Below are 144,179 nucleotides of genomic sequence, written 5' to 3'. Positions count from 1 at the left end.
TGCTATATAATTCAAAGGTTCAAAAAGAAAAGAAAATCTCTAATCATGATCTGACTTTTTATTTTTCAATATGCCATGAAAGCTGGCCTTAAGAAATCTGTTTTAAGGCAAAGAATCAAAATGTTCTCATTCAGTGTTTTCTTAGTTTGTTCTTTAAGTTTTAGATAGCTTTAAGCAGTTCAGCAGAAAAAAGGAATTATAATATTTGGGAGTAAAGTTGCTAAACTGTCCAAACTACAACCCTGTGTTATCAATGAACTGGCCCTGAATTCAAAAATTTGAGAAGAGGTTCTATCTGGAAAGGATTAGCTGAGGCCAACTTCGTCAGTCATTGCACAATCCCACATGTGCCTTATGTTGATTGGAATTAAAGAAGAAAGTTAAAGGAATGGTGGCATGGAATGGTAGAATCATGGAGTAAAAACAGCATTTGACTGAGTATTCCAATTCTGGTTCTCCTTCTAACATGGTCTTATAAACTGTCCAGTCTAAATTTCCCCAAAGGCTAAAACCCAAGAATCCAAGTAGACTGTATTTAAGGTCACATACTGCTTAACAAATTATGTTTCAATAGCAATGTCTGTATTATTGGAGATGAGATGGCTAATTTCCATCCCTCCAGCTTTAAATGAAAATGGACAAGTAATCTGACATATGTAGGCTTCAGTTTTCTGGTATGGAATGTAAGAAGTAAATCCAATCTCTCGTATGCCTCTCAATCGAGCTGTGCAGTAGAAATATAACATGAGCTATCGCATGGTTTTTAATTTTTTAGTAGCTACATTAAAAAAGAAACAGGTGAAATTAATTTTTATAAGATATTTCATTTTATTCAATATTATCATTTCAGCATATAATAAATATAAAAATACTGATGATATAGTTTATATTCTTTTTATGACACTAAGTCTTTGAATTCTGATATATATTTTACATTAAGGCTCATCACAATTCAGACTAGCCACACTTGAAATGCTCATGAGCCACATGTGACTACTGGTTACTAGTGGCTAGAATTAACTATATAATCTATCACAGGATGTGACAGAGATAATGATGCAGTTAGTATTATAATTGCTTTTATAATCTGCCATATCTTATTTATACCCTTTACTACTACGGCATTTAAAGGAAGAAAACACAAAAATAGAAATGATAACTACAGCTTGGAGTTTACCATTTTAAATTAAACATAGGTATAATACCACACACTGAAAGTGAGGGGCAATAAGTGGAGAAGATGGAGGTTAGGCTTTAAAATCTGAAAAACCTGAAACAAGGCCAATCTTCCTCACATAGGAGCTGCGTACATGTATGCATATATTTGTGTGCATTTCTTTCATACAGTACTCCCTCTCTGAACTATATTTCTCTCATCTGTAAAGTGAGAATAACAACATTTTACATGCAGGAATGCTATAGTGATTGCCTGGCATATAAAAAAAAAATCTCCTCAAATATGATTCTCTTCCCTCAGCATACTGTCCCATCTCTTGCATTTGATTAAATCTTTGTCACTCTCCAGGATCTCACAGCTGCCTACAGAGATACCAAGCATAGTTCAACAAGTATTATATCACAAAATTTAAGTACATTGGCACTTTGTTTCATATAATTTAAGAGCTGATGGGTGTCCTTTATTCATATATAAAAATCTATGTAACTCCATCAGCCAGTTAATTTTATGAACTGCCAGAGAAGTTAGCAGTAATAACATTGATACTGATGCTAATCCTTACCAACACTGAAAATGTACATATCTATATCTATCTGTCTACCTACCCACTTACATACCTACCTACAACTCTATATTGGGAATTTTGCAGACATTTCATTTGAATCATAAAAATAATATGGTGAGATGACTATTGTGTTTTCATTTTATTAAGTCAAAAATGGAGTTTTACACTTTGTGAATTTGCTAAATAGCAAGTCTGCCTCTGAGCTTGTGAAGTTTGAATTTCGTCATGTTGTGTCTCAAAATGTGGACAAGAATTGCATCAAAAGTATCTTACTTTTTCCTAGAATCATAGAATGCTGAGGGGAAGATAGCCTAAAAGCTCATTTTACTTCAATTTCTAATTCAATAGTGGAATCTACCCTTCAACATTCTGGACATTTGGTGATCTAAGAAGAAACTAAAATTATTTTGAAATCAGACGAGGAAGGTCTTGTACTAACAGCTATACAAATATTTTATAATGGTTATAGTCCTTTCAACAGTATGCCTGATACTAGTACATAGATTAAAAAATCAAGAATATAATGCATAGTCAAACAAACGCAAGGAATATATGAAATTAATACATGCTGAAGTTAGCAATTTGAGTCTATGAGGATAAAATGGGTTTTTGATACATGGTATCTCTTGCTGGAGATTATTATTTGAACACTTCTGCTTGGTCCCAGGCATTTCCTATGCACTGTCTCATTTGATCTTAACAATGACCCTAAGGTTTTAAGTATGAATATTATTTGAAATTTACAGGTCAGATGAACAGCTTGGAAAGGTTGAGTGACTTCCTCGTTCTCATGAAGATAAAAATTGCAGAGCTCAGGTCCATACCCATATCTCTCTGATAATAATTTTTTTTTTAATCAGTAAGATTTCTTCCTTATGTCTTGAAGAGAATTCTGACTGCCCCTTGATACATAACCTTTTATAGGCCACTTAATTTTCTGCTTCTTTTTTAAAATAAGTTTTGTTTCTCTTTCTCTCATCTCTTCCTCTTCACTTCTCTTGTATTTCTTCTCCTCCTTCTTTTCATTCTTCCACTCAATCTTCTCCCTGAACATGACTGACCTCACCGACCCCATCACTTCCTGTATCTCCTACAGAAGTTAAGGGTTTTGGTGGTGATGGTAGTTAATGTTAGCTGGTGTTAGCTGGTGATACCTTCCAGACATCCTAGCTATATTTTTTTCTTTCTGTGTGGTAAACCACATGTTGGTAGTTTCCCTCCTCCAATCAGTCTTGCTCGTATTTGCCTGAGATATAAATATGAAGTTTCTGGCATGAAGATGGTATGCTACATTGTATTTACTGAAAATGACCACACGTTTGTTTTTTTTTCCAGTTCATATGCAAATCCAGAGTCTTGGTGAGTCCCCTAAAGACAGGAAGGTTATTGCCCTCCAAGTGAACCTGGATGCATTTTTCTCATTATTCTATGAATACAATGTGGCATAAGTGACTGTGTGTGACATCTGAGAACTGGTCTTAAAAGTGATACAGTTTCCAACAGACTCTCTCTATTGAGATAGAGCCTTTGAGGCTTTGAGCCACCAAATAAAAATTCGGCTGCTGTTCTGGAGAGAACATGTGGAAAGAACACCCAGCTAGAAAGGGGTTCATTAAAGAGGCCTCAGCTTTTCCAGTTTAACCGGCTGATTTTATCTTCCCATCCCAAGTATCAGAGGCATAAGTGAGAGAGCCTTCAGATGAGCCCAGCCCTGCACTGACGGCAAACACATGAGACCCTGAATGAGGACTACCTAGTGAGCTCGTCAACTTGAGAACTATGAGACATAAAAAAATAAAATGGCTGATATTTGTTTTAAAGCTCTAAGTTTGGAGTTGATATTTTTATGAACCAATAGATAACTAGAACATATAACAATTTCCTAATATTCATGGTGGGATATAATTTTTAAAATATATATAAATTTCCCATTATTATTTCCATGGAAATTTAGGAGAAGTGGAGTTCTTTCATTTAAGGTCCCCATTTTGTACTATAAATCTCTCTGGTTTATTTTGTTAATTAGGTTAAAAAAAAAAAGCTACTGATGCATTTTTCATCTGGCTGTCATTGAATGGTACTTTGCAGACTTTGCACAGCACTCATGTGGTTTCATAATTAAGCTTTTTAAATTAATTAAGCCAATAAAAACAATTAAATCACAGAAAGACTTCCTGGGTCACTTGGTCCGAGTTCCTTCCCACATTAATAAAGTTTTCAGAGAGAAGGCAGTGACCACCAAGTGTCAATATGTTCAGGAGATTTCAAGGTCTGGGAAAGAGAATGAGGATCTTAAATTATGCCACCTAAACTTATGAATTCTTCACAATTTGGGGGACCCACCATGTATACTTTTTCACTAAAAAATATCATAAAATATTGAAGATGAAAGGTGATTTTTATAAACATATGTGTTTATGAAATCCAATGGAGTCATACATTTATTTTTAAGTCAAAGAGACTAAGAGAACAAATCTAACATTTCTATTCAGGTTGGTGCAAAAGAGTAACTATAAATGTTTTCTGATCCTGGCTAATAAATGACAGGACTTCAAACTTCCACACAGTGAGTACTAAGTATCCTTTTCACCCTTAATCTGCAGCTCCAACTCCGTGCTTCCCACTGGACATTCACAAAAACAGAAGCCCCTGCATTTTCATTTATGCTTTGTCTGCTTAGGCTGCTTTATTCATACAAGTGTAGCGCGAGGCCTATTAAGTAATACTCAGGGAATGTTAGATGATGCTGATAGTTATGATAACAGCTATGATGATAATAGAGTGTTTTTCTTAAGTCCTTAGACTTAATTTTTTTAATTTTTAAGGTAGATGTTCGGAACTTAGAGAAATTTCTCAAGCTGAAAGAGCCTCTGATGTTCAATTTACTTGATGAATATTGCATAGAAATATAAGATTGTACATTAAAATATAGTAAGTTATGTAATACATAAAATATATCTGGTAAAAAGTGTACAATGAAATATCATTTTCTCCTATATAATTTCACTCATCATTCCAAATACTAAGGACATTCCTCTATTCGACTATCCTGAGATTTTAAACTTGCAACTAAAAAGACACATGCATTAAGCTGTCCAAGAATTATCCATTAATAGATTGAAAGAGACCACAGTTCTATGGATCCCAGCAGTTTCTGAAGTGTGCATAATGGATGCCAAGACTAAAAGACTGTCCTCTGACCTAAATAAACCCGAAGCATTAATTTTAATGGAAGTTTCCACTACAAATAAATAACAATGAAGTGAAGAAAGAATGTGGCCTTCTTTAATTATAAATAAATTATAACTGAATAATGCAGACTAAATTACACAGGCAAAAATACCTTTTCCCAAGAAGAAAAAAATACCTTTGAATACTGAAGTAAGTATGGATATAGTTCCCAGGAATGTTAGGACAGTCACAAAATTCCTGCTTATAACTGCAACTTTAATGATCGATAAGCGTCCTTTTTTTATCTATCATTTTTTATATCTATCAGCTGAGATAATTAAATGATCCGGTTTACTTTTCATTTCATTTCCAGCACATTTCATTTTTTAGCAATATTCAAACACCATACAGTTCTAAAATGATACACCCTTATTTTAAAAGCCAACTATAGCTTGCCTTCAGCTCAGCTCCGGTCATAATCTCAGGATCCTGGGATTGAGCCCTTGGTTCTTGGGCTCCTTCCCTAGGGGGGAGTCTGCTTCTCTCTCCCTCTACTCCTCTCCTATCTCGTGTGTTTGTGCACGTGCACTCTCTCTCAAATAAATAGAAAAAAAGAAAAAGAAAAGATGAAACTCATTATTTATCAAGAAAACTACAAAAAAAGTTCTAGAAAATTATTAATGTGATTAGCTAAATCCTTTAGTTTGACTCAAATATTACCCAATACAATGTATTTTATAGAGCCTGAAAAAGAATGCCCAATTCTTTACACTTCTTCCTTATTCCCACAATTTTCAATTAGACAATGCCTGTTTTAAAAGTCATTTTAAAATTTTAAAATTATTTTTTGTAAGGTTTAAATCATCTATTTGAACCCTGAACATTTCTAATATTCTATAAGCATAATATTTAATAATAGCTTAATTTAATTAAGTTATTTAAAAAATTAATGTTATTCTTAAGATTAATTTATGGACAGAATATTCAAATACTCAAGTGGTTCATTCCAAATAACTCCGTCTAATGGAGCCAAAATAAAGAATTATTGAATTTTTGATGTTTTCTAATTATTATTTGCTGAAGAGTAGATGATATAAAAAATCAATTTATCAAATGGTGGGAATAATTCACTAGGTTAAAGAAAAACAGGGAAAGATAATATAAGTACAATGATCTAGTTTCATCATTAAGAACAATAACCCTTATTAGACTATACAGAGAGTAGTATAATCTTAGAAGCTTTTAAGTCTCATGAGTGAGAAAAAATGGTATCTGCTAATGCTTATATACGATGGACCCTAGTGCCACCAGGGTCTGTGTGAGGATAAAATTGTTTACCAGAAAAATTGTGAAAATCTGTATGGTTAGTTCTAAAATTTAAAGTCTAAATTTCAACTTCTATTTTACTCAATGTTTCCTCCTGATGGGAATATGGATATAGTAAAGAAGGAAAATGAGATTAGATATATTTGATATGGAGAATGTCTAACTTATAGATACATAAACCATTCACTAATTCAATATTGAGAAACTATTACATGCAAAAACTGCATTAGAATCTACTGAAAATATTTCTTTCCATTAACTGAACCCAAACATCCTAAAACTTGTGACATTTTTTCTTGAAAACATCTAATAGAGATCGTTCTTTCACTTCCTGCTCTTCGTGCACTAGGATGAAGACATAGTTAGCTTTTTATGTGAATTCAGAACACTAACCTATGACTACTGCTCAACATTCTTTCTTTTCTTCAAACTCAGACCGACTTATTTATTCTAACTGGTGATCTCAACAATTCAGTCAATAACCTTCCTATTTCCTCTCCATTCTATTCGTAATTTCTCAGCAACACGTTAGTAACTCATTTCTCTTAACCTCATCATTATCCGAGTGGAAAATTCAGTAATCCTGCATTGTTCTTTTTCATCACATGTCATTTCTGCTTCACCTTGGATCTACTCGGCATGACTATTTCTTATAAAACATCTTGCTTTCCTTTCCCTCATCCTCCACAGTTACTGAAATTAGTTTTAACCTCATTGAACTCTTTATTTTCTAAATCCATCAGTTACAATATAACCAAAAGTCCTTATATCTCAGCAATTTCTTTGGCTCTTATTTTAATTCTGCCTTCCTAGATATTCAGAATGTACTAAATCAGAGATTTTCACAATGCCTGTCTTGATAATCTTCAGATCTAGTGCAAGCTCACTTCTCCTTTCAATGCCAAGCAGTAGTGTTCATGGCCATGAACCTTCTATTTCATTTATCTTTGCCCTTGCTAGTGCTCAGAAATGTTTTACTTCCTCCATCACACAAAAAGCATTACATACAACTAATCAAAATGAAAAAGACTGAATTAGCTCAATTAAATATTGGTCTAGATGGTCACCAAATTGGGCTAAAGTTTGGGCAAGATGTGGGCGCTTGGGTGGCTCCATTGGTTAAACCAGGGCCATGGGCTCAGGTCATGATCCCAGAGTCCTGGGACTGAGTCCTGCACAGGGCTCCCTGCTCAGCAGGGAGTCTGTTTCTCCCTCACCCTCTCCCCTCTCTTGTGCTCTCTCTCTCTCTCCTATAAATAAATAAAATCTTTTAAAAATATAAAGTTTGGGTAAGGTGCAATGAGACAGCTAACGAAACAGACAAAAATATATACTTTAGCTGTTATAATCTCCTTGTCACCTTATATAATCTCCTACTCAAATTAAGCTTTCTAATTGAATATATACTCCTATTTCTTATCATTAGAAAAATCCAAGCAGAATTAAATAAATTCTATCTGGAGCTATCAGATGCTAGACCACAAAGCCTATGTTTAAAATAAGGATCTTAAGTCAGGAAAGTTGAAGGATCTAGTCAACCTGTATTTGAAAGACACTGCTCAGGGAGACAAGATGAAGAATGCCGTCTGCCAGGCGAAACAGGAAAGAAAGAACTAGTTAGAAAATTCACAAAAATACATACGGAAGTGAAGATTAACCTCTCATAAAAATGACAAATTATGAAATAAAATATTATGAATTACATATAAATATATCCGAATACCCTCACAACTACTATATAAAAGAATATCTGTATCTTAATCAAGAAAATCTAAAACTTTAAATAGGATTAATTAATAAGCAAAAACATATGCACTCCTCCAAATGACACCACTTGTCTCATAGGTTAGTTTACCAAATTTTCAAGTTGATCATCTTCTTATGCAAATTTTTCAGGGAACAGAAAAGAAGAAAACCTTCACAATTATTGCATTTCACATATCCTAAGATTCACTTTTGTTTATATAAAATATTTTTGAAATTATGATACATCTTACAACTGATGTGATTAAAAAAAGTATTCAAAGCTTAAATGACATGAGTTCATTTTTAATAGTAATAAAATAATGGTATATCTTACAATTAAATGACATCTTAGGGTCAACAAAATAATCATAGTGCTATAAAAGCTAATATAATAATTATACCTGTATTTTCCTAATGTTATTCCTATTCCTGTTAGTTTGAAATTACTACACACTTAATGACTTCAAGCAACATGAATTTAGTATTTTATGATTCTGGAGGTCAAAATTCTGAAATGGGTCTCATAAAGCTAAAATCAAAATTTTAGCACTTCTGCATTCCTTTATTAGAGATTTTAAGGAAAAATCTATTTCCTTGCCCTTTTTTTTTTTTTAAGATTTTATTTATTTATTTGAGAGAGAGAGCAAGAGAGCACGTGTGCAAGTGCATGCAAGAGTTGAGGGAAGGGGAAGAGGGCCAAGCAGACGCCCCCTGAGAATGGAGCACAATGCTCATCTCAATCCAAGGACTGTGAGATCATGACCTCAGCTGAAGTCAGATGCTTAATCAACTGAACCACCCCGGTGTCCTCATTTCCTTGCCTTCTACAGCTTCTAGAGGCTGCCCACATTCCTTGGGTCCTAAACCCCTTCCAACCTCAAAGTCTATAATGCCTGGTTGAGTCTTTCTCACATTTCTCACATTCTCACACTCTTCCACCTTTCTTTCCCATGTTTTAAATACACTGTGATCAAGGGCCCACCTGGATCATTAAGAATAATTTTCCTGTCTTAAATTCAGATGATTAGCAACCTTAATTCCATCTGCAACCTTAATTCTTTCTTTCTCTGTGACATAATATGGGTATATCTTTTAGGTATTAAAACATGGGTATCTTTGGGAGAGCAATTATTTTGCCTACCATAACACCCAAATTAGATGGAATAAGAAAGTGTTGACTTGCACTGTATGAACACAGGAGCAAAACAGCAAATACAGTATTACAAATCAATTGTAGAACTCTATAATATAGAGTTATAATATCTATATATAGTTCACATATATACATAAGCATGAATGTGTGTGTGTTAGGCATATATCATGACTAGTAAAGTTTATTCTAGAAATGCAAGGATAGGTCAAATAATAAAATTCATCAATATAACTTCCCACCATTTAAAGGTTCTCAAATACATGGAAATTTTAATAAATTCAATCAATTTATTCAGGAAAAATAACACAAATTCATAATTTTTAAAATTATGCCTGCTAATTAAAGGAAGACATAGTTAATTCTTATCAGAACTACTACATGCAACCTAATTTTAAAAATGTACAATTTGAAGAAACAAGAAGTGTTCCTCTTAGAAGTGACAGAGTGCATTATGTGGGTAGACGTTCTTTTTTTTTTTTTTTTTTTTACTCTTTAAATTACACTAAGAGCTGGCAACAAGAAATTTTTTAATGCAGTAAAATGAATCTAGCATCAACCTAATAGCAAATATTCCATTTATGATGAAGACTTTAGCACAGAGAATCATCAACAAAATGAGATAGAGGTCTGCTCTCAAATCAGTTACTCGGGTTTAGTAATGCAATTACAAGAGAAAAAGAAATAAGATAGAAGAAACAGTAACCTTCAAAAACTCCTGAAATCCACAAAATATACCCAAATGATTAGAGTGTTGTATTAGAATAATAGATAGGAAATATTACTATTTTAATAATGTTTATCGTTCCTATTTTTTTCTGCAAGTTCAATATAATTTTTAAAAATTATCAAAATATAAAACAAAAATTATCAAAACGAGGAATTTCATGAAAACTGAAAAGTGGTAAAAGTGATCCTAAAATTCACTTGAAAGAGGCAAGTTCCCAGATGAGCTAAGATAATTTTGAAGAATACATTGAGAATACATATCATATCAATAACAAAACTAATGACAGACATAACTGCACAGTTTGGTATCATCATTGTTACTGGTATTGGTATCACTGATAGATAAGTAGATTAGTGGAACAGAATTATGAAATAAGAGGGAGTCACACATGTATGGAAATAACATATGCCAGGGCTGACATTGCAAATTATAGGAGAAGGAAAGTGTAAATATCAAATTCTCCAAAAAGCACCCTACTTAGGAATGAAATCTTCAAATATTTCCACTAAAATGAAAAATGAGATGGGATGCCTGCTAAAACTGATTTTACCCAACACTGTAATGCAGGATTTAGAGCCATGAAAAAAGAAACTAAAGGATAAAGGAAAGACAAAAGAATTAGAAAGAATATAACTCATTTAATAAGCAAATGATAGGATTTGCTGAACAAATAGTTTAAAAGTATTCATATTTAGGGCACCTGGATGGCTCAATTGGCTAAGCCATTGGCTCAGATCATGATCCCATGGTGCTAGGATTGAGCCCATCATTGGGCCCCCTGCTCTGCAGGAAGCATGCTTCTGCATCTGATCTCCTCCCTGCTTGTGCTCTCTCTCTCTCACTATCTCTATCTCAAATAAATAAATAAATAAATAAAATCTTAAAAAAATACCAAACTACACGTATTTTTAGAATGAATAATAAAATTCAGCAAATTTTCTATTAATATAAAAGAAAATGTTAATAGTTATAAAAGATACAAGGCATCTGGCAATAAACATGATCAAATATGTGCAAGATTTACATGACAAAGTATTAAACTTTATTGAAAGATCTTAAAACATAAAACCAATGGACAGATTCACCATATCTGTGTTCAGGAAGACTCAGTCTAGTAACGATATTTATTCTCTCCAAGTTAAATGTGATTTCAATCACAACCCAACAGAAGTTTTCATGCAAATTAATAAGCTAAATCTACAATGCGTGAAAAGTGCCAAGAGGCAGAATTACCATGATGCCCCTGGAGACAAAACTGAGTTAAGGACACTCATCATTTCAGATCTCACAAACTTTACAAAAGTACAGTAATAAAACTACGGTATTGATTTAAGTGATTACTTTAGAAATATATTGGAAAATAACAAGAAATGTATATAAATATACACTTGTACAAACACCCATATATGAACATTGGTTACTGTTTCACTTAAAGTAACAAGAAAAAGAAAATGTCTAACAGCAGATGTTTGGTTCAATAAACTATAATTACATGATATACAGAGATGCCATTTAAAATCAAGAGGTACCCTCCTTATACACAAACTATGAATCATGGATTACTACATCAAAAACTAATGATGTACTATATGGTGACTAATATAAACAATAAAAAATGGAATTAAATAAAATAAAAATAATAAAATAAAATCAAGAGGTAGAACAAAAGTTTTAAATCATAAGATATTGGCCATAATATATTATTTAATGAAAATATGATAAATATTATTGCATTTCATTTTTGAAATATGAAATGTGTGCATATCTATATGTCCATATATCTATATCTCTATATAGCTATGCATAGAAATGATCAAAGATACACAAATTGAAACATGTACCCATTTTCATGTCTGTGTCGTGGGACTGAGGTGCAAAGTGGGCTTTTAATCTACAAGATTACTTTTCAAGTATTCTCTTTCATTTAAGAGTAATTTATTACTCTTTAGTGAAAATTTTATTTTATTTTTTATTTTTTTTAAAGATTTTATTTATTTGACAGAAAGAGAAGGAGAGAGAGCACAGCAGAGGGAAGCAGCAGGCAAAAGGAGAGGGAGAAGTAGGCTCACAGTGCAGGGAGCCCGATGTGGGGCTCAATTCCAGGATACCAGGACCACGACCCAAGTCAAAGGCAGACACTCAATGACTGAGCCACCCAGGTGCCCCCCAAAATTTTATCATTTTGATAAAACATTTAGTGTCATGGAAAAATGCTCAGCCTTTGAAGTCTTCAAAGTATACAGAGAACAATATGGAGCTTATTCAAATTTTAATATAAGCAAAATTAAAATATGTGTATGTATGTTGGGAGTTTAATGTTCTTTTTATAGTTCTCTTCTCTATGATAATTTTAACTAACACATTTTTTTCTTATTTTCATTGTTACCATAAATGAACTTTGGTCAAGAATACCTGTTGACTGCCTGACAAAATGGGCTGCATGCATTTATTTTCAGCAGGTTCTTTGTTCAGATGATATCTACAATGACTAGGTTCTGAGAGAAGAGGCAAAATGCACTAGAGAGAGCAAAGGCAAGGAGGGTGACCAAATTAGAAACGCCTACTAAAACTAGCATATAATTATGAAGTTTTCATTCTAGAACAAAAAAGAAGGAAGACAATTATATATAAGTCTGCTTGACTTCAAAAATTTTTCTCTATACTTGTGGCCATGTATAGCTTAAACTTTAATCACATTCATAAAGCAGCTTCTTGGCTGCTTTTAACACTTTAATGCTGTTACATTCCCCTTTGTTTAGAAGAAATTAAAAGCAATGTAAAATGCATGCTTCTTTTGGGCATAATAGAGTGAACTCATGAAGCTTAGCCTTATTTCTTTGTTTTGTGAACTCTGACCATTTTATCTAATGATAGCTCAACCCTACGCAGAAGGCTATTTAACAGGATTTTCAGAGAACCTCTCCTTTCCTACTTTGTGGTGAAGTATCATGTGGCTTGGACTTAGACAAGTAATTAACTCCAACAGAAAACCGTGGTAACATTTCAAGCTGTTTTGCATCAGCGCCATGAACCTTTTCTCATACTGGGAGGAAAATATTACCCAGATCAAATTTTGCTACTTGGAATCACCCTCCCTAAGTTCAGAAAAACAGGTTTAACTGAGTGAAAAAAACAAAAACAAACAAAAAATTCTAAGAAATATGAAGTCTCCAGTTTGCAATAAAAACCCTAAAGAATCCAAATCCTTGAAAATATGCAGCCACATTGCTTATCACTGCAGTACAGGCACAGGTTTTTTTTATCTCATTCTCTAAGACTATTGCTCTATTTTTCGCCATCAGCTTTAGGAGATCCGTACATCATACTCTTCAGCTTCTGCCAGGTTTTCTGCTGAGCATAACAGTCCCTCTAAAACCACAGCTTGGTTATCTCACTTGTGCTGCAGCCTTAGTAGTTCAAAGTCTTCTAATGTTACATATCAGTTTGCTTTGCATATTTCCGCGGTTAGGGAAATATTCATAGTTCTATGTCATTACATTATTTTTAAATTCTTTTCCTGGTTCTTCCTTGAAGACAAAACAAAACACAGAAATATGCTGTTCCTTATCCACCCAAAATTTATGTATTATGATTAAATTCCCTTTGCCACACTTTATCCTAAAGCTTTACTAACACTCTTCACCATTAAAAGGCAAATGCACAGGTACCTTATACCTCTGGGAGGAGGGGAACATAAGTAGGAGAGAATACCTCATGTTCTAAATAAATTTAATACTTATTTCAATACTGATCAATCTGATATCAATCTAATATAATCAAATCTATGCTATTCCACATGTAGCAATATTCTTATTTCAGAGGTAAGAAAACTGAGACTCAGATTTCATAAATTATTCAAGGTGGTGAATGGCACACCTAGAATCTGAATAATTTTCTTAATTATGAATTGGTTATCATAATCATTAAATAAAGTGATGGATATTTGGTGCCAGGGGCTCTCTCAAGATTGCCTGGTACCAAGCTAGCTGGGATTTGTGGTTGTCTCCTCGACAGAAAGGGTAGCTCACCACCTTCTCTTTACACAGAGCCACAAAATGCCACATTATTATATGGCTTTCTGTTTGCTCATGCTCTAAAAAAGCTGAGAAGCAAGACTGTAGGGACCTCTTCCTAGAGCATACCCCAGAGTATACAACACCCTTCCCTCAGCCTGTCTCTCTGGAAGATGATGCCAGCTCAGGGGACTGACTCCATGTTCCACCTTGCTAACCCTCTGCTTTTGAGTTTCTTCAATAAAGTCCATTTCTTTCATCTTTTCTTTCTCTAAGGTACTGTTTTTGCCTCTAACCCCCAGTACATAGTATGTGAAGAATTTGTTAAGTGCTTGGTGAATACTGGCAGTGATTGTTGTTATTATTCGTTATCATTATCAGAATGAACTATCAACTGGAATTTTTTTTTTAAGATTTTAAGTATTTATTTGAGAGAGAGAGGAGAGCACAAGTGGAGGAGGGGCAAAAATTATGGGATAGGGACAAGCAGACTGCACTGAACATGAAGCCCAATGCAGGGCTCCATCCCACCACCCTGAGATCATAATCTGAGCCGAAATCAAGAGTTGGACGCTCCAATCGGAGAAAGACTACTATCATATGATCTCCCTGATATGAAGAAGTGGAGATGCAATGTGGGGGGTTAGGGGGGTAGAAGAAGAATCAATGAAACCAGATGGGATCAGGAGGGAGACAAACCATAAGAGACTCTTAATCTCACAAAACAAACTGAGGGTTGCTGGGGGGAGGGGGGTCGGGAGAGGGTGGTGGGATTATGGACATTGGGGAGGGTATGTGCTATGGTGAGTGCTGTGAAGTGTGTAAACCTGGCGATTCACATACCTGTACCCCTGGGGATAAAAATACATTATATATTAATAAAAAAAATAAAAAATTAAAAAATAAAGATGAAGAAAAAAAAAGAAGAGTTGGATGCTCAAAAGAAGAGTTGAACGACCCAGGAGCCCCATTTTCCCATGTTCTTTGACTGAGGAAGGCTTCCTTGCCTTTCTGTCTCCAGAAAACTCCTATATTACCTTTAAAATAGTTGAAATTTCACTTTCTCTCTGACTTGCCCAGGTGAATTTAGACACCTAATTTACATATGGCTGTATATATGTCCTAAATATACTGCAGTGTTATGTGTAAACACATGACTCCTCCACTAGGTTGTGAGCAAGTAAAGGTGCAAGGTCCTTCCATGCGGATTAGAAATAGAAAGGTAGTCTCTAACCAATACGCTGTAAACATTGTTTTTTCTTCTTTTAGGCCATTAGTAATGTTGTTTAACTATTTTTTAATCTGGAATTTTTTTTCCTGTATGTTACATAGTAGAAACATCTAAGAGCTAATTTATTGATGTCAGTGTGAATCTTCTCTTCTTATTGTTTTGAATTTCCTAAGATTTAATGTCATAAAATAGGGCTCTGTAGTTACTTTAAGGATGCCCCATGAAATTCTTTCTAGTGATCCTTCAGAATAAATATATTTTCCCACAAAATACAAAAGTCAAGTCACTTTCTTGGCATCATCCTGGGGAAAAAATAATTATGTCTGGAATAATAAATATAAAATGTTTAGATCTGGGCATATGTTATGTTCTTTGCCAAGGCTCTGGCATAGCATTTGTTATCATATTGATTTTCCTCAAATCCACTCACACCCCCAGTACTCTCTGCAATATATTCCACCTTTTTGACAGAACAAAGAATTATTTCTAACTGATGGAAATCAGGTGGGAAAGCATTTGTCTTTTTATTATTCTGAATAAATACTCAGGATTCTAAAGGAAGAAATTTAAAAATAAAATATATTGGGTAAATTGCTAAATATCAAATCATCTTCATTTAGATGTTCAATACAGATAAATGATAAATAATATGTAAGTAGTAGACAGACAAGAATGACTGACAGTCATAGAGGTTTTGGTATCTCAAATATGATAAGGACTGCCATTGGAATATGAATTTTTTTAAATGGTGAAAAAAATCATGTTAGATTTTTCTGAAAGCAAAGTACAATATTCCTTAGTTTTATATGGTAGTTGCCTTTCTAAAAATTCAATGTATATTAAAACAACACAAAAATATTAATTGTATTTATGTAATGGAGTTAAATTCCATATGCACATTTGAGTGAATTTTTTAATGCTACCCTTTCATTCTAAATACATGTGCCTCAGCCAGGGCACATGGCTTGGCTGGACTTTGGCTTTACTTGGCCCCTTGGCCAGGTATCCTTGCTCTGCAGAAAAACATTTGCAGAGGTCCTTGTTTTAGCTTCTGATAATAGTAAAAGTTTTTCACTTACTTTAAGATATAATAAAGTAGTTTTGTAGGCTGAAGAATATTTCATTATTTCTTACCATAGGCTAGAAAATTCTTCATTACATAGAACTTTTCTGTTCACTGTAAAGCAGCTACCATCACTGACCACTGCAGATTTAACTTCAGTAGCTTCTACATATGCCAACTTAAACTGATACACAGGTCTCTAAAACACACTCTACAGGATGGCAACACATCCACTGAGAACCACTGCTTTAATCTTCACTTCACTGATCTTCAATAGGAGAAACTATGCTCTCATATACTTTGGCACACCTTGGATTTTTAAAGAATTCTGTTTTGCTTTTACTTGAGCCTCACAATATTGCAGGCAACTGACAGAAGAGACGTTTTTATTCTCAATTTAAAGACAAGAATGATAAAGTGATTCTATAACTAAAGAGTTTCAAAAACATGGTAAGACCCCTGTTGTCCTGAAGGGGTATTTTCTTTCCTTTTTTAAATTTTATTTTATTTTTTTCAGTGTTTCAAGATTCATTGTTTATGCACCACACTAGTGCTCCATGAAGCACGTGCCCTCCTTAATACCCACCACCAGGCTCATTGATCCCCCACTCCCTCAGGTTGTTTCTCAGAGTCCACAGTCTCTCATGCTTCATCTCCCCCTCCGAATTACCCCAATTCACTTTTCCTTTCCTTCTCCTAACTGAAACAGGAAGAAGTTGACAATCTGAATAGACCAATATCTAGTAATGAGATTGAAGCAGTGATTAAAAGCCTCCAAAAAAACAAAAGCCCAGGAACTGACAGATTCCCTGGGGAATTCTACCAAACATTCAAAGAAAAAATAATGCCTATTCTCCTGAAGATGTTTCAAAAACCAGAAACAGAAGGAAAGCTCCAGACTCCTTCTCTGAAGCCAGCACTATCTTGATCCCCCAACCAGGCAAAGGCCCCATCAAAAAGGAAAATTTCAGACCAATATCCCTGATGAATATGGATGTCAAGATTCTCAACAAGATCCTAGCTAATAGGATCCACGACACAAGTACATTAAAAAGATTATTCACCGTGACCAGGTGGGATTTAACCCTGTGATGCAAGGGTGGTTCAATATTTGCACATCAATCAGTGTGATAGAACAAATCAGTAAGAGAAGGGAGAAGAACCACATAGTCTTCCCAACTGACGCAGAAAAAGCACTTGAGAAAATTCAGCACCAGTTCCTGATTAAAACTCTTCAAAGTATAGGGATAGAGGGAACATTCCTCAACTTCATAAAGTCTACCTATGAAAAACCCACAGAGAATATCATTCTCAATGGGGAAAAGCTGAGAGCCTTCCCTCTGAGATCAGGAACATGACAAGGATGCCCACTCTCACCACAGTTGTTCAACATAGTACTAAAAGTCCGAGCAACAGCAATCAGACAACAAGAAGAAATAAAAGGTATTCAAATTGGTAAAAGAGAAGTCAAACTCTCTCTCTTCACAGATAACATGATAATTTTTTATGGAAAACCCAGAAGATTCCACCTCCAAACTACTAGAACTCATACAGCAATTCAGTAATGTGGCTAAAAGGGTATTTTCTTATACAGTACTTCCTCTTCGGCATATAGTTACATCTAATTACTTTAGCCAGAGATTTGAGTTCTTGGCTGACCAGAATCATTACAGAATATTTTGAATTCAACTGTTCTCTAGTTTTAAGTCCTATTCATAAGTGTTTTAATCCAATCAACCTAGCTTGCTCCTTTATAAACTGATATTCACAATTACTAATACTTTAATGAACTAATGAAGTGAAAACTGTTCTAACTTTTGGATTTCAAGGAAAGAGCAGCTGTAGCTGCTACTTTGCATTTTGGCTGATGAAAAATGAGAAAGTCTGATTTGATCTAGTTAGAATAAGTTTTATGACCCCATCCTTGTCTTAATTTCATAGTCCTCTTGTGCCAAATCTTGCTTTAAAAATATTTTCTCTTCCATATCTGAATTGGTTCATTGCTTACTCACCCCCCAGGAGGAATTAATTAATGTAATTATTTTTTCATTCACTCAACAGCTTTTTTGTTAAAATTGTAATCCTCCTGTGTAGCAAGCATTGTGCTGGAAAATAAGGATATACAATGACCAAGATACAAGACCAGAACCCAAAGAAAGTGTAGTCCTTGGGAAAAGAGAGAGGAATAAACAGTATTAACCGTAGAACTGGCACTTAACCTTTTTTGGGGAAGTTGAGAAAGACTTCTCAGAAGAAATAACATCTACCCTGAGACTATAACAATGAATCAGCTTTATTCTGATTAAGATGATGAAGGATATTTTTAATAAGATAAATTAAGGGGTGCCTGGGTGGCTCAGTGGGTTAAAGCCTCTGCCTTCAGCTCAGGTCGTGATCCCAGCGTTCTGGGATTGAGCCCCACATCGGGCTCTCTGCTCAGCAGGGAGCCTGCTTCCTCCTCTCTCTCTCTGCCTGCCTCTCTGCCTACTTGTGATCTCTGCCTGTCAAATAAATAACTTTAAAAAAAAAAGATAAATTATTTGCAAATGTGTAGTGTGTGCATCTGATGGGTTCCAATTAGCTCAGTAAGACTGAAAAGGAAGAGTGAGAGGTAAAGCTTAGACACTAAACTGGACCCATAGCAGGACTGGTTTCATATGGTGTGTCAAAGAATTTAGACTTCATCCTTAAGCCATGGTGACATGGATATGAAATGGTCAGATTTCTGTTTCATAAAAATCTGGCTGGCTAGATTGTGTAATGCAGAAATCTGAGTTGGAGGAACAAGCCTAAAAGCCACTAAAATAATACAAATAAGGAGTGATAGGAGACTGATAACAAGAGCCTTAGCAGATATTATGAAGAGAGAAGCAACAGGATCTTGTGTTTGATAAGATGAAGGCTGAGCTGTTGAGTAAAGGGAGAAGGAAGAAAGAAAGGAAGAAAAACAGATTTTTGGAGTGACTAACAAGATTGAAAGGCATACCTTCCCCTGATATAAGAAACCCAAGCAAAACTGGTAAGATTAGTATTGAGTTCAATTTTGATTATGTAAACTGAATTTGAAGAACCTGGAGAACATCTCATCAGTGATATCCGGTAAACATTTAGGTGTAAGGATGTGGAGTCCAAGAGGGCGGACCTGGCTAAAGATACAGTTTTGAGTCATCAGGATGTAGAGAATATAAATCAAGGTTCATGAACTCAGTTATGAGCATGAGATTTAGACCCAAATGGCTTACGTTCAATTCATGAGTCCCCTCTATTTTTGTGACCTTGTGCAAAATACTTAACTTTTCTCTGCTTCAGTTGCTTCATCTGTAAAACATGTATTATATAATATCTACTTGATGGCTGTCTTTTGAGTTATTACTCATAATACATTAAATAGTACCTGGCTTATGGTGAGGATTAAAAACATTTTTTATGTACAAGAAATGTAGCTTTCTGTCTTTATAACTCTACTTTGGTTTATTTATATATCCCCAGTGTCCCGAACAGTGTGTGGCACGTATTAAGGGATCAATAAATAATTGTTACAAAATAAATAAGCTACTTTCTAATGCAAAATTCCATTCTGGAATGGTGGCAAAAACCTAATCTCTAGCACATCTCTCTCCAACTTCATTGAGGCAACACTTAAGTTTCTTGGGAGTATGTAGTACTAGGACATCAAAGCAGAGGTGGTACAAGACGATAGAAGCAATTACTCCTCCAGAATATGTGCCAGAAGGAACACAATGTCTGGTCTATCTTCCTGCCTGACCTTTTTTTTCCACTGGATTTCCATGAGACATATCTAGTTCTCACTAGTCTTCTCCGAAGACTCACAGGCATATCTGCTGGCGGCCTCCCTCATGTCTTTTGAGGAAGCACACTCGGAGACACCATACAGGGCAGGAGGAAAAGATTAAAAATGACGAAACACACACCAATTTATACATCAAAATATTATTGTCACAAGCCTGTAAATGACACCTTGAAAACAATAGATGACATTATTACTTCATTAAAAATTCAAGGTTACGAAACCGCTAATCAAATTCATTTACTTTTACTCATTTTCTTCTTAAAGGCTCATTTCCTTTAAGTTTTTCTTTAGGCATTAAATGCCAATATCTCATCACCATAACTTGTAAAAATATTTTTTCGCTTACCTCTTCTTCCTTCCTTCCTTCTTTCCACCCTTTCTTTTCCCTAGAGTTTCACTTGGCTGGCAAAAAAAGTCCCGGGACGAACAATATACACCTGGGGCCCTGGTGCCAGAGATTCCTGGTCCTTGAAACCACCAGGGTCTGGTCCATGCCACCTACAAAGCAAACTCCAGTCCTCCTGGACGTGCTTTGCCTTTCCCACTCTCGGTCGCACCCTCTCGCCCCGGGTGCCCCGGGGGTGCGGCGTGGCTGAGTTAATAGCTGGAAAACCTGCTGGTCGTGGAGACTGCCCCAGGCCGGCACGGGGGAATGCACTGCGCATGCGCTGGCAACTCTCTCGTCTAATCGGATACCAAAGACCGCCTACTTTTTCGTTAGAGCGAATGCAAGTATTCCCGTTAACTGGACCACTTTTCTTTTCCCTAATGCCTTGTTTCCCCAGCCCCGCTCCCAGGTTTTCCACTCATTGATAATTCTGAGTAAGTTCAGTCACTTAGCAGGTGAAAGAGCATTTTTAAGAGCATTTAAAATTCTTTTTTTTTTTAACTTTATTTATTTATTTATATTTATTTGACAGAGAGAGATCACAAGTAGGCAGAGAGGCAGGCAGAGAGAGAGAAGGGAAAGCAGGCTCCCCGCCAAGCAGAGAGCCCAATGTGGGGCTTGATCCCAAGACCCTTGAGATCATGGCCCGAGCGGAAGGCAGTGGCTTAACCCACTGAGCCACCCAGGCGCCCCCAAGCATCTCTTAATCTCTCCATCCGCTATTAGCGGATCATCAAGCCAGGTTCTGGCATTTGTTACAGCCTGAATTTTCAGGAGGGTTTTCACTCCTCCCTGCCCCCTAGAGTCATCATTGAAGAATGCCAAAGCAGCGTTCAAGAACTCGTTTATAGGATTTTCCTTTCATAAATGAAATTATTAAGGCCAGTAGACTTGCCCAGAGTTCTAACCAGTTGTAGTGAAAGCTGGAACTACACCCCAGGTCCTCTGCTTCCCCTTGAGGATCAACTCTTGTAGGCCCAGAAAGTCATAGGTAAAATGACTGAAAATAAAATTACAGGTCTCCCCTTTGTGGCACATAGCAAAATTTTATCTAGGTTAACAAATCTTGAAATGTTAAAAAAAAAATGGGAGTACAGTTAATAGTAATGGCACCCCATACTTCCAGCATGTGAACTGAAGCACCGTCTTGTGGCAGAGGCAAACAACTATAGTGATGGTTTGTGGAGGTATGGTGCTTACTCCCTGTTGTCACTGTTGTACTCATGTACGTGCAGCCCTCAATCAGATTGAGAATGTTATTCTTCTCATTTTGCAGATTAGCAAACTAAGGTGCAGAGAGGGTAAAAACAAGTTCAAGTTCACACACAGGCAAGGCATAGAGCTAGAATTTGAACTCAGACTGATTCTAAGCAATCCTTCTATGTTCCACAATACCTCATCATAAGAGGGCTTCATTTGCAAAATGATACAAAAACTACTACTATGTTTACTTGTCTTTAAAATAATATTTCAGGGGCACCTGGGTAGCTCAGTAAGTTAAGCCTCTGCCTTTGGCTCAGATCATGGTCTCAGGGTCCTGAGACAGAGGCCCCATAGAGCTCTCTGCTCAGGAGGGGGACTGATTCTACCTCTTTCTCTCTCTGCCTGCCTCTCTGCCTACTTGTGATGTGTGTGTGTTTGTGTGTGTCAAATAAATAAATAAATCTTTAAAAAAATAAAATAAAATAAATATTCCAAATTATAGATTCAATTCCTGGTAAGGAAATATAAAATCTATTAAACCACAAAGCAACAGTAGTTACCAGCTAAGTTAGTTAGTTATAAACTAATTTCTATTTCAGTGCTTGCTAAAGGAGGGATGGTTAATAAATCAGACTTTTTTTTCTTCACTGTAGTCTTTTATTATCTAATCGCACTAATGCCAAATAAAGGTAGTTGGACACTCTTTAAAAAGACTTATGTCGGGGGTGGGGGGAAGATTTATTGTAAGGGCCTATTTAGCCAGAATAATTCCATCCGATTAAACAGTGATTTTGTTATTTATTCAGTAAAACTTAAACTGACCCTGCCCTCACCTCCCCACCACAGAACTTACTTAAAAGCAAGTCTGGGAAACCAGTCCCAGATAACAAAGCCTAAATATAAGAGCGGGTCAGGCCAGGTGGAGACATCCAATCAGTGGGGCAAGCAAACTGTCTCCCTAGCTACCAAGGAGTGTGGGTCCTGCCTTTTGAGCACCAATTCTGACCAAGGTGATAGGCTAGTTCAAATATCTACTAGGGTAAATTGTAATTCAATTGGCCACCCATGTGTGACCTAGCATGACTGTGCAGCTTTCTCTGTGTGTTACAATCTCATTGGCCACCTGTGTGTAGCCAGGCCCAACCACATGGCCTTTGCTCTATAAAAGTCTGTAAGGCAGGGAGGGGTTGCCTCTTTATAAGAGACGGCCCTGGCCGGTTGGTTTGATTCTCGATTCTTGGCGCGAAATAAAGCTTTGCTTGACCTTCGCTTTGTATTAGTCTCACTCCTCTGATCACAGGCTCATTATTGGGGGACCTAACACTTATGTCGGGGCACCTGGGTGGCTCAGTGGGTTAAACCTCTGCATTTGGCTCAGGTCATGGTCTCAGGGTCCTGGGATCGAGTCCTGCATCAGGCTCCCTGCTCAGCTTCCCCCTCTCCCTCTGCTGCTCCCCCTGCTTGTGCTCTCTCTCCTCCTCTCACTCTCTGTCAAATAAATAAATTCTTAAAAAAAAAAAAAAGATTTATGTCATCTAAGACATTTAAGACTTGTGGAATCCACTATATAGGCATTTTGGTAGAAGACAGTGTCCTATAGCATAGGACAGCAAGAAGCCAGTACCTGGTTATCTCTAGGACACAGCCATATGAGAGCACTCATCCATGCTTCCATCCTGGAGGCTGAATGCCAAGAGAGTGACGCAAAGAAACAAAGATAGTTCAATTTGGTGAGACTAGTGTTGTTTTCTAGGTTTCTCCAATGGGATGCCTCTTCCTGCAAAGTGATTCTGGCTCTGTTCTTCCATTGTGCAGAGCTACCCAATACCCTTCTAGGAAATATCTTTTCTGATTAGAGTAGCTAGAGTAAATTTCTGTTGTCTGTAACCAAGAACTATGATTTGAACAAGGCATATAATCCTTGCTTACTGAACAACTTCTGGTTTATAATATGGCCTTAGGACCTGTATATCTCACTGCTTGAAATTCAGGGCTCAAGTGCTGTGAAATATTGGCTTTTCTTTTTGTCACTTCAACAGTAAATATAAGATTTGCATGTATATGTTTCCCAGAAGATAGCTTTAGTATATCACAATATATTTCCACTTATCACCTTTATTCGTATCTTATTTCTTGAAAGTTGGTGAGGACTCATTCAAAAATTATTAGTTTAACTCAGACCAAACAGTTCAAGAATAAATAAACTGTTTAAAAATAAGTCCTATATTGAATCACTAAATACTATACCTGAAACTAATATTACTCTGTATGTTAACTAACTGGAACTTAAATAAAATATTGGGGGGGGGGGTCCCTGCTAATGGTAACTGGTAGGGTTTTCTATTTGCTTATTTTTTTGTTTAAAGAGAAACTATTGGTGTACCTCAATATCGTTTTTCCCCTAACACATTTACCCTGTTACAATCTCATGTTCATTCTTTCATATGAATATCTTAAAAACACAATAAAAGAAAATAAAAAGTTAAGTAAATAAATTTAACATTTTAACAAAATATGTCATAGCATTTGCTTATAGAAATAGGATATTCTTGGGCACCTGGGTGGCTCAGTTGGTTAATGTCTGCCTTTGGCTCAGGTCATGATCCCAGGTCCTGGGACAGAGTCCTACATCAGTCTCTCTGCTCAACAGGGAGACTCTTCCTCCCCCTATCCTGGCCTCTCACCTTGCTCCTTGCTCATGTGCCTGCTCTTTTTCTCTGTTTATCTTTCAAATAAATTAAAAAAAAATAATAGGATATTCTTAAACAAATTATCAAATAATAAACTATCACACAAATTATAAATTATCATATATCAAAAACAAAACAAAACACCCATTCTGAGGGAAATCACTTCATGTAGAAAAAGTGAAAGTCCAGGAAATTCTTCCAGAATCTTGTTTCCTGTGGTGACTTTACTTCATTTTATTTACATTTTATATTTTATATTTTTTATTTTAATTTGATCACCAAATAATGTAAAAACAATATGAGTCTCTGAACTTAGTTTGCTTTTATACACTGCCACATTCCTTTTTTTTTTTCCCCTGAAGTAACAGTAAACATTCTTCTGCCCAAGTTTATAATCCTGTCTAGGCTACACAAACAAATACCCAGGAAAATATAAATTTTGCTTGATCTGTATAGATAACTCATTGAAAAAGAAATTATGTCATCACAGTTCCATCTCAGTAAGTATGGGGGGTCAAAATGTATTTCTTATTTTATGTTTGTGTCTTCTATTTTGACTTATAATTGTTCTTATCTTGGTAATTGTTTTTCATAATAGAAACTGCACTATGAATAATCACATTTTTGGACTTATTATGCTTAAAAATTAATACATATATTTCAATTTACTTTAACTAATTTCATATTAGAGCTGTCATTTTTAAGTCTTTGATTGTAATATATTTGCAATACCTGTTAGATTTTTAACATTATTAAAAAAATGTACTAAGGAAAAAGTAAGACACTGAGTTATGGTTGATAGTTCACATGGGTTTTTCACTTTATGAGAGAAAGACCTCCATCTCTCATTTATTCATATATTCAACAAGCATTTAATGAGTTGCTTGTGTGCCTCGCTTTGTTCTATGCAATCGTATGAATAAACAAGTGTTGTGAAAATTTCATTTTAGTGGAGACCGAAAATAAATGATAAACACACAAATAAGTAAATAACAAGTTTACTAGGAGGTGATAAAAGCTATTGGCTGAAGGGGGTTGGAAGTGCATTGGGAAAATGAGCAGCTTGCATTTTAAACTGAGGTAGTAAGAGTTGAGTTGAGTTGTAACTAAACCAACATGAGTTCACTCATGTGTGTCAGAAACTGCACCAAGTTGAGTTGTCCACAAAGACAGTTTATTTGCAGGAAATAAAGAGATCACAGGGAATGGCTTCCAAAGCCATGACTCCCTGCAAGGGAATGAATGGGTTCCTATTGTTTAGAGTTAAGATGAATATTTAGGTGGGGAAGCCTTGTCATCATATGAAGATGCGGCCATAAGGTCATGCATGTACCTTAAGAAAACATGCCTACACATACAGTAGAATGTTATGTAGATGAGGTCAGTGTTCCTCCTTGGATAGAGATTTTACTAATATTTTGAAGTAAAGGTGATTGTAGGTCAGTAGAGGTCACTTCACAGTCCCTCTATGCAGGTTCCAATCAGGTTTAGCTGAAAGGGTCTGGGTGATCTGGGCCAGTGGGAAGTCTTGTCAGGGCAGTCTATAACCTTGGGGGGTAGTTTCAGGTTTCATCTGACTGAGTTAAGAGGAAAGCCAAAAGAAAAGGTTAGCAGGAAAATGTTTACCAGCAGGAGTGCACTAAAAGCCAAGTCCTGGGGTCTGGTTGGTGGTACAATGAGAAGGTAAGATTTTAGTGTAATTTGAGATAATGCAGAGTTAGACGTGGTAGTTGGGATAAGAGTAACTTAGCTCGGACAGAAGAAACAGGCTGTATAAAAGCATGGGGGCATGGATGTATGTAAGGACTAGCAAGGGGAATGGTGTGGTAGAAGCAGAGTGGAGGAGGAGAGATGAAGGGAGAGGGAATGGGTCATATCACACAGAGTTGCCAGTGACATGATTGATTTACTGATATGGCTCAAATTTCTAAAAGGAGACTTTTTTTACTGTGAGAATACATTTTTGGACAAGAGGAATTCCAGGAGCAGGGAGACCAGTGAAAAGGCTATTGGAGTAGTCCAAACTAGAGATGATAACTGGGACAGGTGATGGAAAGTAATCAGATTTTGGACATATTTTGAAATTGGAGCCAAGAGGTTTTGCTGATCACTGACAGTGGGATGTGAGAGAGATGTCAACTCCAAGGTTTTTGGCCTGAGCAAGAAATAATACCTCTTAGATATTCTTTAAGGGAAGTAGATGTAGACGTGTTACATTCATTTCAAGAGCCGTTTAATGTGCCATAGTAATTGTATATCATACTTTATCTATTTTCTTACCAATGGACAGTTGGTTACTTTCTAACACCATAAATAATGCTTCAATAAAAAGTTTTTACATGGTTTAAGGAATTATTCAACCTTTAGAAGTACTTGTCACATTATCTTTATTTATACAGTTCCTGAGGAACATTTGAAATGTGACTTCGTTTCTAATTAATAATTTTTCATTAGCTCTGAACAGAGAATTCACTGACCAAAAATGTCTTTAACGTTTTCTTCAGCTTGATTAATCGTCAGCCAGGCTTCGTTCTGGCTATAGACTTCCTGGCTCCCCCTTTCTTTCTTTTTTTCTTTCTTTTTAAAGATCTTATTTATTTATTTAACAGACAGAGAGAGAGGGGGAAGCAGGCTCCCCGCAGAGCAGAGAGCCTGATGCAGGGCTTGATCCCAGGACTCTGGGATCAGGACCTGAGCCGAAGGCAGAGGCTTTAAGCTACTGAGCCACCCAGGCATCCTGGGCTCCCCATTTTTTAAGGCATTTACTTTAAGAAATTGTGATTGCGGGGTGCCTGGGTGGCTCAGTGGGTTAAGCCTCTGCCTTCTGCTCAGGTCATGATCCCAGAGTCCTGGGATCAAGCCCTGCATCAGGCTCTCTGCTTGGCAGGGAGCCTGCTTCCCTCTCTCTCTCTGCCTGTCTCTCTGCTTACTTGTGACCTCTCAATGTCAAATAAATAAATAAATAAATAAATCGTCATTGCAAGTCTTTTCTCTTCCCCCATTGAAACGCAAATCTTTTTAAAAGCCTCTTGCCTGGCACCTGGGTGGCTCAATGGATTGAGCTGCTGCCTTCAGCTCAGGTCATGATCTCAGGGTCCTGGGATGGAGTCCCACATCGCGCTCTCTGCTCAGCAGGGTGCCTGCTTCCTCCTCTCTCACTCTGCCTGCCTCTCTGCCTACTTGTGATCTCTATCTGTCAAATCAATCAATCAATCAATCAATCAATCAATCTTTAAAAGCCTCTTGCCACTTTCACAACTCTGGAATGTCTTTCTCCTTGAAGACCTAAGAACCATCTCTTTGAAATGTAATCATCAAGGAAACAGCACTCCTCTCTCCCAGTCTCTGTGGGAGAGTATGAGCCTAAATTTGGTAGGGGCCACGTTTCAAGTTGTAAAACCACCTCCTGCCTGAGCAAAGCACATAATGTACTTTACTTTTGTTAAGGTCAATGAGTGATTTATGATACCCTCATTCCAGCTCCTAAAATCTCTCCACTCCTTTCTTTCAGTGGTATTGAGTTCAAACTTTAGTTCTAGCCTCTCTTCCTTATTGCAATAGCTTTGATTAAAAACTTCTTTAAGTTATGCAAATCAAGACTACAATTAGATATCACCTTACACCTGTTTGGATGGTTTTTACCTCAAAGACAAGAAATAACAAATGTTGGCAAGGATATGGAGAAAGGTAACCCTTGTACACTGTTGGTGGGAATGTATATCGGTATAATCATTACAGAAAATTATATGGAGTTCTCTCCAAAAATTAAAAACAGAACTACCATATGATCCAGCAATCCCATTTCTGAGTATATATCAGAAGAAAATAAAATCAGTATCTTAAAGACATATCTGTGCCCCCATGTTCATTGTAGCATTATTTACAATAGCTAAGATACAGGAACAACCAAAGTGTCTGTTAACAAATGAATGGATAAAGAAATTGTTGTGTGTGCTCCCCCCCCACATACACACACAGAAATACTATTCAGCCACAAAAAAGAAGAAAATCCTGCCATTCATGAACAATATGGATGAAACTGGAGGACATTACACTAAATGAAATAAAATGACAGAATAATACTGTACGGTATCACTTATATGTAAAATCTAAACAAGCAAACAAAAGCTGAACTCATAGGAACAGATAGTAAATTGTAGTTGTTAGGGCTTGGGGGGTGGGGAAATGGGGAGATAGTGGCAAAATTTTAGTTAGAAGACAAAGAAATGCTGTGAACCTCATGTATAGCATGGTAGCTATAGTTAATAATGCTTCATTATATACATCAAATTTGCCATGAGAGTGGATCTTAGGTAATCTCATTTTTTAAAAATATGAGATGGCAATACACTAATTTAATTGTTTATTGTGACAATCATTTCATAATATAATCATTATGACACATATATCATGACACTATACACTTTAAATAGAGACAAATTTATTTGTCTATCGTGCTTCAATAATGCTGGAAAAATATTCAAAAAATAAAAAATGTCATTGCCTGTTTAACTTTGTCCAATGAAATCATGCATTTCTCAAGGTCAAAGCTGAGAGCTTCCTCAGAAAGAAAATATTACCTTAGAATTAACACCCCCCTTCATTGTTCCACTTTCCATCTGTTCCTGTGCCATCTCCAGGAAATGATCGTATTGAACCATATTGATCATATTGAATACCTTCATTAAAAAAGAATTATGAGTGTAGTATAATCTATGTTTATATAGTTAAGAATAGCCTTACATTATAAAGTTCCTAAAAAAAAAAAATCAGTGTCCAGAAATAGGGTGAACAAATAGTGTCAGCAAATAGGGTGAACCAGGATCAGAATTTCTGCTTCAAGAGTGATAATTAATTAGTTCATTATTATTTTTAATTCTCAACAATGTATATATCACTCCCTTGTTAATGCTTTGAAAATAAAGCTAAGATTGCCTGGAAATATTATTTAAATGTATTCTCAAACTGTATTGCTTAAAAGTAGCATTAACTTAGAGCATTAGTATCTATACAGTTTACTCCACTATTTTGGTGATTGGAAAAAGAAACATACAAAATCTTTATATAAGCTCTATAGTTTTAAAATATTAAACTTTATATGTAATAGGTTGTAGAAATTTTAACAGAAATAGTAGAAATCATCTACCACCATTGTTTAAAGGCAAACTGCTTCTTACTTTCAAAGGTCATAAGAAATTAAAGTTTCATTCTTATATTTTATATTATTCACTATACTACGTTGTAAAATATGGCAGTCCTATATATAATAAGTTGCTTTTAGATATTATTTAAAAATTTATTCTAAAAGAGCTGTAATAAAGTGACTTCTGTTTTAAATTTCAGAGTACTTCATGTGCATACGAACATATTCTGTAATTCTTTTATTTGTGGGAGGAAGAACTATTCTCTAAGAAATAAAAATCCATAAGAAAGTATAAAGTAAAAAATTAGAGTTCCAGAAATGATTTTTTTACCCAACTGGGTACTCTGTGCAACCAGCCAAGTAACACAATGTTAAAACCAAGGGTCCAAATTGCTTTTGCTCTTTTAAAGTAAAGGTTACATTTGTAATCATTGTCTCACAGTATTTTTATAAACTGGAGTTGTTAAATTGTTTCCTAACAAAACTCAGGGACCTTTTACACAAACAATAAATGTTTTGTTTTCAAAATACAAAGTTTATTTTTGAAGTAAAGGTTTATGTTCCATGAAGTCTCTGAGCCTGAGAATGCTTTCAGCTCGGAAATTCTTATTGGAGCCCAGAAGTAGCTACTATAAGCATTGAAGTACCCTCCTGGGTGTGACATTCCCAGCTTGATAACTTGATGGTTTAATTTACTTATATGGTGCTCTTCAAAGTGATTTTGTAGCTTTGGGTAGGAAACTGAAACTGGAGTTACTGAGCCTCAAATAAGTGGAATTTACACTTAGGAACACTGAAGATTGCTATAATCATTTTCAGGGTGAAAAAATTTAACCACTGGCATCAAATCAAAACTTCAAATGTAGAAAGAAGTTTTATTCTGTGATTTAAAAAAAAAAAGCCAATGAATGGACTGAGTTCAGTTCATAGGAAGAATTATTGGCAAATGATTTAAGGTCATGTTGACTTTCTCTTAACAATTAAAATAATCTGCTTAATTCGAAGGAAGACTTCCTAGAATAATAACATTCCTACTTTCTTTGCTTAAAAGTTAATTGCTGATTTCTGCATTCAAATCTGTCCAGTGACTTCCAGTGGCATTTCATTTAAAATCTCGCTGGATCATGCAGGTTGACACTGAAGGAAGAAAATACAAAAGACTTTGAAGGAAAACACTCAGAGATAAAATAATTACTGCTAATTATGGAGCAGAATTGAGAATAGAGCCTATTCATTCTTCTGCTTTTAGTATCACCTGGCTTTATTATTTGAAATAGATAGAGATTGGAAAAGTATCAGAAAGCTGGAGCTCTCTCTCTACCTATCCCTTGGGGGCTCATATGTAGACTGGAACCATGGAGAGAGTGTTGCTGCCTCCACCTTCATTTTGCCCTCACAAAAATGTATACTGATACAGAGACTCCAAATTGCATGCATTTCAAAAAAGAATTCAAAGCTGTAAATGCTAAAAATTTATAGGTTAACAAGGGGCAAATATTCTATTAGAGTAATATATACACTCATAAATAGTATGTCATATGAGAGAATAAATATAATGAATACAAAAATTTAGGAAGAGATAAGTCAAAAACAAACAAACAAACAAACAAAATACCCAAAGCAGAGGAATAGATTAGATTAAAGCAAATTATTTAGAAACTAGGATAATTTAATTGATTATCAAGTTTTCTCATATAAAGATTTATGAAAGATAAATTTTCTTCAAGTAGTATGGTAAACAGAGAAACTGAAGTGCAAATATGACCTTAGTAATTAAAACTAAACTTAAAATCTAATTTAGAGAAGGTACTGCAAAATGCACTTATTCTAATAGTTTGGGATGTTTATGTGAAATAGATTTTTGTAAGTATCACCAAATTTATCTACAGAAGCAAAAGAGCTCTCAAATAGGTTTCTATTTCATAGACACCTTAAAAATTTTAAAGAACTATCTTTGGAATAGATAGTGTTGTTGGAAAATTCTGTCAAAACTTTGAGGAATACAATATTGATTGCTTATGCAAACAGTTTATGAGCTGCTACATAAACAGAGAAATCCTCATAGTGCCATTTCTGAAACTAAACTATGTATAAGATTTGACTAAAGTACCAGAATGAGAAGTTCTAAGTAACAATTTTTATTTTGGAGTCCTATCCTAAATAATGGTAAGTTATATTTCATAAAATAGTGAAATAATAACACAGCATGACTAAGTAGAGTAAGGAGGTTTTATTTCTCTGAGAGGGCAATGTATAGCAGAGGGCTAGCCAATTTCCAAGAACTTGGTGTTTGTAGTTATAAATTACTTAGGAGTCAGGTGTATTTGTAAAAAAAAAAAATAGCCAATCTTATATGTGTGATACCCAATAGAAGACTATGGAATAAAATTATAAATCTTCACAAGAATAAGCAGATAAATTAATCCATCATAGTGGAATTCTAAAGGCAGTTTCAAGTATCTTTAAAATTTTAGTACAAAATAATCTTAATACTTTAATGTTAAAAATACTTTTATATAATTAAGAATATTGAGCCAAAAGACTTACCATTTGGTGTGGGGGACCTTGAATCCTACTTTGTTCTTTAATATTCTAAGGGTAAAAAAATATTTAAAACCCTATAGCATAAAAAATTTCAGGTCTTTGAAAGGTGCAGGTCTGTCTAAGCATGACTCCACACATGACAACTGACTCTATATTTGACTCCACAAAAATTTTTTAAACCCCTTGTATTAAATTAATTTAAAATACATTAAAAAGTTCGTGAAAATCTGTGAAATACATTTGCATGAAGGTCAATTTACTTGTATTTTTCAAAATAAAATCTTATCAAATTCTTGCTAAGTGCCACTGTTCTGAGAACTTTACATGGCTTATTCCAACTAGTGATCACCTCAGCTAGCTGACCCCTCAGTCTCCTCCCCAAATATTCACCAGAGAAAACTGGAGTTCAGAAAGATTTAGTAAACATGCTAATGCTATCCAGCCCATTATTAGAAAAGCTAAGATTCAATCTCCAGTAGCCAGCCTATCTAGATCCAAACCTTACCTGTAGGACCAGCTTCATGGGCATGTGACCTGTGTCACTGCACAGGGTTCCACACTCAGAAGAGCCCTGAGTTTAATGTTCTGCTGCTGCCATCTTAAAATTCTCAATTTTTGAACAGGGGAAGCTTTATTTTCATTTTGCACCAGACCTTGCAAATTATGTAGGTGATCTACCTTCACTTACCCATAATACTGTATGTGTGCATGGGCTTATGCTTGTGTGTGAGTGTGTGTGTGTGTGTTATAAAATACTTCACCAAGATGGACTCACTGTTTCACTTAGGTTGTCTAAACTTTATACAGGCTTTGTCTTCTTGCCTCAGGCCCAACTTCCCTTTTCTTAGAGCATTTTACCTCAGAAGACTTGTAATGGTAAATTCTCCCTGCCCATTTGAGATATAAATCTTTTAAAAAGCATCTTTCAGGTTTTATAACCCAGGAATGTCTTCCCCAAGGACCTGGGAGCTATCCACTTGAAATGCAGTCATCAAGGAAGACAATACCCCTATCTCCTAGTTTCTGTGAAGGGTAGGAGGGAACTTGCTCCAAGTAATAAAACTACAACTGTTGTGAATATAGGAGAAAGTTTACTTTTGTTTTAGGCAAAGCCATTTAGGAACACAGGCAGCCTAAGATTCTCCATTCCAACTCAAAAACTCTCCTGCCTTTTGTCTTGTCAGTATTGTTAGGTATCTAGATTTGGTCTCTGCTTTCTCCCCTTATTGAAGCAGTAGTTTCAGAATAAAATTAACTTCTTTGAATTATGTTGTCTGGTGCCATTTTTTTTCTTCAATATATTCTATGTGTTATTTTTAAGCTAAACATTTTGGTTAATGAAACTAATGTTTGGTTTTACCAAACAATGTTCAGTATTCTCATAGTCTATCTAATGCAAAGAATATCAATAGCAAGACCATCATTAAAACACACACACACACACACACACACACACAACACTGCATATCATTTCATGATGTGGCTAGATAATAATTTATGTGGTAAAGTTTATACTGTTGGGTGTCAAAGATTTTGGAATTGTATCAGTTTGAATAAAATTGTCATAAACTTCTGTCCTAATGAATTCATATGGAATAAAATGTGGGTAATTTCTAAAAAAAATAAAATGTGGGGATAAAAATATTAATAGGATTTTCCAGTTTGTTTAAAAAAATGCCATAAGGGCCCCTGGGTGGCTCAGTGGGTTAAGCCACTGCTTTCAGCTCAGGTCATGATCTCAGGATCCTGGGATCGAGTCCTGCATCAGGCTCTCTGCTCAGTGGGAAGCCTGCTTCCCCCTCTCTCTGTCTGCCTCTCTGCCTACTTGTGATCTCTCTCTCAAATGAATAAATAAAATCTTTTTAAAAAACCATAAAATTTTATTTTGATCTAATTTATTTGTGACTATGCACAAATCCCGCTTCTCATAATATTTTTGTGACTTTAAGAACCACTGCTAATTCTAGAATGAGACAATTACTAATGTAAAGTTTGCCAAATGGTAATTTTTTTTGCCATCATTCATTTTAAATTTATTGTTAGGAATCAGAGCATATAAAAATTTAACACAATCCCAGTTAAAAGAACTATCAGTTTTTCTTTCTCCAGAAGTTAGGTAAGTTAAATATAAAATTTTTTTGTAAGAACAAACAAGAAAGAATGGACAGGAAAATACTGAGAACAAAAAAACCAAAAACCAAAAAACAAAACAAACAAACAAAACAAGAAAGAAGAGGTTTCTAGCTTTGTTATACATTACATTATACCATGAAGACTATAATATTAGTAATGGCACAGACTCAGAAAAACTAATGGAAGAGAATAGAACATTTGGAAAGAGATCTAATTACACATGCAAATTTACTAAATGATAAAGATGTCATCCCAAATAGTGGAAGGAAAGTAACTTTTTACTAAAAAAGCATATAAAAATACATAATTGGATCTAGCCTATGTATAATATACCACTATAAATTCCAAATGGATTAGAGATTTAAATGTAACAAATTATACTGAAGCAAGAGAGTGGGGTTCTTGTCTCATGAGTCCGAAGAATGAATCTCATAGACAAAGGAGAGCAAAGTGATAGAGTTTTATTAGGCAGGGATTAGAAAAAGCTGGCAGGAGCGAGAGGGGTCCCAAGCAAGTTGTCAATGAGGGCTTTTAATTTCTGGCCTTTCTTGCCGGTAGTTAGGTCAGTGGTCTAGAAGTTGACATGACACTTAAACATTGTATGAGAGTTTTTGTTTCTGTGACATCTATGATCTATACATATGTATTGCTAGGTCAGGTTAATCTTTATAGTGAACTTTTCCTCTGATCAGTTTTTGTGGTTATTTTTATGTTCTGTGTTTACAATGTAATTATTACAAAATATTTTAACCCTAGTAATTGGGATAGGGTGGTCTAAGTTTTCCTGATCTCTGTCTTTGTTCTGTCTCAGCATCTGCATACCTGAAATACCTTCCTAGCCTAGTCAGGGCCTCCTGTCTCTCCCTGCCTATATCTTAACCCTTTCCCTATGCAATACCACAAAAGTATTATAAGCATTATAAGAAACCTCTATAAGCTGGAGGGGTAAAACTTTCCTAACCATTTTACTAAATCCAGAGTTGGGGGGATATTGAAAAATAGGACAATAATCACAAAAGAAAATTTTGCAAGTGTGCACACCCACATAGAATAAAAAAAATTAGTCTTAAGAAAAAGCATTTCAATTTACATTAGATTCAAAGTTTGGTATCCTTAATATACAAAGAACTTCTTAAAAAGAAGAAAAACCCAACAACTTTTTAGAAGAAATAAGTTAGAGATATGGACAGAGAGATCATAAAAAATTAAATGCAAATAGCTATTAACCACATGATAAAATGATCACCCTGGCACATAGCAAAAGCAATACAAAGTGAAATTACAGGGGAATAACATTTTTCACCTATTAAATGGGCAGAAATTCAAAAATTTGACAACATACTCTACTGGCAAGACTGTGGGGAAATAGGCACTCTCATAATTGCTGGCAAGAATACAAACTTGTACAACATCTAGGAGGGAAATTTGGCAATATCTAGCAAAATTACATATGCAATTACACTTTGATTAGTGATTTTACTTTGAAGAGTCCATTTAAATGACATACTGGTTAAAAAATAAAAAAGACAGATGTACTATTTGTGATAGTAAAGGACTGGAAGCAACCCAAACATCCATCAGTAAGAGGCTAATTGAGTAAAATATGATACAGTAACTAAATGACATTATATGCAGCTATAGAGTCAGGTATCTAGTTATATATTTTGATGGAAAGGTCATTAAATAAAATATTTTTAAATAAAACTAGAAAGAAGAGGAAAATGTTATGACATGCTATTTTTTAAAAAACTTAGAAAATTTAGAATATATTTATGTATTTGTGTGTACATATATATGTGTGTGTATATATATATATATATTTAAATGAAAGGACAGTTTATATAATTGTTTAAATAGTTACCTATAAGATGGAGAGAAAGAATGGAACATACAGAAACAGAAGGTAAATAATTTATGTAAATATAAAATAAAATTACATGGAGAAAAAAACCCTAAATAAAAAAAATGCAAGCAAAAATAAAGAAGAACCTAAGTGTGTATCTAGTTGGTGGAATGAGCTTACATAAACTATTTCAAGTTACTTTTAAAACAAGTATTTGAACAAAAAATTTTCTTTTGGGATATTCTCGGGATAAAAGGTGGGAAAACAGGGTGCCTGGCTGGCTCAGAGGGTACAGCATGCAACTCTTGATCTTGGGGTTTGGAGTCTGAGCCCCATCTTGGGTGTAGAGATTACTTAAAAATAAAATCTTAAAAAAAAAAAAGAACTGAGAAAAAAAAACACTGTATCCTGTTTTGTTGGTTTTGCAATTTGTTGGTTTTGTTAGTCAAATATTATGTGGGATACATTTGAATTAAGATTACCAGTAGGAGCTCATGATATATTTTATCTGTAAAATATTACCAACCTTGTACAATGAAAAGGCATAGAATCAATTGCACTTGTGATGCCCAGATTGAGTTCTCCAAATACCATTTTCCACTAACAGAAAACAGGACACTTGGGAGAAATTATGAAATCCATGTCTGTGGCAGTAAATGTACAAGATAAAACTAAAAAGTGTACCAGTTCCTTCATTTATAAAATGGGAATAATGACAGCACTTTCTCTTGGACTCAGGAGAATTGAGTAAGTACTCCCAACTTGTAAAATAATACAACAGACTCAGGCTCAATGTAGCACTACAACATAGTGTCTTCTACATAAATTCACAGAAAAACTGGAAGTATATAAATAAAATTGCCTTAGGTGTTAAGATTATATTTAATATTTTTTTAACTTTTAGTTTTCTATAATTTTCTGAATGTTTATATTAATATATGATGATTTAGTATAACATTTAATATATAAATGGTAAAAATAATGGTGATGTTAATGTAAAAATGAGAGAACCAATTTGAATGCACAAGAAAATATGGGTTGCATGTATTTTCAATATCTTTGCAAGATAGAAGTGGAGGGAAAGGATATGTGCTGCAAAATCAAGAGCCCTGGGTGGCTCAGTCAGTTAAACGTTTGCCTTTGGCTCAGGTCACAATCACAGGTGCTGGGATAGAACCCCAAGTTGGGCTCCTTGCTTGACAGGGAGCCAGCTTCTACCTCTGCCTGCAGCTCCCCCTGCTTGTGCACTCTCTCTTTCTCTTTCTCTCTCTCTCTCTGTGACAAATAAATAAATTAATAAATTTTTTAAAAAAAATCAAAATGGGTTTAAATTTTAGCTCAAATTGTTGGCTTGCAAAATGGTATTATGCAGGTCAGATGCCTTCTTGGGGAGTCATGTTTTCTACATGAATGACTAATTTTTATTTTTAATGGTGACAGTGTATCAACATCACAAAAATGTTGTCAAGAATAACAAAGGAGGGAGGGGGCGCCTGAGTGGCTCAGTTGGTTGAGCGACTGCCTTCAGCTCAGGTCATGATCCTAGAGTCCTGGGATCCAGTACCGCATTGGGCTCTCAGCTCCACAGGAACTCTGTGGAGCTCTGACCCTTTGACCTTCTCTCATTCTCTCTCTCTCAAATAAATAAATTAAAAAAAAAAAAAAAGAATAACAAAGAAGGGAGAACCCAGAAGAATTCTCAGCACATAATAGGACATAAGTAAAAACAGTTATTTTAAATTTTTAAAATAATTTTAAGTAATGCTTTGGAAATTATAAGTTTTTTGAAAAATTATAAATCTTGCCAAATAAAAAGATATTAGTATTTATATATATATATTTTTACTTATAGAATGTTCTCATTTCTATTCATCTTGGTTTTATTTTCCCTGAGAAAATAAATTTGTATAGGCCAAATTTTCTATTACTTTTATCTTTATAATCACTCTGCTTATAAGAGAAAGCAACAGCAGTAAAAGCAAATGCAGCCATGAAATTGTTCCTTTTCCCCTTCAAAAAATGATTGCTACTTAAATGCTATACATTTTAAAAAATAATTTTCAAATGACCATCCCAGAAATTATTTTGGCTTTTTCAAAAATATTTGTCCTCATCACATTTGCAAGTTCTTCCTCTACAGTATCTGGCATTTCAATATGTTATTATTCATCAAGGACCAATTTTGGCCCAGTTATAGGAGGCTGCTAGTGCTCAGAATTTTCTGTCCGATGGTAGCAAAATGGAAAATTAAACTGGAAAGTTTCCATGGCCTAACCTTTTCCTATTAGCATTTTTCCCTCTTTTCTTGTTTCCTAATACCTTGGCATGCCCTGATCCTTTCAGCTAATGGAGCTGCTAATACAGAGGGGAATAAAATGACTAGGCAATTTAATCTCAAAGAAAAAATAAGTGCATTTGCTGATACTAGTATATGACTCAGAATTAAGAGAAGGTCACACACACGCACACACACACACACACACACACACATACACCAATAAATTAAAAAAAATAATAATAATGCATGATTCCCTTCAGTGTAGTTTTACCTGAGAATTGATCATGAAATAAGGGTAATTGTAATTGATCCTGAAATGAATGAGCTTTTTAACATTGGGGATGTAACTTTAAGACTCTGGTTCTTCATTTTGTAGGTCATGAAATAAGACAAATTTGTTTTATTCCTTTATTTTATCCAGAGTTGCTAATGGGATACATGGCAATGTAGGAATTAAGAGTAAACCCTTGACCAAGGGCAGACTTAATGGTTCTGGGGTAGATAGCGCACCCCGCAATAGAACTCTGAAGTCTAATACAGCTAGAAAGCAAGAAAGTGCTTTTTTCTATATTCTAGTATTGTCCCACCCTTGATAATTGTGGCTTTATAGTAATTTTTGTATTCAGTAATATAAGTACTCCAACTTATCTTTGATTTTGCGGAATTGTTTTAACTAATCTAGGTTGTTTGTATTTCTATATAAATATTAGGATAAATTTATAAATTTTGACAGAGATTGTGCTGAAACTGTAGAGCAACTTGGGGAGAATTCTCATCTTAAAAATGTTGATTCTTCCAATCAGTGAACATGGAATGTCTCCATTCATTAAGATCTTTTTAAAATTTTGCTCAGTAATGTTTTACAGTTTTGAGTTTTTAAATTCTATAGTTCAGCTGTTAGAATTTATTCCTAAGTATTTTATCTTTTTGATGCTATTTTAAATGCATTTTCCCCTAATTTTATTTTCAAATTATATGTTGCTAATACTTTGAAATGTAATTAATTTTTGTATATTGATACTTTCTACATATGGAAATCACATAAACTATGAAGAAAGACATTGTCACTTCTTCAGATCCAACCTGCACGTTGTTAATTTTTTTCAGTATTTCACTGTCTAGAACCTCTAAGGCACTGTTGAAAATAAATGATAAGGGTGGACATCCTCAATTTGCACACCCTGCCCCCAGTTCCTGTTGGGCAAAGAACATCCTAAGCAGGGATGACAGTTGAGTGTCCCATTTTCTTATTGTAATATCTTGTGTTTCATATCTTTGCATGGCAATGATCCATGTAACTGGGTATATGTTTTGAATTTGGAAATTATATCCAAACATGACTAAAGGCTTAAGAACATAGAGGACACTGGAATATTATGCATTTTAAAGGAAAATCTGAAATCATGGACAAAGAGAAAGAAGAAAAGGGGAGAAAGGAGGAAGGATGGAGGAAGAAAGAGGTCCTCAAATAAGACAGAACTATTTCAAAACAGAAAATTACTTTGTCTAGTCATACAACTTTAGGAAATTTATTTGTTTCATCTGCAAAATGGGGGCTTATCCAAGTAATGATCTCATAGTCAAAATTAAAAGATTATTAATGAGATGCTTCACCTAGAAATAGAACTTGATGAATCCCTACATAATTGTTAGCAGTTATTATTATTAAGCCAAGACAATACCAAGTAATCACATTACCAATTCTCTTTTAAGAAGCAATACTAAAAACTTGCTGTTTCTATTTATCCTTAGGCTTACATACATAAGAAGAAAATTCTTACTAAATTTAAAGAGAATTTCCACTTGTATTTATTTCAAATTTGTATGGGTCAAAGTAATATTTTTTTCCATTTTATATTGACATATAGTTGACATGTAACATTATCTTTGCTTTAGGCATAGGACATAATCATTGGATTATCTGTATATATTATGAATTATCATCACAATAAATCTGGTTAACAGCCATTACCACATACAGTTACAATTTTTTTTTCTTTAGAGGACAAATTTTAAGATTTATAATTTTAGGAACTTTCAAATATATATATAAAACAGTAGTATAAATTGTGGTCACCATGTCATACATAATATCCCATGACTTATTTAGAGTAATACGGTTTTTATTCTGGGAAACACACTTAAGCTACATCAACAATGGAAATAGAATGTGAGTTTGGACTTTTTAAGAATTTGCAAAAGCAAACATATTTTGAAAGTTAATGAATCTATTTAAGTGGCCTTTGCCTAAGGCTATTCAATAAATCTACTCTTAACTTGCCACTTGTGTATGATATTTACAAAAATACATTATTATTTTTAAATGACTTTTTAAAATATGTTAGTTTTTGAGAAAAAATATAAAAACAGTAATTTGTCTAGTCTAGTCAAGAATAACAAGGGAGGGGCACCTGGGTGGCTCAGACAGTTAAGCATCTGCCTTGGGCTCATGTCATGTCAGGATCCTGGGATTGAGTCCTGCTCAGCAGGAGTCCACTTCTGCCTTCCCCTCTCTTTCTGCTCTGGCTCCATGCTCATGCTCTTTCTCTCTCAAATAAATAAAATCTTAAAAAAATATATAAAAAAAGGAGGGGTGCCTAGGTAGCTCAGTGGGTTAAAGCCTTTGCCTTTGGCTCAGGTTATGATCTCAGGGGCCTGGGATCAAGCCCTGTATTGGGCTTTCTGCTCAGCAGGGAGCCTGCTTTCCCCCTCTCTCTTCCTGTCTCTCTGCCTACTTGTAATCTCTCTCTCTCTCTCTCTGTTAAATAAACAAATAAAATCTTTAAAAAAATAAAAAATAAGAAAGAAATAACAAGGGAAAAAAGAAAAATCAAAAAGACAAATTATGACATAAGGAAGTTCATATAACAATAGTTATGGAAAATATTAAAATGTATAAAATAATTATACATCCAAATTTGGCTAAAATATACTAAATCATAATTTTAAAAGTCTCCTAAGTAACAGAAGAAGAATTAGGATATTAGCTGATCTGATGAAAAAAGTCACAGAATACACTTAAAAAAGTCAAAGAATTACCTCTAAAATGTCTAGTCTTAGATGGTTTTAAAATGAATTTATTTCAGGGGCACCTGGGTGGCTCAGTGGGTTAAGCCACTGCCTTCGGCTCAGGTCATGATCTCAGGGGTCCTGGGATCGAGTCCCGCATCGGGCTCTCTGCTCAGCAGGGAGCTTGCTTCCCTCTCTCTCTCTTTCTGCCTGCCTCTCCATCTACTTGTGATCTCTCTCTGTCAAATAAATAAATAAAATCTTTTAAAATAAATAAATAAAATAAAATGAATTTATTTCAAAACTTACAGAAAATTTTTCTTTGATATGAGTTATTCCAGAATACCAATGGTGAGACAGGCATTCCTAGACAGTTTTTATAATGTAACAACTTCTAGTAACAACATCTAATAACAGCAGCACTCCTCTAAACATACACAAGGCACAGAAGGTGAATGATAATCTGGGTTTAAATGAATAATCAAGATAATATAGATACTCAGGGCCCAAATTTGGTTTTGTTTTTAGATTTTTTTTATGAACTCAGGCCCATAATTTTCACTAAGTACTCAAATGCCTCCACTGAACATTTATACTTTTTGTAATTTGAATATATAAATGATTATGAACAAAAATAAATGCCCTAAATAGAATGAAAATAATTGGGGATGAGAAGGCAATAAGTTATTTTAAACATTTCATAGAGTGCATATAAATCTTACTTCCAGAATTATAGCACCTCTCATCACAGTAATAGATGTTTCTGTCATTTTGGCGATGGTACCAAGGAATTAGTACAGTGATGAATGCCAAATATAGGAACCACAACATTCAAATTGAAAATGTGCAGTTAATAATAAAATTTGAGGGGCGCCTGGGTGGCTCAGTGGGTTAAGCCGCTGCCTTCGGCTCAGGTCATGATCTCAGGGTCCTGGGATCGAGTCCCACATCGGGCTCTCTGCTCAGCAGGGGGCCTGCTTCCCTTCCTCTCTCTGTGATCTCTTCCCTTCTTCTCTCCTACTGTGATCTCTCTCTGTCAAATAAATAAATAAAATCTTTAAAAAAAATAATAAAATTTGATCATTGATTTAAAAAAAATAGTTGATCTGTTAGTAACAAAGAATAAGTGACAAGACTAGAAACTACTACTCTAATTTTCAGGACTACTTGCTTTTTAAAAAATGAGAATTTTAGAAAGTTCAATGTCTAAACCAAAGGAATAAATCCTAAATGTGCAGTTTCAGGAACTCTGTCAAAGAATGGACAAAATCCATGAAATTTGTCTTGAGTGCCTCTCAAATAAACCTATTTAGATGACTACCTAATCCATGTATGTGTTAGACTGCCTTGCTTTGGTATTTATATGATAGAGTAAATCTGAATCCTCATTTCGTTCTATTTATGACTACATGAGGCCATTTTTGAAGTTTGTTATGACAATCTGAATAGTCTGTGCGGTAAATGTGATTAACTGTAATGCCCATTTTTAATCATTCAGGTGATGAAAGATAAAATGATGACTGATAGAGCAATTGGCAAACATTGGAGACATAAAAAGTAGCAGATCTAAAAATCTGTTAAATTCAGTTATTTCACCCATTACCATATGAAAACACTTAGTACAAACTGAGGCTTAATGGTTGTTGCTTCATCCTGTCAAGAGGTTTGTATAAATAACACATGAGGAGCAAGTTATTAATTACTTCCCTCCCTTCCATTTTATGATTATCTATAAGAATTCACTTTGGTATGGCAGTTTTCTTCTTTTCATTATGCATATATAGATACATATAAAAATTATGTCATAGCAATCACAATCTGTTTTTTTACATTTTATTGTGAGCTTCCCATAGTCTAAATGTTTTGAAAAATGAATGCAAAAATATTTTATGGTTCAGTGCAAAGTCATTAAGGTGTTAAAAAATTTGAAAATATTGTTTTCAGAAGGGCAGTTTGAATTTTATTTTTTGGCAGTTTGAATTTTGTGTTGCTTTAAACATCACAATACAAAACAGAATGTCACTGAAGAAAATCAAAAGGTAACAAATAACATAGATTTTTTAAATGTCAGTGATTTGTATCTAGCAGTAGATATTTACTTTTTCTAAGCAGGTAAAATTAGCTTTCATGCAAAACAAAGCAAGCAAACAAACAAACAAAAATCTAAACATTAATTCCTTTCCTTTTTATTTAAGCTCTGGCTCTTTTAAACACAAATTGATTCATTGCACTCACTAAACCTAGGATCATCTGGCATATACAGTGTGTGATAAGATACTAAATGTCAGATGAGATGGTCACTGGAAAGACTTCCTTCTACATCAGTATTATATTTGAAATTTACATTATTTAACTAGAAGTCTACATTATTTCATTGGATTCTGCTATCATTTCCATTCATTTTGTCTTCTTTCATCTATCAACTATCTATCAACTAAGTTTTTAGATACACTATACATTAACTAAGTTAACTAGGTTACACCATATTATACTGTATCCTAACATATAGTGTAATATTAGTTTTAAGAGTAAAATCCAGTGATTCATCACTTACATATAACACCCAGCACTTATCACAAGTGCCCTCCTCACTACCCATCACCCATTTAATCCATCCCCCATCTTACTCTTCTTCGCAACCCTCAGTTTGTTCTCTATAATAAAGAGTTTCTTATGGTTTGCCTTTCTCTTTTTTTTTCCTCCCTTCCCTTATGTTCATCTGTTTTGTTTCTTAAATTCCACATATGAGTGAAATCTTACGGTATTTGTCTTTCTCTGACTGATTTATTTCACTTAGAATATTAGACTACAGCCCCATCCACATCATTGCAAATGGCATGACTTTATTCTTTTTTATGACTGAGTAATATTCCTTTGAATGCATATATCACATCTTCTTTATCCCTTCACCAGTTGATAGATGTTTGGGCTCTTTCCATAAATGGCTATTGTTGACAGTGCTGCTAATATCAGGGTGCATGTGCCCCTTTGAATCAGTACTTTTGCATCCTTTGGGTAAATACTTAGTAATAGAATTGTTGGGTCATAGAGTATTTCTATTTTTAACTTTTTGAGTAACCTCCATATTGTTTCCCAGAGTGGCTACACAAGTTTGCATTCCCACCAACAGTGCAAGAGGGGTTCCCCTTTCTCCACATCCTTGCTAATATCTATTGTTTCCTGTGTTGTTAATTTTAGCCCGGTGTGAAGTGGTATCTCATAGGGGTTTTGATTTGTATTTCCCTGATGATGAGTGATGATGAAAAGCATCTTTTCATGTGTCTGTTAGCCATTTTTATCTCTTCTTTGGAAAAATGTCTATTCTGGATGTGACTATTGCATGAAATTAATTCAATTATGAAAGAAGGGGAAATAATTGTTAGGAAATTAACAAAATATTTTGTCAGTGAAATATTTACTTTTCACTCTTTTTATAAATCTAAAATCTAAAATATTTTAGAAACCCCAGATTAAATTATGCATTAAATTATGCCTAAGCCATAGCTTTTTCACTGTTGTGCTGTTCACTTGGACATATATAGATAATGTTTCTTTTTAAGCTTTTATTTATTTATTTAAGAGAGAGAGAGGGTGAGCGAGAAAAAGAGCACAGACCAGGGCAGAGGCAGAGGAAGAAGCAGACTCCCCACTGAGCAGGGAACCTGATGGGGACTCAATCCTAGCACCCTGGGATCATGACCTGAGCCAAAGGCAGATGCTTAACTGACTGAGCTACCCAGGTGTCCCTATAGATAATGTTTCATAGACAATAAAATGAGGTGAATTTTAAGATCAAGTAGATTTGAATTTTACAATTTCTTAATTCCTTGGGGACTCAGTTTCCCATCCTCCAAAATTAAGATACTCAACTTTTTTTTTTTAAAGATTTTATTTATTTATTTGACAGAGAGAGATCACAAGTAGGCAGAGAGGCAGGCAGAGGGAGGGGGGAGCAGGCTCCCTGCTGAGCAGAGAGCCTGATGTGGGGCTCAATCCCAGAACCCTGGAATCATGACCTGAGCCGAAGGCAGAGGCTTTAGCCCACTGAGCCACCCAGGCGCCCCGATACTCAACTTTTGATTCCTAACCTTCAAAATGGGGATATTAATTTCTGACTTTAGCAACATGGAATACTAAACTAATCCACTCCAACCATGGAATACTGGGAACGTTTGTCAATTTAAAGCATATACAGCAGAGTTCCACAACATCAACAACAGAAATACACACATATTTGTGGGGGCTGATTTTCAGGATTGGAAATGAAGGGGATCTCAAAGTCACAGTGGGAACTTCTTTCTGATGATTCTGTGGGTGCTAAATAAATGTTCTGTGAGCAGGACCTAAGGTATTATTAATCACTAGAGAACTGAGATTCCCAAATAAAGTCAAGTTCTTCAAGGAGAACTAAAAATAACTTTTAGAAAACTAGGAACCAGAATTAAATATCTCAATCTGATAAGTGAACCTATAAATATTCTAATTGCTATTGTGTTTGGTGGTTAGAGACTGACTGTTTCCCCCCAAGATTAAAAATATGGCTCTCATCACTTCCTATTCTGCAACACACTGAATTCCTAGTATTATAAGGCAAGCAAAATGTAAAAGGCATATAGCTTAGAAAAGAAAAAAAAAATCATCAACATGATTTTGTATTAAAATGGAAAAACTGAGTTCTTCCATACTTTGTGTTTCTTCCCTGTGTGACTCCTCTGTTATTCACGCAAAACACTTCATTGCTGACACTCTGGTCACCAAATGTGTGAAAGTTTTTCCCCATATCAACAAACCGTTCGTGGGTACCAGCAGGGCGCCCTGGAAATTCAACTCAATTCTGACACTATCTTACTGGGAGGGAGCTTTAGATCCATAGGTTAAGGACTCACTCTCGTAAGACTGCTCCCACTGCACTCTAGGTGTCAATCTTAAATAGTGGGCCATAGGTTACTCACAGCTTTTTTCCAATTTGGCTAAAAATATGAGGTCCCACATCCAAATCCCAAATTTAATTAACTTGCTAGAGTGGCTTACCTAGGGAAACACCTACTTATGTTTACAGTTTATTGGAGGATATGATAAAAGATACAGCTGAACAGTTAGATAAAGAGATACATAGGTTGAAGTCTGGAAGGATCCTAAACATAAGAACTGTCCCCCCGTGGAGTTGGATAATGTCATCTTCCTAGTGTGGTTGTGTTCACCAACCTGGATGCTCTCAGAATCCCCTAGTACTTAGATTTTATGGAGGTTTACTCACATAGGCATTATCAATTATTAACTCCATTTCCAGCCCCTCTAGCTTCTTTCAAGTATGGTGGGTGAGGCTGAAAATTCCAAGCTTCTATTTTTTTAAAATTATTTTTATTAAGATATAATGTATTATTTGCCCGAGGGGTATAGGCCTGTGAATCGTCAGGCTTACACATTTATCAGCACTCACCATAGCACATACCCTCCCCAATGTCCATAACCTGGCCGGCCTATCCTTTCCCACCTACCCCCCAGAAGCCCTCAGTTTGTTGCCTGAGATTAAGAGTCTTTTATGGTTTGTCTTCCTCCCCCGTCCCATCATTTTTCATTTTTTCCCTCCCTGCCCGCCATGACTACCCACCCTGCCTCTCAAATTCCTCATATCAGAAAGATCATATGGTGATTGTCTTTCCCTGATCGACTTATTTTGCTTAGCATAATACCCTCTAGTTCTATTCACGTCATTGCAAATGGCAGGATTTTGGGGGTTTTTCATGGCTGCATAGTATTCCATTGTATATATATACCACTTCTTCTTTATCCATTCATCTGTTGATGGACATCTAGGTTCTTTCCATAGTTTGGCTATTGTGCACACTGCTCCTATAAACATTTGGGTGCAGGTGCCCCTTTGGGTCACTGCATTTGTATCTTTAGGGTAAATACCCAGTACTACAATTGCTGGGTCATAGGGTAGCTCTACTTCCAACTTTTTGAGGGACCTCCATGCTGTTTTCCAGAGTGGCTGCACCAGCTTGCATTCCCATCAACAGTGTAGGAGGGTTCCCCTTGCTCTACATTCTCACCAACATCTGTCCTTTCCTGACTTGTTAATTTTAGCCATCCTGACTGGTGTGAGGTGGTATCTCACTGTGGTTTTGATTTGTATTTCCCTGAGGCTAAGTGATGTGGAGCACTTTTTCAAGTGTCTGCTGGCCATCTGGATGTCTTCTTTGCAGAAATGTCTGTTCATGTCTTCTGCCCTTTTTCTTTTTCTCTTTCTTTCTTAAAATATTTTATTTATTTATTTGACAGAGAGATCACAAGCAGGCAGAGAGGCAGGCAGAGAGAGAGAAAATCAAGCTCCTTAGTGAGCAGAGAGCCCAACATGGGGTTCGATCCCAGGACCCTGAGCCGAAGGCAGAGGCTTAACTCACTGAGCCATTCAGGTGCCCCTTCTGCCCTATTCTTGATTGGATTATTTGTTCTTTGGGTGTTGAGTTTGATAAGTTCTTTATAGATTTTGGATACTAGCCCTTTATCTGGTATGTCATTTGCAAATATCTTCTCTCATTCTGTCAGTTGTCTTCGGTTTTGTTGACTGTTTCCTTTGCTGTGCAAAAGCTTTTGATCTTGATGAAGTTCCAATAGTTCACTTTTGCCCTTGCTTCCCTTGCCCTGGCAATGTTTCTAGGAAGAAGTTGCTGTGGCTGAGGTCAAAGAGGTTGCTACCTCTGTCCTCCTCAAGGATTTTGATGGATTCCTATCTCACATTGAGTTCTTTCATTTTGAGTCTATTTTTGTGTGTGGTGTAAGGAAGTGGTCCAGTTTTATTCTTCTGCATATGGCTATCCAATTTTCCAAACACCATTTGTTGAAGAGACTGTTTTTTTCCATGGGACAGTCTTTCCTGCTTTGTAGAAGATTAGTTTGACATAGAGTTGAGGGTATATTTCTGGGCTCTCTATTCTGTTCCATTGATCTATGTGTCTGTTTTTGTGCCAGTACCATACTGTCTTGATGATGACAGCTTTGTAATAGAGCTTGAAGTCCGGAATTCTGATGCCACCAACTTTGGCTTTCTTTTTCAACATTCCTCTGGCTATTCAGGGGCTTTTCTGGTTCCATATAAATTTTAGGATTATTTTTTCTATTTCTTTGAAAAAATTATGGTATTTTCGATAGAAATTGCATTAAATGTGTATGTCGCAGCTGGCGCGACAAATCGACCAGAAAAAAGTGAGGGTAAGAGGATGGTGAAAAGAAATTAAGAGACAAAGAGATGGGGGCAGGAGGGACACTGAGGATGATGTCCAACAGTGCTGATTTTATTCCACATCTTACAAGCATTTATAAGGCAGACCACAATAGAAGGAGTAATACATCAGTACCTAATCAGATGACCGCAAGTTTCTATAACAAGTTTACATCAACTACAAGCCAAACCTCGTGATGCCAGGTAGTCTCAGCTAAAGCCATTAGCAAGACAATCAACCAGGGAGTGGGTTATGGGAGGTACAGGAACAACAAGGACCAACTAAGAATTCATGACCCTGACCACATTATTCCCTTCTATAGGGAGAGCGTGTGGGAAGTCACGTAGGTGAGCGCAGGACACATAGCACAGACCCTTTCTCAGTGTTACTCAACTTTCTTGTCCTTGACTCCTTATCAAGGTGTCAGGACTTTAAAGGAGACACAAGTCAGGGCCTGGTTTGATCCACGACTCCAACCATGCCGTAGCCTCCAACATGTGTAGATTGCTTTAGGTAGCATACACACTGAAAATTCCAAGCTTCTGATCATGGCTTGGTCTTTCTGATAACAAATTCTCATGCAGTAGTCATCTAGGAACCCAACCCAAGTCACCTCAGTAGAATAAAAGATACTCCTAGCTCTTTCATCACTTAGGAAATGACAAGTTTCAGAAGCCCTATGTCTGCAGCTGAGGATGAAGATCAAATACTTATTTCTTAAAAAAAAAAAAAAAAAAAAAGAAAGATTTATTTGTTTATTTGAGAGAAAGACAGAGATAGCTACAGGGAGCACAAGCTGGTAGGAGAGGGAGAAGCAGTCTTCCCTGAGGGCAGATATGGGACTCAATCCCAGAACCCCAGGATCATGACATGAGCTGAAGGCAGACTCTTAACCAACTGAGCCACCCAAGTGCTCCCATATTTCTTTTTATAAGTCAGAATATCACATCTATGTAGAAAAATCCCAAAGAATCATCAAGAAAACTATTAGAACCAATATTAGTATTAGAAATGTTGTAGGATACAAGGTTTATATGCAAAAACAAGTTTAATGAATAATTACAAACTGAAATTAAAAATTAGTACCAAAAAACAGTACTAAAAATTAATACTAAAAATTAGAATGCTGAATTCTACAATACACTTATGAAAGAAATTAAAAGATTTCCTCAAAAAATGGAGAGATATACTGTGTTCATAGTCTGGAAAAAATCAATATTGTTAAGATGTCAGTTCTCTTCAAGTTTACTGACAGATTTATCAGAATTCCAATGAAAATCTCAGAATGATTCTTTATGGAAATCAGCAAGCTGATTCTAAAATTTATGTGGGAAGATAAAGGAATGAGAATAGTCTAAATAATTTTGACAAAGAATTACAAAAATGGAAGATTTACAATTAGATATCTATATGAAAAAATAGAAATGAAAATATTAATACCTTGTTTTTTTTTTTGACTGAAAAAGAAAACTATATTTTTATATTGAGGGGAGGGAGTAGAAAAGAAACCCCTATGCTAGACCCTATTCAGTGGCAGCTTCTTGCTCCACAGGGTTAAGGAAGACTTTGTGGAAATAAAAGTTGTTTGGCAAAATCCAGGTGTAGTTGCTTTGTATGTTGTGATGGGTAGAGGGATGAAGTGAAGTGTGAAGGCCCCTTTTCCCTCCATCTTACCTAAGACTATGTCCTGGAACATTGGGGCGGAGAAAGCACCACTTTCATTCCTGCTTCTTGGGATTGTTGACGGCCATGTAGTGATAGAGCACAAGCAGGAAGAGCAACAGGCCCAGAATGTTGGCAAAGTTGGTGAGCTGCAGGCATGTCTGTGATCATCCTGATCAGCTGGGCTTCCCACAATCCAGTCTGCATACTAGCTGAAGGTAGAAGTCCCCTCAATACTTTGTCTTATATAAAATCAATTCATAATGTATCATAGCCCTAACAAAAATCCCTAAAACTATAAAACTTCTGGAGAGACACAGGAAAACATTTTTGTTACCCTGAATTAAATAGTTCTTCCATATAACAACAAAAAGAGACCCTTAACAGAAAAAGTAAGGAATTGGATTTCATCAAAATTATAAACTGCTGCTCTTTAAAGGAAAATGTTAAGAAAATGATGAGATAGAACAGGAGCTGGAAGAAAATATTTTCAATAATTATATATAATAAAGAATTTGCAGAAAGAAAATATAAAGAACTCTCAAAATTCAATAAAGTGATATTCAAATCAATACCATGTGGCAAAATTTTTGAACAGACACTTCAGCAAAGAAGATATCCTGATGCCAAATAAGCCCATGAAAAGATGCTCAGCCTCAGTAGTCATTAGAGAAAAATGAAAATTAACACAATAATATGTTATTCTACAACTTTTATAATTGATAAATAAAAACCAAACCAAAGCAAACAAATGAGCAATTAAAGAAACAAATAGATAAAAATATAACAAAGCAAAAACTATCCATACCAAGTATAGGTAGGTATGCAAAAGGAATTCCTATCCAGTTTTGGTGGGAATGTCACATATTATAGACAGTTTGGAAAACCCTGGAAATGTTTTATATAGCTAAATGAACTTACTATCCATGAGTTAGACTTGGGATTTTATCCCTTTTCTCTGGGTACACATGACTGGTCAAGATGGATGTAGGGAAATATGGATTTTGCATGGAAAAATGCTATGGAATCTGAGAAGTGAAGTTCATACTAAATAACTAGAATTAATTAATAAGAAATAATAAATGAAAAATTAAAAAATAAAGATCAAGTAGTTACAAATCAGAACTAATTGGAAATATGTAATATGAAAATAGTTGAGAAGAGCTCAAATATGGATGCATAAGAGAATGAACATAGCCAAAGATTAAGTTGGTATACTGTACCATCAAAATGAGGAACTATACTACAAAAAGTTAGAAGTCCTAATTTTAAAAAAATAAAACTTTAAGATAAACATAGAAAATTTAAGTATGAATCCAATAATGGGAAAAAATAAAACAAAAAGAAGACTGATTTGAAGAAATGATGACCACAAATTTTTATAAGCAAAGAAATATGAAAAAAATCAGACAATAATAAAAAAACAGAAATTAGAAGAACAGCACTTTAATAAAAGCCTTGGTTAAAAGAAAAAAAAAGTAAAGTTACATTACATTTTCAAAAGGAAAAGAAATGCATGCTACTATCTTATAAGTACATCACTATCTTCAAAAAAAAAAGATTGAAATACAGTATTTCAGATATAGAAGACGGGAGGCCACACAGAAAAAGGAAGAAAAAGAAACAAAACAAACTATATAACAATCCCTCATCATATTCTTATATCCATATACAGGACTCAAACTCCATACTCAGTTAAGGCACAGAAACAAGGACAGGAGCGTATACAAAGGGCAATTTGTTGTTTAGGGAAATATTGTAGATATTTAAGCATGGATAGAGGAAAAATAAATGCAAGTGTGATTGTTAGGGGAAACTCAGATGAATAGAGATGAAATGATTAATTTTCAGCCCAGCAATTACAATTCATTTTAACTAACTGAAAGTAGTGAAGAAGGGGAAAAAACAAAAGAAAGAAAAGGAGGAGGAAGAAATGAAATGTGCAAAGTATAAAGCATGAACCAAACACATATATCCCAATAGAATAGTCACAAGAGATTAAGTGGGTTAAATTCAACAAAGTGGAGATATTCTCAGACTGGACAATCAAATGAGATTCAATAGTTTGTAGTTTACACTAACAAACTTTAGGGGTGCCTGGGTGTCCAGTCGGTGAAGCATCTGCCTTTGGCTCTGGTCATGATCCCAGAGTCCTGGGATTGAGGCCAGTGTGGGCTCCCTGATCAGCGGGGAGCCTGCTTCTCCCTCTCCTCCCTGCTCATGTTCTTTCATTATCTCATCTCTCTCTCAAATAAATAAATAAATAAATCTAAAAAAAAAAAAAGCCAACAACTAAGTAAACTAACAGACTTTAAAAACTGTCCAGAAAAAAATAAAAATAAAGGATTAATAACATATGGGCAGTGAGAAGAAAGCTTGTATAACACATTTAGTTTCAGAACAGAATTTAAGATGAAAAGCACAAGAAGTAATAAATAATATTATTTTCTGATCAATTAATATAATGAAGAAAGTATTGCAATGGCTCACAATATGCATCTAGTAGGCTTCCTTCAAAATAATAATAGCTAGCAAACATATATCAAAAAAATATAAATCATAAATAAGCAAAATGTAAATCAACATTAATTTTGGGATTTTGATCATTGTTAGAAAAAAGATAAAGCCCCCCCAAAAGGAAAAAAAAACTCTATATGTGTGTATGTTGTGCATATAAAACAATAAGATCCTGTCAGTGGAGACAGATAGATAGATCACTCAATCAATCTTATATGAGATGTAGAGAAAGCCCTGTCTTCTTGAACGACAGGATCATTCATAAAAATCAGCTATATAAGAGGCCAAAAGGAAAGTCTTGGAAATATAATGAATATAAGAGTGTACTCAGGGGGCGCCTGGGTGGCTCAGTGGGTTAAGCCGTTGCCTTCGGCTCAGGTCATGATCTCAGGGTCCTGGGATCGAGTCCCACATCAGGCTCTCTGCTTCCCTTCCTCTCTCTCTGCCTGCCTCTATGCCTATTTGTGATCTCTCTCTGTCAAAAAAAATAAATAAAATATTAAAAAAAAAAAAAGAGTGTACTCAGAACCACAGACAGGTTATTTATTTTTCTTTTAAATGTGTAGAAATGGCCTCCATTGTTGAGAGTATTCTAAGAATTGTGATAATGTACAACATTTATAACAAACACTGGCATAGACAATCGGACATACGTATTTTGGGAGTCAAAAACTCATTTATCATTTTTAGATAACAGGGTGAGATGATGTTTTTTTATCTGTTTAAGCAAGGACCAAAGAGTCGACCCACCTGATAACACCATTTTCCTGTGTTTTCTGAGAGCTGCAGTCACAGAGCACCCTTCTCCAGGGCTTTCTTCTGGCTTCTGTTGGCTCAGGATGGTCCTTAAGTGGCCTGGAAGGAAGCTGTCACCTGTCTTGACCCAGGAATGGTGTGCACCCCCTTAGTAGCCCTATACCTCTCCTGCTATTTCCCTGAGCACCGGTATCTTGCGCTGAATGCCATGAGGGACGATGGAATGGCTAGGCCAGACTCTGGGGACCATGGAAAACAAAACAAAGCAACCCATTATAGATCATGACAAATCAAATCTTTCTTTACATTAATAATTTCATAGAGTGTAAATAGAACACACCTCACAGGACACATTTTACAACAGTGTCTATATTTTGTTCCATTTACGACGATAAAAGAATCTTCAGTTGGCACATAAAACTATTCGGATACTATCAGTCACTTAGCTTGGGAGGATCATGCTATTAAGGACGAGTTCATTTTGTGTCGGTGAACAAAACTGTGTTATGTGCATGTAGAGAGAAAAAACATAAAGATAAGGAATACAGAGAACGATAGTTCAACGGAGTGTGAGTTTAGTCACTGCACGTAGACCTAGCAGAAGAAATACGTTGTCTATGTGCTAAGTAAAGAGTTTTGTTACCAAAAAGAAAGCCATAGGAGATAGAACTTAAAAGATGGTTATTATCTATCAAAATGTGCTTTTCAGTTGCAATGAGCCTACGTAAGATTTACTAAGAGCAAGTCTCCTTTCACAAACTTGCCGTTGACACTAGTATTTTTATGAAAGAAGAATGAGTCGGATGAACAAGATAGCACTCTTGGATAATCATTTCTAGAATTTTTATGTAATAGTATTTAGCGTTTTGGAAAGGCTTGATGGCCTCGCACTGTATTTAAGGAGCAAAACGGGTTCAGATCGATACCACTTGGCTGGAGCTTCAGAGATTGTTTCTTGGGTAAATCAGAAAAAGCAAGAAAAAATGTGACAGAAACTACCAGCACAGGGAAACACAGGTAAAGTACAGTCAAGGATATTTCAAATTTTGTTAATGAGCACAACTCTGCCATTCCCTACTGTGTCCCCCACATAGAATGTTTCCGTAATTATATCTCAAAAAAAGGACAGCTTGGTTTGAAACTTTATCAACCATGTATCAATAGTGCAGGTCACAGAGTAGCTCTTTCAAATACTATCTTATTAAAAAGAACACAAGTCTTCATTTACACAAGCTGATATTTTTGTGGTTTCAGTTGTTGCTGATATTATAAGATGCACCTTATTTTTTCTGTTTGGTGGGATTATTTTGTTGCTTAGTAATGAGAAGAAGGTGATTTGTCTTCTGAGTGGAAGGCTGGTGCAGGAATACAAATTTTGATTCCCTAAAAAAATTTAATGTTCATGTGTTCTTTTCTTTCTAACAAAGCAGAGTTGAGGGTGGCTTTGTCTATATTTAGGAAAGAGATTAAATAGCCTCTACAATCCGTTCCAGGATTTACCAATTGTATCTGACGAGTTTCTCCTTTTAATTTACCCTAATCACAACTCACTGTCTTTATTTCAGAGATGGAGAATGACCAATCAGTATTTTTCAGCCTTTGTTTTCCTGATTTAACAATTGTGGTTCTTACAGTTTGTCTCTGAAGCTTGCAAGAGAGTATTTTACCCTGAATTTCCAGTCTTTCTCAGAAGTATATCAAGTAAAACTTGATCTTTTTTTTTTTTTTTGAATATGTTTCCCTGCCAGTCCTTTTAGAACTTTCCTTTTAAATTTTTAGCTCAGATGTTACCACCTTTGTGAAGTTCCCTTGACTACCTCCTGGCTTAATGTGTCTTTTTCTATGACACAATTGTACATTGAATATTTTTCTATTTTTTAGAAATTATCATTTATTCTCAGTGTTCACATATTTGTCTTTGAACTCTGTTGTAAGCAAGTTACTTGGGAATAGTTATCTTCTCCCCCTAAAACCTCTTCCACCCATCCCCTTCCTCACCATCTTGGGGTTCCTAGGGCTTAGAATAGGATAATCATTTAAATATATTTTCTAAAGATTGAAGAAAGCACAAGAAATCAGTATTCCTTTCTTCTCACATTCCCTGTAATTGTGTTTAGAACTTCTCTTACCCTACCATAGATTCTTCACATCTCTACACATAGCATAAAAAAGACAGTCAAGACTCTCCTTAACTAGGTAATCTCTATGCTAAGTCTGGAAAGCATTTTCTGATGCAGAGATGGAGGTGGAATAATGTACTTCATCATTGCTCTGAAAACATCTTTACAATTATCAATGTTGCCACCAAGGAATCTATAATTAGATATTGTAACAACATGGTTGCTGTGTATTCAAAGCATATTACCTAAAAATTGAAAGTCCAGAGGAGATGCACACAACTCAATATGTGATTTAGCAAAAATTATTTTTTCTTCAACGATGTCTTTTAAAGTAATTCAATAAACAGATTAACGGAGTATGTAAGCTTAGTGAGCTTTTATGATTTGTAGTTTAAACTAAAACTAAATCAGCTGTGTAAAAATGGAAAAGATTAAAAACATTTTATCTACAATGAGAAAAATATCAACTTTGTTTTGTCTTTGAGAGGCAGAGTAAATGAAAGTATTCTAATAGCTACTATAAGATGTCAGAGGAAAGCTGAATCTAAAATTAACAAAATCCAGCAAGATTGAAAATTTAACTTGCTTATATTGTTACTAATACTATGGAGCATTATTTTCTGTAACATATCACTTTTCATTCTCCTAGACTCAAATATGGAGGGAGTAGGATAGGGAGTTAGAGGATAGATATTTATACTTGCCACTCAGTGATAAATCAGTGAGCACTGGTTTGAATTATCCTTTTAATTGAAGTCTTTCCCTTTTTGGTAAATACTGCACCTGTTAGAAATCAAATTCTTAGAGTCTTCCCTTCCTCCCTTTCTTCTTTTATAATATGGCACCTGGATATAGTGGAGATCAGTCTTCATAGTGACTGTTGGCAGGAGAAAGGAAGTACAAACCCTGCATTTCTCTACAGGACTTCTGTCTACACTGACTTCACCTGTGACATACCAGGTCCTGTCTGGGTTTGGGTATGTGTTGCTGACAACTGACCATATATTTGTCAATCTTTTGTCATTGTGTATTCAACATGTAGCAGCCTCTCCTTCCTAACCATAGATCTCTGGTCGTTCTGTACATGTTTTTCACTGTTCTACAATCTGTGTACAAACAATAAAGAAGCAGCTGTATTATCACATGTGACTTATGTCACCTATCCCCTCTACCAACCATGCTTATTACTCTGGTACCATTTTAAACAAAGCACTAAGTAAAAATGGAACCTTTCCTGAGTCTTGTAGCTCACCCAAACTTCATGCAATACTTAGGACAATAGGCTGCTGGGTCTAGTATTTTCAGAGTCCCTAAGTATCTCTGGATATTTTCACTAGTTACAATTACTTCTCCTTCCCACCGTCTCGGAGGCAGCAAAGGTAGAATTTTTGACTTTTGGATTTTTCAGCAATTTACCTTCTATCATATTATCACTTAACTCTATCATCACTTATCATCAATGCTCTTCATAGTAGCTGAACTCAGTATTTATTGTGCAGTAGAATCACATGGAGTGCTTAATGAAACAGATTGTTAGGCCTCACTCCTAGAGTTTCTCATTGAATAGTTCTGGGAAGAAGCCCAAGAATTTACATGTCTAAAAATCCCAAGATGTTGCTGATGTTACTGGTCTGGGGTGGGGTCAAGGGGCAGGTGGACTAGGAAGCCCTGTGGGCCTTCAGGCCTTTGCCCAGCCTATCACTGGGATGTCTCCATAGGTTCCCACTAGAAAGAATTCAAGGACTAATCAGACATAAGAAAAAAATCAAGGATAGATCAGACGCAACAGTTTAGCGTAGCAGTGGGAAAGCTTTTCAGCAAGAGCACATGCTTGAGATGGGGGAGAGGGCAAGCTGAGGGAGAGTTGCACACCCAGGGATTTGGGTCTCTACCTTTTATTGGTAAGTGTTAAGTAGGGGGTGGAATATTTATTACTTGGGGAGGGAATTTCCTTGGGAGCAGGGTTTCATTTTTCTCCTTTACTTGGTCATGGTTTCTGACCTTCTTTGTCTTGGGCCTGTCTGATTTGATCCTGTTTCTGGAGGCTTTGTTTTTGGAATGTTGCCAGGACAGGTCTCTAACTTTCAATAGCTAGCCATGACTCCTCCTCTGCTGGCCTCCAGGCGATTCACAGACCTGTACCCTAGGGATAAAAATACATTATATGTTTATAATAAACAAACAAACAAACAAACAAACCTAATAAAGAGGGATGCCTCGATGGCTCAGTTGGTTAGGTGGCTGCCTTTGGTTTAGGTTGTGGTCCCAGGATCCCCGGAAGGAGTCCTACATGGGGAAGTCCTTGCTCAGCAGGGGGCCTGCTTCTTCCTCTGCCTCCTCTGCCTGCCATTTCCCCGTTTGTGCTCTCTTTCTCTCTCTCTGATAAATAAATAAATAAAATCTTAAAAACAAACAAACAAACACAAACCTAATACTGAGGCCCTATTTTGAGAAGCCTTGACTTACAGACAAGATGGCATTCAAGTTCATAAGTATTACTTTTTTAAAACAACTTTATTGAGGTATAGTTGATTCTGATATTGCGATTTATAATAAGAAAGATATATTTGGTCTTTATCCATCATTTCTGGCACGGAACTCCTAAAACCTTTGGAATATTTTAAGTGAGGAGAACAGTTAAGGTGTCTTTGTTATGCTGCTCAAGTGACTTTTGGAAAGCACCTCTGGATGGGGTCTGGTTGCCAGGAGAACCAACCATGTGATTCGAATCAACCATGTGACCTCCAGGGAGTGGGGGAGGAGTTGGGGGTTGAATCAGTAGCCAATGGCCGATGATTTAATCAGTCATGCTTATCTGATTAAGCCTCCATTAAAACCCAAAAGAATGGGATGTGATGAAGAATTGGTGAATACATGGAGACGTGGTGAGAGCAGCACTCTCTCTGAGAGCACTGAAGTTCTGTATCCCCTCCCACGAACCTTGATCTGTGTATCTCTTCATCTGACTATTGGTTGGCATTTTCTAAAAGATTTTATTTATTTATTTGACACACACAGAGAGAGATAACAAGAGAGGGAACACAAGCAGGGATAGTGAGAGAGAGAGGAGCAGGCTTCCCACTGAGCAGGGAGCCCGGTGTGGGCCCCATCCCAGGACCCTGGGAAGACTCAAGCTGAAGATGCCCAATGCCTGAGCCACCCAGGTGCCCCTGATTGGTATTTTTTAATATCTCTTATAATAAACTGGCAATTTATTGAGTAAACTGGTTTCCTGAGTTGTATGAGCCACTTCCTTTAGGAAGCCAAAGAAGGGGTCATGGGAATCTCTTATTTATAGCCAGTTGGTCAGAAGCACAGGTAGCAACTTGGGCTTGTGATTGGCCTCTGAACTTGAGGGCATTCCAGTGGGATTGACCCCTTAACCTGTAGAATCTAGTGCTATCTCCCAGTAGATATTTCCAGAATTGAATTGAATTGCAGGAACCCAGCTGATGTCTGAGAGTTGCTTGGTGGTTTAGGGGAAACACCTCACATATCAGAATTGTTGACCAGAATTGTATTGGTGTACAAAAAGACTACATATCAACAAAACCTGACTTTTAAAAATATCACCTTGCAAGGAGTTAAGAAGAAAAACAGTTGAGAAATGAATTTGTTTCTCTAGCTGGTAATTCATCGTTGCTTTGCAGCATTGAAATCCATTGATTCAAAGGGAGGGAAGCCAGAGAGCAAGAGAATTTTCAGAGCATGAGATATTATAAAAATTATTATCCTTTCTAAAAAATGAACAAAGAAACTCAAGATGGAGACTATCGAACAATACCTACATTACTGGAGCTAAGGAAGGGCCACAGTCCTATGCCATAATCTTTTAAAAAGTAGTGACCAGGGAGAGAGAGAAAGAAAATAGAGCAATAATAAAGCAGTTTCTACTTAGTTTTCCAAGAAGCAGTGCAGAGAAGCTAATGGGACACAACCTCACAAATGCTTCACATTTGGAAAAAAGCAGACTGAGAAGATGTTGAGGCAGCCAGAAGGAAAGACTTGAAACCCCCTGATAAATGAAATCCTTCCAATTACCACAGAGTTCATCATGCAGAGAAATTTCCAAGATGTGGATTTTCCACATTCCGTGAGGGCAATGAGAGAGACACCAACCAGTATAAATGTGATCTTTCAGAGATAATTTCTGCTCAAAACAGGCCTGAACATAAAAATGAAACTAAGCAGGATGTGATCTATGGAGGAATTGGGGAGCCCCGAGGGAAGAGGGCCCACAAATAAGAGTGTGGTCCCAATTTTCAAGTTCTCCTTGTCTTTTCTCTTAAGCTCCTGTGTGGGAAAAAATGGAGTGAAACAAAGGTTGAAAAATGGAGGAAGAATAGTGTGTTAGTTTTATATTGCTGGGTAATAAAATTGTCACAAACCTAGCAACTTAAAATAACTTGAACAAATTAACCAAAATGTATGGGAAATCAGGAGTCTAGACATGGCTTGTTGACTCCTCTTTGTTTTGGTGTCTCAGTCTACAGGGCAGATGTTGACTAGCTGCATTTTCATCTGGAGGCTCAACGAAGAAGAGTCCATTCCCAAGATCATCCAGGTTGTTGGCAGAATATGAATTCTTTGTTACTGTGTGACTGTGGGCTTCGGCTTCTTGCTGGTTGTTGGCTGTAGTTTGCTTTTAGGTGTGCACAGTTCCTTGTCATGGGGGATGGCTCAAACATCCACTTACTTCATCAAACATGCAAGGAGAGTTTCTGGCTCTAGTGGGCTAAGATGAAATCTCATATAGCAATTCTTTATCACATCCCATCTTTATGACATCCTATCATCTTTGTCATATTCTATTGGTTATAGGCTAGTCGCATGTCCTGTTCAAATTCAAAGGAAGGAAATTTCTCACGAAAGTACCAAGACGAGGAGATAGGAATTATTGGGAATCGGGGAACCCACGTGGCTCAGTGGGTTAGGCCTCCACCCTTGGCTCAGGTCCTGATCTCAGGGTCCTGGGATTGAGCCCCGCATCGGGCTCTCTGGTCAGTGGGGTGGTTGCTTCCCCCCCGGCCCCGCCTACTTGTGATGTCTTTTTCTGTCAAATAAATAAATAAATAAAACCTTCAAAAAAAATTACTGGGAATCACCTTAACATATGTCCATCTTAGCATATATCTTTTTAAAAAAGATTCTAGAACCCCACACTGCATTAAGTAAATAGTGTAGGACCCAGGCCCAACATCCTCATTCCTTAAAAAAGAAGATACTCTACATCCTCGTGTGGTATGAAATGTTTAAGAAATTACAAAAGTCATATCTCAGCAGCTGCCCACTCTCCTCTCTCAGACACTGTAAAGGTAAGTATAACAAATAATATTTAATTCAAACTCAATGTCTTAGGAGGAAGAAAACATGGTACTCAGTAATGTGGAACAGAGGAAATGAAATTCAGATGCACTATATTGAGGCCAAAAGGAGGTCTAGCAAAATCAAGCATTCATTTGTGAGAAAATATAACCCAAGAAACAAAACAAAAATTTTTGCTTACTGAGGGCTTTGCCCTATGGGTGATCTTAAAGATAGCATTACTAGGGTGAAATGAAAAAGGAGTGAAGCAGAGAGGCAAAGACTAGGGCATTGCTTCTCAAATTTGAGGAGGTGTCCAGCATTGCTCAGGAGCTTATTGAAAACAGATTGCTGGCTTGAGTAAGTCTAGGGTGGGACTTAATCACATGCTCTTCTCTTAAATGATGCTGATTCTGCTGCTATAGCACAACACTTTGGGAACCATTATAATAGGAGTGGCTTACATTTTTCAGAATTGTGTTTTATATTGTAACAAGACATCTAATACCAGTTTTCTGTCATCTGTATCAGTTTTATTCTGTAAGTTGTAGCTGATTTGAAATACTCTGCATGTTATATTCTGTTCCTGGTCATTTAAAGTTTTTTTTGGTCCGTTTTTCTCAATAGTACACACGTTGGGTATAGTAAAAATACCTGATATATTGGGATACAATTATATGAGAACATATATAAGTATATTTAGAATAATACCTATTCTAATAATACCTAGAATAAAATAATGTTTTATTTCCTTATTACCTGACCAAAAGAAGAAAGAAAACATATATTGTTTATCTGAGGCCAATTATTGCAATATTGACCCATGTATAATTTTATCGATATCTAAAATTGAGATCTCAGAGTTTACTAAAAATTTTGTTAAAACACATTTTCTCTAAGAATATGTGCCTTTCCTTTCAAACACCCTGTGATGCTCTTTTATGGTTAAATATGTGGAACAGAAGTCCAATTTATATTATTTGTCAGAGAATGTGTCAGAGTAAGTAAGTAAAATGACTTAATGACAAAATTATCCATTAGCAATTTTAGGATAGGTCCTATTTCTGCTTATCCTGGCCATTCCATCATAATTTAATTTCTGACACCTTTCACTATGATTATGTAATTTCTTCTACTTGTCCTCAAACTAAAGTCACACCAGATTCAGCACTACCACCAAGAGCTGACTTTAAAATAAGTAACAAATTATAATACAGATGAAAGTGTGTAAGTAATAATACAACAAAGTACTGAAGATTTTTCCATGAACAGCCTTGTACCATCATCTTTCTCTGCTCTTACTTGAGATAATTGGTTGAGAGTGAAGACAGTGATAATAAGGAAGGGAGCTTAATGAGCCTTAAGATTTCTAGGAGTCTACAGAATGGGGATAATGAGATCTTTCTTACCAGCACTACAGGATTTTTGTGTGAATCAAATAAATGATGTATGTAAAGGTTCTCTGAAAAATGTAAATGTCTGATTTTTAAATAATAACTCTATAAATAAACAAGAGATTCTCAGTATACTTCAGGAAGAACTAAAGGTCTACAAAGAGTTTCTCAATTTAATAGCAGAGACTAATATGTCATTAGCAGAGACTAATATGACAATAATATGATATTGAATGAAAGAGGGAAAAAGGACGTTAGAACAAAAGAAATATTTGTAAAATATGAGCACGAAATGATGAATTAGACTCATTTAATTTAGACCAAATATGTAAAATCAAGCTACAATTGTAAGGGAACTAAATTTCATTTTGTAAAGCAAAATGGATGTATTCTAAGAGGTGGCTCTCTCATAAAGAGAGGAAAATGCAAAATGAATGGATAAGCAAAGACAAGTCAAGAAAACTATAGTAAAAGGAGGACATTAGAATCACCATATCATCAGAGGAAAGTAGAATTCTAAATAGCACGTATCAAGAAGGAATGGGACATTTTATATATGAGAATGGCTCTGTATCTGTATAGTCTCCTACTGTTGCTGTAAGAAATTACCACAAATTTAGTGGCTTATGACAACCCAATTTCTTTTCTTATAGTTTTAGAGGTCAGAAGTCTGAAAATGGTCTTACAGGGCTAAAAATCTGCATGGCTATATTTTTTCTGGAGGTTCTAGAGGGGGAAAATATTCCTTTGCCTTTTTTTTTTTTTTTTTTTTTTTTTTTTTTTTTTGCCTTTGAAAGCCTCCTGTATTCCTTGCTTGTGGTTACTTCCTCAAATTCAAACTTAGAAGAGCAGCATCTTCCAATCTTCCTCTCTGATCTCTGTCTCTGTTATCATATCTCCCTCTGCCTCTGATACCCCTGCTTTCCTCTTAAGAACTCATGTGGTTAGATTGGGTCCAATCAGATAATCTGGGTTAATGTCCTCCTCTCAACAGATGTAACCTTAATCACTTCTGTATAATCTCTTTTGCCATGTAAAGCAACATAGTCATAGGTTCTTAGGGATTAGGCTGTAGACATCTTGGTGTGCCATTTTCCAGCATACCACAGTGGGGTAGATAGAAGCTATCTGAATGTTGCTTTCATTCTCTGCATATATTCTGGATATCTTGTTCTTCCTGGACAGTGAAAGTCAGTTGATTTACATCTCCCTAATTTCATCCATAAGAGTTTGTAGCCACTAGTAAAGGGTTCAATCCAAATACATAAATAATTGTTATAAATCTTTTGATGTCAAATGATATTAATTAATTAATTTATTTATGAAAAGCAAATGATGGAAATACAAAAAGTGACTGATGTAGAGGCCAAAAAATATCTCTTAATTCATGGTTTTCTTCTGCAAATAGAAAAAACAGAACACAATGAATAATAAAATATTAAAAAATATTTTTATAGTAGAAATAATCATGTAATCATATATTATGTACTCTGATAGCAAAACATAGGATAATGGAAAGAGAGCAATAGGCATGGGCAAGGTTGGTAATAGGGCTACCATAGATAGATTGCTAAGATATGGCCTCTCTCTGAAGGTGACATTTGACAAAATGTCAAAAGTATGTGTGATAGCAAGTCATATAAATATGTGAGTTATATGAGGAAAGCATTTCCCAGGTACAGTGAACAGCAAAGACAAAGACCCTCAAGGACAACAGTCCTGGTTTATCTGAAGAACAACATGCCTGAGTAGCTAACAAGGTGAACAAGGAATGAATGGTAGTGAAGGTCATGAGTGACCTTGAAAGGTATTATTATTATTATTATTATTTCTTTTTTCTGAGTGTTATAGAGATCCACAAGAAAGCATTTAGTGTAAGAGTGTGTAAGAAGAAAGCCAACTAAGGACAATAAGCACAAGGTTTTATAAGATTTTGCAATGTGAAAACAACTCGTAAGATGAGTGCTCTGGGAGGCTATTGAGCTTAAAGATTATATAGAGTAGATTAGGGAAGGTCAAAAGTTTAGTTTCTTTGAGAATTTTGTTACAGCTAAAATTCTCAAAAGGTATGGGAAATTTTATATTAAGTTAGTAATGGGACAGGATGTAGAGGTGCAAGACTAGGGTTCTGGTTTAGAAGCCATTGGTGGACAATTTAGGTTTATTAAAGATGGAGAGGAACAATAAGCTAAGGTCCAGCGAGGGCTACCAAGGAAAACCATTCTTTCAGAACCTTTCCCAGGAGAGACATTATGTACTTTATTTTCAAAAAGAACTTGTTTTATCCGTGGATAACTGGTTGGAGAAGGCTGCAGAGTGGAAGAGGAAAACCAACTGGGAGGCACTTCAGTGGTCCAGGTGAGAAATAATGGTGGCTTAGGCTAGGAAATATTGACACAAGTGCAATGACACAGCAGTCCCATCCAGTTGCTGTTAACTTACCTTCTTTTACAAATGAAAAAACAAACAAACAAACAAACAAAAAAACCATGTATGACTATGTGAAAATATTGCTAAGGTTTTCCCGGGGTCAATGCAAGCACAGAGCTCTTACATTTAAAATTTATGAGTTTCATTGCATATACATCTCTGTTGAGAATAGTTTAGTAATATGATGAGGATAAAAGCCTGATAAGGCTAAGAGAACATAGTACAGGAAGTGAAGACAACAAACTTAGATAGCTCTTTCAAGGACTTTACTTCAAAAGGGAGCAAAGAAATGGATTGAGAGTTAGTTGGCAACATGGGAGAGAAAAAGCTTTATTATCATTATTATTATTATTATGTGCTTGGAGATGTAATGACATGTCTATCTGCGTCTGGGAATGATCCAGTAGAGAAGTAAAAATTGATGATGTGGTAGAAAGAGAGATGTTAAAGGTATCAACCTCTAAATAAAGTCTTCGAACAGACTATCTTTAAAGCGAAGTAGGGATACACATTAATTGGCAGGTAAATAAAGACAGAGTATGGGGTTATAAAGTTAAGGAACTGGCATAGTAAGATAAAGAAGTGTTCTTCTAAATGTTTCTATTTTCTAAGTCAAATACCCATATTTGAGATCATCCTCTGAGAGATTTCAGGACCGAAAGTGATAAAATGGCAGTCTGGAAAATTGAGAGAATGAATTGATAAAGAATATGTAATGGGGGAAAAAAATAGAATATGTAATGGAATCACTGAAATTACTGAGTACCCAGTTTTTTTTTTATTTTTTAAATTTATGTTTATGGGCATAAATTTAAAATGAGATCTGTCATCTTGATTTTGGTATTTCTCTAGATAGATTCAGCTGCTTGTGTACAGTCCCAGAATTAACAAGTAGTGGATTTAACCAGGATTTGGATTTTATCATGTGAGAACACTGGATGGAAGTGTGTGCAAGGAAGTAGAGGGACTATTTAAGGATAGAATTACTGAGATGAGCTGCAGAATCTAAGCTGGGTGGAAGTGAATTTTTAGGCAGCTTTGAACAATGCAAAACATAGCAGGATTAGCCATTGGAAGGCATTGGTGAGACCAAGTAACCTCTGAATATGGTTTTATGAAAAATTATATATAGAAGGGACTGATGAGCTGTCACAACTTTGCCAAACTTTGTAACTAACAAAAATCATGTGCATTTTTAGTGTTTATAAAATATTAAAAAATTCATACATGAGTCACAAAGAAAACTTTAATAAATTTTTAAATTAAAGAACTGACAGAACAGATTCCTTGAATAAAAGAACTGCATTATATACCACATCTTCTTGATCCATTCATCTGAAGTGGTGATGCAACATGGGGGCTTAAGTGGGTAGGAGAAGAATCAATTAGACAAGATGGGATTGGGAGGGAGACAAACCATAAGTGACTCTTAATCTCACAAAACAAACTGAGGGTTGCTGGGGGGAGGGCGTTTGGGAGAAGGGGGTGGGATTATGGACATTGGGGAGGGTATGTGCTTTGGTGAGTACTGTGAAGTGTGTAAACCTGGTGATTCACAGACCTGTACCCCTGGGGATAAAAATATATGTTTATAAAAAATAAAAAAATTATACAAAAAAAAAAAAAGAACTTGGCAGACTTATAAAAAAAAAAAAAGAACTGCATTAGAATAGAAAATAAGGAAAAGTTAAAATACAATCCTACTAGTTAATGGTTGATTTGTTTTTAAATTTAATAGTCTTTGGAATCGTAGGTGTTTTTAATTTTGATGAGATTGAATTTATCACATTTTATTTTATACTTAGTGTTGTGTCCCAAGAAATATTTTCCCACTTCATGATGGCAAAGATATTTTCCTCTGTTATGTACTAGACTCTTTATTATTTTATTTTATCTTTTTTAAAGATTTTATTTATTTGACACACAGTGATCACAAGTAGGCAGAGAGAGAGAGAGGAAGAAGCAGGCTCCCTGTTAAGCAGAGAGCCCAATGTGGGACTTGATCCCAGGATCCTGGGATCATGACCTGAGCTGAAGACAGAGGCTTTAACCCACTGAGCCACCCAAGCACCCCACAGACTCTTTATAATTTTAACTTTAACTCATCTTCGATTAATATTATTGTAGGATGTGAGGTAGGGCCAAGAATCCCCATATAATCCCATATAAATATCCAGTTGTTACATTCCCATTTGTTGAAAAAACTACCCTTTCCCAATTGAATAGTTGTGGCACTCTCCTTAAAAATAAATTGACCAGGGGCACGTGGGTGGCTAAATGGGTTTAAACCTCTGCCTTTGGGTCAGATCATGATCCCAGGGTCCTGGGATCCAGCCCCACATCGGGCTTTGCTCAGCAGGGAGCCTGCTTCCCTTTCTCTCTCTCTGCTTGCCTCTCTGCCTACTTGTGATCTCTCTCTCTGTATCAAATAAATAAATAATTTTAAAAAAATGACTGTGTTGATTTTTTTTTGTTTCTTTATTCTATATACTTGATGTATTTGTTACTCTTTATAGCAATGTTACTTTGTTTTCAGCTTCATAGTAAGTCTTGAAATCAAGTAGTGCAAATCTTTCAATTTTGTTGTTTTAAAAAATGTTTTATTCTGTTCCATTGATCTATGTGTCTATTTTTGTGCCAGCACCATACTGTTTTGACCACTACAGCTTTGTAACATAACTTGAAGTCTGGAATTGTGATGCCTCCAGCTTTGCTTTTCTTTTTAAACATTGTTTTGTCTCTTCAGGGTCTTTTGTGGTTCCATACAAATTTTAGGATCATTCTGTCTCTGTGAAAAATGTTGGTATTTTGATAAGGATTGCATTAAATGTGTATATTGCTTTGGGTAGTATAGAAGTTTTAATGGTATTTGTTCTTCCGATCCATGAGCATGGAATGTCTTTCCATTTGTTTATGTCATCTTTAATTTCTTTAATTAGTGTTTTATAGTGTTCTGAATATAGGTCTTTTACTTCTTTGGTTAGGTTTATTCCTAGGTATTTTATGGCTTTGTTGAAATTGTAAATGGGACTGATTCCTTAATTTCTCTTTCTGCTGCTTCATTTTTGGTGGGTAGGAATTCAACAGATTTCTGTACATTGATTTTGTATTCTGAAACCTTACTTAATTCATTTATCAGTTCTAGCAATTTTTTGGTGGAGTATTTCCAGTTTTCTATATAGAGTAACATGTCATGCAAATAGTAAATATTTTACCTCTTCCTTGCTGATATGGATGCCTTTTATTTCTTTTTGTTGCCTGATTTCTCTGGATAGGACTTCCAGAAATGAACCCACAACTATATGGCCAATTAATCTTTGGCAAACAAGAAAGAATATCCAATGGGAAAAAGATAGTCTCCTCAACAAATGATGTTAGGAAAACTGCACAGCAACATCCAGAAGAATGAAACTGGACCACTTTCTTATGCCATACACAAAAATAAATTCAAAATGGATTAAAGACCTAAATGTGAGACAGGAAACCATCAAAATTCTAGAGGACAGCATAAGCAGTAATTTCTTTGACATTGGCCCTAGCAACTTTTTCCTACGTATGTCTCCTGAGGCAAGGGAAACAAAACCAAAATTAAATTATTGGGACTTTATCAAAACAAAAACTTCTGCACAGCGAAGGAAATAATCAACAAAACTAAAGGGCAACCTTCAGAATGGGAGAAGATATTTTCAAAAGACATATCTGATAAAGGGTGAGTATCCTATATATATATATATATATGCTGTATATACTGTATATAATGTAATTTGCTGTATATAATGTAGTATCATATATAGTATATACACAAATTATATAAATATATATTTATATATAATGTATATATTTATATTATATATTTATTATATAATATAATATACAAATTATATTTATATTACATTTATATTTTATATAATATATTATATTACTTATATTTATATATAATATATATAATATATATAAATATAATGAAACTCAACACCCAAAGTATAAATATTGCAATTGACAAATAGGCAGAAGAATAGACTTTTTTCCAAAGAAGATGCACAAATGGCCAACAAACACATGAAAAGATTCTCAGCATCACTGATAATCAGGGAAATACAAGTCAAAACTACAATATTACCACACACCTATTAGAACGGCTAAAAATCAATAACACAAGGAACCACAGGCTTTGGTAAGGATGTGGAGAAAGAGAAACCCTCTTGCACTATTAGTGGGAATCAAACTGGTGTAGCCACTCTGGAAGAGCATGGTGGTTCCTCAAAAAGTTAAAAATAGAACTACCCTATGACCCAGCAATTATACTACTAGGTATTTACCCAAAGAATACAAAGATTCTAATTTAAAGGGATACATGCATCCTGATGTTTATGGCAGCATTATCTATAATAGCCAAATAATAGAAACAGGCCAAGTGTCCAATGACTGATAAATAGATAAAGAAGACATGGTGTGTGTGTGTGTGTGTGTATACATACACACTAGAATAATATATATGTTTATAGTATAAATACACAAGTAATATTGTGTATATATGTTTATTATATAGTATAAATACACAAGTCATATTGTGTACATATGTTTATTGTATATATACCATATGATTTGTATATATATATATAACACACACATATGTGACTCAGTCATCAAATGAATGAAATCTTGCCATTTGCAACAATGTGGATAGAGTTAGAATATATTATGCTAAGAGAAACAACTCAGAGAAAGACAAATACCATATGATTTCACTCATATGTGTAATTTAAGAAACAAAACAAACTACCATAGGGAAACAAAGAAAGGGAGACAGAGGCAAACCAAGAAACAGACTTAACTACAGAGAACAAAATGATAGTTACCAGAGGGGAGAAGTGTGGGGAACAGGTTAAATGGGTGATGGGGATTAAGGAGTGCACTTGGTGTGATGATCAACAGGTGTGTATGTAAATGTTAAAATTGTACACCTAAAACTAATATGACATGGTATGTAACCAATTGGAATTTAAATAAAAACTTAAGAAATTGTTTTGATCCTTATTTTTCCTCTATAAATTTTAGAATCAGTCTGTCAGTTTCTAAAAGAGGAAAAAATGTGGGGGTTTGATTAGAATTATATTTAACCTATAAGTCAATTTAAAGAATTGTTATTTTAATAAGATTGATTATTCTAATTCATAAGAATGATATATTTCTTCATTCACTTAGGATTTCTCTAAGGTCCCTCTGTAACACTTTGTGTTTTTTCTATGTATAGATTTCACATATATTTTCTAAACTAATTACTAATTATTTTATTTTTGATACCAAATTAAACAGTAATTTAAAAAAATTTCCTTCTCAAATTGTTTATTGTTAGCATTTAGAAATACAATTGATTTTTGTATATTGACCTGTTCTTTGCCAGATTGGTAAATTCACTTAATAATTCTAGTAATTTTATTTTTGTTTTATTTTTTGAAGATTTTATTTATTTATTTGAGAGATAGAGAAAGTGTGGGCACAAGTTGGGGGAGGAGCAGAAGGAGAGGGAGAGGAACAAGCTGACTCTGAGCTGAGGGCCCAACAGGGGGGTTTGATCCCAGGATTCTGAGATCATGACCCAAGCTGAAGTCAAATGCTTAACCTACTGAGCTACCCAGGTACCCCTGTAATTCTAATAATTTAAAAAATAGTTTTCTTAGGATTTACTACTTAAACAATCTTTCTACTTGCACATAGAGACAGTTTTACTGTTTTTTTTCTCTCTAAGATTTAAAACCTTTCATTTTTTCCTTAAATTACTGTTTCAGCTAGGGCCTCTAGTGCATTGTTGAAATGGAAATGGAAAAGTGTACATCTCAGTCTTTTTCCTGGTCTTAAGAAAAAAGCGTTCAAGTCTTTTTTTTTTTTTTTAAAGATTTTATTTATTTATTTGACAGGCAGAGATCACAAATAGGCAGAGAGGCAGGCAGAGAGATAGGAGGAAGCAGGCTCCCTGTAGAGCAGTGAGCCCAATGCAGGGCCCGATCCCAGGACCCTGGGATCATGACCTGAGCCAAAGGCAGGGGTTTTAACACACTGAGCCACCCAGGCACCCCAGCATTCAGTCTTTTAAAATATGGCCTAGTATAAAGTAAAATTAAAGGGCCCTCGCATTAAAAAAAAATAAGTATTTCCAAACAGCAACTGCATTAAACAAAGTTCTGTAATTTCTCTTTTGTCAAGTTTTTGTCTAATTTTGGCCTTGTGGTTATACTGGCTTCATTAAATGAGTTGAGATGTTTCTTCTATTTTCTGATTTTATATTAGGTTGGTATAATTCATACATAATAGTTTAAGACAATTCACCAATGAAGCCATCTAGGCCTTGAGATTTCTTTGTGGGGAACTTCTTAAAATTATTATTATAATTAAGTTTTAATAATTATAATTATTATTGCTATGAATTCATTTTCTTTAATAGGCTTATTCAGGTTTTCTATTATTTTTAATTGTTTGAATCTGGTAAGTTGGTGTATCTCAAGGAATTTGCGTTATTCAGCCAAAGGGGCAACCTTTCTCCCAGAAGGTTTTAGCATTCTATCTCTGAAATTCTAAGATCTCTGTTTTTCAGCTCAGATTCTAGACTTCCAGTCAGCCAAAAGACTGGTATCATTGATCTTATCGGAAGTTGAGTTAGTTGGATATTTGGTTAGAGTTTCCAGAATTCAGTTCATTTTTGGCTTCAAAGTCTTTGAAGGTGCATTTGGGGTTTCTCTCCCTCCAGATGAGCCCTGAGACCCAATACCCAAGGATGCTGGGTCCCTAAACCACAAGGAGTCAAGTAGGCTATGTCTCATACTGTCTGCTAGATTTACAGACACTCCCAACCTGGGATTCCTCTCTCTGCTTTTCAGCCTTGCCTCAGCTCTATTTATTTTGCAGAATTCCCCTGAAAAAAAGTACCTGGTGAGGGTTGCCGGGGGGAGGGGGTTTGGGAGAAGGGGGTGGGATTATGGACATTGGGGAGGGTATGTGATTTGGTGAGTGCTGTGAAGTGTGTAAACCTGGTGATTCACAGACCTGTACCCCTGGGGATAAAAATATATGTTTATAAAAAATAAAAAATTAAAAAAAAAAAAAGTACTTGGCAGAGGTTATCTTTGCTTTTTCTCTTCTCTAGTTTTCAACCTGAAAGGCCAATGCACAGATTTCTAAAGGGTTCTCTCTTTTGTCCTCTGAGAGACTGTCCTTCTCTGAGGGCTTATTTCTTTCTACACCTGCCTTAACCTCATTAACTAGCCCTAGATGTGGAAGTATCCCTGATCTTTTGGTCTGCAGGAAGGACTCATAACTCGAGAGTTTGGTTCTTTTAGTTTCCTTTGAATCCACAGCTTATTGCTGGTTGTATAACAAATAATGACTGGTTTTTCTGGTAGCTCACTCTTGTTTCAGCAAAAGTGAAATCATTTGTGTTCTTCTATATCCTACTCAGTAATGAAACCTCCTCCTTCATATTGTTGATATCTTTTTTCATAGCGGTGACGAGTTTGCAGAAACAGTTCTAGAAGATTTACATGGAGATAAATTTTTAAAATGGAAGATTTTTCCTTTTTTAAAAAATATATTATTAATTAATTTTCAAGAGAGGGAGCAAGAGAGAGAGTGAGAGAGCAAGCATGCGTGGGGGGAGGGGCAAAGGGAGAAGCAGACTCCCCACTAGGCAGGGAGCCCAATGCAGGATTTGATCCTGGGACCCTGGTATCATGACCCGAAGAGAAGGCAGATGCATAACTGACTGAGCCACGCACACACCCCAAGATATTTTTTCTGATGATTAAAACTTTTTAATCATGCACATGACAGAGCCACATCCAAAATAAATAATAGTTATTTCATTTTTTTGGCATATCACTACCTGTTAAATAATTTCAGAAATTCGCCTTATTGTGAAATCACTAAATATAAGAGCACTGATAATGCCATGATTAAATCTGAAGCAAGTGGTCTAAAATACTATAAAAATATCTTATGTAATAAAGTTGTATCTGTCATGTAATTGTGATATTTCCCTTTACTTTAGTATTTTGACATCACTGTTTTTATTTCCAAATATCATTTTAGAATAATTTATAAGAATGACCACATATTCCATCTGTTGTAATAAAATACGTACCACCAACTTTTAATATGTAATTATGGCAACTGATCATTTCTATATTGTCATGATGCTGTACAAATTTAAATTCTTCTCATGCTCATATTTTTATTCTGCATCTTCCATTATTATGATAGTAGGAAGGTGTTTAATTATAAATATTCCCATGTCATTTATTTTATTTATTTTTTTAATTTTTAATTTTTTATAAACATGTATTTTTATCCCCAGGGGTACAGGTCTGTGAATCAGCACTCACCAAAGCACATGTCATTTATTAAGATGGTTTATATGATATTGAAACTTTGCTGTTTTCAATTCTTTACTGAATTTGTATAATTCTTCGTAAATGCAAGGTTTTTATTATATATCTGGAATAAAGAGTAAGAAGAATGTTTATCTTTTACTGTCTTTCCATTTGCTTTCCTTCTCTATTATGTGTAGGTTTTATAAATCCACAGAGACTGGAATAATTAGGCTTCCTGGACAGCTGCAATACTAAACTTTCCATAAACTGTTAGTGGAAAGATTACTTCAAAACATTTCCTTTCTTTTACCTATAATTTCATCTTACAGTTTTCTATAAATCCCTCTATAAATCACATGGGTTCTGCAATTTTTTTAGCACTTGCTGTTTCTCCCCCTTTGTTTAGTAAAACTGCCAACTACAGTGTTTCTCAAAATGTGGTGAACAGCAGTAAGAATCTCATGTATGAATAGAAAACAGTCTGGGTTCTCAGCACTCCCAATGACCAGGTAGAACTAAGGGAGTTCTGATAAAAAGCAAGCAGATGGTCCATTTAGTTAAAGCTCCATGTGTTAAGATTGTCAACCAGGCATCAGAAACATCACAAGCAAGGTGATGCAAATTATCATTGTTGCAAATAACCTTGAACATTTTATTATACAGGAATGTTTATAGGTAACTTAAATCTACTTAATCTACCATAAATCACATTTTTATTAATACCTTAAAAGTTTAGTTAAGTAAACTGCTGACTTTAAAGATACCTTGTAATAAGGTTGAGAAGTAAAAGAAATGATTTTTTTCCAATGCTTAGTATTTTTTTCAGTTGGAACAGTATATATATGTGATATATACCGAAATATATATCTCCTATTGCCTCTCTTTATCCAGAAAACTTTATCCAGACTCCAGAAACAACTTGCCCAAAATAACTATTTCTTACTTGTGGCAGGATAAACACTAGCCTCCCAGATATCCTAACCCCTGGAATTTATGACTATTATTTATGACTATTACCCTTTACCACATAAAAGTTCTTGAAGTGTGGAGATTATCATGGATTATCTGAGTGGGCCTTAAATGCTGTCACATTTATCCATACTATAGGGAGACTGAGGAAGCTTTAACAAGAGGAGAGGGACTGTGATCACAGAGACAGAGATTTGACTGGTTTTATACAAGCTAAGGAATGCTGACAGCCACCAGATGCTGGAATATACAAGGCACAGAATCTGCCTTAAAGCATCCTGAGGGAGCACACCTCTGCCAATACCTTGATTTTTACTCGGTCGAACTTATTTCAGATTTCTGGTCTCCAGGGCTGTGAAAGAGTAAATTTCTCCTGTTTTAAGCCACAAAGTCTGTGGTAAATTGTTAGAGCAATCATAGGAAACTGCCATTACACTCACAATTAATATGGATCTCCCTTTATGCTGATTTCTCTTTTCTCTAGAGTTATTGATGGACAGAAGGGGCGAGAATGGGGAAGGGTATTACTGTTTGTTGGGTACTCCTCTGTGTCTAGGACAATGCGAGACATTCAAAATACACTGTCTCATTCCCTCATCTTCCCTGAGTATCTTGCTAACATGACAAAATAGCAATCATGGAAATTCCTGCCCCTTTAGATCATCATGCTAACACAATGACATCATTAAATTTCTTCAGTGGCTATCTAGAACCCCATACACACAATACAATCTATTTGCCTTTGAATAAATCTGGCCAAGGAGAATTTTGTTGGCTAGTACTGTGTATTAAACTCATTTGAACTTGGAGAATTTTTAGCAAGAAATGAGCCAGGTCTCCAGTAGTTCACAGTTCCCGCTACTCAATACTGATTACTACTGCCAGTTACACAGAATCTGATTTCTACTCTGGCCTCTGAAAACATTTCAATGTGCAGTTCTTTTCTAAACAGTTCAGCTCAAACTCCTAAAAATGTCCTACTACCTCGTTCATGATTTGTCCCTACTTACTGGTCAAAACATGGCTTTTTCTTCTTACATTTTTTTTTTCCTGTTAAGCGGTTTTAATTTTTTTTTGGCTTTATTTGGGTATAACTGACAAATATATATTTAAGGTGTACAGATGATGTTTTGACATACATACATACTGTGAAATGATTTCCACAATCAAGCTGAGTAATATATCATCTCACAGTTACCCTCTTTTGTGTGTCAAGAAAACTTAAGATCTAGCAAAGTTCAAATATGCATTATTATTGACTATAGTCACCATGTTATTCATTCAATCTTCAGAACTTATTATCCTTAGTGAGTTTGTATACTTGGCCTTTGTGTGTGTGAGTGTGTTTGTACACGTTGATCAAAATCTCCCCATTTGCTCTCCCCGCCCCCGCCCGCCATTCCCTGGTTGTCACCATTCTACTTTTTGTTTCTGTGAATTCAACTTTGTCTTAGATTCCACATGTAAGTGAGATAATGTAGTGTTTCTCTTTCTGTGTCTGGTTAATTTTACTAGCATAATGTCCTACAAGTTCATCCTTGCTGTAGGAAAAGGTAGGATTTCCTTACGTTATAGCTGAATGATATTCCATTATATACACATACCGCATTTTAAAAATTCATTGTGCCGCCAATGGACATTAAGGTTTCCGAATCTTGTCTATTATAAATAATGCTGAAATGAACACAGAATACAGTTGCCTCTTCAAGGTCATGATTTCATATCATTTGAATATATATACCCAGAAGTGAGACTGCTGGATCATATGATAGTTTTGTTTCTAATTATTTGAGGAAATATCAAACTGTTTTCCTTAGTGGCTGTTCCAATTTATATTCCTAACAATAGAGTACAGGGGTTTCTTTTTCTTCATACTCTTGTTAACACTTCTTATATTTTCACTTTTTTTTTTTTTTTGGAGAGGGAAGGGGGCAGAGGGAGAGGGAAGAGAATTTCAAGCAGACTCCCCACTCAACCCAGAGCACCATGTGGGGCTCCATCTTAGGACCCTGATATGACCTGAAGTGAAACCAAGAGTCAGACTCTTAGCCAACTGAGCCACCCATGTGCCCCTTTTTACTCCTCTATCATTAAACTCCTGATAGGTGTGAAGTGATATTTCATCATGGTTTTGATTTGTGTTTCTATGATGGTTACTGATGTTAAGCATCTTTTCATATATCTCTTGGCCATTTGTGTATTTTTTTTTTTTTTGGAATAGAAATGTCTATTTAGGTTCATTGCTCATTTTAAAATCAGATTATTTGTTTTTTAGGAGTTCTTTATGTATTTTGGATATTAACATCTATCAGATATATAGTTTGTAGATATTTTCTCCTGTTCCAGATGTTGCCTTTTCAACTTGTTTTCTTTCCTATGCTGTACATAAAATTTTAGTTTAATACAGATCTACTTGTTCATTTTTGCTTTTGTTGCCGGTTCTTTTGTTGTCATTTCTAAGAAATTACTACCAAGACCAAAGAACTTTTCCACCATGTCTTCTTTTTGGACTTTATGGATTTTGATCTTAAGTTTAAATCTTTAATTCATTTTGAGTTGATTTGTGCATATGGTATAAGATAAGATAATTTTGTTCTTTTGCATGTGGATAAACAGTTTCTCTAACACCATTTATTGAACAGACTATCTTTTCACCATTATGTATTCTTGACGTCTTTGTCAAAGGTTAATTGACCATATGTCCGTGGGTTTATTTCTGGGTGGGGTATTCTGTTTCACTGGTCTATGTTCCCGTTTTTGCTGGTAGATGTTTTTATGCTATCTTGATTTCTATAGCTTTGTAATACATTTTAAAATTAGGAAATGTTGTGTCTCCACCTTTATTCTTGCTAAAAGTTGCTTAAGCTATTTGAGGTATTTTATGATTCTATACAAATTTTAGAATTTTTTTTTCTAATTCTGTGGAAAATGCCAGTGAGATTTTGATAGGAATTGCATTGGATCTGTGGATCATATAAATATTTTAACACTTAATTCTTCCAATCTATGAACATGGGATACCTTTCCATTTACTTGTGTCTTCTTCAATTCCTTTCATCATTATTTTGTGGTTCTCAGTGTACAGATCTTTCACCCCCTTAGTTAAACTTATCACTAAATATTTTATTCTTTCAGAAGCTATTGTAAAGCTTTATTTCTTTTCTGGATACTTCATTGTCAGTTTATAGAATGCAACTGATGGTCATATGTTGATTTTATATTTTACAGCTTTACTGAAGGTGTATATTAGTTTTTACAGCTTTAGGATTTTCTCTATGTAATATCATATCACTGGCAAACAGAGGCAATTTTACGTCTTCCTTTTTGATTTAGATGTCTTTTCCTTCTTATTCATTTCTAATTGCTTTGGCTAGGACTTCCATAATTTTGCAGAATTAGAATGGTGAAAATGGATACCCTTGTCTTGTTCCTGATCTTTAGAGGAAATCCTTTCAGCTTTTCAGGGTTGACTATGGTGTTAGCTGTGGGCTTGACATATGTGGGCTTCATTCTAATGATGTACATTCCTTCTGTACCTCTTTTTTGAGAGTTTTTATCATAAATATATTGAATTTTATTATTTTTTTCTGCATCTATTGAGAGGATTATATCACTTTTGTCCTGCATCTTATTAATGTAGTATATCATATTTATTGACTCGAATGCTGAAATATCATTGCATCCCAGGAATAAATCCCACTTAATCATGGCGTATTTTTCTTTAAATGTACTTTTGTATTTGGTTTGCTACTATTTTTTTGAGGATTTTTATATTATTTTCATCAGGGATATTGGTTTGTAATTTTCTTTTCTTGTAGTATTCTTGTCTGATGTTGGTACCAGAGTAATCGTGGTCCTCATAAAATGAGTTTGAAAGTGTTCTCTTTTCTTCAAATTTTTGTAAGTATTCAAGAAGAATCAATAGAAATTCTTTATTAAATGTTTGGCAGAATTCAACAGTGAAGCCTTCAACAATTCAACAGTCTTGGACTGTTTCTTTGTTGGGAGGTTTTTGACTCCTGATTCAATCTCCTTACTCATTTTTGTTCTGTCCAGATTTTCTATTTCATTATGATTCACTCTTGGGAGGCTTATGTTTCTAGACATTTACCATTTCTAGGTTATCTGAATTTTGGTGTGTATTTGTTCATCGTGGTATCTTATAACCCTTTGTATTTCTGTGCTATCACTTGTAAAATTTCCTTTTTCGTTTCTGATTTTATTTATTTCACTCCTCTTTTCTCCATTTAGTCTAGCTAAAGCTTTGTCAATTTTATTTATCTTAAAAAAAAAAAACCTAACTCTTAGGTGTGTGTGTGTTTTTTTTCTTTTATCTTTTATATTGTTCTCTGGTTTCTACTTCATTAATTTTTGCTCTTATATTTGTCATATCTTTCTTCTACAAATTTTGTGTTTATGTGTTCCTTTTTCAGTTCCTTAAGATATAATTTTAAGAGTTTAGCTGAGATCCTTCTTTCTTTTTAATGTAGACATTTACTGCTATAAAATTCCCTTTAACAGCATCTCACAAGTTTTAAGATGCTGTGTTCCTGCTTTCATTTGTCTCAAGATATTTTCTGATTTCTTTTTTGATTTCTTTGACCCACTGGTTGTTCAGCAGTATTGTTTAATTTCTATGTATTAGTGATTTTTCCAGTTTCCTCTTATTATTTCTAGTTTAATACCATTTCATAGGGACATATGCAAGAAGCTGGCCATGGGAAGTGGCAAGGGTAAGATATGTGGAATGTTTGGGGTTACCTATGGGCCATTTGGAGGGTTAGATGAAATATTCCATATAGCTTGTGGGTAGGAATCCAGATAGAGTTCATGAGGATGTTAATAAGGTCCATGGCAATTTGCTGAGTTGGGAGTACTTTTTGTTGTGGAAGTCCTCACCTCCCTTCCTTGATCCCAGTCTCTCCCAGCTGTTTACCTTGTTGATCTTCTCAGTATTCTGGGAGAGTTTAAAAAAAAAAAAAAAAAAAAAGAAGTGGGCCTCTTAGGGAGCATCCTACACAGTGGGAAATGCCAGGAACTCACTCACTATGTTTTCATTTTTTACATAAGATAAGTCACAGACAAAGGAGTCTTGGCACTGAATTATGTTGCCTTGGGGGAGAGGTAATGTAGGTAAAGTAAAACTGTTCTTCTTAATTTCTTCAGTATATCTATTCTTGGACTGTTGCTCTAAATGGTGTGCTGGAACTTCTCCTCTCGACTCCTGGATTCCCACAAACTTATATTAGTATATGGATAATTGTCAAAATTTATGTTTTCTGGGAGTATAATGGCTGAAAACACTTAATCTGCCATCTATTCCCCTCTCACACTTAAAATATATATATATATATATATATATAACTTATTTATTTATTTACTGATTTATTTATTTGAGAGAGAGAGAGAGCATGAGAGGGGAGAGGGTCAGAGAGAGAAGCAGACTCCCTGCTGAGCCCGGAGCCTGATGTGGGACTTGATCCTGGGACTCTGGGACCATGACCTGAGCCAAAGGCAGTGGCTTAACAAACTGAGCCACTTAGGTGCCTCACACTTTCAAGTGCATATTTGTTCAGCTATAAAAGAAAATCATATTTCTGACCTACACAATGTCTCACATGCTGCTTCAATGGCATAGAATATCTTCCTTGCTCCTGATTCCAATTCACGTCAGGACTCAGTTTAAATTTTATCTGTACTATAAAAACATGTTCTGCTGGATTCTACCTGAATTATATGCCCCTTCTAAATGCTCTCATAACATATATCACTATATTATAATTCTTAGTATTATGTATAGCATATAGTAATTATTTATTGTATAGTAACAAACAGGAAGCTATTTAAAGCAGGGATTACAACTTATTTGTATTCCCAACACCTATCATGGGATCTAGAGTATATGGTGTATTCAAATTTGTTGAATAATTTTAGTTCACATAATAACCCATAAGAGGCAGATATGATGTGGAAAGTTTCCTATTTTATATGTGGCAATGTTCCTATTTGGTATATGCCACCGCATTGAGTCCAGTAAATCACATTCTATTCACTGTGATTGGATCTTTATTTTCAATGGTTAATTATACTTTTTTTTTTTTTTGTGGAAACATATAAGCAGACATCATGGAAATTCATGCCTCTCCAGATACCAAAGAAATTGGAAAATTCCAACTCCTAAATATCTTCTCTCTTCTTTCAAGTGTTCTCTGGGTAAACTAGTGAGCCATATTCTCCAAGTACTTGGCCCAGAGTTCTGGATGTGGGAGTAGGAGGAGAGGAATACTCAGATTTAGATGACAGGGTAATCTATGCTTGGATGCAGGGTATTTTCAAAGTCCCAATTTGCTGCAGATGCCATGTTGAATAAAGTTGAAGACATTGCTGTGGCTGGCTTCCAGGGGAAGCGATCATATTTTTCAACATTTATATTCTTATGAAATTGGGACTTCTATCACTAAGGCAGAAGAAATGTTTTGTATAGTAATGAAGTTCCTACTGTACCACTTACTCTTTCAGTAGTCCCATTCTAATACATAGGCAAATGGACTTAAATTCTAAATCAGGAGTTGGCAACTTTTTCTGAAAAAAACAAATAGTAACTATTTTCAACTTTTTGGGTCCACATCCCAGGCTGTATTGCAACTACTCGACTCTGTTGTGGTAGTCCAAAAGAACACACAGACCAATATACAAATAAATAGGATGTCTGTGTTCCAATAACACTTTATTTGAAAAACATGTGATATGCGATTTTTGCCTGCCCACAGGCCATAGTTTGCCAACTCATGGTTTAAAAATATCACAGAAGGGGCACCTGGGTGGCTCAGTCATTAAGCGTCTGACTTTGGCTCAGGTTATGATCCTAGTGTTCTGGGATTGAACCCCATATTGGGTTCCTGCTCTGTGGGAAACCTGCTTCTGTCTCTCCCGCTTCCCCTGCTTGTATTCCCTCTCTCACTGTCTCTCTCTTTCTGTCAAATAAATAAATAAAATCTTTTAAAAAAAGAGAAATATCACAGATATCAGCTTTTTCTTGTTGCCTTTCTCTAGGACTAAATACTCTAAACACAGGTCTGCAATATCTATAAACTAAAATTATCCCAAACCCAAATCTTCTAAAATATTTTTTTATTTTTATATTTTAAAGACTTTATTTATTTATTTGACACAGGGAGAGAAATCACAAGTAGGCAGTGTAGTAGGCAAGTAGAGAGAGGAGGAAGCAGGCTTCCTGCTGTGCAGAGAGCCCGATGCAGGGCTCTAGCCCAGGACCCTGAGATCATGACCTGAGCTGAAGGCAGAGGCTTAACCCACTGAGGCACCCAGGCAACTCAGACCCAAATCTTGAACAAAAACCAAAACATATTTTTTTTTAAAAATGTGTAAATAGCAAAACAAAATAAGAATTTTCAATATTAACAGATAGATATCAAATAGAGTCATTCTGAGAAAGCAAATCAAATATTATCTAGTTAAATAATGTCATTGCAAGAAAAAACCAAAAATATACATTTTGATTCTAAACAAAATTGATTAGAAGACTCCCACAACTAAATATCATAGTCAAATTTCTCGACTGTTGTGAATGGAACAACAACAACAAAAAAAATCTGCAATACTATAGGATTAAACAAAATTAATTAATGTTGTAATTATTCTACAGCATTATGTCATAAAATAATGAAAAAACATTTGCAGTGTTTTAAGAAAACAAGTTCACGAATAGATTTAAAAAAAAAAAATAAGGCCAGTTTATAATTTTTGCAAAAGACTAAAGAACAGGAATTTCTGAACTACTAAGCCCTCCAAGTATCTTTAAGTGTTTCTTGATGTCAGCAAAATGAATGAGATTATCAGTAAGATACAGTATAAAAGAAAGTATAGTAAGTAGTAAAATCAGAAACATTACCTAAATAATTTATGTTAATATAGTTATGAAAATAATACATATATCAAGTTTTTTTAAAAAGAGAGAACATATAATGTCATAAATAGCCATCCAGATTAAAAAATTTTGTTCATCAAAAATACTGGAAATGGGAATATAAAAGGATAAATAAACCTGCAAAATATATTTCCCCAAAGAACAATAAAGTACAATAATCATCATATAATGTTATAGTCTTAAGATTCTGATAAAGAACATGAATCTCAAAAATCTTTATTTTAGGTTCATCAGAGTAGAATAAAAATAAAATTTATAATTTCCAAATAATTTGAGAAAAAATGCATTCGTCCAAATTGTATAGTAAAATATGCTCTCAAATTCTTTGTCAAAGTAGAAATAAAATCTGCATGTAGGGACACCTGGGTGGCTCCATTATTAAGTGTCTGCCCTCAGCTCGGATTATGATCCCAGGATCCTGGGATCGAGCCCCACATTGTGCTCCCTGCTTGGCAGGAGGCCTGCTTCTCCCTCTCCCACTTCCCCTGTTTGTATTCCCTCTCTCTCTGTCTCTCTATCAAACAAGTAAATAAATAAAACCTTTAAAAAAATCTCCACATAGAGAGTATAATATGTGAATAAGACAATTTATCTAAAATTATGAGACGAAGTACAACCAAAATAATGGGCACAAGGTAATTTACAAAAAATAAGATTCTTAATATTCATTTCAAGAGCATGGTAAAATGAGGTATTAAATAATCCAATAAAACTAAGATGAAAAATTAATAAAAATGGATAAAGTCATCATTAGGAAAATGCAGAAAAGTAAATATGAGATCTGGTTCTCTTATTCATAAAGGGATTACAGAGATTTCTCAAAAGACTAAGCAAGAAAACTGACATAAATTAAATTTTAAACACAATATATGGGACTTTGTATCCTCTTCATGTGACCTATTCTTAGAGTGTTAGCTGCAAAGATGCTTCCTCGCCCCTCTACCCCTATCTATGTAATGTGAAAGATTAAAGTAGATTTCTCTGCAAATTGAAATGGAATGTCCCTAGGGTATAAAATATCCATGCAATAGATCACCCACAGTAGAAAGAGACTAATTCATTATGTGTCTTCTCAAGTGTTAAGCTCATAATGTAAATTTATTACATGATTAACCAGATTTCATCTTCATATTTTTGCCCAGTTTTCTCTTGTGTTATTTATCTTCCTTTTTTTACTGAATTGTAGGGGTATTATATATTTAAGATATTGATCTTTGCCTATTTTATTTATAGGAATGTCTTTCCCAGGTTAATATTTCTCCATTTACATTTTTTATGACCAGAAGTTCTTATTTAAGAAAAAAAAACGTATATATGTATATATAAAATAGCAGTCTTTTCCTTAATGATTTTTTCTTTTGTTGATGTTTAATAAATCTTTTTTTACTCAAAGGAAAAAGTATTCATTTAGGTTTACTTTTAAAATAGTCAAAATTTTGCTTTAAAAATATATATTTTTAAATATATATTTCATTGAAAATTAGCAAAAATATTTTACAACAAAGTACACTATTGTGAAATGCCAGAATCACAATTGAAAAGAAGACTTAAACATGTTTAGAGAAAACTTAAAAAAAACCCTAATATATTACATAAAGGAAAGTGAACTCAAAATAGCATCAGACTCCTAAACATCAACTCAGGATGCAAAAAGACTGCAGAACAATGCCTCAAAATTACTAGGGAAAATAATTTTCAGTCCAGATTTTTTTTTCTCCTCTCATTCTATTCAATTTTTGTCTATTTTTAAATTTTGTCTATTTAAAAAAGTTTTAATTTGTTTTCTTATTTTCTTATTATTGTGATTGAAAGTTATTTTTATATTTTGGATGCAAATATTTTTTATCAGACACATGATTTGCAAATATTTTCTCCCAGTCTGTGGCTTGTTTGTCATTCTACTAACAGTGTCATTTGAAGAACAGGATTCTTATTTTGATGAAGTCCAGTTTAATCATTTGTTCCTTTATGGATAGTGCTTTTGGAATTGTAGCTAGGATATCTCTGTCTAATTCAAGTTTACAAAGACTTTCTCCTATAACTTTTTCAATAGGTTTATAGTTTTGGTTTTATATTTGTACCTCTGATCCATTTTAAATTAATTTTTATATATGTTATGAGGTATGAATTCAAGTTCACTTTTTCTGTCTCATTATTTCAGCACAATTTATTGAAAAGTTGGTCAATTATCTACTGAATTTCCTTTGAATTCATTTAAAATTGATTAAGCACATATATTTATCTTTGTTCTGTTAATCTATTTATATAACTATTATTTAAGACCATACAATATTGTTAACAAGCTTTTTAATTCATCTTGAAGTAAGGTGAAATTAATCTTCTAAATTTGCTTTTATCCTCAAAGTTGTTCTAAGTCTACATTTTTAAAAAAAAAGTTCAATATGAATGTCAGAATCAGTTTATCGATTTCTACAAAATCAAGATTTCTTTTGCATGAAACCTGAAGGTGAAATTTGGGACTCTTAACATCTTAACGATGTTGATTATTATACCCGTGGAGTTTTGCCTACTTTTACAATTCATATTACAAATCAAACAGGGTATTTTACTAAGTGACTCTAAAGAATAATGCACTCCTATCTTACAATGTTAAATGTAACTATTTTGGTAAGACATTTATCTCTGTGGCATATTTATGCTAATTAATTTCTTGGAATTTATGATAAAATGTTTAAAACATACATATTTAAGAAATTTTATGTATTTCATTTTGCTTCAAGATAACATACTAGGGCACCTGGGTGGCTCAGTGGGTTAAAGACTCTGCCTTTGGCTCAGGTCATGATCTCAGGGTCCTGGGATCGAGCCCCTCATTGGCTCTCTGCTCAGCAGGGAGCCTGCTTCCTCCTTAATAAAAAGAAAAATAAGATAACATACTAAATAAAAATTAGAGTTTTGTCATGACACTTGCGTTTGAAACTTGAGTCTATCCCTTAACATCTCAGTGTAATTCCCAGTGACTCAATTCTAAAGATCTATTCCTTAATATTCCTAAGTGGATCTTTTTTTCAAGCTTGGCAGCAGGGCTCAAATGCATTTTGTGGTAGTAATGAAATATTGTGCATAGGTAGAAAAATTACTGTTGTTGCTTGAGATTTTACACCAATTGCAATCATTTCGAAAGAATTAACAATTTGTATCATATAAAGTAATCATGCTCTATGAAGCTGCGACCTATTAAAAAGTTTTACTAGATGCTACTTTTTCAAAACCCTTTTCAGTGGCGTCTCGGGGTTTGACGTACTTAAGGGAGGTTATTATGCTAAAAATAAATGCTCAGTTAAAATTCTACTTTGGGAAAATTGCATTTGAAATAACTAAGTAAAAATTTCTGGCCCAGGAACAATCTCAGCATATTCCTACTTTCTCTCACCTCCATCACCATCAGAAACTTAGAACTGGAACGGGTTATTGAGTGAGAGCAGAGAAGTGAATTCCAATTACTCTTGTAGCTTGGGTCCTGATATTGGATATCATTTGAATTTGTGTCACAATAGATTTTATTTAACTCCCGAATTGGAAACAATATATAAGTGACCCAAATGCTGTTTAAACCCTGATGTATTTGACAGAGACCATAAAATTGTTCAGACAATTTTATGGTCTCTGCCAAATACATTCTGTACCTCTGGTCTCTGTACAAATACACTCTGTACCTCCCATCTTCTGAGCCTTACTTCCATTCTCAATGGGCTATTCACCAACGACTGCCTTATCCCAGCCTCCCTGACTCTGCACTTCTATTTACTTTCCCCAGTTAAAAGCTTAAGCCTGTATTAGTTTGCTATAACAAAATACCATAGACTAGATGGCTTACACAACAGATATTTATTGGTTCTGGAAGCTGGGATGTCCAAGATCAAGGGGTCAGATCATTTGATTTTGGTAAGGACTCCCTCATTGGCTTGTAGATGGCCACCTTCTCACTGTATCCTCACATGGTGGAAAGAGAGCAATTCTCTTCTTATAAAGCTATTCCTTTATATAGCTTTATAAGAAGCTATCATAAAGGATAAAGGATAAAGCATATACTTTACATAACTTTATAAAGCTTTCATAAGAACTCCACATTAACAACTTTATCTAACTCTAATTACCTCCTTAAGGTACCATCTTTAAATACAAATACATTGGGGTTAAGGCTTCAACAATTCAGTCGCAAGCAAAATTTTTGAGATGAGACTATACTGAATGAAGGCAGATTTGCCTTGTCCTCTTATTCATCTGATAGTGGCTGGCAGACTGGCTCGTTGGGCTTCCTCTCTGTCAGTTCTAGACCTAACAGGCACTTGTTTTCTTGTGCTTGAGGAGATATACTTGTTTTGTGCCAAGCGCACTGGTATATGGTATGCTATATGGTGTTATACAATAGTATATGGTAAGTGCTATTGTGACGAATTTGACACAATATCTAAATGTCCCAAATGCCATATCACACATAAGAAAACAAAACAAAACAAAACAAAACAAAACAAAAACTAAAATTAGTAGCAGCAAATCATGTATTAATCCAATCTCTTTAAAACTACTTATTAGCAGCTTATTAACACTGTTTATTTGCCCATTTAATCTCTACCATTACATTATGAGCAAAGGGTGGAAAGTGAAAAAAATTATAATCGTCACTTTCAAGGAATTTAAAGTATTCTGTAAAATTAAATGTTTCAAATTAGAGGGAATCAAATCTCACAAGAAAAACATAATCATAGTAAAAACAGCTAGAATTTATTTAGAGCCTAGTAAATGGCACCAGTAATAGCAATTAAAATTTTTCCTCTTTGAAGCTCTCTCAAATAATATGGTAGAGGCATTATTGTATCTACCTTTTCTAATAAGCTATTGAAAAAAGGGCAGTTGAAGCACATAAGGAGGTCACATATGAAAAACGATGAAACCAGGATTCAACCATGCATATTGTTTCCTAACTTCCACAGCTTAACTTCTTCTTTGTTTACCATTTGTGCTATGGAATAAAAGAGATTACAAACGTGAAAAATTTACTGAAATAATTTATAGAAACATTTATGATTATAATTCTTTTACTAGTATCATATATTCTTTGGTTACGAAGTTAACACCTTAAAATAAATGTATCATAAATGCATTAAAATGCCACTATTGATTCAATTATAATAATTTACTCTTTCCTTCAAGTATGATGCATTATTTGCTGTTCTTTGCTGCTTAAATATTTGAATATAGAATACAAGAGTTCACCTTTAGCAGACAATTACAGAGAACCTAGGTTGCATCTGTAGCAATACACTAATGATTTTAGATATATAAAAGGACTATAAAAGGAAGTTTTTGGAAGGAATTGAGAGTAACTCATTGGAGAGGTAAGACTTTAAATCACAAAATCAGAATACAGGAAGAGAATTTAGAAGTTATCCAGTGCAACTTTAATTTTACAAATGGGAAAACTGAAGCTCAGATGTATTGATCATCTAAGATTAGAGTCAGTAGTGATTGAGTTTGGACATAACACAGGCCTGCTAATTTGTAGTGAAGCTTTCCTTCCATGACTCCCTTTGAAATAAAGGTCAATACAAATTATTATGATGTATAATAGCTTTACATTTGTTAATTATCAGAGTCTTTCCATTCTAATTTGTACCATATCATTTTCACCGGTAGCTTTCTCTTCACTATTAATTCTGTGTTCACAATAAAAAGCTACTATAATGCGACGCTTTATTTAATTATTTATTTTTTAATGGCTGTTACAATTCTCATTTAAAAATCCTTGTGGTTTATAATAAAAGTGTTGTTTTTTTCTTAAGGTTGTAATGCCAGTCTGTATAATATGGAATAAAACTCAATTCATTTTTTTGAGTGGAAGTTGTATTTGAATTAAAACACATTATTCCATCTTGTCACCTAAACTAAAGCAAGAATTTAGAGAAATGCTCATAAAGGACAGTTTCTGTGGATATAGCTACATTGTTGCAGATTGAGCCCCTTGCAAATATTTAGCCCTATATTTTTTCACAACTACTTTTTTTAGCTTTAGATTTTTTGGGGGCTTTTTTCCCTGATAATACAAATTGCTCTACATGATTGTTAAAAGATTCCTACATTTCCCCAAATAATTCTTCATCACATATGTACATTTCAGAAGCTGTGAAAATGAATATAAATTAGAACATCTGATGAGAATGAATTATGTAAAACAATTCATTAAACATATTATACAAAATTGCTACTTTCTTTGGAGTTTATAGGAAAGATGAGGGTATTTCCTAGCGCTCCCATCGATTACAGGGTTAAATTTATATCCTTTTAGGGAGCTGGAGTCACTGTCTTCTGTTGCAAAGCCAGGTATGGGTTATTATAATTACTGGCATCACAGATTTATTTTTAATTATTCATAAAAGTGATCTAAACAATGGAATCCCCAAATGAAAACACACAGTGTTGTTTTAGAAGCCATCTGTGACTGTTTGAAGCACCAGTGAGATGCCAGTTTTGTTTTTTATGCCAACACAGGAACATATCAAATTGATGGGGTATATATTTTTTAATATATGACTTTTTTTCCAGCAGGGATATTTAAACATCGTACGTATAAGATATACGATGTTGCCATGATGTATTAATGGGAAGCAAACATAATGGAGACTTTGAAAGAAGGTTAACATGAACTCATTTGATGTAATTCAGCAATAATTATCCTCCACTCCACATTTGAAATTGGGGAAACATAGAAAAAGAATGGCTCAGTGTCTAAATAATCAACTGGATGCAAGTTATTTCCATATACTAGATGTCTAAGAAATGTAGTATTAAGCATTCCTTAAATTTTGAGATTATTTATTGATGGATTGACTTTAAAAGGAATAAGCTTTTCATAGTTTCTCTGTGACTGATATTTATGCCATATCTTGGTATTTGATCTCAAAATTTCTATTCATATTGAGTGAAGTGTGGGAGGTGAGCTAAGTCTGTAAGGATATCCAGTGGGGACGTTTTTCTCTGCAGTGTTTTCCTTTGTTCCTTGAAACACTTGAATCAGATTTCCTTATTTTTTTTTCCTTTTTCTTCTTTATTTGTTTGGTGTGGATTTTATACCCCACTTACAATGAGACTATTTTTATTATTATTATTATTAAACTTACAGCCACAGAGAAATCAGCCTCATTCTATTTGACATGGCTAGATTTGTCTTTGGGTTTTCCATTGCTACTGACTTTAGAGCAGAGAAAAGAGATTCAACATGAGAGATCTCAATTTGCCCTTTGGCTTACCCTGACCTCTGAAATTAATGATTGTAATGGAGCCCTACCATAGTCTCCTCTATTGATCTCACACCACACAGAAACACCATATCACAGTTGGAGGCCAGGAATCATTTTAATATTTTCTTTTTGGTCTTATTGAATCTAAGACTAAAAGAAACTGCTTAAAGCAGATTCTGTATGTGGAATCATCACTTAGTTTTTAAAAATTACTCTGAGAATGTATCCATTTTAACATACTCCTTTGTCTCTACCAGTATTTGGGAAGAGAGGATTTAAATGCTTGCCCTCAAGTTGTCATTTTTCCTAAAGTATAATTTATCTTGTTTTGAAGTCTCATCATCAAATACAAACATCTATTATTGGACTGTGCCATGTTAATACAGTGACAGTCCCAGGAGCTATTAAGGTTTATAGGACTATTTTATCTTTCTATAAATTGTCCCAGAGCAGTGTGCTTTTCCAGGCTTCTAGGCTGTCACTTCTTAGTACTCTTATGTCTCTAGATACCAGTCAATCTCAGCCTCCTATTTTCATGATTCTAATATACTGAGGGATTAGACAACACCTATTAAATTAGTCTTTTCTTAAAGAGAATTTCACAAAGACTCCTCCAGAATAAAGAGCATTTTTAACCTGCGAACTGTTATGTCTATCTCAGTTGGTTTTTAATAAGGCTTGGTTTTTCTTGGTTGTTATCGCATGAAGTTTTGACCAAAGACTCATGCCTAGTTTGTTTAAGTATTCTTCTATAGTTTTTAATTATGATAGGGTCTCTTACACATAAACATTTTCAACTAGTTTAATAAAAGGTCTTATAATTATTTATTATGCATTGTCATCTGGCCACATTTTGCTAGATAATGGGGACAGAGAGACAAACAAATTATATCTACGTTTTATGAGAAGCTCAACTATTAATGCCCTCTCTTTCTCCCCTACTGAGAAGGATAATCAAGGTAGATTGAACCCATTTGAATCGATGGGTTCAAATGCTAAGCTCAACCAGAAATGCTACCCAAGACATACTTGACACAAACTTTAATCTTTCCAGCTGACATACAAAATCAACCACCGTGGATACATAACATTTAGGTAAATGTAATAGGATAAGCAATGAAAATCCAAACTGGGACATAGATAGCAAGAAATGATAAATGAGGAAGACAATGTACTATTTTTTTTCTTTTTTGAACTTAGCAGTTGACTAGAATTTCAATGTTTTAAATAGAAAGGAGATATTTAAGCAGTGTAGGGAGACCACTTGGATAAAATTGAGCACATAGATTGGGACGAATAGAATGCTGGTATCTTTAAAAAGTTTCTTAAAAAGATAATTCTGTGCTTTAGAATGAGCATGAAATATATTAGTGAAAGTGAATTATATTTAGTATAGTAATATGGTAAAAACAAACAAACAAAACAAAACACCCTACTAAGACGAAATCTTGAAGAAATAGAAGGTCTGAACCAACAAATAATGAGTAAGGAGAATGAATTGGTAATCTTAAACTTCTAAACAAAGAAAATCCCAGGACCAGTAATGCCAGTTCTTTCTAACTCTTCCTAAAAATTGAAGGGAGGGAACATTTCCAAATTTGTTTAACAGGGCTAGCATTACTCTTATACCAAAGTCAGATAAGGACACTACAAGAAAAGAAAATTATAAACTCCAAACCATGATGAACATAGACGTAACAATCCTCAACAAAATACTAGAAAAACAAATTCAATAGCACAGTAAAAGGATCATATGCTATGATCAGGTGGGATTTATCCCTGAGATGCAAGGATAGTTCAACCTATGAATATTAATTAATGTGACATACTACATTATTAGAATCAAGGACAATAGTCATATGATTATCTCAATAGATCCACAAAAAGCATTTGACAAATTTAATATCCTTTCATGATAAAAACTCACAATAAATTATGTACAGAAGGATGTAATGCACATAATACCAAGCAGTTAACAATATATTCAATGGTAAACGCTGAAAAGTTTTCCTCTAAGATCAGGAAAAAAGACAAGAGTGTCCATTCTTACCACTACTATTCAACATAACACTGGAAATCCTAGTGACAGCAATTAGACAAGAAAAATAAATAAAAGGCATGCAAATCAGAAAAGAAGAAATTAAATAGTCTCTATTTATAGATAACATGAATATATATATCCCTAACTTGTCCACCAAAACAAAAACTTATTAGAACTAATAAATGAATTCAGTAAAGTTGCAGGATACAAAATCAACCTACAACAATTGGTTGTGTTCTTATACAATAACAATGAACTATGTAGAAAAGACATTAAGAAAACAATTCTATTTACAATAGCATCAAAATAACAAAATACTCAGGGATAAATTTAACCAATGAGATGAAAGATCTGTACACTGAAAACTTTAGGAAATCAATGAAAGCAATTGAAGACACAAATAAATGTAAAGATGTTCCATGTTCATAGATTGGAAGATTTGATATTGTTAAAATGTTATACTATACAAAATTATCTGCAGATTTAATACAATTCTGACCATAATCCCACTCACATTTTTTAAAGAAATAGAAAAAATTATCTCCAAATTATTATGGAACCACCAAAGATGTCAAATAGCCTAAACAATCTTAAGAAAGAATAAAGCTGGTGATATCACACTTCCTAATTTCAAAACCTATTATCATGATATTACTTGAAATAACATCACGAATTACAAAACTATATTATCAAAACAGTGTTAAACTGACATAAAAACAAACAGACGTATCAATGGGACAAATAGAAAGCCAATAAATAAATCAATAAATTAGTAAATTAATCTTTGACAAGAGTGCCAAATAATACACAATGGGGAAAGGACAGTCTGCTCAATAAATGGTTTTGTGAAAACTGCATATCCACATGCGAAAGAATGAAATTGGACTCCTACACCACTCACAAAAATTAACTCAGAAAAATTAAAGACTTAAATATAAGACATGTGACTAAAAACTCCTAAAACAAAACAAAAACTCCTAAAAGACAACATAAGGCAAAAGTCCCATAACATCAGTCTTGGCAATGATGTCTTGGATATGACATCAAAAGCATGGGCAATAAAAGCAAAAATAAACAAGTGGGACTATATCAAAATAAAAAGCTTTTGCACAGCAAAAGAAATGATAAAGTATATAAGAAACTTATACAACTCAATGGCAAATAATAATAATAATAATAATAATAATCCAATTAAAAGTGGGCAAAAGCCAGTGTGCCTGGGTGGCTCAGATGGTTAAGCATCTGCCTTCAGCTCAGGTCATGATCCCAGGGGCCTGGGATTGAGCCCTACCTCAGGTTTCCTGCTCAGTGGGGATCCTGCTTCTTCCTCTCCCTCTGCCATTCCCTCTGCTTATGCTCTGTGGCTCTCTATCTCTCTACCAAATAAATAAATAAAATCTTTTAAAAATGGGCAAAAGACATGAACAGATTTTTTTTTTCCAAAAATGATATACAAATGGCTAACAGGCACCTAAAAAGATGTCCAACATCAGTAATCATTAAGGAAATATAAATCAAAACCACAATAAGATATCACCTCTTAGAATGACTATTGTCAAAACGACAAGTGGTAATAAGTGTTGGTGAGGGTTTGGAGAAAAGGGAACATTTCACACTGTTGGTGGGAATGCAAACTGGTGTAGTCACTATGGAAAACAATATGGAGGTTCCTCAAAAGATTGAAAATAGAACTGCCATTTGATCCAGAATTCCATTACTCTGTACATATCCAAAGTATATGAAATCAGTGTTTTTTTTTTTTTAAGATTTTATTTATTTATTTGACAGAGAGAAATCACAAGTAGACGGAGAGGCAGGCAGAGAGAGAGAGAGGGAAGCAGGCTCCCTGCTGAGCAGAGAGCCTGATGCGGGACTCGATCCCAGGACCCTGAGATCATGACCTGAGCCGAAGGCAGCAGCTTAACCCACTGAGCCACCCAGGCGCCTGAAATCAGTGTTTTAAAGAGTTATCTGTACTTCCATGTTCATTGAAGCATATATTGACCAACAGGGAATATATTGTATTAATACTTTTAATTTTCACAGAATATGACAAATAATATGCATCAGTGTAAACTGTATTTAGAAAACTAAATTTCTTCGATTGTTTACTAGTGCATCCCCTTCTTTCAGTAGTATTTAAAAATCTATCTTGATTATCGGCTATAACCTGACTCTATTACAAGATATTGATTATATGGTTTCAGTAGATAGGGTTGTACATGTGACAACTAAAAAAACTAAGATGCCTAATTAGGAATAAATAGAGAAAATAATATGACAAATAAAGTTATTTAAAGCTGAGTTAAGGTACCATTTTGACATTTAGTGCATTAGAAGTTGGGAGCTTCTAATTAGACAAGTATGTATCCATTTTAGAAAATTATAAAATTACAAAAAATTTTAGAAATACTGGATTAAAACATATTGAATCTAATTCAAGCCAACCAGAAGTAGTCGCTATTTTTATATATGTCCTTTTATAACCATTACTAAGAGCAATTATGCTTTACTCATTTGCAACTGGTCATTTTAATATTATAATATACAATAAATTTTCATTTGTGTCATTAAATTTTCTTCTGTGACATATTTTAATGTCTATATATTTTATTCCATTAACATAACCTATTGTATTTAACCAGTTTTTGAGTATTGTTTTTTGAAATTGTTATTTAAATGTTAAATGTTGTTATTTAAATGTTTTGAAATTGTTATTAAATATTTTTCATTATTCTGAGTACCACTGATTCCCTTTAAATTTTAAGTATTTGTAAATATTTATATTCTGTGTGATAAATTACTGAATTAAGAGTTATTCACATATGGTATGCTCATTGTATTAGCTTGCTATTATAATAAATCACTACAAAATTTAGTGGTCTAAAGTAGCACAAATTTGTTATCTTTAATGTCTATTATGATGTCCTATCTTCTCTAGGACATCAGAAGTGAAATGGTTCTCACTGGACTAAAGTCAAGTTATCATTGTGATAACATTGGCCCTGCCTGGAGAATTCAGAGTAATTCTCTGAGATCAGATAATTAGCATAATTAATTCAACCTGCAACTTTATTTTTTTTTAAAGATTTTATTTATTTATTTGACAGAGATCACAAGTAGGCAGAGAGGCAGGCAGAGAGAAAGAGGAGGAAGCAGGCTCCCCATGGCAGAAAGCCCAACGTGGGGCTCAATCCCAGGACCCTGGGATCATGACCCAAGCCGGAGGCAGAGGCTTTAACCCACTGAGCCATCCAAGCACCTCTCGACCTGCAACTTTAATTCTGTCTTATTATATAACACCATGTTCACAGTTTCCAGAGATTGGGTCATCTATTACATCTTTGGGAGACCCATTATAAAGCTTACTACACACATTTAAAATACTTTTTAATGTTACTTTTTATTTTTTAAAAGATTTTATTTATTTATTTGAGAGAGAAAGAGAGTGAGAGCACAAGCAGGGGAAGTGACAGAGGAGAGGGAGAAGCAGGCTCATGGCTGAGAAGGGAGCTTGATGTGAGGCTCAATACCAGGACTCTGGGATCATGACCTGAGCCCAAGGTAGACACTTAAGTGACTGAACCACTCAGGCACCCCATAATGGTTATTTCCAAATTGGCCCAAGTAAATTTTATATTTATAAAATTCTAAAATTTTTGATATTTTGTTGCGACTTTATTCTTCTCTCTCTAATAGCAGATTTATTAAGATATAATTCATATATATAAAGTTCACCTTTTTAAAGAGTGCAATTCAGTTTTTTTATTTAACTAGTGTACTTATTTTAGGATAGTCATAATGCTATACAACTACTACTTTATTCTGGTTTTTATCAACCCCAAAAGAAAAGCCTCAGATTGACTAGGAGTCACTCTATAGTCCTCCCTCTTCCACACATGTATATAAACATACTTGTGTCATGTCTAGCTTATCACAACTTAATGTATTATTTACTTATATTTATTTCAGACCATTATTTAGGGTTACATTTTGCATTTCAATATTCAATGCATTTGAAGGTTATTTTGGTATATGCTATGAGGTAGAGATGTACTTTATTCTTTTCTAAGAAATAATAATAGTTGCTGTACCATTTATAAGAATGAAATATCATTACTCCATCAAAGTAAATTGTAGCCAACATAAAATCTTAGTAGACAGGGGTCTTTTCTTGGTTATCTATTGGCTCATGTTAAATAGGCTATGTAATTTTGGTAAGATTACCATTTTCTTTTAATCATTATAGCATAGTATACAATGTAATTTCAATATTAAAATATATATTCAGTTTTCATTTCAACTTTTTAGTGATTTCCTACATTACATATTCCAGAAGAAATATATGATCTTTTCTCATTAAAATGCACTTGAACAAATGGTAAAGAAATAGAAATTTAATTATGTAGGCAGCCGCGGACTGGGATAGAGTCAAGAGACCAAACCAGGCCCAACTCACGCCTCCTTGAAGCCCAGGGGCTAATAGACCTGTGGTTGGAAAAGTTGAGCAGCGCTTGAGAAAGGGCCTGAACTATGGATCCCAAGACTTGCTGACATGGTTGCCTACATGTGCTTATTTGAAATGGGCAAAACAGCCCTGCTCATTAAACCATTGTGGGATTGTGTTGTCCTTGCACGGGCCATAAACTATGTCTTAAGCCACTTTGAAGATAGTGCACCTGGTTTAAGAGTTATCTGAAGATAGAGGTCACTGGCATCGAAGGGTCTGCTATTAGTCCTTGGGAATAGATAATGGGAGAGCTTGAAGGGTTTTCTGTGCATGTTGCAAATTCTTTAGTAATCAGCTAAAAATAGATACTTCCTTATAATGGTTTCTGTTAGCTCTATAATGTCTCACAGCCTTGAATAAAATTGGCACTGCTTGGACATCATCCACTTTGCCCCTCCTGTCCCCATTTCTTTGTGTCTCCTTTTCCTCTCACCATCCTCTTGCCCTCTCAACCCTGGTCATGTCGCGTCAGCCGTGACATAAATATAACTGAGTTATTTTGTGGAGGCCAAGAAAAACAAATAGTTAACTTGCAGAGATCAAAATCCTGCAAGACAGGAGTCTCCCTTGGTTTACAAATGTCCTAGAGATTTACAAGTAACTCAAGTTCCTCAAGCCCTAACATCGCCCTCCCCTCCATAAAACTGAAGGAGGCTGAGGCAGAAGAAAATGGAAACAAAGTTAAACCTAAATCTCGCTAACAAGAACACTTGATAGGAAAAATGTAACATTCCACCAGGAAACTCCCAATTGTCATCATGTTAGTGCCTCATCAGAGGGAGAAACGGCCTTGACTTGATAATAACCAGGCCTCCAATATCCTGACAGCTTTTTTTTTTTTTTTTTTTTTTTACCCTGATAGCCCTTCTGAACATCCCCTTTGTCCTCACCTACTGCTGAGCCAGCTGTCGTGGCCCAATTATCTACTGCCGAGTCCACTCCCACTCTACCTTTAGAAACTATGACTGTACTCTGGTTTGGGGTCCAAGTCCCTACTCTGCTGTGTCAGGTATACTTGGCCCAAGCTTAAGCTTGTCAAATAAACCCTCGTGTGATTGCATCAGTGTTGGCTCCCAAAAACTTGGGCATAACATTTGGGGGCTCGTCTGGGATCTGAAAGATGCCCAGGACCCCAACCCAAAGGGTCTTGCACTGGCTGATGAGTGCACTCATTTTCATCTATTTGCACGCGTACTTTGAGAGCTCCACTCTGCATTTTTTTTTTTTTTTTTACCTATAAGAATTCCAATCTGAGTATCTGGAGTCCACATTGGCTCAAGTGGAAGAGTGGCAGGCCATTGACCAGGGGGGTCTTGGGAGACGTCCCTTTGCCCCTGTCTGGAGGCTCGGCTGCTATTGTGGTCGGGCCCAGAGGACAAGGTCCTCATCTGGAGGCTCAGCTGCTGTTGTGGTTGGGCCCGTGTCTGGAGGCTCGACTGCCTTTGCAGTTGGAGCCGGAGGATGAGGTCGAGAGCCAGCTGCTGTTACGGTGGGATTCTCCCTTAACTTCCTTCCAGTTTTGTCTTTGCGGCCGCGCCGAATCGTTTGTCTTTGTGAGTGTGTTCTTGTTAATTGTTGTTGTAAGTGTATTTGTATTGTGGTGGACTAAGGATATGATGGGACAGACACAGACAACTCCTCTTTCTCTGATGATTGAGCACTTCTCAGACATTAGGGAAAGAACTCATAACCTGAGCACAGACTTACGAAAGGGAAAATTTCAGACTTTCTGCATGTCTGAATGGCCATCCTTTAATGTTGGATGGCCCTGGGAGGACCACTGGGTCTGCGGTTGTCTTTGTCCTGTTTTTTTGTTGTCTGCTGCATTGTTGTTGTTTTTGAAGAAATGAGGCAAGCAGAGAGTAAGGGACTCTGACTTTCATCTCTCCATTCCTCCTAATAGATGTGGGGCTTCTCCCTTACTCATTTCTTATGTTAATGGCTATAACTGGAGCCAACTGGGGTTGGTCTAACTCGAGATAGAGACTTTAAGGAATATTCCCAAGCAGTTGCCAAAACTCCCTTTGTTTTGGGGGAAGTTCCCTGTTTTCTCTGACCCGACATGGACTGCCTAACCCCTTTCCCCCTTGCTGGTGGGAAAGCATGGTGTCTTCTCCTCTGTTGGAGTTAAGGAGCTCTAAAGCTGGGAATCTTTTCTCTTCCTTCTGGCAGCATTTTGTTCTTCTGTCTCCCCCCTTCTATTTCTGCACCAACATGCATGGGGCCTGCATAACTGGCCTCTAGACCATCCTTGGTGCTTCCTGCACCACGGCTCCTTCTCTCTTCACTGTCAAGGAGCAAGAAGGGCACCCTCTGGACCTAACACCCCCCACTCCAGACCTTCCCACCCATGTCTCAGGTAAACATTAAAAGTGGAGTGGGCCTAGGTGGAATGTAAATCAGTATTTGAACTAAGTTAAGTTTGTTGGCCTAATTAAGATATACATGTCTTTTAAGCTATTAATAGTAAACATGAAACTTCAGTCAAAGTTTACAGAAGGTCAAATAAGCTCATGTTATTTATTAAAATTTGTTAGCAAAGAGATGGCTAAAATGATGGTTAATTGTCTGTCTCAAAATTTTAGTGGATAATTGCTGAGATAGCTTTCAAAGTCTTTGGTAAGCTGAAAGTTTAAAGTTTTGCTTGGATGACAAATGGAATTAAATTTGTTGGACATCTAGGTCTTTTCTAAATAGGATAAAGTGCTAAAGAATTGAGTGCTGGATGGAGTACTTGATGTAGGTTTGTGCTTTTGACTTCTTACAGCAAAGAAAATAAGAATATTTAAATCTCTTGGTAAGCATGGTTTGTGCTTAACTGATTCATGAATTGGCATCTAAAGAATTCTGTTATAACCATTCACAATTGGTTAACAGCTGATAATTGGTTAATAACTAAAGGTATTTCTAAGAGTACAAAATTCTGCTAACTGCAAGACTGATGGAAATAAAGAAAGCAATTCTGTATGTAGAAAAGTAGAAGATATGTAAAAAAGATTTAAGGAATGGGAGTACATTTTGTTGAAGCTAATAGAAGATAATTTTGTCTTCTTTTGAATGAACCAGTTGTTTGAAAGAAAATGGCTTGGGACAAAATTTGAATGCAAAGGGAAGTTGTAGAAGGTTTGTGAAGGGAAATCTTCAGAAAAGAGACAAGATGCCCGATCCTCTTTAAATAAGAAAAGAATGGCAGGGGAGACTGATCACCTCCCATTAGCCAGGGATACCCAGAGGGGAGTGTCCAACCTGTTTGAATCTGAAGAGTACCTGACTGTGTGAATCTCTCTGTATGGCTCCCCCACTTCAGCTATGAAGTCTGAGTGGGCTGCATCCTGAGTCTTGCAGGGCATGATATGGCATAACGGTCATCTACTCCACGGAGTGGCCTGGTCCAGGGCTTATATGAACAGACCTTAGTTAAGACACTCCTAAGTTCCTGCAAGGGATGCGAGCAGGAAAACATCTGAAATATCCCCCTCTCTTTGTCTGCGACATCATTCACAATGGGAGGGAAACCTAGTAAACCCACTATCTTAAGACTGCATGCTTAAGAATAAAAAAAAAAAATGGAAAGACACTGGCATAAAAAGCTGTTTTTTTTTTTTCTCTGTTTAAAAGGGAAAAGTTTTCTTAGGTTAAAAAAAAAAGTTATGATTTTTTTTTTTGCCTGCCCAGAAAACCCAGTTTCTATGTTTTGTTTTATCAGGTGTTTAACATCCCTAATTATATTTAGACATGTGTTTTAAAACTTTCTAAGGTTTTAGCAATTGTAGACAAGATTTAAATTGTAAATGAGATCTCTTTGACTCATAAAAGTTTTCCTTGGTATACTAAGTTACTCAGTAAGTACTGCTAAACCAAAAATAAATTTTGTGTTACATTTGGGTAAATGCTATAACTACTCTAGAGGTTCTATACATTTCCTAGAGTTTAATGTTTTGATAAGTGTCATCACTTGATATTTAACCATGTCTATTCTGAGTTTTTGTCGTTTGTAATTGTTTTAATTCTGTTGTAAGAAAAATTCTGCCTTAAAGGAAATTCATATGGGAGACTTTCAGGACAAATACAGACTAAACTAGAATTTGTAATATGGGACTAGATGAACTGATGTCTTTTGATGTTATATCTTATTTTAAACAATGCTGGTTCTGTGGTGTTCTCTCCCGCAGACTAGGGAAACTTTTTCTTAAGTTATCTGTAACTTACAGAGATATAAAAGTACTCATTTGGAAACAAATCAAGGCATTCAACTTTTCTCTCTATCTGAACCCTCTGAAACCAAAAGTCTCAGCAAGTATTCTTTCTTCCACAGCAATTAGTCATTTGCATAAGTTCAATAAGAATCTGTTCTCCTTGTAACAGGACACCATTGGAAACATGGATTATTTTACCAAGGCTTTGACTGGAATGTCATATTTGAGAAAGACATGCATAGACTCAGATATGACATGCAAAGACTCATATATGATCAGACAGATTTAAGGAACTAAGGTTGACTTTATGAAACCTGGAGCCATAAAGCCCCTTGGAACTGTTGGCCTGATATCTTGCTTACAGAGTTCCAAGCAGCCTCATCAGAGGAGTAAAGAATGTCACCTCCTGGCAGGTGCAGGAACCTCAGGATACTTTGGGGTCCTCAGGAAGAGGAATTCACCCAAATCGACAGGTATTTCAGGCATGTCTGATGGCAAGTATGTGGCTTGGCTTCTGGCCATCCTAGAGATTCCTTATAAGAAGTTCCAGCAGAACAGATTCTAAAAGATCTATATGATCACTCACTGTTCTTGATGAACTTATGTAAATAATTAGGCAAAGTTTGTTAAAACTGGACTTGTTTTTCAAATAAATCAGTCCTGATTTGGCTATCTCTGGAAATGAGGATTATTTTAGAGAGAAAAATTATGTTCAGTAACACACATTTATGGCTGTTAAATTCTAGATTTGATTGTTTTTAAATGCTTGTTTACCTAAGCTAGACAACTTGAGGTAAACTTCAGAGAATTTGCATGATAGCTTGTTTAGATGATCTTGCTTTTGTCAGTCAGTCAGCCCCAGAGATAAGAAGCATTTTGAGAATTACAAACAGCCTTATTGAGTGCCCAAGCATTGGCCATCCCAGACGTTGCCAAGCCCTTCTACTTGTATGTGGATGAAAAGGCAGGGGTGGCCAAAGAAGTTTTGACTCAGACTCTGGGGCCTTGGCAAAGGCCAGTAGCATATCTTAGCAAGAAACTAGATCCAGTAGAGGCTGGGTTCCCCCTTGCCTCCACATAATTGCTGCCACAGCCTTCCTGGCCAAGAATGCAAGTAAATTAACTAGGGTATCAGGCCCTCCTCCTTAATGATGACTGATCAGTCTGTACTCCAGTCACTGCAGGCATTACAGTCTAGCCCACGCAGGGATCTTAACTGCCCACACTGAGATGGAGATGGAGCTGGAACCACATCCTTACCAACCCAGTGACTAGGTTGGGATGCGCTGTCGCCAAATGAATAACTTGGAGCCTCGCTGGAAGGGACCCTACATCGTGATCCTGACCACGCCCACTGCTCTCAAGGTCGACGGGATTACTCCCTGGGTCCACTGACGTCCGGCCAGCTGACCCACATGCCATTCTCAAGGACTTTATTCCAGAATGGAAGAGCCAGTCAGACAAGGACAATCCCTAAAACTGAGACTGTGCCACTCTCACGTACCCCAATAATGTTACTTATACTCTCACATACCCCAATAATGTTACTTTTGTCAAAGACAGAGTCAGTGCAGTTCAACTCATGGTACTCAGACAGCAATACCAACCACTGGACCTTGTTACTGAGACCAGCCAGGACCCATGATTGGGTCCTTCCTTAGTTTTCTCTGAGAGGGGAAAATGTGGAGGCCAAGAAAAACAAATAGTTAACTTGCAGAGATCACAATCCTGCAAGACAGGAGTCTCCCTTGGTTTACAAATGTCCTAGAGATTTACAAGTAACTCAGTTCCTCAAGCCCTAACATCGCCCTCCCCTCCATAAAACTGAAGGAGGCTGAGGCAGAAGAAAATAGAAACAAAGTTAAACCTAAATCTTGCTAACAAGAACGCTTGATAGGAGAAATGTAACATGCCACCAGGAAACTCCCAATTGTCATCATGTTAGTGCCTCATCAGAGGGAGAAACAGCCTTGACTTGATAATAACCAGGCCTCCAATATCCTGACAGGTTTTTTTTTTTTTTTTTACCCTGATAGCCCTTCTGAAATCCCCTTTGTCTTCACCTACTGCTGAGCCAGCAGTCGTGGCCCAATTATCTACTGCCGAGTCCACTCCCACTCTGCCTTTAAGAACTCTGGCTATACTCTGGTTTGGGGTACAAGTCCCTACTCTGCTGTGTCAGGTATACTTGAGCTCGAGCTTAAGCTTGTCAAATAAACCCTCGTGTGGTTGCATCAGTGTTGGCTCCTTGGTGGTCTCTTGGACATGAAAACTTGGGCATAACAATTTCATTAATGCAAAAATGTTATCTCATCAACATTGTCTTCACATTTAATAGCGTTTTAAGTCTCAGTTTACTCAATCTTTTTCTTCTCTTAATATTTTTCATCAGATAGCTCTGAACATTTCTTTAAAGGCTATCCTTAGGTAGTTTTTAGTATTGATTTATTGGAATGATGTTTAGAAGACCAGGGAGATTGCAGAAAGTAAATGGCATTTGATTTTTAAGCAAGACTTGAAGCATACTTATAATTTTGGTTATATGGACATGGGGAAAGGTAGCTGAAATCACCCTATAAAAACCTCAGGGGACAGCATATGTGTATGTATTTATAAATGTATATATATGTAGAGAGTAGAGTATGTGAATGGATTCATTCTTTTGAAACTATTTAGTAAAAACTTTGGCATCATAATTAGAAATTATATTTTGGCAACTATACCTGATCTTTGTCATTATGCAAATTTTAAATGGTTGGCCTCTGAAGTTTCTTGTAGACATTTTGTAGAAATAATGAATAAGGATTATTAAGTCAAGTCACTAAGTATTTAATTTTGGATGATCTTTATTTCCATTACATTCATGCAATGTGTTTAATGATCTATTTATAAGACCATACCAATTTTCTCCACTTAACAGTGCAGTGAAATAATTCTGTGAGAGATAAAACAAATCAATAACATAAAAGTTCAAATCTTGAATTAAAATGAATTCTTTGTCTAATAAGTAATGTTACTGTCAGATATTTTATTAAAATATTCTGACCTATAAGTATCCATGATTTTTTGTGGTTTAAATAACCAGAACCTGAAATTTCATTATAATTGAGTTATTCATTTTTTTTTATTAAGTTAAGAGCTAAGTATTTTCAGAAATAAAAATAAAAATAGACCAATAGGATAATAAAACATCTTAACAGTTTCCTATTATGGATTGTTTTCAATAAAGACATCAAAATAATTTTTCTCCAGTCAAAAGATTAATATTCTCTGAGCAAGAAAAAAATAAGAAAATTTATAAAAATATTTTTTCTTTTATAATAATTAAAATTTATAATAAATAATCCATGTAGGACAAGTCTTAAAGAGAAGAGGAATTAAAACTCAGTGCATCTAACAGGATTAATTGGAATAATTATCAATTGAATATGCTAATCAAAACAAAATCAAGATGACAGAATTTAAAGCAAAATCCAAGTATCTTTATTATGACAAAAATGTCAAGCAATAAAGATAAATAAGAATATTAAAAAGTACAAATGTAAAAGGAATAACTTGAGATATTCAGATATTCAGAATAATACCTATTCTCCTGAAACTGTTCCAAAAAATAGAATTTGGAATATCAATATCAGAAAAAGGGAAAATTCAAGGAAAAAAATCAAGAAATAAAAAATGAGAAATTAAATGATCCTGTGCCAAATTTATAAGGTCACTTATCTTTCACCTAATAGTACTTTCCTATTTTATGGCTCCACATAATACATTTGATGAACAAATACATTTGTGCTATAAAACAGACAGAAACTTTTGTGAAGACATAGATAATCAAATAGAAACATTGAAATAGTCCAAATTTTTTAACAGATTTAACATGGCTATTGACACAAAAAAGCTCTGAACATTTCTATTAATAATATTGATATTAATCTATTAATAATTTTGAACTCTAGCAACAGAGAATAAACTCTATTTTCATGTGGCTATGAGACATATGCAAAATGCTTATTTCTTTTATTCCACAAATTAAAAGAAAATAAATTTCCAAATAAAGATCTTTAGGTTTTATAGGCTATAATTGGTGTATAGTGACAGAGAGCCAGCATTAATCACATAAATTTAAATAATCACACAGAAAAATGTCCAATATCAGTGTAAAACATTCTTCTAAATAACTTTTTTGAGAAAATAATAAGTTAAAAACAAAACAAATCAAAATACTTATTAATTATGGATATCATGAACACTTAAATGACACAAATAATCTGCCTTTCGATATAACAGAAAATTTTGAAAAATTAAAATTAGGAAATAAAATGCCATGTAAAAGAAAATTTCTGCTGCTAGTAATGACAGAGTAAGTATCTGCAATATCTAGATCTACTTCAAAGGTAACTACCTACAGTTGCCAGAGAATGGACAGAAGCAGACAGACATGGTTGGAGAGTACACAACTGAGGAAGAGGAGCTGAAGAAAATAAGTTCAATTTTTATTTTTTATTTTAGGCTGAGATATGAAGCTTTAGGCATACAGTGTAGTCAGTATGGGTGTTTCCAGGAAAAAAACAAAACAAAACAAAACAAAAACTTACAATATTTCTGTCCTGGGAAACTAGGAAAGTAAGTCTAGAAAACTGATCTCTGTAGATAAATAGGAGAGGAGGATACACAATTTCTGTCAATCCACATTTCTCATTAACCTCAAAATTACACATGAACAGAAAAGACTCAAAGGATACCTTAGCTAAGGACAAAAGATCTGAGCTGAGACTGTAGGTGTCATGGAAGAAAAGATGAATTTGCAACCCAAATCCAACCAAAATAATTGACTAGTAAGAGAGACAATCTCTTCAGAGAAAAACAGCACATCCTTAGGATAAAATCTGACATTATCTGACATAGGAAGAAAGACAGTGGAATATACTCTAAAGAGGAAAGGTAACAAACTGAGACCACCTCTGAGATGACTCAAACAAATATAAAGATAAGAATTCCCAGCAGGAAAATAAAGAATTTTTAAAAGAACCAAACATTTGAAGAATTAATACCTATTCTCCTGAAACTGTTCCAAAAAATAGAAATGGAAAGAAAACTCCCAAACTCATTTAATGAGGCCAACATTACCTTGATCCCCAAACCAGAGAAAGACCCCATCAAAATGGATAATTACAGACCAATATCCCTGATGAACATGGATTCAAAAATTCTCACAAAAATACTATCCGAGAGGATCCAACTGTACATTAAAAGAGTTTTCACCATGACCAAGTGGAATTTATTCCAAGGCTGCAAGGTTGGTTCAACATTCGCAAAACATTCAATGTGATACAATACGTTAATAAAAGAAAGAATAAGAACCATAAGTTACTCTCAATAGATGCTGAAAAAAAAAAGTCAAAGTACATTTGACAAAGTACAGCATGATTTCATGATCAAAACTCTTCACAGTATAGGGATAGAGGGTAAATATCCCCAATATCATCAAAGCCATCTATGAAAAGCCCACAGCAAATATCATTCTTAATGGGGAAAACCTGAGAGCTTTTTCTCTAAGGTAAGGAACGCAGCAGGGCTGTCCACTATCAGCACTGCTATTTAACATAGTACCAGAAGTCCTAGCCTCAGCAATCAGACAACAAAAAGAAATTAAAGGCATCCGAATTGGCAAAGAAGAAGTCAAACTCACTCTTTGCAGTGATATGAAAGACCCATGGGAGACAGGAACCCATCAAAATCCTTGAGGAGAATACAGGCAGTAACCTCTTTGATCTCAGCCACAGCAACTTCTTCCTAGAAACATCTCCAAAGGCAAGGGAAGCAAGGGCAAAAATGAACTAATGGGACTTCCTCAAGATCAAAAGCTTTTGCACAGCAAGGGAAACAGTCAATAAAACCAAAAGACAACTGACAGAATGGGAGAAGATATCTGCAAATGACATATCAGATAAAGGGCTAGTGTCCAAAATCTATAAAGAACTTACATACTCAACACCCAAAGAACAAATAATTCAATCAAAAATTCCTCTCCTAATATTTCCTGATATTAGGAGACTCCCATAAGAATCTCCTAATATCAGGAAACAAACTGAGGGTTTCTGGAGGGGGAGGAGGGAGGGATAAGGTGGCTGGGTAATGGACATTGGGGAGGGTATGTGCAATGGTGAGTGTCATGAATTGTGTAAGACTGATGATTCACAGACCTGTACTCCTGAAACAAATAATACATTAAATGTTAATAAAAAAGGAGCCAAATAGATATTCTAGATTTGAAAAATATAAGATCAGAAATAAAGTCACTGGATATATCTGGATACTATGGTAAAAAAATATATATGTTATAAAGAAGTTAATGAACTTGAGAGTAGATCAGTAGAAATCGTCCAATGTGAAGAACAGAGAGAACAAAAATGTTGAATTAAAAACAAAGCTTTAGGTCTATATTAATCAGCATGAACTGCCATAGAAATATACCATAGACTGCATGGCTAAAACAGTGGACATTTACTTTTCATAGTTTTTAGGGGCTAGAAGTCCCAGACTGGGTTCTGTCGCAGTAAGTTTCTGGTGAGAGCTCTTTCTGGCTTGAAAGAAGCCACTTTCTCACCTATCTTTACATAGGAGAGAGAGAAAACTCTGGTGTTTTGTTCTTTTGTAATGGCCCCAGTCCTATAAGATTACTGTGTCACCCTTATGACTTAATTTAACCTTAATTTAACTTCCTTGAAGACCCTGATCCCAAATATAGTACAGTGGGGGTTATAGCTTCAACATATGAATTTTGGGGCAATACAAACATTCAGTCTATAACAAGGTCACTGTTAGTATCACAGTCTAACCAGTCTAACATATGATTGGAATTGCAGGATATGAGACAGAACTTGGAGCAGAAAACAAACAAAAAAACAAAACAAACAAAAAAAAACACATTGATTTAAAAAAAGCCAGAATTCCCAGATATTAAAAAATAAAGATGCTTAGTGATAAAATATGATTAAATAAAAGCAAACAAACATGCAAAGTCACTTTATGGGAAAATTGCTGGAAACCAAAGAAAAAGAGCTAAAGGTAAAAGAAGCAAGAGAAAAGGTATATGAGAACAATAAGACTCACTGAACCACTTTCGCATCAGATACTACAGATGATAGAGGAAAATGCAAAAATATCTTAAAGTGTTGAAAGAAAAAGAAATAACCTGTCAATCTAAATCCTATATCCAATGAAATAAGTTTCAAGAAGGAAGACAAAATAAAATTTCTAATGTAAGAATACCAAGAGAATGGATTGTTAGAGACCTATACCATAAGAAATACTAGATGAAGAAGGTAATCAACAAGATGGTGGACTAGTAGGTCCCAACATTTGTTTCCCCCACAAAAACAACAGCAACAAAAACAATAAATAAACTACTAAAAACTGACATACAACTCTGGGAAAGATATGGGCTACAATTAAGAAGCAGGAGAAATGCTGAAGAAGTAAAACTGGAGGGTGGCTTTGTAGAAAAGCCTAGGAAGAATTTTACCCATATCAAGCCATTCCCCAGTCCAGAGTAGCTCAACTCTCAGGACGGATGCCTTTAGAGGGATTTCAATCACAATGAAAATGAGAGTTGGAGAAACCCAGGAAGCATCACTGCCAAAGATATTTGCAGCCATTGCAACTGAGGACTTCCACAGTCTTCACCAACACTCAACCCAGATGACAAAAAGCTGCCAGCTCTCCCTGCTCTGTGTCTTCTCCCTGTAGCTAGAACTATCACTGCAGTGTGATATGTCCCTTAGCTGTGACCTGCTCCCCAAGATCTGGGTGCCACAGAGTCTGGCATCTATGGGGCTGGAGCTGCTGCTGTTTTAAGCCCCACCTCTGGTCCCCAGGTCATGACTTTGACCTAACATGACATGGGCTGAGTAGCACCTGCTCTGCATTCCTCCTTCCAGGTCTCTACATGTGGCCATCAGAGGCTGCCCTGCTGCCATTTTGTGACTATACTCTGATACTAGACTTGGGACTTTGACTCACCATCCCCACCCCATCCTGCTACTGCACCTTGTTCTTTGGGCCCAAGACACCCCTGTATCTGTTCTCTCAGGGCCCATGCTGCTGTACCATTCCTCCCTACCTGACCCAAGTCATTGTGGAGGGTCCCCAAAACCCAGACACTGGTTATACAAGAGATCTGTCTGTACATAGCCGTGTCTTAGGCTGAAGTAGGTGCACTGGGGTCCTGGTAGTTTTATATGTGTCTAACTCCAGAACCTTGGCTCCACTGCTGCTCTGACTATGTGTGTGCCAATCTGGATGCCAAGAGAGATCCCCTCAGCTAGAACTATTTCTTAGTGGTGGAAAAAAAAAAAAAAAGGAAGAGAACCCCAGCAGTCTTCACCTCTGAGGACTCAATAGCCCTAGCTGTCATAGCAATAAATGAGACCTCCATAGTCATGGTCACAGAAGATGTCCATAGTCTTTACTAACATTGATTTCAACTGATGGAGCTGCATGAAAACTATGTTGCTGTGCCCTCTTCAGGATCAGAAATGCTACACTGAACCCCATGCAGCCAGTGCCCTCACAGCCAGCCAACTTTAGGTGAAAGTCTTTCCCCACCAAAGCCATTATGAAAAAACTGATGAAGTTGATAGTCCCTCAGATGTTCAGACATAAATGCAAAGCCATCAGAAACATGATTAGTGAGAATTTGCTTCTGGGATCTCTATTCTGTTTCTTTGGTCTATTTTAATACCAATACCATACTGCTTTGATTACTATGGCTTTGTAATGTAGTCTGAAATCAGGAATTGTGACATTCTCCTTTGTTGTTCTTTCTCAGTATAGTTTTGTCTAGTCAGAGATTTTTGTGGTTCAGTAAGAATTTTAAGATTGTTTTTTCCAATTTTGTGAAAAAATGCCATTAGAATTATATTAGGAAGTGCATTGAATCTATATATAGCTTAGAGTACTATGGACATTTTAACAATATCAATTCTTTGAATCCATGAACATGGGACATCTTTCCATTCATTTATGATTTCTTCATTTCTTTTATCAATGCCTTATAGTTTTCAGTGTACAGATCTTTCATCTCCTTGGTTACATCTGTTTTCAAGTATTTTATTGTTTTTTAATGCTATTTTAAATGAAATTATTTTCTTTCTTTCTTTTCTTTATTTCTTTTGTTAGTGTATAAAAACACCGCTGTTTTGTATGTTGAGTTGTATCATATAAATTATTGAGTTCATTTTTTAGTTCTTAACAGTTGTTTGATTAAATATTTAGAATTTTTCTCCCCATAAAAATCATGTCATGTGTAAACAGAGGCAATTTGACTTCCTCCTTTCCATTTTGCATGCTTTGTATTTCTTTTTCTTGCCTAATTACAATGGTTAGACTTCCAGGTACTATATTTAACTAAGTGGCTAAAGTGGGCATCCTTGCCTTACTCTTGATCTTAGAGGAAAAGCTTTTAACCATTCACCATTGAGTACGATGTTAGCTGTGGCTTGCAGATGACAAATGAAAGGACAGTATTGCAAGAGTTATACAGTATAAATGAAGTTGGGTAATATCACTTAAGTGCAGATTGTGATAAATATACTCAATAAACTATAGACACTACTAAAATAACAACTGGAGCTTTAGCTAATAAGTCAAGGTGATCTGGAATAATAAAAATACTCAATTAATCCAAAAAAGGGCAAAGGATAGTGGGCCATATAGAAAACAAATAGACTTATAGACTTAAATCTAATCATCTTAAGAATAATATTAAATGTAAACCAGGGTTCAGCAAATCTTTTCTGTAAAAGGTCAGATAGGAAGTATTTTAGGCTTTTTAAGTCATGTATTAAAAGCTGAACTTTGCTATTACAGCACAAATGCAGCCATAAGTGGTGTGTAACTGCAGGTATGCTGGCTGGATTTAGCCCCCAAGTCAGGTTTGCCCTACTGGCAATAGGTTTCTGACTCCCAGTCTAAACATTCCACTTAAAACACAGAGATTGTCTGTTTGAATAAGTAGCAAGAGATAACTTTTTCTGCTTATAAGAAATATGCTTTAAATATAAAGTTACAAATAAATTAAAAATAAAATAATGGAAAAAGATAAAGTATGTTAATGTGAATCTAAGAAAAGCTGGGGTGGTTAAATCCCATTAGTCCATTTTGCACTATACCTCCGAAATAACGTTCAGATTTTGTTATGTGATAACAAAGGACTTGGAAATTTCTCTTGTTTTCTTGGATCTCTCTCCTCAAGGGCAGGGGGACCTTGCAGGTAGTTGGAGGCATGCAGGGACTTTATTTCTCCATCAGGGAAAAGCATTCCAAAGTGGTAGTGGTGACAAAACACATTGTTCTCCCCTTTGACTTTTTAAAAAAATCAAATTAATACATTATTGCTCCAATATATCCAAGAGCCTAGAATATCTGAAAACTCAGGTCCATAATTGAAAATTGTCCTTGGAGATGTGTGGCTATTTTCTACTAGATTGCCTTTCAAAAAAACTCACAGCTCTTGAAATTGTCAATTTTACTCTTTTTCTTGCTTTGTTATTATTTTGTGTTTGCCTTTATTATTTCCTTTCTCCTACATTTATTATGTTCATTTCGTTATTCTGTTTTTAATTGGTTAAAAACTTGATCCATGTATTGCAATTCATTCTTTTCATAATTAAATTACTTAAATTTTGCATTAAACATATTTTGATTTTCTTTTCAGTTTTTTTCCCTAAGTAATCTGTAATTGGAAGTAGTTCTACAATGTATTTAAAGGGTTGTTTTTGTTTAACTTCCAAATGTTTTTACTGTGTTTTTTGTGGATTACATTTGGAATTTTACTATTCATTGCTAATTAGTTTTATTGTGGTCACAGAATATAGCATACATAAATCTTAAAAATTTAGTGAGGTTAAGTTGTTTCTTCGTTTACAAAAAATTTTACAAAATTTCAAACACATTAAAGAACAAAATGTATTTTTGGCAGATTATAATTGAATATATTAATGTCTAGCACCAAATAAATATTCAAATATTCCCCAGTACTGTAACAAAATGTCATTTAAATTCACATGTTTTTAGTTACTGTAATCAATTTTAAAGATAAAAAATGTTACTAATGATAAATTGTATATAATGTGTACTTTACCGTCATAGAAATACAGATGAAAAGACGCCTTATGTGCACTCCATTATATGAAAGAACCATATTACATTTAAAATTGTGTTCATACATTTGTGTATGTTACAATTATCTATTATGATTATTGTTGTTAATTATTCCTTTATTAAACATACTATCTTGTAAGGAAAAAGAAACAAACACATACACATGTGTGTGTGTGTGCCCACACATAAATATGTGTATACACAGATATATCTGCTTGTATTTATATATGTATGTTATATTTGTAAGTGTTTCTGCATATATTTATTTAAATATACACATGTTTGTAAGAACATACTTATAATTTATACATATATTGTAAGTATCATTTATTTATGAAACATTGAATGGCACTTTTCAATACATATACACTTAGAAAAAATATAAGGTAAGGTAAAGAAATGGAGTGTAACAGATTTGAAGGCTTTTAGATGAAGGGACGATTTCTCTGAAAGGTGACATTTAAATGTAGCCCTGAATAAAAAGTCAATTATGGGAAATCCTAGGGCCCAAGCATTCCAGACAAAGGGAGCAGCTGATGCAAAAAGCTTATAGGTGAGAGTGAGCTAACAGGGTGGTAAGAATAGCAAGAAAGTCAACGTAACTGTAGTAGTCATTACAGAAGCCAGATACAAAATCATAGAGTAATATTATCAGATTAATGTTTTAAGTAAATCTCTGTGGCAATAACCAAAGCTGGGAAAACAGTTTGAAAGCTATAATATTTGTCTTGGTGAGCCATGATATTTGCTTGGAATATGTAGTAAAAGTGGGGTGAAGAAGTGCAGTTACTTTCAAGATAAAGCTGACAGCTCTTGGAGATTCACTGCTTATATAGGATAAGAGCAATAGTGCAATTAAGGATTTCAGTCTGAGCCACTAATTCAAAGGTGATGCCATTTTTTGAAATGGGGGACAAAAGAAGAAAGACATAAACATACATTTGAGTAAAGGCAAGATTTCTGGTTTATTTATTTTTTGAGTTCTGTATGTTAAATACTAAGTCAAATAGGCAGTTGGAGACATGGCTCTGGAGGTCAAGAGAAAGGTCAAGAGAGAAGTCAGAGCTGGTGATGTAAGTTTGGGAATTCATAGGGTGCAGATGGAATTTAAAGCCTTAGGGCTTGATGAAATCACCAAGGGAGAGAATGAAGTTTGGGCATCTATTAGGGCTTGATGAAATCACCAAGGGAGAGGATGAAGTTTGGGCATCTATTGAGCAGAAGTGGCACAAGAGAAATCTAGAAAGAAAAGCAAGTGAAATAGGAAAAACAAAACAAACAAACAACAACAAAAAAAACAACAGGAGAGCATTGTGGTCCAGTATCAGAAAAGGATAGGAGAGGAGGTAGAGGAAGGGATGTGAGGTAAGTAAGGGAAGGAATAAGGAGGAGAAAAAGAGGCAAGGAGGAGAGAAGGGAAGAGATCACTGGCAATTATGATATGGGAAGTATTTAATGTTGAATCACTGATGTTCACTATGTGGACAATCAACTTTAAGAGGTTTGCTTTACGTGTGCTGCAACTTCTAACATCCAATTCGGTAGAAATCAATGTCTATATATTACCACAGACCGAAGAACTTTGATTTCTTGTTTCTGATTTGATGACAAATGTGAATAAGTACTTGTTTGTGTTTTACTTTTGAATTAAATTAAGGTCCATTATTAAATGGACTGATTCTAGGCTCTGGTCCCATGTTGATTATTTCAAAATTTTAATCACCTTTTAAGTCATTAGGTGATTGTTTTGCCGATGGGTGATGATGTAATTAATGATTTAAGTGGGTTTCATCAATCATATACAGAAAGTCAATTCCTAATTCTCTCAAAACACAACTCAAATTCTTATTTCCTTTTATTCTGTCTTATGTGGTGATGAAAAATAGTTCAGTGTTCTCTTGGGAATAGGTAAGAATGCCTTATTTATTTATTATTTATGTTTAAAGCTGGCAAGTGATGTAAGAAGGCACCTAATTTTTATATGGAAAGTGTTTGTGGGATTGATTGAAGCCATATCAGCATTAGAATAATTTCTGGAATATTCCATGATATGTTTCCTGAGGAAAATTATTTCTCATTTGGGCAGCCTTGCAGCCAGTTGATTGTAATAATTACTGTACTATATTCTGTTATTTGCTGACATGTTATTCTTATGACAATTAATATTTTCAATATTTTTATGGAAACCAATGATGGAAATATAAGCAAAGGGCTTAGTACTCAGTATTTATTCTTTTATTAGTGTCCATATTACAGAAAAACCAAAGCCTACATGCAAAATTGTTGATTCAACACATGGAGAAACATTTTAATATGATTTTTAAATCTCTTTCAATATTCCTCTCCTATTCTTCATAAAACCATGGAGTTCCCAGTTTTGAAAGCTGTGGCATATCAGACCTCAATCACCTAGTTTAATAATGGATATGACAGTTTTTTCTTTAAAAGGGGTTTTGTGATATCTTTTGTTGGCCTCTAATGCTTTAAGGTTGAGCCTTTTCAAAATTGAGAATGTTTCACAGAAGTTTTTTTTTTTTTTTCCTTTTTAGTAAGAAGACATTTAATTCTAAGGAAGCATAAAATGAAAACCAAGTATTTACAGATAAGGGGGATTTCCAATGATAAAAAATGGAATGAGATGCATAAGGTGTACCAAAGAAGAGAGGAATCTAGGTAAGAGATATTGTTTTAGTTAACCTTTTAGTGGTCTGAGCAATGGATAATCCTAATAATTATGTTAATTCTTTATTAAGCCTTTGCTATGTACCAGTCACTGCTTTAAGTATTTTATATGAATTAATTCATGAAAGCCAGGGTTGCTCATTCTCTGCACTGTTGACATTTTGGGCCAAATAATTCTTTGTTGTCTGGGTTGAGGGGGTTGGTTTGGGGAGAATGTAGTTGTCCTGTGCATGCAGAATGTTCAGCAGTATCCTTATACTTCATCTATCAGATGGCAGTAGCAAAACCATTATCCTCAGATGTAACAACCAAAAATATTTCCAGACATTTGTTGAAGTTTCTGGGGGAACAAAATTCCTTCCTGAGATCCACTGATGGTAAGCACTGGAACAATTTTTTGAAATACTTACTTTGTTCTTCCCATATGATCTTTAGTGAAATGTAGATAAAGACAGTTTTAGTACCTTTCCCAAAATTACTCAGCCAGTAATCAAATACCTAGGATTTAAACCCAAGCCCTCATGTTCTTAAGTACTGTACTATACTATTTCTTTTGCTTTCTCCGAGGTAAGCAAATGCTTATGCAACTGAAAAAAGAATTTACCAAAAGGCAGCTTTGATCAAACACTAGTTTGTGGTATTTTCCATGTACGTCACACTTAATCTAAGAAGGGAGACATTGCAGTTGGGTAATGTCTGAGAAAGATTCAAGATGTCCGTTGAGCTGAACATGGATGGGGAAGTGGGCTGAAAACCAGCAGAAGACAGTAGTTTAGAAAACCATACCTTGTTACATGATATTCTTACATGGTACTATTTCCTAAATATTTGTGAGTTACAGTTCTTTCTTTAGGTTTTATTCAAATGAAAAATAAAACAAAGATAGCAATAACAAAGTATTCAAAAATCCCAATGCCAAATAAGTGTCGTATTTGTTTTTTCACTACAAATATCATCTGGCTTCCTCATAAGTCAAACTACAGTCTGGGGCTTTGAAGATAATAAAAATGGTGGTATAAATGTTGCACTTGTTGATTTTATAATGGTTTTTTTATGTTATGTTGGTTTCAAAAGCTGTTCATACACTTATGCTGACTATAATTTTTCAGTCAGAGTAGTTACGGGCCCCCAGAGTATTCTAAATGACCGAAAGCACTTGCTTTTAGTTTCTAACTGACATGCATGGAAAACATTAAGGGCCTTTAGAAGGGATACTAACACATCTCCTACAAAATATTCTGGAAAATCAATTAACGAGGAGATACAATGTCAATCCACTTCGGGATGGGATGCAGCCAATTTTTGAGTAATGTGTGTTCTAAACATAAAAGGCTTCCTGTACCCCCTTTTAATTTCAGGAATTTCTATCACTTGCTATTAGTGCTGACAGATTTCTGTCTATGGTAAGTATCGGATGAGATCAGCATCTAACTTCTCTGAATTTCTTGTCCTTGTTAATTGCACTTGCAGTTATGGGTGGAGAAGAGATCACACGTACCCAAAGGTAATGTCAATCTACATGATCAAGGAGCAAATAAACTACATGGGCCAGTTTTCTTTTTTGCAACCTGGCAACCAGGAGATCCTGGAGATCTAACTGAGGTCCCAATCTCAGTTCCACAACTATCTACCTGGGCCATCCAGAGAACATGACTTGATATAATGTCTTCAGATGAGGGAGTTTGATTATTGGATTTTAAATTTCTAAAATGTAGCATTTTATGATTAATCATTTTCATCTATGTGATGTCTAGCTTTGCCATGGTTTCAGATAATTTCTAAAAAATATTTTAAAGCTACAACTATTTTCAGGAAGAGATGATAACCAACATGGTACAGTAGAAAATTCTGATGAATACTGAATCATCAATCTTTCATAATATTTGAAATTTCAGCCTTACATTTTAAATTTCTGCTGTTTTAAGGACATTGAATTTTTGTAGATTTGTTTTTAGACTCTGTAGTTGGGATAGGGATTTTGCTATTACCTTATTCTATATTTTCATTAATTAAAAATCAAGACCTTTAATTTCCCGGTTGACCCATTCATTCTTTAGAAGGATGCTGTTTAGTCTCCATGTATTTGGGTTCTTTCCAAACTTCCTTTTGTGGTTGAGTTCGAGCTTTAGAGCATTGTGGTCTGAAAATATGCAGGGAATGATCCCAATCTTTTGATACCGGTTGAGTCCTGATTTAGGACCAAGGATATGTTCTATTCTGGAGAATGTTCCATGTGCACTAGAGAAGAATGTGTATTCTGTTGCTTTGGGATGAAATATTCTGAATATATCTGTGATGTCCATCTGGTCCAGTGTGTCGTTTAAGGACTTTATTTCCTTGCTGATCTTTTGCTTGGATAATCTGTCCATTTCAGTGAGGGGAGTGTTAAAGTCCCCTACTATTATTGTATTATTGTTGATGTGTTTCTTTGATTTTGTTATTAATTGGTTTATATAGTTGGCTGCTCCCACGTTGGTATTTAAAATTGTTAAATCTTCTGGTTGGATAGACCCTTTGAGTATGATATAGTGTCCTTCCTCATCTCTTATTATAGTCTTTGGCTTAAAATCTAATTGATCTGATATAAGGATTGCCACTCCTGCTTTCTTCTGATGTCCATTAGCATGGTAAATTCTTTTCCACCCCCTCACTTTAAATCTGGAGGAGTCTTTGGGCTTAAAATGAGTTTCTTGGAGGCAACATATAGATGGGTTTTGTTTTTTTATCCATTCTGATACCCTGTGTCTTTTGACAGGGGCATTTAGCCCATTAACATTCAGGGTAACTATTGAGAGATATGAATTTAGTGCCATTGTATTGCCTGTAAGGTGACTGTTACTGTATATGGTCTCTGTTCCTTTCTGATCTACCACTTGTAGGCTCTCTCTTTGCTTAGAGGACCCTTTCAATATTTCCTGTAGAGCTGGTTTGGTGTTTGCAAATTCTTTCATTATTGTTTGTCCTGGAAGCTTTTAATCTCTCCTTCTATTTTCAATGATAGCCTAGCTGGATATAGTATTCTTGGCTGCATGTTTTTCTCGTTTAGTGCTCTGAAAATATCATGCCAGCTCTTTCTGGCCTGCCAGGTCTCTGTGGATAAGTCAGCTGCCAATCTAATATTTTTACCATTGTATGTTACAGACTTCTTTTCCCGGGCTGCTTTCAGGATTTTCTCTTTGTCACTGAGACTTGTAAATTTTACTATTAGGTGACGGGGTGTGGGCCTATTCTTATTGATTTTGAGGGGCATTCTCTGAACCTCCTGAATTTTGATGCGAAAGGAATCCATCAAAATCCTTGAGGAGAACACAGGCAGCAACCTCTTCGACCTCTGCCACAGCAACATCTTCCTAGGAACAACGCAAAAGGCAAGGGAAGCAAGGGCAAAAATGAACTATTGGGATTTCTTTTTTTTTTTTTTAAGATTTTTTTTTTTATTTATTTATTTGACAGAGAGAAATCACAAGTAGATGGAGAGGCAGGCAGAGAGAGAGAGAGGGAAGCAGGCTCCCTGCTGAGCAGAGAGCCCGACATGGGACTCGATCCCAGGACACTGAGATCATGACCTGAGCCGAAGGCAGCGGCCCAACCCACTGAGCCACCCAGGCGCCCCGAACTATTGGGATTTCATCAAGATCAAAAGCTTTTGCACAGCAAAGGAAACAGTTAACAAAATCAAAAGACAACTGACAGAATGGGAGAAGATATTTGCAAACGACATATCAGATAGAGGACTAGTGTCCAGAATCTATAAAGAACTGAGCAAACTCAACACCCAAAGAACAACTAATCCAATCAAGAAATGGGCAGAGGACATGAACAGACATTTCTGCAAAGAAGACATCCAGATGGCCAACAGACACATGAAAAAGTGCTCCATATCACTCGGCATCAGGGAAATACAAATCAAAACCACAATGAGATATCACCCCACACCAGTCAGAATGGCTAAAATCAACATGTCAGGAAATGACAGATGCTGGTGAGGATGCGGAGAAAGGGGAACCCTCCTACACTGTTGGTGGGAATGCAAGCTGGTGCAGCCACTCTGGAAAACAGCATGGAGGTTCCTCAAAATGTTGAAAATAGAACTGCCCTATGACCCAGCAATTGCACTATTGGGTATTTACCCTAAAGATACAAACATAGTGATCCAAAGGGGCACATGCACCCGAATGTTTATAGCAGCAATGTCCACAATAGCCAAACTATGGAAAGAACCTAGATGTCCATCAACAGATGAATGGATCAAGAAGATGTGGTATATATACACAATGTAATACTATGCAGCCATCAAAAGAAATGAAATCTTGCCATTTGCGACAACATGGATGGAACTAGAGCATATCATGCTTAGCGAAATAAGTCAAGCAGAGAAAGACAACTAACATATGATCTCCCTGATATGAGGAAGTGGTGATGAAACATGGGGGCTTAAGTGGGTACGAGAAGAATAAATGAAACAAGATGGGATTGGGAGGGAGACAAACCATAAGTGACTCTTAATCTCACAAAACAAACTGAGGGTTGCTGGGGGGAGGGGGTTTGGGAGAAGGGGGTGGGATTATGGACATTGGGGAGGTTATGTGCTTTGGTGAGTGCTGTGAAGTGTGTAAACCTGGTGATTCACAGACCTGTACCCCTGGGGATAAAAATATATGTTTATAAAAAATAAAAAATTAATAAAAAAAAATTATAAAAAAAAATCAAGACCTTGAGGGAATCAGGAAATTGCTAAGAACATATAAAACTCCACCATAAATAGACTTCCCAGAGACCTTAAACCCAAAGCAACCTGGGATGAAGTATGGATATAAAAATAAGTATTGAACATAAGCCAGAACCTGCATTTCATATTGGACACTTTTCATTGGTTTCTAAGTTAACTTCATATTGGGACTTAGAATTTCTGATTTTAGGCAGATATGACTTACCTTGAGACTAAAATAAGACTGAAGAATCTGTTGCAAGATGTCTAGGACTCCTCAGGGTGAAGACAAACCCAGAAAGTAAAGTCATCCTAAGTTCAGCACTTGGGATAGAAGAAGACATATTGGAACATATTTGAAGGAATCCTACAAGTCATAGTCTACCAGAGGCTGCCCATACTACACAAGTATGTGCTATCTTGTTAATGGAATACTTTAGAGATGCAGAAGAGTTACATGTAAAATAGTGCACACCAAGCAAGATATCATTCAGATTAAAAAATATAAACTATTTTTCCATAGTCATTTCAGGTATTTTTAAAGAAATATACATTACAAATAGACATGCTTCTCTGGGTTCTTTCTGAATATCCTTTATGTCCAGTGAAGTTATTGCTTCCCTGATGATTCGATTTATTTATGATCCCTATAGCAACCATAATATCTCTACACTTTAGCAAGCATAAGCTAAGATACAAATTAATACTGCTTTATGTGTTGTTAAAATTTACATTAAAGACAGCGCTTTGCAATTTCTTGCAATCATTTAACATCAATTTTTTGAAAATAATCCAGTATATACATATAGATTTAATTCAGTAACTGCATTTCTTTAGAGCACTTCATTGTATAAATATGCCATAATTTATGCATTTAAATATTCATAGGTACTGAGATTATTTCTAATTTATTGATTTAGCAGAGATTGCCACAACGAGCTTCTTTGTACTGAGCTTTTTATTCAAATGTATAAAGGATTCATATAAGGAACAAATATCAAAGAGCAACAGAGGTTTATAGATCAGCTTTCCAAAGTGATTGCAGTAGTTTGAACTTTCCACAGTAGAGTATTAAAGTTCTCCCTCCCTCTCTCTCTCATCCTTGTCAATAATTGAGACTATCAGGGGGAAAAAAAGTAATTTGTGTGATCAGACTTTCAATTTCTCTGAATATGATAGCAGTAAGATCTAATCTTGATATTAATATCTCACTTTGATATTCCACATATTTTGATATTTTATATTCTTATAACATTTAAATTCTAAATAATCAGTTGTTATAATATTTATTTCTACATTTAGCTAAAAGCCATTTGGGAAACTAAAAAAAAACAATCTTTTTTGGACTTCCTGCATGAAGTGGGAGGGAAGCAGATTAAAGTCCTCATTCATGGGAACCTCATGGCAAGGGCTGGCTACTGACTCTGGGCTTGCCCAGACACACCATGACCCTTCCTGGAGGGGTTGGGGCTTGCAGACTCTGAGGCTATTTGTTCCTCTGTGTGATCTGAGAGTAGCAGCCCTGGAGCCTATTCCACTGGACCTTGACTTTAGATTAGAAAATGACCCAACACCTTTGAGAAGATTTACTGGTTATTTATAGAAAATTTCATATATAATACAAAAAAAAAGAATTTTCTCAACTTTCCTCCCAACATCTTAAAAGAAAACTCACTTTGTCACATCTAGACATTCTGTATGTAAAATGATTAGGGACATATAATAAGTAGAATTAGAAAATCACATGTCCTTGATACTCTACATAGATAAGCCCCAAATCACTAGAACTGATACAAGAATTCAGCAAAGTTGTAGTATATAAAAATCAATGTACAGAAGCCTGTTGAATTTCTATGCAATAACAATGAAACAGGAGAAAGAGAACTCAAGGAATTGATCCCATTTACAATTGTACCAAAACCCGTAAGATACCTAGGAATAAATCTAATCTAATAGGTAAAATATCTGTACTCTGAAAACTATAGAATACTTATGAAAGAAATTGAGGAAGACATAAAGAAATGGAAAAACATTTCATGTTCATGGATTGGAAGAACAAATATTGTTAAAATGTGCATGCTACCTAGAGAAATCTATACCTTCAATGCAATCCTTATCAGAATATCATCAGCATTTTTCATAGAGCTGGACCAAACAATCCTAAAATTTATATGCAACCACAAAAGACCCTAAATAGTCAAAATAGTGTTGGAAAAAAGAACAAAAACAATGGTGGAGGCATTACAATTCCAGACTTCAAGTTGTATTACAAAGCTATAATCATCAAGACAATATGATACTGGCACAGAAATGGATACATAGATCAATGGAACAGAATAGAGAACCTAGAAATGGACTCTCAACTCTATGGTCAACTAATCTTTGACAAAGCAGGAAAGAATATCCAATGGAGTAGAGACAGTCTCTTCAGCAAATGGTGTTGGGAAAATAGGAGAGCCACATGCAGAAGAATAAGAAGAATGTGAATAAACTGAACCATTTTCTTACATCACACACAAAAATAAACTCAAAATGGATGAAAGACCTAAATGTGAGAGAGGAATCCATCAAAATCCTAGAGGAGAACACAGGCAGCAACCTCTCTGACCATGGCTGCAGCAATTTCTTGCCTGACATGTCTCCAAAAGCAAGGGAAACAAAAGCAAAAATAAACTTAGGACTTTGTGAGGATAAAAAGCTTTTGCACAGCGAAGGAAACAATCAACAAAACTAAAAGGCAACCTATGCGATGGGAGAAGTTATTCCCAAAAGACATATTGGATCAAGGGCTAGTATCCTAAATCTATAAAGAACTTATCAAACTCAACACCCAAAAGCCAAAAAATCCAGTCAAGAAATGGGTCAAAGATATGAACAGATATTTCTTCAAAGAGACGTACAAATGGCTAACAGACACTAAAAAAAAAAAAAAAAAAAAAAAAATGCTCAACATCACTTGTCATCAGTGAAATACAAATCAAAACCACAATGATATACCACTTCACACCAGTCAGAATGGCTAAAATTAACAAGACAGGAAACAACACCTGTTGGCAAGGATGCAGGGAAAGGGGAATGCTCTTCCACTGTTGGTAGGAATGCAAACTGGTGTAGCCAGTCTAGAATGCAGTATGGTGGTTCATCAAAAAGTTAAAAATAGAGCTACCCTATGACCTAGCAACTGAACTACTAGATAATTATCCAAAGGATACAAACGTAATGATTCAAAGGGACTCATGCACTCCAATGTTTATAGCAGCAATGTCCACAATAGCCAAAACATCGAAAGAGCCCAGATGTCCATCAAAAGATGAATGGATAAAGAAGACTGTGGTATACAAAAGAATATTATTCATCCATCAAAAAGAATGAAATCTTGCCATCTGCAACAACATGTATGGAACTAGAAGGTATTATGCTAAGTTGGATAATCAGTCAGAGAAAGACAAATACCATATGATTTCACTCATATGTGGAATTTATTTTTTAAGTATTTTATTTATTTGACAGAGATCACAAACAGGCAGAGAAGCAGGCAGAGAGAGTGGAGGGGAAGCAGACTCCCTGCTGAGTAGAGAGCCTTATGTGGGGCTTGATCCCAAAACCCTGGGACCATGACCTGGGCCAAAGGAGAGGCTTTAACCACTGAACAGTCCAGGTACCCCTCAAATGTGGAATTTAATAAACAAAACAGATTAACATAGGAGAAGGGAAGGAAAAATAAAATAATATACAGACAGAGAGGGAGGCAAACCATAAGAGACTAAATATAGGAAACAAACTGAGGTTGCTAGAAGGGAGGTGGGTGGAGGTTGGGGTAACTGGGTGATGAGAATTAAAGAGGACACTTGATATGATGAGCACTGGGTGTTATATGCAACTGTTGAATCACTAAATTCTACCCCTGAAACTAATAAACAAATAATATACTATAGGTTGACTAAATTAAATTAAAAGAAAAAAGTAAAAAAAAAAAAAAAAAGAAAGAAAGAAAGAAAGAAAGAAAATCACATGTCTTGTAAGTGCTCTTTTGTTTAAAAAAAAAAAAATAGAAAAGAAATGCCTCTGGAGAATACTGTTGGAAATAGAATTGCTAGACCACATCTAGAAACAATGATAGGAGATGAAGCAGGAGGTGGTAAAATGGAAGAGAAAAAATATTCAGTGCTAGACTGCTCATATTTAGAAGAAATTTTCATATTGTAATTATTGTTTTGTGTGTACGTTTTGTTCCTCACAACTGAATATATAGTTGACAATTTTAAGTATTTAAAAATGTGTATTTAGTAGTCTAGATGGCAGAGGAGTAGCAGACCAAGATGACATCAGGTCGCAGGAGTTCAGTTAGATGGTTATCAAACCATTTCGAGCACCTACACCCAACAGGAGATCAAAGAGAAGAGCAGCAATTCTAGAAACAGAAAATTGACCACTTTCTGGAAGATAGGACATATGGGGAAGTGATTCTGAAGCAATGGGAAGACAGACTGCAGGGGGAGGGGCTGGCTCCCAGCAAGCGCTGGAGCAATGGAGCACAAAATTTGAACTTTTGAAAGTCTGCTCCACTGAGGGACATCACTCCAGAGACTAAGCAGGGGTGCAGCCCTCATGGGGACAGTGTGGTCTCAGATCCTGTAGGGTCACAGAAGGATTGGGGATGTCTGAGTGTCACAGCCCTTTCTGGAGAAATAAAAGAACTAAAATCTAACCAAGTTAAAAAAAAAAAAGCTATTAATGAGGTACAATAAAAATTGGAGGCTCTTACTGCTAGGATAAATGAGGCAGAAGAGAGAATTAGTGATATAGAAGACCAAATGATAGGGAATAAAGAAACTGAACAAAAAAGAGACAAACAGCTACTGAACCATGAGGGGAGAATTGGAGAGATAAGTGATACCATAAGATGAAACAACATTAGAATAACTGGGGTTCCAAAAAAAGAAGAAAGAGAGAGGGGGGCAGAAGGTATATTGAAGCAAAATATTGTAGAGAATTTCCCTAATATGGCAAAGAGAATAAGCATCAAAATCCAGGAGGCACCGAGAACTCACACTTAAAAAAATCAATAAAAATAGGTCCACACTCCATCAACTAATAGTATAACTTACAAGTCTTAGTGACAAAGAGAAAATCCTGAAAGCAGCCCAGGACAAGACATTCTGTAACATACAATGGTAAAAATATTAGATTGGCAGCAGACTTATCCACAGGGACCTGGCAGGCCAGAAAGAACTGGCATGATATATTCAGAACACTAAACGAGAAAAACATGCAGCCAAGAATACTATATCTAGCTAGGCTATCATTGAAAATAGAAGGAGAGATAAAAAGCTTTCAGGACAAGCAAAACCTAAAGGAATTTGTAAACACCAAACCAACCCTACAGGAAATATTAAAAGGGATCCTCTAAGCAAAGAGAGAACCTAAAAGAAGTAGACCAGAAAGGAACAGAGACAATATACCGTAACAGTCACCTTATCGGCTCTACAGTGGCACCACATTCATATCTCTCAATAGTTACCCTGAATGTAAATGAGCTAAATGCCCCCAATCAAAAGGCACACAGTATCAGAATGGATTAAAAAACCAAACCCCATCAATATGCTGTCTACAAGAAACACATTTTAGATCCAAAACACCTCCAGATTTAAAGTGAGGGGGTAGAAAACAAATTACCATGCTAATGGACATAAAAAGAAAGCTGGGGTAGCAATCCTTATATCAGATCAATTAGATTTTAAGCCAAAGACTACAGTAAGAGATAAGGAAGGACACTATATCATACTCAAAGGGTCTGTCCAACAAGAAGATCTAACAATTTTAAATATCTATGCCCCTAACATGGGAGCAGCCAACTATATAAACTAATTAATAACAAAATCGAAGAAACACATCGATAATAATACAATAAGAGTAGGGTACTTTAACAACCCCTGACTGAAATGGACAGATCATCCAAGCAAAAGATCAACAAGGAAATAAAGGCCTTAAAGGACACACTGGACCAGGTGGACATCACAGATATATTCAGAACATTCCATCCCAAAACAACAGAATACACACTGTTCTCTAGTGAACATGGAAACTTCTCCAGAATAGATCACCCATTCTGGGTCATAAATCAGGTCTCAACTGGTATCAAAAGATTGGGATCATTCCCCGCATATTTTCAGTCCACAATGCTCTGAAGCTAGAACTCAATCACAAGAGGAAATTTTGAAAGAACCTGAATGCATGGAGGCTAAAAAGCATCCCACTAAAGAATGAATGGGTCAACTAGGAAATTAAAAAAGAATTGGAAAAAATCATGGAAACAAATAATAATGAAAACACAACTGTTCAAAATCTGTGGGACACAGCAAAGGCAGTACTGAGAGGAAAATATATAGTGATACAAGACTTTCTCAAGAAACAGGAAAGGTCTCAAATACACAACCTAACCCTACACCTAAAGGAGATGGAGAAAGAACAGCAAAGAAAGCCTAAACCCAGCAGAAGATGAGAAATCATAAAGATCAGAGCAGAAATCAATGAAATAGAAACCAAAAGAACAGTTGAACAAATCAACAAAACTAGGAGCTGGTTCTTTGAAAGAATTGATAAGATTGATAAAGCCCTGGACAGACTTATCAAAAAGAAAAGAGAAAGGACCCAAATAAATAAAATCATGAATGAAAGTGGGGAGATCACAACTAACACCAAAGAAATACAAACTATTATAAGAACATACTATGAGCAACTCTACGCCAACAAATTTGACAATCTGGAAGAAATGGATGCATTCCTAGAAACATATAAACTACCACAACTGAACCAGGAAGAAGTAGAAAGCCTGAACAGACCCATAACCAGTAAGGAGATTGAAACAGTCATTAAAAATCTCCAAACAAACAAAAGCCCAGGGACAGACGGCTTCCCAGGGGAATTCTACCAAACATTTAAAGAAGAACTAATTCCTATTCTCCTGAAACTGTTAAAAAAAATAAAGAAATGGAAGGAAAGCTTCCAAACTCATTTTATGAAGCTAGCATTACCTGGACCCAAAACCAGAAAAGACTCCATCAAAAAAGAGAATTACAGAGCAATATCCTTGATAAACACAGAGCAAAAATTCTCACCAAAATACTAGCCAATAGGATCTAACAGTAAACTAAAATGATTATTCACTATGACCAAATGGGATTTATTCCAGGGCTACAAGGTTGGTTCAACAACTGCAAATCAATCAATGTGATACAATACATTAATAAAAGAAAGAACAAGAACCATATGATACTCTTAATAAATGCTGAAAAAGCATTTGACAAAGTACAGTATCCTTTCTTGATCAGACCTCTGCAAAGTGTAGGGATAGAGGGTACATACCTCAATATCATCAAAGCTATCTATGAAATACCTGCAGCAAATATCATTCTCATTGGGGAAAAACAGAGCTTTTCCTCTAAGGTCAGGACCACATCAGGGATGTCCATTATCACCACTGCTATTCAGCAAGGTGCTAGAAGTCCTAGCCTCAGCAATCAAACAAAAAAAGAAATTAAAGGCATCCATATTGGCAAAGAAGAAGTCAAACTCTCACTCTTTGCCAATAATTTATGTGGAAAACCCAGAAGACTCCATTCCAAAACTGCTAGAACTTGTACAGGAATTCAGTAAAGTGTCAGGATATAAAATCAATGCACAGAAATCATTTGCATTTCTATAAACCAACAGCAAGACAGAAGAAAGAGAAATTAAGGAGTCAATTCCATTTACAATTGCACCCAAGACCATAAGATACCTAGGAATAAACCTAACCAAAGAGGTAAAGAATCTGTACTCTGAAAACTATAAAATGCACATGAAAGAAATTGAGGAAGACACAAAGAAATGGAAAAAAGTTCCATGCTCATGCACTGGAAGAAAAAAATACTGTGAAAATGTCTATTCTACCTAAAGCAATCCACACATTTAATGCAATCCTTATCAAAATATCATCCATTTTTTTCAAAGAAATGGAACAAATAATCCTAAAATTTATATGGAACTAGAAAAGGCCCTGAATAGCCAGAGGAATGTTGAAAAACAGAGCCAAAGTTGGTGGTATCAAAATTCCAGACTTCAAGCTCTATTACAAAGCTGTCATCGTTAAGACAGCATGGTACTGGCACAAAAACAGACACATAGATCAATGGAACAGAATAGAGAGCCCAGAAATGGACCCCCAACTCTATGGTCAACTAATCTTCGACAAAGCAGGAAAGACTGTCCAGTGGAAAAAAGTCAGTCTGTTCAACAAATGGTGTTGGGAAAATTGGACAGCCACATCCAGAAAAATGAAACTTGACCAATTCCTTATGCCACACACAAAAACAGACTCAAAATGGATGAAAGACCTCAATGGGAGACAGAAATCCATCAAAATCCTTGAGGAGAACACAGGCAGCAACCTCTTTGACCTCAGCCGCAGCAACATCTTCCTAGGAACAACGCCAAAGGCAAGGGAAGCAAGGGCAAATGAACTATTGGGATTTCCTCAAGATCAAAAGCTTTTGCACAGCAAGGGAAACAGTCAAAAGACAACTGACAGAATGGGAGAAGATATCTGCAAATGACATATCAGATAAAGGGCTAGCATCCAAAATCTATAAAGCACTTAGCAAACTCAACACCCAAAGAACAAATAATCCAATCAAGAAATGGATAGTGGACATGAACAGACATTTCTACAAAGAAGACATCCAGATGGCCAACAGACACATGAAAAAATGCTCCACATCACTCGCCATCAGGGAAATACAAATCAAAACCACAATGAGATACCACTTCACACCAGTCAGAACAGCTAAAATTAACAAGGCAGGAAACAAGGGATGTTAGCAAGGATGCAAAAAAAGGGGAACCCTCCTATACTGTTGGTGGGAATGCAAGCTGGTGCACTCTGGAAAACAGCATGGAGGTTCCTCAAAACGTTGAAAATAGAGTTACCCTACAACCCAGTGATCACACTACTGGGTATTTACCCTAAAGATACAAATGTAGTGATCCAAAGGGGCACGTGCACCTGAATATTTATAGGGGCAATGTTCACAATAGCCAAACTATGGAAAGAACCTCAATGTGCATCAACAGATGAATGGATAAAGAAAAAAAGGGTGTACACACACACACACACACACACACACACACAGGAATACTACACAGCCATCCAAAACCCCGAAATCTTGCCTATTAGCAATGACGTAGGTGGAACTATAGGGTATTATGCTGAGTGAAATAAGCCAATCAGAGAAAGATAATTATCATATGATCTCCCTGATGTGAGGAAATTGAGAGGCAGTATGGGGGGTTTGGGTGGGTAGGGAAGGAAAAAATGATACAAGATGGGATTGGGATGGGGACAAACCACAAGAGACTCTTAATCTCATGGAACAAACTGAGGGTTGCCCTGGGGGAGAAGGGATGGAGAGGTTGGTTGGGTTATGGACATTGGGGAGGGTATGTGACATGGTGAGTGCTGTGAAATCTGTAAGCCTGACAATTCACAGACCTGTATCCCTGGGGCTAATAATACATTATATGTTAAAAAAAAAAAAAAAAGAAAAAGACGGGGCATCTGGGTGGCTCAGTGGGTTAAGCCTCTGCCTTCAGCTCAGGTCATGATCCCAGGGTCCTGGGATCGAGTCCTGCATCGGGCTCCCTGCTCAGCAGTGAGCCTGCTTCCCCCTCTCTCTCTGCTTGCCTCTCTGCCTACTTGTGATCTATCAAATAAATAAATAAAACCAGAAAGAAAGAAAGAAAGAAAGAAAGAAAGAAAGAAAGAAAGAAAGAAAGAAACAAACAAACATAAGGGTGACCAGTTCTTGCCGAACTACTCAGAAAGCAGATCTAGTTTACAGAGCTTCTGGACTGAAGAAAGAGACATGCAAACTGCTATTTCATTTTGCATAAAAATTGAAGACAGGAGTTCTACTACAACGATCATATCTGCTAATGTATCAGTATCCTACAGTTCTCATGAGTCACCCTTCTGTTTCCATGTGTACATCTGACAGAACAGACTTATGAATAAAATGTGAAGTCCTAAAAAAATGTGTATTTAATGTTTCTAGATGCTTGAAGTATCTGATGTATGTTAAAAGATGTAGCAAAATACACATTTTGTAAATATCCTTTTTAAAAAATTCAAATGAAATACAATTGACCCATGGGATGCCTGGGTGGCTCAGTCAGTTAAGTGTCTGACTTCAGCTCAGGTCATGATCTCACAATCCTGAGATCAAGCCCTGTGTGGGGTTCCAGCTCAGAGGAGAGTCTGCTTGTCCTTTCCCTTTTCCTCTGCACCTCCCCCTGCGTGTACTCTCTCTGTCTCTCTAAAAACAAACAAACAAACAAAACAACAACAACAACAAAAAAAACTTAAAAAATAAGAAATACAATTTACCTTTGAACAATACCAGTATTGGGGCACCAACCTCTCCTTCAGTCAGAAATCCACGTATAACTTTTGACCCTCCCAAAAAATTAATTATTAATAGCCTATTGTTGATAAGAAGTTTAATGATTAAAAGTTAACACATATTTTGTGTTATATGTATTATATACTGTATCCCAATAATAATGTAAGCTTTAAAAGAAATGTTATTATGCAAATCATAATAAGGAAGAAGAAAAAATTTACAGTACTGTACTATATTTATTTAAAAAATTGTATGTAAGCAGACCTGTGCAGTGCAAAACCATGTTGTTCAAGAGCCAACTGTATTATCTTTTGGATATGGGTTTACTCCATAAAGACATAATATGAATGGATGTGATAGATTATTAACCTCAGCTTCTGCATTCTATTGGGCTGGCCAAGCCTCTTGGAATGTTCTCTTTCCAGCTACTGCTGTAGCAGTCAACCTCTGAAGCCTTGCCAGGGGAGGGGAGAGAAGCTGGCATTAACCCGCAAGCTCGTGGCTTATGAATCTTTGCCCTGGCCCTAGTGAGTCCAGGGGTTTAATTTTATTCCTCACTTTTCCTTTTTGTAGAAATTAGTTTCCTCCCTGCATTTGCTGTGTGAATGCTATGGTCATTTCTCCAATTGTCAGAAACAAAATTGAGCCCTGGCTCACATTAGCCATCCTGGGAAATATAGAATTTGTTACCCTTTCAACAGCAGCAACTCTAAAATGTCTAAATAGTAAAGGCTGAGGAACACCAATGAGAATTGATATTGGTGGATAGATAGATAATCTCCTTTGCTGCTGCAATTCCGGAGTTAGACAAAACAAAACAAAGAAAAATTTTACATTTTTTTGTGGTAGGTTTGGTAGGGTTGAGAAAGTTTAAAGAGGCAAAAGCCATGCCTCAACATTGTAGAGCTTCCCAGACAGCCTTCAAGAAGATATAGAAAGTAGGAAATTTACATGTATCATCCAAAGAAGAACTTTTCCAGAAATATATTATCTAATAATTTCTAGAATTAGGGAGAGGGCATTTCCTCAGGTTACAGTTCAACTTATTAGGGCAGCACAGGGTAGATTTGTTATAATAGATACTTCACGAAGAATTTTTATGAGGGTCAGGGATAATGGAGGGAGGGATTCCTACTAGAAACAAAGCTCTTAGATCTCATCAAACAGTTACAGAGTAGAGGTCTGAGAAGTAAGCCTTGAAAAATATCTCTTGAAAATTTGGAGGGGAGGATATAAAAGTAATGTGCTATTTCCTTGTATACCTTGTACATGTGAATAATAATAACATGGTTGGATGGAGTGTTTTAGTTCACAGTCTTTTTTTTTCCCCTCTTGGAATCTCAGAGCTGTGCCCCAGACTGATGCTTTTGCCTTGCTTTTGCCATTAACCATTTTGCTCAGTTGTTCCATTGTTTTCCTTTTTAAATTTATTCTTGGAACTTGCATGATTTATTTCCCTAATCTTGAAATTAAAATAATTCAGTAAGAAATGTTTCATCGAACATCTATTACTAAGTTTGGCTTGGAAAATTTTTCTTTATTTTCTTTATTTATTTTCTTTAGATAAGGAACTATTTCCCCAATTATTGCTTTAAATATGATGTCTCCTTATCTGTTTGTTTCTGTCTTTGAAATTTGTAATATTCATATATTGAATTTTTTGGCTCTTTCATACTTCAGATTCAACTCTTTACCCCCCGAGTTTAATTTTGTTTTCTGTAATAAACTATATGTCATTCATTATCTCAATTTTATTTTTGAATGTTGTGTTTATGTTTTCACATCAGAGAAATCTCCCTGATTTCTGAGTCATCACATTTCATTGCTATAATGACCTTCAGACCTTGTTGAAAAACATCCTTTAAAATAAACAGATGGTTTCCATGTTCTTGTTCCTTTTTTTAAAGTTTCTTTCATAGCTCTGGTACCTTTTAACCCACTGAGCCACCCAGGCACCCCAACTCTGGTACCTTTTGGAATAAATTTGCTTGTAGACCTAAAAGGACATGGGGGGGTCACTGGCTTTTTTCCCCCCATTTTCCTATTTGTTTTAAATTAAGTGCTCATTTTATTGTTTCAATATATACAAGCAGAAATTTGAGACAAGGAGGAATTTGCTGTATATTATTTTACCTACAAGATAGAAGACTCTAAAACAATTAGAATTTTATTTGAAGAAAGTATTCTGGTTATTTTATACTTGGTTTTGATAGTTCTTTAGAGAGTACGGTTTATTATGTTTTAAAAAGGGTAGGAATTGAGGAGGCTTTAGAATTATGTCCCTATTTTAAGAAGGATTTCGGAGGTCCCTATTTTAAGGATATTGACTGGAAGGGAGGGAGCATCAAAAAGGATAAAATTATACTGAATTATATCTAGGTACCCTACAGAAAGTAAGGCAGGGGAATAATAGAGAAGTTGTCATCAACTATTTGAAAAGAATAATATATTTATTCGACTGTGCTCCGAATGGCAGAAAGTACAGTGAGAATATCTTACTTAATAAAAGAAAGACATTTACAATACTTAGAACCCTTTGTTACCGGAGTTGTTAAAGCAAGGGTTGTCTTGAATATGGGAGAGGTTGTTTGGTGCTGAGTGGGAGAGTTTTTTGCAAGATCTCATAACAGTCCCTTTCCTTCCAAGCTCCTGTGGTGATTCCACTAAATATCATGTTTAATTCCACCAGACTTTTAAGGTTAGAGAGCATTTGTTCTATTCCATTCAAGTAAACCTTTATAATTAAAGGAGTGTTTGAATTGTGAAATCTGCAAAGTTAAATTTCATTGCATTTAATTCAGTAAAATTAAAATGCCTGGTGACATCCTGGTTAGAACATTAGCCATATTTAGACTGGTAATTAATGTCTAATTGGACACTAGTACTCAATTTAGTAGTAATGAAATAATGGCTAAAAATACCAACTGGTATTTAAAAAGATATGTGATATATATCCTGAAGCAATTTTCTTAAATGCCAATTATAATTTGACATTTAGAGACTGAGCGATGTGATTGCTGATGAAAGTTGTACTGTGATCCTATGGCATATGGCTATGCATTCTTATTTGAGGGATATAAAAATACTTTGCATAATATATAGGTATTCAAAAAACAAATATTTTACTACTGGGAAGAAGGAATTTTAAAACCAAATAAACTGTATAACATAGAAAGAGAGAAATATTTTAAAAATATTGATATCATATGAAGAACTTGAAGATAAATTTACCTTTTCTTGAGGTTGAGCATGTTTAGAAGGCCTTTGTCATACAATGAAAGCAACACATCTGTATAATTTTCTATCTTATTTATACAAAGAATTTGAGTTGTAATTTGATTTCTGGTACTGATTATGAAATAATTATATATTGTCAGTTAAACACACACATATACTTTAGTTGACAATTGAGAAAAATATTTTTGCATAATATTTGATGAAACTAGTCAGAATGTGTTTTAGAAAGATACTTACCATAATATTTCTCAAAGTTGAGTGAAGGCATAATTTATTCATTAGAATTTTCCTGAAAAACAGAACCAATAAAACATATATATTGTTCAAAAGAAAACCACAGGCCCAAAGGGCATCACTTGGACCAGACCAAGTCATCAAAACTGGATTTAATACCTTAACCTAACACAGTTTCAACATCCCTCAGAAATGTAAATCTTAACCAGTCAGTCAGGAATTTTCCCATCAGGACCAATGAGGTAATATGTGGCATACTCCTTGTCCATACCTCAAAGGAAGATGAGGTAATTTGCATAATAAGGACCCCTTTCCTTTCCCCTAAGGAAAGGTGTTCTTGCTTGGAAAAATGCTTTCTTTTCTTTTTCAAAAAAACCTTTTTTTGCCACATCTTCCTTTCTATAAAAACCTTACGTTTTGAATAACACCTCAGAATGCCCCTCCATCTGTAAGACAGGAATGCTGCCTGATTCATGAATTGTTTCATAGAGCCATTTAGGTCTTCAAATTCACTTGGTTGAGTTTTGCTTCTTAACTACATATATGTACACATGAACATATACATATATGCAGAGAGAAAGAGATCAGTTTGTTTTGAAGAATTTCCTCATATAATTGTGGAGGTTGACAAGTCCTCATATCTGTAGGTAAGTCAGCAAGCTGGCATCTCAGGAAAATGGTGGTATTATATCAGTCTGAAGGCCATAGTTTCAAGGCCTAAGAAAAGCCAGCGTTTTAATTTGAGTCACAGACAGGAAAAACCCCATGTACCAGTTTAAAGGCAGTTGAGGAGGAATGCTCTCCTACCCAGAGGAGGGTCAGTCTTTTGCTCAATTCAAACCTTCAAATGACTGACTGGGGAGCATATACTTTGGGGAAGGTATCTGTTTTATTCAGTCCACTGATTTAAATTCATCTAAAGACACCCTCACAGAAACACCAAGACTAATGTTTGACAAAACATGGCCCAATCAAATAAACACATGTAACACACTGTGTTACACAGTAGTATTTTCAGTTAAGGCCAGACATATTCTTGGACAATATTTGAAATAAATTCAATAGGATTCTTTATGTTATTGTTATAAGCACATTGGAAACTTTTGGTAAATTACTACTCTAAGCTATCACAGTCATTTAAAAATCAAAATGAATCAACTAACCAAACAAAAAAAACTATAAAGTCCATGAAGGTGAGCTAACTTCAAATAATGCCCTAGGTAATTTTTTTTTAAGTACAAAATAAATTTGTTAGCCCCCTGTCATCATCATCATTATTTTGAAACAGTTCATTGTATTTAGAAACAAAGTATGGCATTGCTTCTGAGCTAAAAATCTATATTCATATTAAAGCACTTTGGGTCCAGAATATTTCCTGGATTTTAATTAAGAATTATGTTATGTGACCTATCAAGAACTGGGGGCATAAGTTTCTAAAGAGTACTGCATTAGACAAAGATTTTGTGTAACTAGTTCAATAGTAATAAATGATTATTCAGCATACACTTTCAAAAATATTAATTTCAGAAGATGAAACCTTGTGTCTCAAAAGGTAAACACTGTACTTCAAGGTTAATATGACTTTCCTGTTGAATTCATTTCCAGTGGGTGTATCAGGCAATTGCAGAGGAACATGACAGTTGGTATTCAATATAGAGGTAAAAAATAATTCTGTTACCACAACATTTAGCGTTTAAACACATGCTATTTATGTTTGCTATTGTTTCACATGTATTATTTTGAAAATTCAGGCTTCAAAGTGTGGCTTGTACCAAGTACTATGCTCACCATATAATAGGAAATCAATTAATATTGGCCAGTTGATAAGGCTACAGACATGGATCTGTGACATTTCTGTATGCAAGTGAATTTTTTTAATTCCAAAACAGTTATTACAGCAATAAATCACTGGACCAACAGATAGTAACATAAAGTGCTGTGATTTAACCCAAGAGGAAGTAAACTTTGAAGATATCTCTTGTTCCCTAAAGCTGGATATATGTAAAATAAAATCATGGGTGTTCTACCAGAGGAATACTCTTGAAACATTGGATGCTAGAACAGACAACACATTTGAGTCAGAACTGAGCACAAGGAATATAAGCAGATGACATTCAACAGTAAATATTAGAGTGGATTTAGAGTAATTATTAATCAGATTGTTAGTGAAAATCAAAGTTAGGGCTAAAAAAATGTGAATTGGATTATAGGATGTTCTGTCAAGGAACGTGTATTATCTAATTCAGTTAATTCTGGAATCTTGGTGATATGAGACTCCCTTTAAAAGCTGCATTGCAGGGTGCATTTCTACCAATCCTGGAGAAGCTTCCTGATCTTGTCAGGAATTATCCTTGGGTGGGGTGTAGGAGAAGCAGGAGTCTTGCTTCTCTTCTGGAGGTACTGTCTCCCTCTGATTTCAATCTTCCTTTTCATTATGTCAGGAAAGAACACTGCATTACACCATCAATAAGAGAGGAGGATGTGCATGGACATTTTATTCCCCTCTCAGCTGACAGAATGGGAAAAAGTGGTACCTACATGTGAAGTAAAATGGAGTTTTGATAGCTCCAGTAAATTTGATTAAGGTTACATGATAAATTGGACTGTTAAGGCTCACAAGTTGATGATTTGGGTTTTTACTTAAAGTGTATTTTTCTCATTTATATTTAAAGGTTGTATAATGTAAAGGAAAGTGCCTCAAAGTAGAAATTCAGGGACTTAAGCTCTACAACTTGATCTTCTACTACTTGCAATTTAGACTCATTCTACATACATTTCTGCCATAGACTGAATGTTTGAGTCCCTTCTCTCCCTAAATTCATATGTTGAAATAATTATTCCCAATATTAGGGTATTAGGAGGTGGGGCCTTTGAGAAGTGATTAGGTCATAGGGAACCCTCATGAATGGGATTAGCAGGTTTTTAAAAAAAATATATATATATATATTTTTTTTTTTTTTTTTAAAGATTTTATTTATATATGTGACAGACAGAGATCGCAAGTAGGCAGAGAAGCAGGCTCCTTGCTGAGCAGAGAGCCCGATGCGGAGCTCGATCCCAGGACCCTGGGATCATGACCTGAGCCGAAGGCAGAGGCTTTAACCCACTGAGCCACCCTGGTGCCCCAGAGATAAGCAGTTTTATAAGAGACACCAGAAAAGTCTCTTACCTCTTGTGCCACATAAAGATTCAGTAAGAAGATACTGCCATCTATGAACCAGGAAGTGGGGTTTCATTAGCTACTGACTCTGCCAGTGTCTTGATCCTGGACTTCCCAGCCTCCATAACTGTGAGAAATGAATGTTTGCTATTCAAGCTACCTAGTCTATAGTATTTTTTATTACTGCAGTCTAAACAGATACTCAGTTTCCTTATTTATAAATAAAGACAATAACATCTCTAGAAGCTATGTTCCAAAACTTAAAGACGATAATAATTTCTTAGGAGTTACAATCTCTGGAGTAAAACCGATGGGGAAAGGGAAGTGAGGCAGGTTAGCAGGGAAAGTAAATGCAGTGTGATGCATTCCTGAGCTAGCCACAACTTCATGAGAAGACATGGACATTTGTGAGATCAAGCGGGTCATCTTCAAACATGTCTTGTATTACCTGGATCACTGTGGAGAAGGAAAAGGGAAATACACTTATCTGGTAGGCCTCCTTATGTCTTGTCTCTGATTAGTCAAAAATTGCCTTAAAGCCATTGATTCCACTATGCACTCAAGCGGAGTTACTGACTTTCCTCATGTACCTGCTTGCAAAACTAGATCGTATGAGTCACAGTGCAATCTTTTATATGAGACTTTCAGTGAAGGGAGAAGCTACATCCACCATTCCAGATGGCCAGCACCTGCATCCTTGTATAAATGTGTCTCTTGTAGCAGTGAGCACTATGAATACTGTCAGAGCCCAACCCTCTGCTGAAGAAAGCTACAAGAGCAGGGGATATTAAGCAAAAGGGCTTGTCATAGTGGCAGCCAGCACTCTCTGTTGAGCAAGAGGCCAAGGTCCCAAGAGATAAGTTAAGTCCAAGTAAATTGGGCTTGTATTTAGAACTGTAACATAAACTTTAAGAAAAAAATGGCCTAAACTCTCTAAAAATTGTCAATATTTATTCTTTTGAGTAAAGTCTAGGAGATTACACTCTTTCTATGGCACCAGCTGGCATTATGAAATCTGTAGTTCTTGGGAAACAAAGTGTTCCTTACCTCTTTTATATTACTCTGGAAGTTTAAGAAGTCTACATGGTTCTGGTAGAACTTATACATTAGCAAAATTTGTTTAAAATTGTCCTAATTTTCTCAGTCACGAAAAAGAAAGTAATGAGGATTCTGGCAGCATCATGTGACATCCATTGACAATGTTTCAAACCATTTAATTTGCCATTTGTGGACTGCACAAGATGCATTTGCTTCATTTATTAAAGATCAGGTCTTGTCCTGAATTGAGAGTCCTTTAACATTTCCAAGATAGGCTGGAAAAATTGTTCAGAATACATATAGGGCATTAAGTAAGATAGACTCTCATGATACATACTATCTTTTCATCTGGGTTAGAGAATTGAATTTCCCAAAACTGACCTGAGACTTATCAATTATCTAAATGATTTACTCACCTGACAAAAATACATAAATCTGCAACTTTTGGGGTAATAGAAAAAGTGGATTTTTCTTTGAATAATTTTTAACTGATAATAGGGATGCTACTGAGAAAATAGGACTAAGGAAGCATTCTCAGGGAAGAAGGGGCAGAGAACAGAGGATCACACCCTGATCATATTTGTTAGTAAAGCGAGAATTCATATTTCTCTCCCTCTCTCCTTGCCTCCGCTTCCTTCTCTTCATCAACTATAGTTCATATCCTGTGAATGCAGAACATCTACGTTGAAGGATAAGGGACTGTGGAAATCAGGGAGGCTAGAAAACTCAGCTTCAAATCAAAGATATCTCTGAGTGATGCCATCTAGTCATAATGGAATGAGACTAATACATATTTCTGGGGGTAAAATGATAGAAAGTAAATTGTACATTTTTCTTTGAATAGTTTTTCATTTCCTTTTTATTCCATTAGTTAACAATGCTAGTTAAAAACCCTTTGAAAAGAGCATCTTCCCCAGGGTAAAAGTAACAAAAGCACGTTTGTGGCATTATGAGCCTGGGAGCTGAAAACACTCCAGGAATAGGACTCAAAACTGGAAATAAATTAGAGTGAACTCCTCAAAATTTTTCAACTGCAATCAAATGACTGAGAATTTTTCCCTTTGTAAGTACAGGTCAAAGCTTATCAGATAAAGAGTATACTTCCTGAGAACCGGGAATGCTGCTGTGCATACCCTAATGTTTGTGAATCAGTACTTACACAGTTTATTTGAGAAACTAGTGTCTTTCTTTTATAAGTAAACTGTTTACTTGGGACAATACCTTAAATTTGTTTGAAGAGTTATTTGTGAGTCAAATATGTTTGAATATATGTGTATTGTTAAAACTGATCATATAGTAGGTAGTGTAATGGAGACATTTAACATACTAATGATAATTTTCCTTAGTATACTGTAATTTTTTAAAGCTAATTTGAAATTGTTAAACTATTTGAGGACTTTTTTTGTTTGTTTTCTCTTGGTTTATTTATTTGTTTAAATAGTAGAGGATGATGATTTTGCGCATTAGAGCACCAAAGAAAAGAACTATGGGCATTATATTAACACCAGTTTTATAAATTGAGTTTTATGTTATAGTACCAGTTTTGCACTTTAACTACGCATTTCGCCATTTTATTTACTTTCATATAAGTAGGAAATTCTCTCACAATACCAGCAAGAGGTATGTTATGGACTTAGTTTATCTCTTCAAAAGAGATATGTTGGAATCTTTACTCCCCATACCTCAGTGTGACCTTACTTAAAGATAGACTCTGTACAGAATTAATTAAGTTAAAATGAGGCTATTAGCATGGGCCTTAATCCATTATGACTCGTTTCCTTATAAAAAGGGCTGTTTTGGATACAGATGCACATAGAAGGAAAATGATGTTGTATACAGGGAGGATACCATCTACAAGTCAGAAATTGCCTGAGGCTTCCAGAAAGTAAATGAGAAGCATGGAACAGTTTTACTCTCACAGTCCTCAGAAGGAACCAACCCTGCTGACATTTAGATTCTGAATTCAGCCTTGCAGAACTGTGTGGTAATAAATTTCTATTATTTAAGTCATCTAGTTTGTGGTATTTCTAGTATCTCCAGGAAACTAATACAAGATATTTGTCCAAAGTCATTCTCAAGGTGATATATTCATGGTTCTGGGTACTTCATAGTTCATCTTGTGAAATGACCTACCCAATGTCATTGTTACTGAGCTTAGGGAAATATGATTACTTTGAGAGTTTATTATCACATATGAATGCTCTGCCTTGGGGTAAATATAAACAAAAATATTTACTAACTCTGTGTACAGTTTTCTCAGTAGAAAAAGAAATCCAACATAGAAGAAATTAGCAAAAGTGATGGGAAGAGAGAGAGGGGAGTACATAAGTGTAAAATTTTCTACAGAAGAATTCTAAGATGACCCACAGTTTTCTGTTCCCTTGTGTACAAATCCTATGTAATCCTCACACCTTGAATATGAAGAAGATTTGTTAACAAAATGTAGTTTACTCCCATGATTACATTGTATTATACAGCAGAAGGAATTTTGCAAATATAATTAAGTTTCTTAATCATTTGATGAAAATCCTTAGGGCCAATACCACTTGTAAGCAAGTACCTTTGATCTGGAATTCATAGCAATAACAGGCTCTTTCTTGCACTCTCCTAAAAGTATGTTCTTTGATAGCTATACATTTATATTCAATGATGATGAGTGATACCTGAAGAGGGTCTAGAAAATGATATGTTGTGAATAAGTAGATGCGGTATATGTGTACTGTTTTCAAATTTTACATACTTATTGGAACTTGAGTCATTATTTTACATGCTCTTGTATTGCTGGCAGGCATCACAAGCTCAAAAAAGTTTCTAAGATTTTGTAAGCAAATTATTTTTCATCTTCCTTGGCCTAATCTAGCATTCCTATGAAGACATGGCTAGTAAAGAGTCAGTGGTAGTGGTTACACAGTCTGTATTAGATTTTCAGATAATCCTTGACTCTTCTGAATAATAACTGATGCCTGTCTAGTTTCCTAAAATTAGCTTCCACAGAAATGCCCTTCTTCCCATTTCTGATTCATAATGTCAGCTACTTTTATAAGAGCTGCATTTGGAATATATTCGTCTTGTCATAAAAAGCAAATCTACCATCCATTGCTGAATGTAAGATAGCAAGGAGGTTTGATGGTATTCATAGACCATATCATGCTTCTTTTGAGATGTCTTTGCCATCAGAAAATAATGTGAATAGTTTGAAAAGGTTCACTGGCAAAACTCTAGCCTGTTACTGCAATGTAGTTTATCTCTGCATTCATATTGATTTTCACAAAGAGAGCTGAAGTTTCAAATTTACTTAATACTTAGATTTTGTACTTCCTTAAGAATTATAAATATGTTATTCTTAGAAACACTTCAAATATTAAATGACACATTTTGAAAATGTAAAACTATTATGAATTTCAAGTATGGTTTTTGAAAATAATTCAGAAGAATTATATCTTAAATTTGATTTTTCAGTGTATTGCCTTTTTATAGTGAAAAGAATGGCTACAAAATGATATGAAATAAAATTTCAATCTTTGACTTACCTAAAAGGCAGCTTTCAGTCCATCAAAATAACAGATGGGGGGGAAAAGATCTAGAGATGATGTTTTAAATGTATTTTCAGAAGTACTATAATTATATAAAATCTAATATTTTCTTTATCTTGCTTCTTTTATTTAGCAGATTAATGAATGAAAGAAGCTAATATATAAAGCTTTTAAGTGAAAATAAGATACTGGCCAACTTAAGGGTATGAATATAAAACTTTTTCAGAAAAACATGTAGCTTTTGTGCCCAGTGGGTTATTTTTCCCCAATGAGCACTCTAAGGAATACAAAATTTATATATTATAGAATTGTTTTTGCCCATGATACAGGACTGTGTTACAAAAAACTAACAGTTTGGTTTTATAATAACAGTTTGGTTTTATAATAAAGCTCTAACCTCTCCCATTCTGGGTTTTAATAGCCTACTGTGCAACCATGTGGATACTAGAGAGTACTGTGCTGAGGGAAATAAGTCAATCAGAGAAAGACGAATACCATATGATTTCATTCATGTGTGGAATTTAGGAAAACACAGATGAACAAAGGGAAAGGGAAGGAAAAAGAAAAGAAGATTAAAAAAAGAAAGGAGGCATATTATAAGAGACTCTTAACTCCAGGAAACAAACTGAGGGTTGCTGGAGGAAAGTGGAGATGGGGGGATGTGGTAATTGGGTGATGGGCATTAAGGAGTGTACTTGATGTATTGAGCACTGGGTGTTAATTGCGACTGATGATTCACTAAATTTATACCCCTGAACTAAGAATACACTATACGTTAATTAAATTAAATTAAAAAACACAATATGTCATAAATCAACATGATGATTTAAAGGAGATTGGGAAGAAGTAAAAATTCTTATTATGTTTTAATACATCAAATTGTTTAGGAACTTTAAAATATTATAAGTATTTTAAAGTTCCTAAACAATTTGATGTATTAAAACATTGGTAACCACAAACAGCTGGTAGATTTTCATGGTTATCATCAAGAAAAACAAATTCAAAATTGGATTGTGGTGGGAATAAAGAAGCTGTTTACTATGGGCAAACTCTAAATCATTATTTAGAGCTTAGTCCGACTGGCACTTTATCATATTTGTTCTTTGTTGCCATAAGCTTCAGAAATCAGGTGACTTAACATATTTTTTTAAGGGATTACTACTAACATTATAAGCTTTACAGGTTTTAGTTTATTTTTCTTCTGTCTTTTCTGACTCCTAAAGCAGTTAATAAGGATGATCTAAAATGAATGAAAACAGTAAAGCTTAACCCTTCTAAGCTTTGGTTGTCAAGGCGATGTTTATTATTACTAGAAAATGTTGTGGTGTTATTACAGTCCATTTTAATTTAGACCATAATTATAAAGGAGGGGACTTTTCTTTTAAATATCTCTTTCATTAATCCATTTGACTCTATCTTAGCCATTACCAATATAATATGAGATACTCTCCATTTATCTAATGAAATAGCTGCCTAAATGGTTTCCCTCCATCTATACAAATTATCTACACACTCTATGGACCATTAATCCTTACAGAAAATTATTTCTGAGCAGTGCCCCAATATATGCCTTTTGGTTATTTAAAAAGTACAAAAATTGATATTTAAAAGAATGAGACTACCTAAATAGTAGCTCTATTATCTTTGGTTCTTTTTTTTTTTTTTTCCTTTCCTTCTAATATATCAGCTTGCATACCTTACTTGGTAGACCACTGCTACAGACTAGATTCTGCTGTTAGCACAGTACTTTATTTTAAAAGTAATCATTATGTTTACTTCACTAAAATCTTTCTGTACAATCCTACTTCTCTTAGAATAAAAGGCTTACATGCTTACTCTGGCTAAATAAGCCCTGAATTTTTTGATTGGGTTCAAACTCCTTAACATTGTCTTCTATCACTCTACATCTCTCAGTGCATTCTACCAGGGACTTCTATCCATTTCTTGGCCTTTCATGCTCCCATCTACCACAAGGTCCTCATTCAGGCAGCACAGGGAATCTCATCCATTTGCAGACTGAAGAACGGATTGAGAAGAGGCTTCAGTGAAGACCAGGAGACTATTTAGGGGATGTTATCATAACGCCGGAGAGAGATGGCATTGGTCTGACCTGCAGCAGTTGAGGGGAATGAAGGTAAATTTGGGAAATATTTATATTTATATTTGGAGGTGTCAGAATCTGGTAGTTGACTGAATATGGCTCATATAGTGAGTGCTGATTTAAAAGTAATTTTCTAGTTCTAGGCTAGAAAATTGAGATAGGGAAGTTGGGAGGGAAAACAGATTGGAGAGGAAAGATCATAGTTAATTTTGGACATGCTGATTTTAAGATTTTTATGGCAACAATCAACTGTGTGTGAAATACAGAGGAGATACTAGCTTAGATATTTGGAATTTTTAAATAATCAGCAAGTGGTAATTGGAACTATACAAACAGATGTGATTGTTTCATTTGAATATTTCAAATGGCAAAGGAAGAAAGGGACATCAACACTTGACAGATAAGAAAATGATGAGCTCACAAATGAAGTTATGGGAAGGTCCAAGAGACGAGAAAAAAAAGTGAAAATCGTGAAAATCCTGAAAAGCACTGTGCATGAAAGCCAAAGGAAGTGCCTTTTATGAAGTCTGGGTGGTAAGGTGAGAACTAAATGTTACTATGAGGTCAGATGACTTTAAAATTGAGAACATACGTATTAGATAATCTAAAAGATCTTTGTTGTGACTAGGGAAAGATCATAGGCAACAGAATTACAGCAAAGCCTCTTGTATCCTGGGTGTGTGTTTATGTATGTATTTTGTATATGTAATTTTTATAAAAATATAACTAAATATATATATCTATAATTAGGTGAAGATTTATTTCTTTAAATCAATGAAAAATAAAAGAAAATAGAAATAGATGTAGAAAAATAAAATAAAAGTAGGGTAAACTTGTGAATAAAAATTTGCAAAATGTTTTTTTTTTTAATGACATGGGCTAAAAATTTGGTTCTGTGCTCCCAGAAGACAAAAATAAACAGACAAAAAAATAATATACATCATAAGGTATAAGATACAATAAGATAATTAGTTAAAAACGTAAAAGTGGCTCAGAGGAAACATATATAAATAAATAGCATATACATAAACAATTAATATTTATTATTTTAAATATTGATATACTTATACTTTACATATATATAATATTTAATAAAACTGATTATTTATTTTAATTAACTTATTTATTTTTAGTCCAGAGACTTCTTGTGTTATAGCATAATGACCCATGAAAAAAATTTCCCTTTTCCTAACAATGTTCCTCTCCCTTAAACATAAGCTGAAAAAGCAATTTTATAACAACAGGTCAAATATTTCAGTACAGGTTTGCACCATTTTTAGCCTGACTTTCCCTGAAGGTAAAATTTGAAATAAATAGATAAATGAATGCACCTCCTACATTTGAAACAATTGTTCTTGACACTTTCTGTCTCTCCTGAGATTTTCACAAAAGGTAGGTAGCTGAGATTTCAGATTATGTGCTTTGGCAAGAATCTGGAGTACAAACTGCAAGTTTTCTGACTGGGAGTTGATTTATACAAATTATTGGCAAATAGAGAGGAGAGGCCAGCATATTCCTATACAAATTCAGGAGCCTAACCAGTTGTAAATAACTGACTAGTCTGATTCATTATAGAATTGGATGCAAAGAATATTTGTAGACAAAGTAGTCTTCAGAAATAATTACGGATCACTGACATCCCCAATGTCTACGTCATAGAATTCACCCACAGTATTTACTATCTAGAATTTTTCATAGCAGATATTTTCTACTGCTTACCCAAGCATTCCCAAGTCATGCAATTTCCTGCTAAAGTTTTCCAAGTCTTGCAATTTCCTGCTAAAGGTGAGAAGACAAACTTCCTAGAAAGTGTTCATCTAAGTAAGTCTATGATTTGAACTGATTTACAGAATTGCAGTAGCATATTTAAGTCAGTAACTTTTAAGGTAATGTTTGTCAAAATGTTGATATTATTATTGAGGCACTATTTGGGAATCCTTGGTTAGACAGTCGCCCAACTATGTCATTTTTCTGTGTA

Source organism: Mustela putorius, unplaced genomic scaffold (assembly GCF_011764305.1).
Source record: "Mustela putorius furo isolate JIRA1106 unplaced genomic scaffold, ASM1176430v1.1 tig00000281_pilon_pilon_pilon, whole genome shotgun sequence".
Classification (NCBI taxonomy): Eukaryota; Metazoa; Chordata; class Mammalia; order Carnivora; family Mustelidae; genus Mustela; species Mustela putorius.
Note: the sequence above shows the minus strand (reverse complement) of the source record.